General features: G+C 43.2%; 1 protein-coding gene and 1 long non-coding RNA gene across 5 annotated transcripts; one reads left to right on the forward strand and one right to left on the reverse strand.

Moving 5' to 3' along the window:
- Positions 1–12,835: 12,835 nt before the first annotated feature.
- AZIN1 (antizyme inhibitor 1) lies at positions 12,836–43,674 on the reverse strand. Of its 4 annotated transcripts, none has more exon segments than NM_001301734.1 (13): positions 12,836–15,222; positions 15,465–15,679; positions 15,989–16,104; positions 18,077–18,239; positions 18,889–18,963; positions 19,360–19,441; positions 20,865–20,999; positions 22,693–22,865; positions 23,374–23,547; positions 25,808–26,005; positions 30,659–30,804; positions 39,053–39,190; positions 43,320–43,674. In NM_001301734.1, coding segments are annotated over 10 exon segments (1,347 nt in total). In that variant the 5' UTR covers positions 25,910–26,005; positions 30,659–30,804; positions 39,053–39,190; positions 43,320–43,674; the 3' UTR covers positions 12,836–15,110.
- LOC111558593 lies at positions 43,573–119,974 on the forward strand. The gene is made up of 7 exons (XR_002739674.2): positions 43,573–43,701; positions 65,523–65,636; positions 76,975–77,058; positions 84,054–84,231; positions 92,450–92,629; positions 104,178–104,294; positions 118,064–119,974. It is a non-coding gene; the product is annotated as an uncharacterized LOC111558593 (long non-coding RNA).
- The last annotated feature ends 1,922 nt before the right edge of the window (positions 119,975–121,896 follow it).

The following is a 121,896-nucleotide window of genomic DNA, read 5'->3' on the forward strand; positions in this document are numbered from 1 at the left end:
GAGTCATGCCAGTTCCCAGACAGATGGATTCCTTCCAAGAATTCCATAGTCCTGCTCAGTCACAGCTGCTGGAACCTCCCTGCTTTGGATGGCTTTTATTACTTGGTGTCTAATGCAAATCCTCTTTTGTTCAGATTTCAAAGTTTCCTATTCTGTCCCTTGATCACTATCTATATGTATTGATCTCCCTCAGTGTTTCTCGATCCCAGCACATTAGAATCACCTGGGGGTGCTTCCGAAAACAAAAATTTATTTTATTTTTTATTTTTTTTTTAATTTTTTTTTTCAACGTTTATTTTATTTTTGGGACAGAGAGAGACAGAGCATGAACGGGGGAGGGGCAGAGAGAGAGGGAGACACAGAATCGGAAACAGGCTCCAGGCTCTGAGCCATCAGCCCAGAGCCCGACGCGGGGCTCGAACTCACGGACCGCGAGATCGTGACCTGGCTGAAGTCGGACGCTTAACCGACTGCGCCACCCAGGCGCCCCCCGAAAACAAAAATTTAGATGCATGGGCCCCCCTCCCTGAAATTCTACTTCCTTTTTCTGGGGTGGAGCCCAGGCATCAGCTTTCTTTCAATGGGCAGCCAGGGATGAAAAGTACGGATGCAGATGTCACCACTGAGTGCATCCAGGTCAGGCCCACCCTCAGAGTGGGGCCTCCTGGCCTTCAGACTTCCCAACTCCGACAAACCCGGAGAACGGCCTTGGCAGGTCTCCAGGAGCAGTCGGACTCCCTGAAGCTGGAGTTGAAATGTGTTTCCCAGGCATCCACTCTGTAGCTGAGCCCAAAGTTTCCAACAGGAAGGGAGGGTGAGGCTTCTGTTTGCTTCCCAAGAGCCAACTGGCCTTTTAAGAGCCAGTGATAGTCAGCCACCATGAGCCCCACCAGCAGAACTGGGCGTCAGTGGGACCTGCAGGCAGGTCCCATTGACTCCACATGCCTGGTAGGGGGCTTAGATGTGGCACCATCTCCTGCCACACCGGCCCTCGGAAGTAGAAGAGGACCACTGGGGATAGACTGGGGACCCGGCCTATAGGTCCTCTCTTTCTTACAGGCAAAATGGAAGGGACGGTTCCTGCCCCTGTGAGGATCTTGAGCTAAGTCACCTCAGCATAGGGAAGGTTTTCAGTAAACATTCTCTTCTTCCTGTTTTGCTAGTAACTCTTTTCACAAATGTAGGAAAACTCTCCAAATCTGGGCCTCACAACTCCCTCGGTATTTGTCCACCCCCACCTCCCCAGTCCACAGCTTTGGGGAGGAACCTGAAGCCATATCTAAGGCCCTGTGGTAGGAAGGTTAGGCTTAGGAACTTGGCAGTGGCCTCCCTGCTGCAAGGGAAATGGCATCGACTAACAAGAGGGTAACCAGCCAACCTCTCCCAGGGCTAAGAAGCAGAATTATGGCCTTGAGTCCAGGGAGGATTTAGACCTCAAGGGAGAATTTCCTGACAAATGACAATGTTGCCTATGGGACTCATGGAGTCCCTAACAGTTTGAGATCCATCCCGAGCACCTGACCCTGTCCCCACCAAGCAGTGTTGTTCCCATTTGACAGCTGAGAAAACTGAGGGTGAGAGACATTCAGTAACTTGGTGAAGCAGCCACGGCCAGCGGCAAGCCGCAGGAAGGAGACTGGAATCTGGAAGAGCTGCAGTTGAAAGTAGTGTGGCCATCTCTCCCCGCCTTTTGACTCTTCTAATATCCAAGGATTTTGCGTTTTTCATCTCAAGCCTTGCACCCAGAGTCCTAGAGAGGCCACACTTAATCCTACGGTGGGGGCATTAAACCCAAGGGGAGTCATTGACATGCTGGACACTCTTCTCCCTTTGAATCCCCATCACGCTAGAGGAAATACTATAAAGGTAACCAGTGGTTATTGGAAAGTCTTTCCCGGCCAAACTGAAGGCAAGCTAGAGACTGTCCAAGGTCTCGAGAAATGCAGCAGAGGCGCCACGAGACGGCCTTTTGTCGGATTTCCGCATGGACAATTCTGTTCTCCCTCTGGATTCTACTGGGCACCTCTCTTTACAGCGTCACAAGCTTCCCCGTGTGGAAGCTCCAATTTTACAGATTAGAAACTTGAGGCTGGACAGAGGTACCACTGGGAAACAACTGTGTCTGGATGGGACGCCACCGGTTCCCTCCCCCGTCGCGTCCCGAAGCCAGGCCCGACCACCTACTGCGGACGGGACCGGTAATCCGGGCGCCCTCCCAGGTCTGGCCCTCCGGGCTGCACGGCGGCCCAGGGCGCGGCGGGGCAAACAGGACGCACCTTCTCGCCGCGCGCGCACAAGCCCAAGCCTAGGGCCGGGGCCCCGAGCGCCGGGGAGGAGCCCGTTTCCCTTCCCCTTCCCCTGGGAACCGGCCGCTGGCGGTGGGGGTGGCCGCTGCCCTCCCCACCCGGCCCGGCCGCCAGGTGCCCAGAAACTCGGCCTCCCTCTCCCGCCCCCGCGGCTGCTCTCCGCGCGGCCCGCGTCTCGGCGCTCACGTCTCCCCATCCGGCTCCAAAGTACTAGTCAGCCGCTGCCCCGCCGACCGGGCCGAGAGGCGGGGGCCGGGGGAGGGGAAGGGCGGGGCGGGGGCGGAGGGGGCAGGGGAAGGAGAGGCGGCCCGGACGGGCGGGTCAGTGCGCTCGGCCCCCTTTCCCTCCCGCTCGGCGCGGGCGCGGCCGGGCCCCGCCCACTGTGCCCCAGTCTGCCCGAGCCCCCGGGGCGAGGCGTGGGCAGGGCCGCAGCAGCGTGGCCACCGCCCCTGCCGGGCGCTCCGCGGGCGGGGGGCGGGGCGAGGGGAGGCCCCGCCGGGGAAGCCGCGAGGCCGCGCTTCTGGAGCGGCGCGCGGGCCGGTGTTGCTGGGGAGAAAAGCGCCGCCGCGACCCCGCCCCGAGCCCAGGGGACGCTGCGCCTTCTGCTGGTACAGCCTCAGAACTGCACGCGGGCCCCACCGGCGCCTACAGCGACGACCGGCCTTTGGACACTGAGGGGGCTGCTCGGGTCTGGTCAGTAGAAACTACTGGTTAATTAAAGATCATAATTCCCCCCTCCCCCCAAAAAAATCCGATTTCAAAAGCGAGTCCTGGGCATTTCAGGAAAATTCGGAAATTTGGAGAAGAATAAAATCACTCATAGTTCCTGTATCTAGAAAGGAACACTGTTAGGAGTTTTCATGTCTACCCTTACGGTGCTTCACATCGGCAGATCTGTGTGTGTGCACTCTTTATAGAATAAAAAATACAATATTGCCAGCTCTGTGAACGCAGAGGCCTTATTTTATTCATTGCTCCGTCCTCAGTGTTTAGAACACTGGCAGCATTCTAGATGCTGAGAAACCATTCGTCTCTATCTACAGGGGATCGGGCTTTATACGCTATCAGGATCCTCGTTGTTATCATGCTTAAATTTTCTTTTATGATCCCCTGACCCCACAGATGTGAGTATGAAAGGGATTGATGGTAAAACGGTCCAGTAGCCCTCGTAGCAGATGTGCTTGGGGTTCACAAGTATTCACAGTACACATATAAGGTACCCCTCTCCCCCCCCAACACACATCTGGAATCTGGACAACACCCTGTAATCAAACACACGATTCCTGCAGCAAAATGCACGGCTATTCACACCAAGTAGGATACACAAACACCATAAACAGCTGCATGTCAGTTCAGTCAAGTTTTGAGGCCAAATGGGTTTTCGCCAAACCAAACCAAAAACTTTGGGTTTCCCGAGCAATTTGAATTTTGAATTTGTAGACACTGTGGACCCTGCACTAACCTCTGGCCACACCCGAGGGTAGACGACACAAGTCCCTGCTATGAGCTCATGCTTTCCCGTGCGCCTGTCTCTTGCACCCTCGGTGTGCCTCGGAACTCCAGACAATTGAGGTGCCAACTGATGAGATGTGATTGAATCTGGGATGTGGGATGTGAAGGAGTGGGATTTAGTGGGGTTGGACTTTTGGACGTGGTCACACCTCCTTCCCTACTTGCAGCTGCCTTCGAACCAATGGGCCTCAGCACGTGTGCGGTGACGTCTTCTTCCTGGACTCGCTTCCAGGGCGAAGCTGGCCCCAGTGGACCTCCCCTGGGGATTTTGAAAGAGAGGAGCCCAGCTTCCCCCAAGCACCCCCACCCTCCCAGAGCACTACCGGGACAAAAAGGACACTGCTGTAACTTCTCAAGAAAGGTATGGGAACCAAGGCATTCATCCAAGCTCCAGACTGAAGATCCAACCTCCTACCGACATTGCCACTTGATTCCCACCCCCAAATTTACCTTAAATGTGATATGCCCAAGACCACACTCACAAACCTCCCCTCAAACCCTGGTCCTCTTCTGGTGGGACCCGTGTCAGTGATGAAGCCTGTCATCCTTGCAGTTACACCAGCTAGAAACTCGGGCATCTTCTGCTTCCTTTTCCTCCAGCCTTTTTTTGGACTCATCTCACGTCTTTGCCCGTTTACCTCTGAAACAGCCCTCCCACCCTTCCCTGCTCTCCACCTCCACCTCCGCCAATGCAAGGGCCTAACCAGTCTCCACTTCCAACTCTCGATTTACTCAGGTCCTTTCTCCACAATGCAACGTGACGAATGCCTTTGAAATACAAACTCAGTTATGTCACACATAGACACATTCCAGGGCCACCAGGAGCAGCTGCCCAGGAATACGAGCTCACCTCGGATTCTGCGGCACGTGACCTGCAAAACGCACGTCGTTTGACAGCTCTGAGGCGCACCCCACCCGTAGCTATAAAAACGGTAACGTCTTTCCCATTTCTCCTAGAATAAAAATGCATGGTGACTGCATTATGAGCCTCTATAAGGCTTCTATAATTGGCCGCCTTCCTCAGTCCCTCGAGTTTCCACCCCAGGACCTTTGCACAAGCTGTGCCCCTTACATGGACCATTCTCCCTCCATCTCTTCACCTGTTTAACTCCCACTCTTCCTTCACATCTCAGTGCAACTATTCTCTAACCAGGAAATCTTTCTGATCAAGCCAAATGCCCCATCGAATGCTCTTCAACACCAGATGCTACTCCTCCATAACCGTGACTCTCGTAGTCTTCCGTGTATTGGCTCCACACTCATCTCCCTCAGGATACTGTCACTTCTGGTTTGCCCATAATGGTGTTGCCAGCACCTGGCCCAGAGCCATAAATATGTGTTCGATAAACATGTGAATGAACAGATGATGGCTACCCTCCCTGTTTGCTCACCTCTGGGGTAGCGTGTGGCGTTCTGCTCACCCATCTCAGGACAAGCCCAGGAAGAGAAGCAGAAGCAGAGAAAGGAGGGGGAGTTTGTGAGTTCCGACAAAGAGCATCTGTTATGTGCCGGGCTCTGGGGATACGTAAAAGATGTAGCCGTGTCCTCAGGAGATGGCACACTGAGAAACCAATTCACTGAATGCCTTCAAGATCTTAACTCCTAAATCACAAAAAACAAACCCATGGATCTCGCAAAGACACAACCACACAGGGAACTTTCCCCCACAGATAAAAGGTTCCTTCTTTGAGCCCGAACCAATCAGAAAAAATCTTTCTCCCAACCAACCAACCAGTCCTAAGGGTTCCCTGCTTTATGAGTGCCTCAACCACCTCCGAAAAGCCCATCCTAACCCTATCAAGTTGAGAGGCTCTGAAGGCTTGCCTGGTGTAGGAGTTCCTTGCATGTGTCAAGCTAAGTAAACTTGGCTTGTGGGGCCACACACCTGTCCTTGGCGGGCCTGGCATTCTAGCTTGAAGGAGTTCAAAACCCACCTGGAAAAAGCCACGCAAAAGTTTACCAACCACATCCCTTGAGCATCCAGGTCTTCTAGCCTTTCGTTACATTTTCTCACACCCAGGAACACCAGCTTACATTGGGCTCAGGGGTCCAGAAGTTGTCACAGTACCTGGAAACCTGCACTTAGTTTGGGATTTACAGTGGCAAAGGCTGTTGCTTCTAGTAGTGGGGATATGGGGGAGGGTGGGGAAAGTGAGGCAGGAATGCCCCCTTCCTCCTAGCTCCTCCCCACTACAAACCCCGCTGTAGCAATGCAAAGGGTGGAAAGGCGGGAGCACTCTTGAAGTTCAGAAACATGAAAGAACATTAGAACTTAATATTAAGTGAAATCAGCTTAAGCACATTGGGGGAAAAAAATGGGGTAACGTCATAGGCACTAAGCAAAAGGTAATCCACGAGCGCCATCTAGTGGGAATATCTGTCACTGCCGTCCTCCCCGTAAACTTTAAGCTGTGGTGCACCGCGTGAGATACCAGAGTTTTTCCCATCATAGACCCGTCTGGGTCCTCATCGGAGAAAACTTGTTGAGCTTCATTACCCTCATCGCTGCGCTCTGCGTTGTAAAAAGGAAGCCAAGAAAGCCTCATTCATCACCTATAAGTGCTTTAAATTTTGTTAAACTTCTTTAAAAATTTGACTTAGATGTGATTTTCCTCTAACTATGGCTGCTAGGAATCTCCAAAGATTGGAGACCCCAAAACGGGGCCAATCTTTATCAGGACCTTATAATCACTTTTGTATTAACCCCACCTTCGTTTTATCTCATTTTTAAGGTTCCCCCCCCCCCAACGCCCCACTTCATTGCCGTTTTCCTTATCTAGTTTCTAGCTTACGTGAAAAATATTTTTTTCAAATCTTTGGGAAAAGTTGGAGTCATCCGTATTTCACACAGACTCCCCGTCACCTCCCTAAACATCTTATCCAGGAGTCATCAGGAATGAGACGGTTCAGAACCCCAGGATACATCAAGCTAAAATTCAGTGAGCAGAAACAAGGGAGACGTAATGGCTACCACATATCGAACCTTTACTATACATTGGGCACTTTTTTAAGCACTAAATGCAAAATTCATTGAATTCTTACAATTTTTGTAGGTGGGGAAATGAAGCTCAGAGAGTTTGGGGGCACTTTTCTATGCAGCATTAAATAACTAATGTGCCCTTTTTATGGAAGAGGTAACTGAGGCTCAGAGAGGTTACATAACTCATCCAAGGGCACACAGCTAGTAAGTGGTAGAAACAAAGGTGGAATGCAATGCCCCAAATCCACATTTCCAAGCTCCGCTGCTTTATGAGCTCTGTGTCAGACATCAGCCAAAGCCAGAGTGGGGGGAAGCAGGGCTCTGTTTTCGGGTCACAGGCTGGAAGAGGAACTTGCCAGCAGAGAGGGGTGGGGGCTGTGACACAGTCACCTGCAGTTTGCTTGGTACGTGATTGGGGTTGTGTGGATATTAGTGTCGTTTCCTCCTGCCCAGCCTGGCATCCTGGACGAGAGATATGGGGCACCTACAGGGTCAGACCATTTGGTCCGCCAGGTCCAAAGATCCAGCAGAAGCTGGTTTGTCTGTCAGACATTATCTAGAAGTCATTTGAAAGAAGGCAGTTGGCTCCCTGGAAGGGAAGTGCCACGTGGGCAGGGATTTAGGGGCTATTTTGTTTACTGTTGTCCGAGTGTTAAGAGTGTCTGGCCTCTACATATCAAAAATAAATGGAGAATAAATGATCACCCGAGTGAATGAATCAGTGATGAAGTTAGACCCTCCCTCAAGCTTTGCCCTACAGGAATCAAGCTATTTGACAGGTGATGAGGGATCTCATGGGATGGGTAACAAGATGGTTCCTAAGGCCGACTGAGGCCTGCCTGGAGACCACAGATCCCAAACAGAATCTTCCCAAACACAAGATTGCAAAGCGGCCCAGTCATCCCATCAGACCAGTGACAGAAGCCCACTTTGCAGCCCTAAGGATGGTGGGCTGAGGGGGAGTTCCTAGGGGCAAGGAGACCAGGTAGGAACTATTGCAATAGTCCAGCGAAGAGACAGGAGGGAGTCAGACTGGCAAGTCTCTAGAACCAGGCGTGGTTTCTGGTGTGCCTGTGGCCCTCACCTGGGTGTCTGGGTAAGTCTGGTGCTGCGTATCCTCTGGGTCACGCAGTACGTGGAGGTGGTCAGCAGGCTGGAGCTGGGAATGGTGAGTGAGGTACAAGGAAATGGGTGAGGGCCTTCTGAGCTGCTGGTCTGGGGGCCAGGTTACGGGGAGGGAGACGTTAAAATGCTGGGAGTGAAAAGTGGCCACTCAGACTGAAGAAAACTAGTTCTTGGACACAGTCTCACGCCCTCAGCTACAGGTGTCCTCTGGGCTAGGCCATGGAGGTCCGCACCCTGGGCTTCCCCTTCCCCTAGAGAACCATCTGGAGAGTTGCCGAGTAGCCACACCCCTTTGGTACACTTCGAACCCACCATTTCCAGGTGTACCCGAGGGCTTACCTGAGGGGTGGTCTCACTTCAGAGCGTCTCTCTGGATTTTCTTCTCCGGAGTCACAGACCCCTGTAACACTCAAAGCCAGTTCACTGCACTATTGGAGGAAAAAAACGATTGGAAATGGCAGAAGCAAAATGCTGGGCCCTCAAGTGTTAACGAAGCCATACTTTTCCCAGGAGGAAACAGAGGGCTGGAATGTTGAGGTGGAAACGGAGGTGTCTGGAAGCCAGCGCCACACGGCATTAAAAGCATTTGTCAAGAGTTTTCAGGTGATTTTTATTTTAAAATTTTTTTTCAACATTTATTTATTTTTGGGACAGAGAGAGACAGAGCGTGAACAGGGGAGGGGCAGAGAGAGAGGGAGACACAGAATCGGAAACAGGCTCCAGGCTCCGAGCCATCAGCCCAGAGCCCGACGCGGGGCTCGAACTCACGGACCGCGAGATCGTGACCTGGCTGAAGTCGGACGCTTAACCGACTGCGCCACCCAGGCGCCCCTCAGGTGATTTTTAAAAACGGTCTTCTTTATACCTTTCTGTATTATTGGAATTTTTGTAACAAAATCACTTCATAATGGGAAAAAACAAAGATCTCTGTAGGAAAAAAGGAAGATAGACAAGAGAAAGAAGGAAAGCTGGAGAACGTAACAGGCAACGGAAAGGGAGGGGACAGAAGAAAGGAGCAGCCGCTGAGAGGAAAGGAGAGGACAGGCAGGCACACTGAGGCAGTCGGGCCAGGGTCCCAGGGTCAAGGTGTTGCCCCATTCGGATTGGCAGCATAGCTGTTGTTAATTTTGCACCCCTAAAATTCATGTTGAAGTCTTAATGCTCAGTACCGCAGAATACGACCTTACTTGGAAATAGGGTAATTGCAGATGTAATTGAAGTTAACATGAGGTCACTAGGGTGGACCCTAATCCAATGTTAACTGGTGTCCTTACAAAAGGGGAAATTTGGGCACAGACGCACATACAGGGAGAATGCTAGGTGTACGTGAAAATGGCCATCTAACAAGGCAAGGAAAGAGGGAACAGATCCTTCCCTCACAGCCCTCGAAGCAACCAACACTTACCCTGACCTTGGAATGCTAACCTCTAGGACCCAGACAATGAACGAATCTCTGTTGTTGAAGGCCCCCAATTTGTGGTACTTTGTTACGGCAGGCCTAGCAGCTGCTAGCCTTCTTAGCAGAAACTGCTTTTGACCTAAGACATTAAACACGATCTAGCCTTTTTCTTTTAACGACCGGATACTGTGGTGCTCCTCCAAGGTTTCTACCAGGAGTATCAGGTGCGTCTTAAGACTCACAACTAACGGCTTAAGACTCGCAGCTAATGGCTTCGTTCTCCACTTGGACTTGGCTCACAACATTGTCCAGAGAATTGTCCTTTGCCACAGGGAACTGCTCACCCAAACTTACGTCTTGCAAAGTGCAGCCCGTAGCCAGCCAGTGACTGGCTGATACTGTGATACAAAGTCCCAGCCCCCGCTTTTCAATTTGCTTTAACTCTGAAGAGCCATCCTAGCTCCAGGACTGCCTGTAGCATCAGCTGAGGCCTCCTCTGGAACTGCATTGTGACAACTTCCTCCTCTGTCCATTCCTGCCTCCCATCTCCCAAGAGCACTTCCGACCAACATTCTGCATGTGGCTGTGCATCCGGGAAGCCCAATCGAAGACAATGACACAGGTTTATCAAGTATCGGGCTCAAATCTCTGCTCTGACATGTTTTAGCCGTAAAAATCTCAGGCTAATTCCTTAACCTATTTGGGTATCCCAGATTTCTTCAAATGCGAAATCAAGGAAGTTAGAGAGAAACCCTTAGGACACTTGGAGCTTCTCATTTGTGTCATACAATAGTGTCCCGAGGCTGTTGAGATGTTGGTCCTTATACAGCTTAAGCCTAGGCTTTTAGTTCCAATGTCTGTGTCCTTTTTTAATCTTCTCGATTGCCGCAAAACTGCCGTCACTCAAGAGTAGGGTTGCTGATAGCTAAGGCTTGAGCCTAATCCTTTATTATTGGTACTTTTCAACCCTACTCCCTCCTGGGAGGTATTTTGAAACTGCTTTGTCCCAAGGTGATTGGTTTTATTAGGGATCAATGTTAAGATAATATTGCACTGACAAAGTGTGCTCTGAACCCCACATTTTCCCCAAGGGCCCATGGTGCAATTTCAGTGTTTTTGTTTTTTTTTTTTTTTTGAGAGAAAGAGAGCAGAAGCAGGGGAGGGGCTGACAGAGACACAGAATCCGAAGTAGGCTCCAGACTGAGCGGTCAGCACAAAGCTCAACGCAGGGCACCAACTTTGGGCTGGTGAGATCAAGACCTGAGCCAAAGGGGGACGCTTAACCAACTTAACCCAGGTGCCCCTCAGTGTAAACATGTTTAAGTAAGAATGTCAAGTTAGAGCAAAAATGTACCTGAAAGGGAGGGGGCAATCGTGTCATGCTATTTGGGAATATTTTCCTCCTCATTATGAACTTATGTCCAGCTCTACACCCTAATGCCCTCCCCCTTCAGTCTAATTCTGAATCCAGTTCTTATTGGGGCAACATGAGATATAACACATTCATAAACATTTTTAAGTGCTTTTCTTTTGGGAACCACTAAAGTTCTCCCTCTCCCAGCAAACTCTTGAAGTGTACTACATCTTTTTTTGAGAGAGAAAAATCCAAGCAGGGTCCACACACAGCACAGACCTCAGCACGGGGCTCAGTGTCACCATCCGGAGATCATGACCTGAGCCAAAATCAAGAGTCGGAAGCTCGACTGAGCCACCCAGGTGCCCCAAGTGTGTTGCTTCCTTGTAGAATTAGAGGAAACTGAACTTGGAAAATGCTCTTGCTTCACTGTTGTTGAGAACTTAAAAGTAAGGAAAAATATGAGTAGGTTTAAGTCATGAAGAATTCAGGGACAGTCTCCTGAATAAATGATACTGCACCCTTAGCTTGGAAATTAAAAAGTTGCCAAAGTGAAAAATAGACTTGGAATATGGAGCGGAGAAGACCTCCTAGAAAGCAATTTGAGACACAAAGTGGATGGGAGGAAATCAATAAAATCCAGAGAATTAAAATTCCTAACCTTTAGTCATAGGTCTTCTGCATACTACTGCTAAAAATCGAGGTGGTGTCAAAGCTGTAGATATAGGCATATACCAGTCTGGCACCATTATTTAGGAAAAGCCTTTGTTATCTGGCCCTAAATTGAATCTGAATAATATCCTACTAGTTTACTACAAGATTTTCTTTGGCACTCTTACAAAATCTTTCGGGGGGTGGCGGGTACGCCAATGCACAATCAGTTCATCGGTCAACTGCAGATTCTTTTTAACTTCCCATAGTTAATACAGTAGTAATCTTCTCACTAGGCCATCAACTGCCCAGGTTTTAACAGGCATAAGCAGTGTTATGGTACAATCAGGATTAGAAAGACCAATTACCAAAGAATATGCATTTGAAGTCAAGATAGGTCAAGGGATTCAGAAGTTAAGAGATGGTTCTTACCTGCTCCAAGACAACACACAAAATGAGCGTGTTGGGTAGATTAAACCTTCTACTCATTGCCATTAAAAAAAAGAGTTTGCCATTTTCAACAGATAAAACATAAATCCTTCCACTGTGCAACACTGGACTGAGTGCCTGTAGCAGTTCTGTCTTCCCCTATCTACACTGCATTCTGGGTGAAGATAAAAAACTGTGATTAAGATACATGTAACACCCACAATCTGTAGTAAGCAAAGGAAAAACAAAGTCCTTCAGTAAAGAATAGGCACTGCTACTTTTCAAGTTAATTTGCCCAAATTGATGCTCATACGTTACCAGAATTTCTTCAAACTTAAAATGCTTTCCTATTTCTATACTTTTGAAACCCCATCCTGAATTAGCAACAGACCTAGGGGAAAAAATCTAATCCAAACCATCCTTAACAAATTTGATCGCAATCCCAGCAGAGTAAAAAGGCTTCAGAAATTCATATTTTTGCTATCAAAAGACCAGAACAAGTTTTTTTTTTTTTTTTTAAATTCCTAGGCTAGGTTTATTCTCATTATGAAAGCCTCAATCTGCAAATAGACCATTCTTTTATTGTGTCTTCAGCATGGACAAGACAGGAATTATAAAGTATTTGTAGGATTTATTCACAACTTGAATGGGCAAGACTACGGATTTTTCTCCTCTTCCACTGTTTTAGTCAATTAAGCAAGTATTCTTGCTATATAACTGGTCAAGTTGCCAATATCAACAGTGAGAAAACACAAAGTCCCCAAAAAGGGACAAAAAGATTGAACAGTGGCTTTTTAAACACAGTATTTTCAGTGAATGTTATCAGTGCCCACATTTATTTGGAATATCTATTTTAATTCATATAAATCAATTTCATTTAGTTTTCAGTTTAAAATTATTAAAAGGCTGGTGAATTAATGGATCAATCTAGAAAATGTGGCCCTGGAAACATACTCGTGCTCACGTATGTATTGAACTTTACCAAAATCTTCCATGTGTAATGCCCAGCATGTTACCGGATTTGCTACTTTATAATTAAGATTCTGAAAAAATAATTGGAAGTTCATAATATTCAGAGTTGAAATGCAGAATTAACTCTTTCACAATAGAAGCCAAAGTAAAACATAAGGAGGAATAAAAACATTTTATCTGTGTATTCAGAATCACACACAAATTACCTTTACAGTTCAATTTACTATATAGAAATCATTTGGGTTTTATATTTTCAGTTAAATTCTGAACTGAGATTACAATATTGTTTAAAAAAAAGATTGTTACATTAATTCAGTACTTTTTAGCATACCAAATTGAAATACATTAGTTCAAACCTCAGATTTTATGGCAAACAGTCTTCAAATACAATACAGACATTTCTTAAGGTTACCATTTCATTCACATGTGATATTTGCTACTCTGAGCTGTATACATAGAACAGCTCTCCTATGAATATGGCAAAGTTGACAAGCCATGAAAACTCAAAGCTGTATACTCAAGCCAAGAACTCAAAGTTGTACCATCTTCTAAAAGGTCTGTCATTTCTGGACCACAAAGCACGACATGTAAAGAAGGTTGGGAAGAATTCCTCCTCTTTATTACGGTTAAAAAAAGTTGCATGTAGCTTGGAACTTTGCATAAAACCCCATATTATGCCTTGGTAAAGTCCAAGGGTAATTAGATGACAATGGACTGGGGTCTTAAATTTAATTAATAGAACCCATGAAATTCAAATGGGCATCAATCAAATCAAAAAATATTAAGCACCTACTGGTTTAGATTGAAATTTATTAGAGATTCATGATCAATTTCTTTCCACCTTGAAATCAAGGTGTAAAAACCAGCTATTAAGTGCATTCCAAACTTCTCCTATGTAGCACAGGTAGAATTTTCTGTCCATTGGCACCAAAGTGAAGTCACATTTCCTCTTGGGAGACAGAAATTCCACATCTGAACATAGAGTAAGTTAGGAAAAAATGACCCCTGTTGTTTATATTTTATTACTATTGTGATTCTGATATCTAGGATTACTAATATACTAGCAGTGAACAACGTAAACGCCTGGCAACAACTGTCAGGTTAGTAACGCTAACTCCCTTCCCCCAGTCACAAGATTTTAGTATGAAAAGAATTAAAATTACTAAGCTGAATGGGAAATAACAAGGAATGGAGAGTAACTAAAACAAAGCAAACTCCTAAAGTTTGAAATCATTGCAATTGAGAAACTGAGAACAGGTGTGCTTCACCCCACCCCCTTACAACTCTGAATTTAAATAATGTTCCGTGCAAAAGAGCATCAGGTTTCTGGATATAGATGTAGCCCTTCTTTAAGTTTTAGTGAGCTGCAGACTCTTCTGCAATTTTATTTCCCTCCCCCCAAGTTTATTCAAAGTATTTAATAGAATCTTCCATTTCAGCCGAAAGATTTGTAATTCAAAGATTTACTAAGGTATTCTATGCATTCTATCTATACAGAAACACCTATTAATTATTACAATCGGTTTATGCAGAATTAACATTTTTGGTGTTAAAATTGTTAAAACATCATGCTTACTGCACATCGACTCTCCATAATGAATCTGAACTTCACAATGATTTACCAAATATTTTACTTAAATTACTAATTAAATAACTGAAAAAATGTACTGAGCCAAACTAAACTTAAATGGGCTATAAAGGAAAAACAAAAAATAAAAAAAACCTTCAAAACAGTCCATATACACATCTATTTCAAAACTACTTTTGCTAGCTAGCCCCTTTCCCAAAGTTTTAGCCTGAAAAAACAGTAAAATCTACACAAAATTTTATTGCAATCATACAAGGGTTACATTAGGTCAAATACAACAAATACTATGATGCAATTTTACATTTATTAAACTACAGTTCAAAGCACAAATTTACACATTCTAAATACACTAAACGTATCTAATGAAGTCACACTGGTCTTCCACTGACATTTGATATATCTGGGTGAAAGACATTAACTTTACAAGACTTTTTAACATGAATCCTTAGTATAAAAACTGTGTACTTGTATGTAAACGATTTAATGGGGAACCCAATTAATGGGCTTCCATCTCCACTAAGTCATCCATTTTGTTGCATATTTTATTTTAAATGCTTAAGGGGTAGGACAAACTGGTTAAGTTTAAATCTGGATACATTATCTAAATCTCCCAATTACCCCCCAATGAATTATAGATGAAAGCTGATTTTGTCTGGTCCCAAACAGCTATTACTAATAGATTTTGTTTCCAAGAGAATTAACAGAATAAGATTGTTTGAATTTGTTTCACACTGGAATGTAGACCAGACAAGCTTAACCTGCAACTTCAGATCTAAAGAAGCATTGATGCCTGTTTAAGCTTCAGAGGAAAAGCCATCTTCTTGGCTCAGCTGAATGCAAGAAGGCACAAAGAAGAAGTTCTTCATCATTGTGTCTGAAGTAATTCCAGCATCCTGCATCTCATACCTAACATTAAAAAAAAAAAAAAAAAAAAGCGTAATTCTAAATTTAAGCACAAAGACCACACTACCACATAACAAATGGACAAGACTATAAATATAACTAGTCTTCCAATAATCCTTAACACAGGGAGGGGCACTTTGCTATTTATTGCTTGTTAGGCATTTGTTACAGAATTAAAATTATTAGCAAACATCTTATGTCATCTCAAATATCCAATCAGCTTTAAAATGAAAACAATACCTTACCAATCATTGAATGACATCATGTAGTAAATCGCTGGCCTCTGAAAATCATTAAAAGCAGATGGTTCATGGAGAGAATCTGCTCCCATGTTATCAAAGATAAGCCAATCTCCCACATTCAGCTCAGGAAGAAGACAGTTTTCCACAATTTGATCAAGCTCATCACAGGATGGACCCCAAAGGCTGCTTGTAAACAGAGGCTCATCTTCCTTGTATTTCTGTAGGAAAAAGTTTTATTTCTTCATTAATTTTTACTCGTGTTCATGCAGGTAATGAATCCGAGGGAGGATGAGAGCATTTTTCACTGAGTCAGACCCAATGCACCTATGAAAGGCAGGCCTGGAGCCAGGGGCACTGGTGCTCCTTCTTAACTCCATCTAAGGAGGGCAACTCCTCAAAAAAGGGCAACATTTCCCATCCTAAAGTATATCTCCAAAACTTGGGATGCATCTTAAAAAAAAAGGGGGGGGGGGGCTCAGTTTATAAACTGCCAAATAAGCAGCTCTGGTATTTGTAATAAAACTTGCCTTGTGAACCTCTGGAATGGTATTTAAGTCCTCAGACAGTTTACTTGCAAAAGAACCATAAACACCATCATTCATATAATACATGAAGGCTGGTTCATCACTTCCGGTTTTTTCTACTGAAATAAAGCAGAAAAAACAAAGATGAATTTACATGGAAATTTCTAATAGAGTTACTATGCAAGGCATAGCAAACAGATTTATAGAGCAGACTTACAGCTTCACATTTCCCAAATATTTAATTTAAAAAAATATACTGACATACTTTAAAACTGTTAGCCTAAAAAACTGAAAAGACATTTCATACAGGAAGATAACCAATAGACATGAAAAAAGTTCCCTACAGAAGTTACCAGGTAAATGCAAATTAAAACTACCAATGAGCCATCACCACCACATACCTATTGAATGGAGAAAACTAAAAAGTGACAATACTGAAAACATCCATGAAAGCGGGGAAACAATCAGAACTTGCACATATATACCACCAGGAGGATAAAATACCACTGAAATCTTCGGAAACATCTACTCTGTGACCTGGCAATTCTATTCTTAGTCATTTCCCCCAATGAAATGAAAAATGTCCGTAAGACTTACACAAGATTGTTAAGTTTTACTCTTAACAGCCCACAACTGGAAACAACCAGTTGTTATTCATTGTTATTCACTGCCAAGGAAAATGAATAAATTGCATATTCACAGTGGAATATTAGTACTGAACGTGAAAAAAAATTGTTCAGACACTATACTGAGCTGTCCTAAAATATATGCTAGAGGATTCCATTTATATGAAGTTTGAGGATAGCCCAAACTAATATATGGTGGAAAAACCATCAGAATGGTGGCTATCTGGCAAAGGAACAAAACTGGAGGGAAATTCTAGGATATGAAATTTATGTTTTTATAGGGATGTCAATATATGCCTTCATTATTTGTCAGATCGTGTATTTAAGACTGTACTCACTGAATAAAAAGGACATGTCAGAAGTAGTGAACACAATCAATATTCTTCTTGGTTTTTAAAATACCACTCTCCATTAAAATGAATTGGAGCTCTTTGGAGAAATGGCCAACTCCAGGTCTGAGGCAGGGTAAGAAGAGCTTGGAACATCTTGATGTACCAGAAAGTAAAGAAGCACTCAGGAAATGATGGGGGCACGTCAAAAGGACCCAAATTTTGGGCAGTAAATAATGAAAAGTAGTAGATTACATAACCTACTGAATAAGTACCTAGGAGTCTAAACTAATATAAATAGGTAGGAAGGTAGAAAGAGAAAGCTATTCTTAAACTGAATAATGAAGTAAAAATATGAAGAGAAAAAGGTTATTTACAATGATCTTTCCAATTCATTATGAAGAAAACTCACTTGATACCATCTTAACCAAGTGATCAAAATGTAAAGTTCCTTGTATCCTTGCAGCTCTTCAAGTTTGAAATTTTTAAAAGACTATTTATAGAAAAAAAACTTATTCCCGTTAACTTAAGGAAAAAAACTATAGGAATAAATCTTCTTAATGTTCAACAGTCCTTTCTACATTTTTTAAAGTAGTATTTGTCAGGAAGACAGACTGACTAGTGCCTTTCTGTTGGTTTGACAAGAGAGATTAAGACTGTTGGCCCTTGTTATGAAAGAAAGCATAAAGTACATTGTCCCCCATGAGTAAAAGTTCCATGACAAGAGATATCACAATAAAACACCGGTTCTTAACAAGATAGGAGAATCAATCAGCTGGGGAAGCTTACCTAAAATATGCTTATCAAAACACCAGAGCCAAGAGTTAGATTCAGGAGGTCCTTCACAACATATAAACGTCTATGTCCTACAGTATTTTACACTTGACAAGTATCTGACCATTTCAATTCATTTGTAGATGAATTGATCTAACAGAAACCAAACTATAAGGGGGCACCTGGGTGGCTCAGTTAGTTAAACGTCCAACTTGGGCTCAGGTCATGATCTCACTGTTCGTGATTTCGAGCCCTGCATCCAGCTGTCAACATAGAACCCGCTTTGGATCTTCTCACCCCCACCTCCGCCCCTCCCCTGCTCACACTCTCTCAAAAATGGGGAGGGGAAAAAACAAACTTACCTCCAGAGGAAAATTTATCATTTTCAACAACTTTCTTTGCAATGATATTAACTGCAAGTGTAAATGCAGAAGACACATAGTAGCTTCCGGGTTCTGAAATTATCTTAATGCCAGATCCTTCAGGAAAGTAGACATCCAACAAAGGGCTGATAACATGATTAACCTATAAATTTTAAACCCCACATTATGATTTCAATATTGAATTAGATAATTCATCACACAGTCATGTTCTATAATCTAACCCTAGCAAATCAGTTTCTAAATATTATAGCATGAGGGATGGAGGGGAGAGCAAGAAGGTGAATAGTAACATACATCTAGATAAAACAGCTTAAACTATCCAGATGATAAATTCATTTGTGCCATCAAGTACCCCTAAGGGCAGAAATGCAACTGTATACAAATTTTTTGTAAATAAGTTATGTTAGAGTTCACAGAATTTTATTAAGCTTTTCAAAGTTAGCTAGGTCTTCTCATTGTCTCTTTATCTTAGAATCAAATTAAAAATTTTTAAAAAATATTTGTTAGAGCATGCGAGCGAGAGCAGGGGAGGGGCAGAGAGAGGGAGACCCAGAATACGAAGCAGCTCTAGGCTCTGAAACTGACATGGGGCTCCAACTCACAGACCATGAGATCATGACCTGAGCCAAAGTCGGATGCTTAACCAACTGAGCCAGCCAGGTACCCCAGAATCACTTTTAAACAGATAGTACAGGGTTTATTTCCTGCCATTGTTAAACTCTAGTCTATATCTGCCATTTTAGTAAAGAATGAGATTATTCCAGCACGTCCATCCGCTGAACAAAGTTTACCTCTTCCAACTGAAATTCAGATCCTGTGAAGCCTCCACCAATGTCTAACATGTTCATTGTGAAGCCAAATTCTCCCTAGAGATAGGAAAAAATACTTCAAATGCTTATCCAAATTGTTATGGCTACAAGGACATTTCAAACACCCCTTCCCAAGGAGGTAAATAAGATCTGTTATAATCTTTAGTATAGCAAGTGCTTTGGTCTCTATTAACCGAAGAAGGTTTACTCAATGGTATATGTATACAGTACAGTCTTCCTGAGGTCTGTCCTGGCTTGTAGTCATGTGCAAATAAATTACTATTTCATCCCTTTACCTAGTTAAAAAATGTGACTGTATGGAACTGATTATAAAAAAGGATGCAAATGTTTTAAGTATATGAGGGTACTTCAGAGGTAGTAAAAACACTGGATATTAGTCTTAAATAACACCCTGGCTTAAAACATCAAAATAACGTTAAGGAAACAACTTACAGCCATGTCAAACACACATCGAGCATCAGACAGAGCATGTACATATACTTGAGATTCTTTGCAAGTACTTGAAACATGAAATCTGGAAGAAAGAGAGTAGTAAATTTAAAGCAACAGTACATCTTAGAGGTCCTTCCTGTCATTCTTTTTCAGTTCTCATTTACCAGACGTAACATTACCAAATATTTAAAGAACTGGAAGCACACGCCTCTAATTATCCAAGTTACAATAGCAGTGTTTTTTTGTTTGGTTGATTTTTTTTGTTTGTTTTTTAAGAAAAGGCAATGTATGGGTAACACTGTAATCTTACAAAGAATTTAACAATGAGCTGTCAGGCTTCATAACTATCAGAAAGGGACAGGCTTTTATGTATATGAAGCATCAAGCACCACTAATAAAACTGGGTCACAAAATCTTTAATTTGAATGTACAATTTTATCTGACAAAATATAAAAACGTGTCTATTGTAAAATACAAAGGTACTGGGTGGCTCAGTTGGTTGAGCGACCGACTTCAGGTCATGATCTTGCGGTTTGTGGGCTTGAGCCCCGCGTCGGGCTCTGTGCTGACAGCTCAGAGCCTGGAGCCTGCTTCGGATTCTGTGTCTCCTTCTCTCTTTCTGCCCCTCCCCCACTCATGCTCTCTGTCTCAGAAATAAACAAAAAAATTTAAATACAAATGTACATTAATTCAGCTGAGTAGTACTAACACTTGTTAATGCTACTTATTAAGAGAAACTTAGAGACTCGTAACAGAATACTTAAGACTATGGCAGTGGTTACACGAATCTGTTAAAATTCATAAAAAGTCAAATCCAAAAAGTCAATTTTACTGAATGTTACCTTAAAAAACAGAAATACAAAAACCCTCAAATCGGTCAATATTGTTACCTAAGGCAGAATTAAACTTAACAGTGGTGACTTTTTATCCATCTTTATGAACAACTTAAAAACCAAGACTTTGCATTGCAGTGAGACTAACAATGGACTGGCAACTCAAAAAACGTGGAGCTCTGTGCTCTAAATTTGACCCAGACCATAGTTCTGACATCATGATCAAATCATTAAATCTCTTTGGGCCTCAGTTTCTACACACATAAAAATCAAGAAAAGTGGAACAATGTCTGATTTATTGGAGTGGCCAAGAGATTAAGATGAAAAGGAAAAAAATTTAAAGATGGGAAAAAAAATAAAAGCACACAACTCGAATGAATGCCATCCTGGTATTCATTAGAATTCTAGTACATCCTCTCCCTTCAATTTAAAGAAGGGGGGGGTTTTAAATTACTAATTGAATTTTTATTTACTATTTTATCTCTTAGGGAAGGGGAAGGTATAGGCACAAAATTACATGAAGGATAAAGCATATTTAGTTGTTTTTCCTAGACTAAGGAAAAAAAATACATTAAACTGAAAGTTGAATCTATTAGAGTTCGTACAAAAAGTCTTAAAATAAATAAGACAAAGATTTATCACCATAAAATGAAATTTAAAACAAATACTCACTTAACCCCAATAATTTGGACATCAAGTTCCTTAGCACATTCCAAGAGATGCCTACAGTTCTTCAGGGTAGTGCCAAACTTCATGTTACCCTCTTCGCCTCCAATATTATCTTCTGTTGCAATATGTACTAAGACCCTAAGAGAAGGGGAAGATGATTGGGGCAGAGTTGGTTTACATCATCATCAGCACATGTGAAGCCTGAAGATTGTAGAAGTATGTTGATTATGTTGCCAGTGCTCCCAAATCCAGCGACGGTTGAATCAGTGAACCTAATGAAAAACAATCCTGTACAGAGAAAAAACTAGCCATTAGGGCCTAAAGCATGAAGCTCACAAGGACGGGAATTTGGAAAATGCAGAAGTTAAGACTCTGTTGTAGCAGCAAGAGTCAGTTGGGCTCTGTAATGAAAGACGACATTACTTTCAAATGAAGTCCATCAGTCCATAAAACCACCTAGAAAGACTAAATTGAACAGCAATGCCATCATTGTCTTTCGGATGAAAATATCAGGGCTTTAAATGTTTCAAATTTCCTAAATTGTTCTAGCTACCTAAATTTCCACCACTTATTCTGAGAACTCCTATTAATCTCATACATCTTACCAGAAAATTGGCAAACTTGGGAGTTATTTAAGCATCTAAAACAGTAGCCTTTTAAATACTGATTCAACTCTATTTGGTATTTCCTTCCAAATCATGACAACCAAGACAAAATGATCAAGACTGTCTCAGGAGACACACAGTAATTACAAACTACTAAAACCCAAAATATACAAATGCTGTTTGTAAAACTGTTTTCCCAAAGAAGTCCTGATGAGTGACTGATGATCAGAGGGGCCAAGTCTGATAAAAGCAAAATTATTCTTCCTATAGGTATAAATAATCAGCTCTATCAAGAATATAACATCCACTTTACAATTAACAAGGTAAACATCCCTAATCACTGCTGTCTTTAAAAGATCACAGAACAGAAAGATTTTTTGAGAGAGACAAGTGGTTCACTAGAATTTTCCCCAAAAGGCCTTTATTCAAAGTTTTTTAGAGTAATCAATCCTGTCAGGACACCTAAGAGTACCACTGAAGTCAATAAGAAAATTATAAATATACAACAAAAATATGGATATGATACACATTTTCAGGAACACAATGCATTAAAAACAAGCAATTTTGTATTAATACACTATACTTTTAGTATATCCTAAGGTCTTCTTGACGTACCAGTTCATGACAAGATTAAATCTGCTTTTTGCTTTTAAAAAGTACACATTTTAATTTAAAAAATCTTGAGATGCATGCAGGAACAAGTACAAAAAAAAAAAAAGTAAACTTCCTATGCAAAGAGAAGAGTGGGCCTTAGAAAAGAAACCCCTTGAATCTACAGAGTAGGCTCCTAAGACACTGTCACTAAGGACAACCATTTAAGAACTACAGCTAAAGGCAGATTAAACCCTGAGCTAACCAGGAAAAAAAGCTGACCAACACATATCCTGTTCCCAGCATGACAACTAGTAGGGTTGATATGATTATGAAAATAGGCTGTGGCCCTCATTTTATTATTCCAAGAACCCCATTTTCTTCCTCGAGTTCAAGATTATAAATTCATATTCCAAACTGCCCTTATCTCCTCCCAACTCTACAAGAAGGATCAGAAATAGGTAGCCAATAAGATGCTATCAGCATTTTTGATATAGGAACTTATTAAATAAGTTAAAAAAATAATTACAATACAAATCACTACTCTACTAAGCATTGCCTTTTCCCAGGCCAAAGACAAACCCAAACCCTAAAGAGTAAGATAAATATTCCCATGTACTTAGTTTTACACTTACTTGGCATTTGGGTGATTACGTGCAATTTTCTTCAATTCAACTTCATTGTCACATGTCATGATGTTCACTCCAATTTTTGCTGCATACTTTATTTGAGACACTTGTTTGCAAGGACTTATGTAAATGATGTTTTCCGGAGATACACCCAATTCTTGCACTAAAGCCATTTCAGTCTATAAAAATATATTTTAAATAGTGTCATCTAAAAAGCAAAATTTCTATTACCCCTTTTCATTCAATTACGACTTTATAACTTTTATTTTTTGGCTAAATTTAAATCATATTAAGTTAAACTGGGACTGCATAAAGTCACAGTTCTTATTCTGATAACACTACTCTGTGTTAAAAATCCTTTTAAAAGCTATGATTACCACCAGAGAAATCTGGTTTAGAATTATTTTGCTGTCATCAGAAGTAATGGTCTAGCTCTAGCCTAAGAATGAAGAACAAATAAAAAGTTGTTGACAAAAGATAAAGCTTTTCAAAATCTCATCTCACTGAAACTTTCCTTTCATTGGTACACTTGAGAAGTTTGTAAATTTCCATCAGGCTGCGAATTTACACAAGAGTTTAACACCCAAAAGAGAAACTTCCTTGCAATTTTTCTAACTGCTGTAACCAAAAGTTAAAGTGAGCTCTAAAATGTTGCGGTTCAGTGACGAAATAATGAAAAATACTCACTTTACTGGAACAAGCAAATCCAGTTCCAAGAGCTGCCAAAATCTCAAGTACAGCTGGAGTGGAGTTGCACTTTACTGTGTAGAATGGCTTTATCTGAGCCACTACATTCTGCCACTGACTGTGTTTCTTCACAATCTTTCCAAGATCTCCCACAAAAAATGCATTTTTCCCTGTCTATTATGATCACACACAAAAAAGAGAAATAATAAAGGAACCATTGAAAACAGAGTACCAAAAGTAGTAAAGAACTCCCTTTTCCTCCATAAAGGAGCGAAAATACACATTTACACACACTACTATACTTAAGGCTTAAGAGTAATTAAAGCTAAATAGAGCAAATACAGGAGAATCCAAATACCTTGTTCTTTTTAAAACTTGACTTTTTGCTGTGCTATGCTGCCATATAACATATTCTCTTCTTTGCTTTTTCTAAAAAACTGTATCAATTGTAGTGACTTCCTACTTTACAACTGCCTCAGTTTGGGGGAGTAAAGGAGAAGAAAACCACCTGTTTCCTTCCATGCTTTTTTCCTACACTGTTTAAAACTACTCTGGTAGTTCAGGACCTGCTTTCCTAATATAGTGAGTAGAATCAGGAATGCTAACCAAAATAAGCTATGTATCTCCATTATAAACTTCTCATAAAGACAGGATGGTAAAACAAGAAAGCAAGGACACTAGGAACCGATCTTTAAGGTGACAAAGCTGGTAGTCTGTATACAGAGATGGCAAAATTATATTAAAAAAAATACAGAAGTACACTAAATACCAGCTGAACTGGAATACGGATATTCTTCCTTCAAAACTAAGAAAACAGATTTTAATTAGGGATCTGGGGAAATCTGTAATAATTTTAACATGGCTACTCTAGGGTAAGAGAAATGACTGTAACATGTCAGGCAGAGAGAGCATAAATCATCCAATGTTACATGGCAGACCAAATAATCTTATTTAGAATACACAACTATTGTTTGAAAAGCCAAGACAATATTACTGTTTTCTATTCCTTAATACACATTTGAAAATGTACATTATTGGAAAATACTGATCAGGATATAGACATGATTGGAAATTAAGGTAATTTTTACATAGCAGATATGGGACAGCTGTACTCAAATTACTCCATTCTTTCAAGATATACCATCCCTAACGTTCTAGAGACAGAAAATTTATTTTTACTTTAATATGGAAAAAACAAATAAGGCAATTATTATGGTGACCAGCAAACTGGGATTAAAAAACAACAAGATTTTCAGCTGTAACCACCCTTGAACCATACAATTAGATGACACTGCTAGGAAAGAAGAGGGCTGTAGACTAACCCTCACTAAATGTGGGATAATTCAACATTGTGGGACAAGAATGAATGAAAGGAATTATTTCGAAGATCATTATCTGACCCACAAAGAATGTTGCAAAAGTTAGAGGACTAAGAGAAAGGTCAGCATACTTCCACGAGGAGGTTCCTAGTGACCTAAGAGAAGGAACTGCAGAATGGCATGGCTATGCAGTTGACTGAACAGTATGACAAGTGTCACTTTTTTCCCCAAAATTTTGATGCCAGGGGAAAGAGATTTGCTGAGGTGTGGGGAGACTGGAGCACACGTGTAAAGGTCAACAAAAGTACTTTGGTATCCTATTACTGAACACCAATAACGTGAAAATCTTTCAATAAATTTGGGGAAATGGGAAATTAGCTCCAACAAATTTTATTAGCAAGGTAATAAACAAAGATAGTTCTATTAGTAAGTACATAACAAAAATAATCTGAAGTAGCAATGAATATGAGTCAATAGAAGCTGACATCTGGCTCCAGAGAGTAAACATTTCAGTGTAAGTTACAAAATTCTTAGCCAACATACACGACCAAAATTATATTAAATATAAATTAAAATCTACTCAAGCATATAGTTGAGAAAAACGGAGTAAAAAGCCATAGTGATTAGGAGGAACATAAGAAAATAGACCATACAAGAGCTGGGCACAGCAGAGAAAGATTAAATTAGAAAGGCACTTGTTTAAAAAAATTTTTTTTTAATGTTTTATTTTGAGACAATGTGAGAGACAGAGTGCAAGCAGCGGAGGGGCAGACAGAGGGAGGCACAGAATCTGAAGTGGGCTCCAGGGTCTGAGCTGTCAGCCCAGAGCCCGATGCCGGGCTCAAACTCACGAACTGTGAGATCATGACCTGAGCGGAAGTCGGATGCTTAACCGACTAAGCCACTCAGGCGTCCCAGAAAGCCACTTGTTTTAATCTGGGCTACGAAGAAAACCTCATCACTACGCAAGGGAAGTGGGAGTGTCAGACAACCTGGAAAAGCGAACATCTGAAAAAAGTACTTTTAACAGATTAACATCTTAGAAATAGAGCAATGTTTTAGAATTCAAAAATTTGTAAACACTGAATTTGAGAAATGTGAAACGGCACACTTACCAGGGTGTGCTCATAAACATAATTATCGATCACATTCCCAAGGTTTGTTCCTTCATCCAACAGGCCAACGGAGTAGTTTGCATCGTCAATAAATCCTTTCATCTCAGCCGTATTCCACAAAGCCGAAAGTCATAAACCAGGAAAAACAAGAGACGGGCCACCAAGCCTTATGTCTGGGTCCTTAGAATATGCAACAAACTGTCGAAATAGAAGTTATTTCAAAGTCTGTATTATTTCACTATTAACCTTATAATGTAGGGGATGTCAATGAAAGCATGCTAAGTGCCTAAATTAGTGAGGAATCTGTATCACTTAACACTTGCAGAAACACTGGATCATTCACTATCTTTTAATGCCCATTTTATAGTGAATGTGTATTTTATACATTTAAAAACCAAGCTCAGTATGACATAGTTTAAGATAATCCATATATGTGCAATTTATCACCAGTATGGTCACCTTATTGACGTGGAGTTGCAGACCCAGCCTGTATTATTTCTTGTTTTATCGTTCTTCCATAACACAATTTTCAGTGAAAGCACATCCTCATTTTAAGTAAAGAAAGCTAGAGAAATATTATCTGCAGCCAAGAAATTAAAATACTAGCCTAAGCTTCAATATACTGCCAATCACCTCCCAGTGTGTTAGCAGGTAACTGTAGATAAAGGTCTTCTAAATTCTACAGGAGGGGAAAAATGAAGTAACAGAAATGGATAGAAGTGGTAGAGAGTCACTTTAGTGGACAATCTGTAGCTTTGATACAGACTGTCTAGGTCTCACCTCAAGCTCAAATGGTACTGGCTACATCAGGTTAGCAATGTAATTCTCTTATGAGTTAAGCTGACTTAGAGAAATAGAAGTCAGAAAGATCTGGTCGTGGCTATGTCATTTAATAGCTATTTGATCCTAGGTCAACTTCTCTGAACTTCAGTTAATTATCTTAACTACTTCCTCAAAAGGTTGCTGTAAAAAAAAAAAAAAAAAGAAAGAAAGAAAGAAAAGAAAAAGTATAGCATATGAATACAAAAGAAAAAAAAACAAACACTTGTTTAAACGTGTTGATTCAGAATAGAGCTAAAATTAAGTTGCCAATTGCCAGTAATACAAAAACGCCATCACAATTTAAAACTAGGCATAAGCGAGGCACCTGGTATATCCTAGACCATTTACTAAGAGCTCTAAAGGCTGACTAAATCCAACATTTCTCTTAGCAAAGAAATCTTTCCCCTCCCTACCCCAGATCACCCATTCTCCTTCCTCAGGGCAGCATATACTGACATAAAAGTTTATCTTTGTTGAATTCATTGGTCGTTAAAGGTTACTTTAGGCAAGCATTTAATACAAACAAAAAGTCCGTTAGCAAAACAAGTCTTCCAGACAGGATACTACTCATTGTCTGGTACTGACTTCTGGTTACATTAGGAATGGACACAGACCAGCTATTGGCAACCTATTTCAAAACTTGCACAGCCTTTCCCATGTCCTTGATTCTCCCAATGCTATTCTATGTGCCAGTGTTCACTTTCTGTGATGGCCCTCATCCTAAGGTATACTCCATTTCAATGGTTCCCAAAGTGCATTTTTGAATGCACCAGAACAAACTCATCAGTAGACCATAACATTAGATTCCATGAAATAAGTTTTTTAAACTTTTAAAACATCTTCATCTCCAAGAAGTCAACCACATTCAGTTTAGCTCATCAAATCTCCTTCATGCAACAGCAGAAACAGAAAAGTTGAGAATATTTTTATTTTAACAAAGTAATTAACTTAGGCATATCTACATTAGACTTAATACTTATGCAGTAAAGTCACATTGTAGCCTGGACACTCTCTAAAGGTTGTTATACCAGCAATGATGTAAACCTGTGCCCAGGAAGCAGACATTTTAGGCCTGAGGATACATATTTATTTTAAACAACCTAACTCCAGTTACAGTAACAATTTAGGAGGCTATTCATCTATGCACTAAGGGAAATAGAAATAAAAGCTACTTTTTAAAAAAGATCAAAGGTAAGTATAAGAAAGAGTACAGCAGAAACCTTCAGTTCAGTTTAGCATCAAAAATCTTTTTGGTCCAACAGCTTTCACTTAATTCTATTAATAATGAAAAAAAAAGATCTTCAGTCTAATTTTTCAGTTCATGAAACTCCTAAGTCTGTATGTACTATTTACCTGGGAACTTTAAGTTAGGAATTATGGACCTCTACAGGCAACTGCTGCCACATGCAAAAGTCGTTTACAGTCACAATGATATGTACCTCAATTTCCTATAGCTGCAGTCCTTACAGAAAGGGTGATTTTCCTCTAGTAGTAGGATCCTCAGTACTTACAAAAACATCCATCTTACCTGCTGAATGCCTACATTCTTAACAGCAAAGATGTTATGGCAGTGTGCCAAGCACTGTTGTAAGTACTTTATCTATACAATTAGATCTCTAACCCTTAAAAAAAAACCCGTAATAATGGTACTGCCCACATTTTAGAGGTTAAGACACTGAGGCACAAAACAATTAGCTCCAGAGATGCTGACGATCAAATTATGTTTAAAAGGAAAAAAGTCTCTCCAGCACCCCTAGAAAATACAGGATTGCTTTTTTGGATCTCCAACTTACATACAGCATAAAAACATCCTATTACACTTATTCATAGCCTTTTAGCCTCTATGACTAGTCACTAGATTCTAACCTTGCTGTTCTTCTGTATCTTTGGTCTAATTCTCAGGCAAACCCCAAATTTGAAATTATTTTCCTTTTTTATCCATCATATCAACAGTTTACATGAAACGACGTGCACCCATTTTGACAAACATATATTATCTGTGTAACCACTAACCATAAAGGTAAGTTCCCTCGTGTCCCTTTTGCAGTAAATCCCCAAATCCCCTTCAGGTAACCATTGAGCTCTTTCTGCCACTATAGATCAGACTTTTGTAGAAGTGAAATAATTTTAAAACTAAAACAGTTGACAAGTAATGAATAACATGAACCAAAATACTGGACTGCTCTAAAGGATACAATGCTTATGGAATGGCTGTTATTATTATCATTGAAATCAAACTCTCACTTCAAAAGTAACCCTAGTGTTCATTCACCAATCCCTAGTTGATTCACAAAAGGACTCAGAAGGAAAAATAAAATTCATTTGCTATACTGGCTGTACTTAATGAAAGAATTAAGGGACTAACACACCTAAACCACTAAAACAGATGTAGTACATGTAATATTTGATTTCCTTATTTACACTGAGCACTGCAATAAAATTGTTAGGCCGACACTAATAAAACCTATACATAAAAGATAGTGAGCATAAGTGAGCTCTATCTCTTCTTATATGGTCCCTGAAGGTTTTGATACCTCTATATTTCCTAGCTCAGAATAGGTGCTCACAAACAGATGGGACAAAGGACTTCACAACTCTTAAGAATGGGGAGTTCTTAAACTTAGGGTTGGCTTGTGACAGCAATGAACTCCTTCAACTTCCAAGTGTGTTGAAAAAGATGGTCCAGTCCATCTTTCACCTTCTTGAAAGGAGCCCAAAACTTGATACAATAGTGACCCACATGTAAATGCAAAGCTCAAATGTCAGTTACCGTTAAAAGCTGAAAGTTAACATGCAGGAAAAACTAATTCTGCTATAGAATCTGCAAAAGATAAAGGCCTTCAGAAGAGAGGTTTTCTAACACATCTTAAGCCGACAAACCCTTTGTTCACATGAAATGTCACCTGGAAACCCAGTATTTCCAACAACTGAGAAGGCTGAAGTAGGGGATTATGGGTAGGCTGATCTTCTTTCCTACCTCTAATAATTGTGCCCCCCTCTCACTGAAAGAGTCCTAAAAGTAGTTCATAATCCTACCTCCAGAAGCCTTTGACTAATTTTCTTAACATGTTAGCAAAAAATATTTAAAGCTCCACTACCTCAAAAAGGTTTATGTTCTACATTTCTGCCTTAGAGCACTAAAGAAATACTTTGCTAGTTTTCCAAAAAGCATTTGAAGTTACTTGGTAACAATACATTAAACCAAAAATCTATGACACATACAGTATGTTCTATGGACCCAGAATGAAAATAAGTGTGTATGTGTTGTGGGTGAGCAGTTTGTATTGTATGCCAGATCACCAAGTTAATCCACCTTAATTTTAAACACCACAGGGAATTTCCAGACACCTCTCCATTAAGAATGGACTCAAACCCAGATAATGCCAAACTTCCCCCCAATGCTCCAATCCTAGGTATAATTTCCAACAGACATTGCACCATTTTTTATGGCTTATAAATCAAAAACGGGACTGACTTACTGGCTCCAACACATTATGACCCACTATGGTCTGGTGGTCAGACCCATTATGGTCTGGTGCTGCTAGACATTGAAGTATTTACATTAACCTTCAAAAAATCTACCCTATATAGACCTTAGATTCTCTTCAACTGGAGCAAATTCATTTTCCATAAAAGCTTTCAAGTTTATTTCATCAACAGATACTAGGAAGTATTCTCTACTTCAAGCCTTTAAGCCATGTTCACAACCAAACACCTTATCAATATATGGTGAAAGCAAACTTTATTACAGTAGCAAAACGGCTGTAATCACAATACTACTTTTGTAAGGAATTTCCTCTTGGATAGCATAGCTGGGAAGAAAAAAAATGTTTAACATTCCTTATTTACACCTTGGTGTTTTCTGGTAATACATCTTTTAATGAAGAGCTGCCAAAGAAACAAAAGGCTCCAAAGAACTGCACACAGCTCCCTGGAGCCTTCCATGAGGCCACTGAGTCCTCATGTCCATTGAGAGGGTAGCACCAAGAGAAGTGGCTGCAGCAGCTGGGCACTTGCCTTGTTACACACCTGCTACAAAGGCTTCTATAGTTGATTGTACTTCAGAAGAAACTGATACATCTCTCAAATAATCACAAGATAATTCTGGCAGCAACAGCCCACTTGACACCAAGCTGGATGAATATGAGTCTTGGATTTCTGAAGTGAAGACCTCCCTGGAAGTAGAACAGGGAGAGCTGAAAGGCTGAGAGTACGGTTTCAGAGACATGTAAGCAGGAAACCCAACCTTAATATATCAACCACTTTTCTAAAAGGACTTTTTACTCATTAAAAAAATGAGAACTTGAGACATTTTGAAACTACTACTGTAAAGAAGCCAAAGAGCACTTTTTTTTTTTTTTAACATAGTCAATTGATGACTTAAAACTCAGCTAACAGCTTAAAAAGACACAATGCTGTCAAGGTCACCTCTGTATCCTACCGCTGATAGAAATGTTACTTACCACACAGAATACCTTTAGAAATAACTGGGCAGGAGAGTATTAGAAGAGGATTCTAAAGGATGACTTTGGCACTACAGATGGGAGGCCTGGAGTAGGTTCAAACCACCAAAAACAGTGCCAAGAAGCTATATACTGGAAATGGTAGGAAGTTCCAATAAACTGTGCAAAGGCAATATGGATTTTTGCCATACTGGACCAAAAATAAGTGATGGAGAATAACAATAACCTACACAGAGTACTTAGGATAATCAGGACAGAGTATGCTTTTATCAACAGTAAGTGGAAAGCCAGTAATGACAACAGGCACCCTTAAACTTATTTTTCAGGTGATAAGGTGGGGGGAAAAAAAAGAAAAAAGAAAACCCTAAATAACCCTAGAAAAAGAATATTAAAGGTGACTGCTGAAGAATTATTTTAAAAGACAAGAGCAAAAATGAACAGGAGATATTTAAGGGTGGGGGAGAAAAACCCTAAAGGAAATGAGCTCAACGGGCTAAGTTTGAAATGCCTAGGTAAAGGCTGCCATGTGAAAGGTCTCACAATTCTAAATATGTCTTAATGAGAAAACAAAATACAGGATTTTCATACCATATACTTTTACATGTGGAATTGACAAGATTAGCCTTTTAAAAAATCTGTCTTGACTATCTGATGTAAAGATTAATTTTTTTCTGGAAGAAGTGTATGTACCCTCACTCAAGTAAAACACTTAAAGGCCTTTTGGTAATTAAGATGTAGTGACGTTAAAGATAACTACTGTAATCCACATGAACAGGAAATTTACAACCATAGTAACTTCATGCTTTCTAAGCTTTTCAGGTGCAGTACAGGTACAGAATAACTCTATAAATAAATGCACTTAATTACTATTTTGATTAGCTTAGAGCAGATCTCAGTCATCTTTCCAAGAAGAAACCTTAATTATCATATATAAAACACATGTGTAATACAATTATTGCAACAAATACAAGTTTAAGAAAGAGAATACCCTAGAAGCCCTATACAGCTTTCCCAGGTGGCAGTGGTTGCATCTCCCATAGAATAAACATGTTCATGCTTTTCCGATCATCATTCTCGTTATTTAATATTTATTGTTCTATGTGCCCCCAAACCATTGGCTTTACTGGTTTTGAACTATAAATAGCATCCCTGTTATTCTTCTACCATGACTGACTTCTTTTGCTCAACTTTAGTCTCAATTTACCCATGCAGATAGACATAACCAAAGTGCATTTATTTTCATTTCTGGGTAGTATTCTGTGTAGGTATGCCATTTATTTATCTGAACTGATCTATGGGTTACTTCCCATTTTTTGCTGTATTCTTTATGTTATTTATGACCTAACTTCTATTACTTATGTACCTAAGGGCAGTGCTATGCAAACTGTACTGTAGTGCAAGAGTCTAGCTTGCTGGCTGGCAGTTTAAGTAGCACTGGTCTAGGGCTACATACTAGAAGTGGAACTGCTAAGTTTTTGGTGAAAAAAGGTCTTCAAGTCTTTTGTTCATTTTCCCATTGTTTTTTGCTTTTTCTTGTGGGAGCTCTTCATGAATTTAGGAAAGCAAATACCTCACTGAGGATTATTTGGGGATGGTTTTTGTTAGATCGTCCATGTTGAACGTACTAAAGCATTTCATCCTACTTTTGGTCATGCCTAAAATAACACGTTTGGTCATGTTGAACGTAGGTGAACTGAAGTTCATCTAGAACCTAGAACTATACTTATTTAGGAGCTCTTTAGGATATCAGAGGGTCCTTGCAGTAAAAAGCCAAGAAACAGATGAAAAATCACATATTCAACATAAACCTAATAATAATTTGTCTACCTAAGCACAGAAAATCATAGTAGGGAATTACATCCTAACAGCATGATAAAGAATTCAAAATATAAAACTGAAAAGCCCCTACAGTTAAAGGAAATTTTTTATTAAATGAAAGGAGAAAGAAGAGAATGCGTAATTTTTATGCTTATTAATCAATGTTTTAAGATTATTACAGCTAATACTACTTACGTTAATAATACCCCATTTGCAACTATGTGGATGGAACCAGAGGATATTATGCTAAGCGAAATTAGTCAGAGAAAGACAAATATCATATGACTTTACTCATATGAGGAATTTAAGATATAAAACAGACAAACATAAAGGAAGGAAGCAAAGTAATATAAAAACAAGGAGGGGGACAAAACATAAGAGACTCTTAAATACAGAGAACTGAGGGTTGCTGGAGGGGTTGTGGGTGGGGGGATGGGCTTAAATGGGTAAGGGGCATAAGGGAGGACACTTGGGATGAGCACTGGGTGTTATACACAGGGGATGAATCACCGGAACTACTCCTGAAATCATTACAGCACTATATGCTAACTTGGATGTAAATTTAAAAGAATGGATATACTAAATACAAATAGTTTAAGAAGAGGTTTAAAATTAGTCTGACTTATAATCCATAACAGTTCACATCAATGAGAAAAGAAGAAAACCTAAAATATGCACCTATAATGTTCGTTAATATATACAAATAAATAATCTAGTATAGGTGGTAAACTGCAGGACCTTAAATTCAGGAATGTCAGTTTTCCCATGCTACATACAGACTGCTGAATAAAATTCAATAGTTCCTATGGGGAACAAAACCAAAAACCAAAAATAACAATACCCTAGAACAATGCTGTCCAACAGAACTTTCTGTGCTAAATGCAATTTTCTTTATCATTGCCCAAAATAATAGCCATTAGCCACATATAACTCCCCAGCACTCACAATGTGGCACCTGCAACTGAGAATGGAATCTTAAAGTTAGTTTTAACTTTTAAAGCTCACCACCCCCAAGTAACTTTGATCAAGGTAACAAAGATCAATTCACAAGCTTACAAAGCTAGACTGTAAGGGCACAAAAAGTAACAAAGTAACAAACTCCACAGCAAATTCTGAAGAGAGATTTAAAATGCATGCTTACATAAGATAATGAACAAAAGGCAAAAAAAAAAAAGTTTGGAGAGGAGCATTCAATAAGAATTTGTTATCTTGGGTCCTTCTCCAAGTCAGTTAGTTCTAGGCATTTATGCTCTGATCTCATAGTGGCTGAATATGGCTGAGGCAGGCTGAACGTCATCAGTGTAATCCTTGTAACTCAGTACAAATATTTTCTAATTCTTTCATAATGTTCTTCACATTATTCATTAGATTAAAGGATGGGTAAATCTTTGCTTCAGTTAGCTTGTGATAAATCATTTAAGTGTACATGGATGACCCTGGAATGAAAGGGAAGGACAAAAAATACCGTCTTCCTACGCCTTACCAATGTGAGAGCACTTCACTTGCAACAGCCTCTTTAGGCTTATCTGAACGACAGTCAGCCTAAAACAGCCTACTATTTACCTAGATTTTATAGCATGCAAGGTACAAATAACTTATTTACTCCTATTTGAAATTAAGAGTATCAAAATTTCAGGGGGCTAGATTAAGAGTCTCAAAAACTCTGAAATAACACCAGGTGAAAAGAGTATAATGGAACACACAGACTGGTAGCCACTGTTGATTCTCTTGGCTCAACTGTCTTTTGTGATAAATGCAAGAACCATTTTATGCCCTTTAAAAATTGGTCTACATTGCTTTCCAATCTTTTTGGCCCTCCCAGAGAAGATTCTAAATTTGCTCAAAGGAAAAAAATCCATGTTCCCCAAATGCTGTTTAATCCATTAGCATATTTCCACATTGTTCTTGTACAGAATACTTTTCCACTAATTTACACAAGCAGTGCAGAACCATCAAACACTATTTTATGTATGCCAGGGGATACATATGCCTTAAAAACTGGTATTTCAAGGATAGTTTTATTTGACTTTTTTGTCAAAGACACTAACAACCATTAATGAGTGTTCTGCTGAATTTGCTTTCATCACAAAATCTGTAAATTACCAAAACCAAATTTTTTTCCAAAGTCAAAAACCTGACTTTACTACTGACAATTAACAGCAAAACACGAGGAAACAATACTAGTACATACATACAGAACATTTTTCCCTTAGTTACAGTAATTCTAATTTAGGTAGGATGGGTACTATTAAGGCATATGTAAATATTACCAATCAGGACACAGAACATGAATATTTAAAATGCTGATGATTCAGGGTGCCTGGGTGGCTCAGTCGGTTAAGCCTCCAGCTTCAGCTCAGGTCATTAATCTTGTGGTTCTTGAGTTCGAGTCCTGCATCAGGCTCTGTGCCGATAGCTAGGAGCCTGGAGCCAGTTTCAAGTTCTGGGTCCCCTCTCTCTCTACCCCTCCCCCACTCGTACGTTCTCAAAAATAAACATGAAAAAAATTTTTTTTCATAAAAACAAAATAAAATGCTAATGATTCTTAAGTTCCTACATGAACATAGTCAACTGACAACCACATAAAATATTTCAGACAAATTTTAAGAGCCCATTTAAACAAATCAATTGTAACCTTTTTCTAGATTTAGTTACAACTTACTAAAAAGTGTAAGGAAATGATTAATTCAATCTGACTTCATCACCAGATCTGCTAATAAAAAGCAGTTGGTTAGAAGAGAATTTAGTTTTCTGGAAAGGCCTACTTCAGATTTTTCCATCAGGCTTATTAATTATAAAATGGAGCTCTGGCTAAAATAACTTGAGAATCTAGCCCACTGAAAAATCCACTCCAGCATAAAGCCCTAAGGATTTTTTTTTAACGGCATGCAAAAGCTTTTCCACAATTAGAGGCCCTTCGTTAATTTTAGATACTATTAGTGTTAAAACACCTGTCAAATATCTTTACAGTGCTCACATATTACATCATACATATATTCTAAAGAAAAGTTTTCCAAGAAAAAGCTCTTATATAAGCAACTACCTAAGTTCCTAAATACTTAATAAACTATCTCAAAATTCACATGGTTACCTGATTTAGAAACCTAACTCTGGAGGGAAATCCTAGAGCTCAGACCACCTGCACAGAACTATTGAAGTATTACAATGTTCAAATAGAGTTCACATAGCTATATGCTTTGCAATGCTATGCAAATGCAAGGATTTTCTACAAAAGCCAGCGTGTTAAGCCCTTTTAATGACTTCTCGTTTTCCAAACAGTATTGTTGCTCCATAGGATTTTAAATATCCAGTATAACAAACTCCTATTGATATCTAAGGACCTTTCTGGAATGTAAAATTTTCTCTTGCCATTTTCATTAATTCTACTCAAGAACCTTTGGAGCCAGTGATCCTTCCGGAATTTAAAATTTCTCAGATTTTAGAATGGCCAGGAGGCGAAGTCAACACCCTGTAATCACAATATTCTTGCAACAAAATTTAGGAATATTGGCATTACATGGGATAAGATAAAAAGAGCCTCAAGTCAGCTCAGATTCAGGTCAAGTTTTTGTTCCCAAATCAGTTTAGGTTACTATAAGAAGGTCATAAAAATTTTTTTTTAAGTAACTTTTGAATTTCAGAATTATACACATAAGGGATTATGGACCTGCAGCTTTGCAGCAAAGCACCAAGTACTAAAGTTTCCTTCAACATAATGCACATTGTACCTGGGCATAGTAAGTAAAAGTCAGTTACTTTGGCTGCCAGAACCTGCCGAATAAGTATCTTTAATATATTCTACCTGCACTCATCTACCCGCAAAGGAGGTGTTAACTATGGATTTCCCAAGTTCACTATAAATATTAAATATAATGCAAAGTTAAGTTTTCATTACAGAGTTCAACTCAATGCCTGTTTTAATATGACATTCCTTAAATCATGAAGCTTGTTCTTAAATTTCCATCTTAGAATCTATTCATGACTATGTCATCAACTGGTCTCCACCCCAGAAAAGTTAAATCTCCAGGCCAATGAGGGAGAAACATCAGATATATTGGAAACAGACAGATGACTAACAAAAATTAAGAGATAACTGACTTGGTCCTGAGATGGCAGCAATAGTGCTTCTCTTTAATATGCACACAAGACACCTGGTTAAATTGAGTCAGGTTTGGGTGGGGCTGAGATTCTGCATTTCTGTTGTAGCTGATGCTAATCCCAAAGACCACACTACATTCATTAACAAGGGGTGGTTAATACACTCAAAAAAAAAAAATCATTGTATCAGTTTAGGGCTAAACGAACTGTTCTAGTTACAGCTGAAATCTAGTTACAGCTAGATTTTAAAAATAAGTAATTTAGGGGTGCCTGGATGGCTCAGTTGGTTAAGCATCCAACTTCAGCTCAGGTCATCTCACAGTCCGTGGGTTTGAGCCCCGTATTGGGCTCTGTGCTGACAGCTCAGAGCCTGAGCCTGCTTCGGATTCTGTGTTTCCCTCTCTCTGCCTCTCCCCTGCTCATGCTCTCTCTGTCTCAAAAATAAATAAAAACATTAAAAAAAAAGTAAGTAATTTGCTCAAACTCACACAGCTAAGAGAAACCCAGTAGAAGAAACCCTCTAGTCAGGTTTCTAAGTCAACAGAACTTTCAAGATATTTTATTAAACTTATTCCCCCCACTCTTTAGCCTTACAAATGTGTTGAAAACACATTTTAATTAGAGAAAACATTTTTATTCGATACGATCTTTTTAACAAAATCAGACTACAGGAACACTAAACTGATAACCTATGCTTTCCTGAAAATGTCAATTGTTATTCCAAGTGTCTGCACAACTCAGAAACATGCAAACTTTGGGGCACCTGGATGGCTCAGTCAGTTAAGTGTCGGACTCTTGATTTCAGCTCTGGGTCACATTGGGGAGTTTGAGCCCCACATGGAGCCTGCTTCAGGTCCTCGGTCTTCCTCTCTCTGCCCCTCCCTTACTTGCACGAGTGCTCTTTCAAAAATAAATAAATGTTAAAAAAACAAACAAACAAACCGAAACCTCAAAACCCAAATTTCAATTGCAAGAAACCTAAAATAAACTATACAAATCCAGTAGCAAATTCAAATTTAAACATCAGTTTACTGTGGAACTGTATTTTGCACAGACATTCAATTCAAAAGTCAAATCCATACATAGAAAATCAAGTACTGGCAAAAATTATCCAAGAAAATCTGTTCAGAAAATAGCAAGCTAGGAGACGTACATATATCATCCCTCAGTAAGTCCTCTGAAAACAACCAATTTTTCCTCACCAGCTGAGTGTTACATAAAGTCATCTTATAAAGCAATTATAAACTCTAGTAGTCACTTTATACCTGGCAAAATGCTCATAACTATACAAGAACTAATATTCACCTCTCCTACACCATGCTGTGAGGTATAGCTTCAGTAAGTAGAATGAACAGAATCTTTTACTCTATTTAAAAATGTCTTTTTTTCTGATTAAGCCCAAATACTTGAAAACTTACCAAATGGTTGAATGATGGAATAAGCCACTGCCTACACATTAAATTACAAAACAAAAAACAAAAAACAAAAAAAAACCCACCCAAAACTCTCCAACAACTTATATTAAAACCTGGATTAGTAAGATTTCCTAAAACTTGGTCTACAGTATGTACTTAAGTAGAGTAATACTTGTTATCTATTCAAAATAAATTTTAAGTGATTCAGTGATTGGTAAACAATGCATATAAAACTGAATCAGTAAACCCTTAACTGTCAAGCCTTTATTTTTTTATTTTTAGAGACAGCGCGCGTGTGTACAAGAAGAGAGCGAGCACACATAGGGGAGAGAGAGAGGGAGGAAGAAAGAGTATTTCAAGCCGGCTCCATGCTCAGCTCAGACAGAGCCTGACACAGGGCTTGATCTCACAACCCTGGAATCATGATCTGAATTGAAATCAAGAGTTGAACTCAACCAACAGACTGAGCCACCCAGGTGCCCCTATTTTAGAACTTTTAAAAAGCACATTAAAGATCACTGCATTTTAAGAGGTAAATACAATTTCAAATTCAGAAAAAAAGTGAGCAACAAGAACTCTCCTTTACTTCAATTTTACAAGACCCCCAGTACAGATGTGAAAATACTTACATGGACAAGTTAGGAGATGGAACCCCCCTATCATCAGCTAGGTTCCCAAGGTGGCTCAGCGTTGAAGTCGAACTGCTCTCTATACAGCACTTCTCCTAGGCCCTCTGGGTAGTTGTATACTCGGTCAGAAAGTTCGCCCTAAAGAAGGAAATAAAAGTAGTAGTAAATAGTCATAAATTAAAAAATACGTTACACTGCGCTTTTCAAGCAAGTTAAATTGATTTATAGATTAACTATGGGAGTAGGTTTTAGTTTTAAAAGTGTTTCATTAATCACATTACACAAATAATGTTTTCAAAGGATTTACCATATTACCAAGTACTTTTTTATGTAGTAAAAATTTCCAAGCTCTTATAGTGCAAAGTTCACAGAACTGGTATCATCTTACCAAGTTGCTTTATCCACCTACTCGGTTTCCAGCCTTCATCTAATTTCATTTTTGCTTTTATTTATCCTCCAAAACCCAAATTTCTCAGTGGACTAAAACTGCAAAATTCCCCAAGTACCCTGGTCAACCTGATGTGTATAATGTTCTAGTATGATTTGTAATCTGCAACTACCCAGAACATTTCTTTTACTCTCCAAATTGCAAGTTCTTCTTTGCTTAAAGTATAAAATCTTACTACATACCAAAAAGAAGATCGAGGACTTAATACATTATGAATGTGAAATAACATTTGAGAATTGCCTTATACATTAAGGCAAGTCACTTGGAAGTTTATACTTCTCTTCCTCATACCTAACCTACCTCGCGTCTTTTTACTATCGCTAGAACAACATACAAATGTTAAAGTGCTTAGCATGTTACAAAACGCTAAATTTTAGAAATGGTTATTACCTATTATGGTTTGATTGGATGGACTTCTCACCTCTTAACTAAACCGCTACACCTATACTTAGAAATCATAATTCAGTGGTTGCTACTTTAAAGTAATATAACCGGACAGCATTTGTTAGACAGGGTGATAAGGAAACCAGAAAAATGATCTAACTAGAGATTATAAGGTTAAGAATCAGAGAAATTTCACAAGTACTCTAGGTATATCTAAAGCATCTCAAAAAATTTTTAAATTAAAAATAAAGCATCTCTCATCTCCACCAGAACAGAAGCATCCTTGTGGTTCTTTTAATTTACTAAAAAAATATGCTCACATATTCTTGATGAGTCAAGAACCCTTACCAACATGCAACGGTGATTACAACCTTACATTAGATTCCAAATAATGTACTCAAAACCAAAGATTTGAGTCTTCCCACACCAAGATAATTTTAAAAATAAATTAAAAGTTGACTCATGCTGCAAAGACAGAGTTTATAAGGAATAGGATAATTATCCTGGGTGAGACACTCTCATCTGCCCGTCCCTCCCGCCCCATGTATCCACATCCACACAACTGTTTTGCTTAATGCAACCTCAAGAGCAGTGATGTAAAATATTAAGGATAGTAAACTTCAGACATTCAAAAATTTTCATCATCTCTAAAACATTTCCATCTAGCAACAAAAGAAAACTAGTAGGAAATGAAAACCCTAAAATATGAAAAGCACATTTTGGTAAAATAAAAGGGGCATATAGGGTAAAAGAGCTATTTACATACAGGATAAATATTCGTACAGTTAAGATAAACCATAAAGGAGTTACATGAAAATGTGGAGAAAAGGAGGTACAGGAAAAGATAAGTTATTCTCATTTAGAATGGTATGTGTAAATCCTTTGGTTCATGAACACTGCAATCAAGTTCCTTAACTGAAGACAATGTCTCTCGTTACATCTAGGTGAACAGCACAGAGAGAACTAGTCCTGACTGAAGTCAGCAGTAGGTCACTACCACAAAAAAAACCAAGCCTCCCATCACTTTCACAGTACTATCCCAAAGCCTAGTACCCCAAATTATCAGTATTTGAACAAAATACATTGCATTTACCAATGACTTTTAAAGTCGCTATGTAGTATCCTCTCCAAAAACCCCAAACTCCAGTCTAATGATGAGAAAAGTAGCAGACAAAGCCAAACTGGGCGACATTCTACTGGGTATCTGGCCACTACTTCTCTATGCTATCAATGACATGAAAAACAAGGTTAAGAAACTGTCACACATCAGAGAGAACTGGGGAACATATGACAACTAATGAATGTAACATGGTACCCTGAATTATCCCGTAACAGAAAAAGGACATTAAAAACTGATGAAATTCAAATAAAGCCTAGAGTTTAGTTAATAGTAATGAATCAAAGTCAGTTTCTTAGTTTTGACAAACGTACCACAGTAAGATGCTAATAATGTGAACTGGGTGAGAAGTATGCAGCTCTATACTATCTTTGCAACTTTTCTGTAAATCTAAAATTATTCCAAGATAGTCTATTTTACAAAATCAAAGCATTCACATAATCGGCTACCATTAAGAAATAAAAGTAACAATCTATTGATATATGCACTTCCGATGACTATCAAAAACATGAATTAAAGAAGTTTTTCAAAGAAAAGAAAGCAAACAGTATAATTCCATTTTAGACAAAGCTAATCTGTGGTTTCAAAAAAAATCAGAATCCTGGTTGCCTCTGAAGAGTGGGGGATTGTCATTTGAAAGGGCAAAAGAGAACTTCTGAGGTAAGGCAAATGCTCTACATCTTGATAGGTCTGGATTGCACAACTCTATTTTTTGTCAAAACTCATCAAATGATATACTTAAAGATCTGTGCATTTTAAGGTTATGTGGATTTTATCCAAAGATTTTTTTTTTAAGAAATAACCAGTATTAGGCTATGATATATGCTCATGAACTGAAGTTGGAGGCGTTAAGTGTTCTGATGTCTCCGACTTTGAAACACATGGGAAAAAACCGACGTGAACTGATGAATGGATAGTAGGATAGCAAAGAAAGCAAAACGTTAAATCTAGGAGAAGATGTAATTCTTTCGCCTTCTATGTTTGAAAATTTACTAAGTTAAACGTGAGTGGCAGGAGAAGGCACTGATATTCCATCACCTGTAATCATTAGAAGCCTACCTTTCTACTAAATGTAAACCCCTCAGGGCTTCTTTGTCTTCTTGACCAGCATCTGCACTCTCACATTTGCAAAAAATTAAAGATTAGGGCCTTGCCCGACAATCCTTAGCCCTATTTCTGCCAGATCACACAGCACTTCTCTCTTCCTTAAGGGTCCTCAGGTTTGCACCCAAGCTGTGGGGCTTAAAGGTGGAAACACGAAGACAGTCAACACCTTAACGGGTCCAAGGCACCACCACAAAATCCAGTTAAGTCTGAACATCAATGGGGCTGTAAATTGTGTACCCGACCTCAGGTTTCCGAACCAGCAGGGTAGCCCAAAAAACAAACGCTCAGAATGTATTTTGGGCAAGAGTTAAAACACGTCACCATCATTCCTGTTGGCAGTCAAAATAGTACTTGATAAGCCACCCAAGCCTACCGTTCTCCCTCTCACTGCCCAGGAATCGTGGCGCGGACGGGAAAACGAAGCCATGGTGACTAATCCTCAGGCTCCAGGAGGTGACTGGGGTGAGTGAAGGCAACTTGGCCCAATCAGGAGAGCCGCAGGGGGCGGAGCAGCAGCCCCGAGGCTTCCAGAAGGGGCCAAGGGCCTCTCGCTAGCTACCTGACACCGGGGCTTCCCTGCCTCCGGGCCCCGAGTGGCGTCAACTTTCCTCCACCAGAGGGGGGCCGCACTCCCCGCACCCCCAAGAACCCGTCCTCCTCCGGCAGCTGTCACAGGAGGCCGCCGCCGGGCCCGCCCCGCTCCATTCATAACCTAAGGCCCCGGCCGTTGCAGCCCTTCGCGCCGCCCGCGGGGATCCCGGAGGCGAAGTCGCAACGCGCCTCCGGGCCGGGGCTGCCAGACCAAGGCCCCTCAGGGCTGCGGCCCGGCCCCCTCCCCGGAAACAGCAATGCACCACGGGAGAGGGGTGGGGGCCGCACGCCGCCGGGAAACGACGCCGATCCCCGGCGGAGACCCCCGCGAGCGCCCCCACACGCACACGCCCCCTCACCTTAACCGCGGTGGCCCCCTGCTCCGCCGAGCGGCAAGCGGCCGCCTGAGGGCCCCGAGGCGCGCCCGCCACCCCAGCCCGCCGCGCCGCCGCCGCGGAGACACCGACCGCCGCCACACACACCGCCGTCCGCCATATTCGAGGCAGCCGGCCGCGGGGCACTGCGGGGCCGCCGGCCGAGTGGCGGGGCCCAGTCTGGAGGCACCCGGCAGCTCCCCGAGGCCGGCCCCGCGCCCCCACGCCCCTCGGGTCAGTACTCACGTGAGATAACGGCCCAAAGAGTCGGGTAAAGCGTCTTCTCTTTTTCGGCGGAATTTTTAAAGAGGGATGTGGTTACCTTGAGCAGAAATACCCAAGGCGGCCTGGGCCATAGGCTGCGGGGACGACGTGGGGGGAAAAGCGCGGCACCGACACCAGCTGTGCAGCAGTGGCGGCGGCGGCCGAAGGGGAGAAATAGAACAGCGCAGGTAAAAGAAGAATGGCGAGGACTGGGTGGGGAGAGGATTCGGCCTCGTCACACTGCAGAGCGGAGGAACGAGAAAGGATGAGAAAAGGCAAAGAAGGCGGAAAAAAAAGAAACACTGCAGCCAAGCGAAGAGCCAGAGAGTGTGGGAAGGCGGTGCCGGAGACGCCAGTATTTATAGTAAGTGGGCGTGGTCTTGTGACGTCACAGCCATCCAGGCTGCCGCGCGAGTGGGGCGGAGTCGGGCTGCGGCCCGCGGCGGAGGGAGGCAGCGGAAGAGACAGGCGTGAGACGCGGCGGGGGCGAAAGGGGGCGGGGCGGGCGACCCCGAGTGCAGGTGCCGACCGCCTGGTGGCTTCCTGCCCTCGCGCCGGCTGCAGCTCCCCCGGCGCGAAGCTTCTGACGCGCGGACGTGGGCGGGTGAAGGAGAAGAAACGCGGCTCGTCCGCAGCGCGGCGTGGCCCCGCTTCTCCACCCCCTCAGGTGTCCGTGCTGACGCCCGTCGCTGGCCCCCGCTCATTGGGAGCTGGACCCGGGTCTCTGGTGGCCGCGACGCTGAGTTGTGCTGGGTCAGGGGCGGCGGCATGCTTGCGCTGCCTGGAGAGGCTGTAGGGGAGGCCTGTGAGGGCCTTCGCCGGAGCTCCCACTTCGAGTGCGCTCCGCGTTTTGAGGGTTCCATAGGCTACGCCTGGGGACTGTCCTCCCAAGGTGAAGCTCCGGCACTCGAGGGATACCCCGGTCCTTTCTGGAAAAGAGTTCCTAATGACCAGGATGGGTTCCTTACTCCAGCGCTGGTGAGGTTACAGAGCCTCATGACCGCGCGAAAATGTCCCTCGTGTATGTTACAATATGGTGCAGTAGGATTTTGTCTTTAAGCAGTGTAGACTCTCTGTCCTCATTTGAAGGCAGTCACACCCAGTCCTTATTAATCAAGGACCGGTGTTGGAGAGGGGATTACTGATGTTACAAATGCATATTACTTTAATCCCACACGTCTCATTTTCGCAGTCATTTAAATTTTACTACTCCATAACAAACTTTTTTCTTTTTTAAACTGGGGAACCTAGTACGACCCACATAGCTTTTAATTTATTCTCATCTTTTAAAAATGTCTTCATACTAGTGATCAGAAATCGTGAATCTTGTGCTAACTCCAACTCACAGTGTCACAAATGAAATAGGTTTTTACACATCGCTTTCAAGTTAACATCTATGAAATTAAGACCTTGACTTTTTTTTCTTTCATTCTTCCCCACCCTCTATTTTGTGAGCAGCATTGTGGTTGATTAATAAATCACAAATTAGGAAAGAAGAGAGAGAGCTTTCCTGGATGGAAAGGTAACAAACGGTAGCAACGCTGAACTGTGGGGTTTAGGAGGAAAGTATTTGGTAAAAATCGGGAGTCTGGACTCTTCCTAATTTCATTTTTCCATATTTCATTCTAATATATCTTGGCTTCCTCGTTCATTCCTTAAACGTTCTTTTTGATTCAGAACATTTATAAACACAGCATTTTACTAGACCCCCCTGGTGGAAGGAGGAGGCTAGAGATGAATACACTACTTGAAATCTTGCTAACAATCTGGCAGGGGAAATAAAACAACTACACAAAATAATTGTTGATAGATAAATAGGTAACATGCTGCATGGAACCTAGTGGAGGGAGGAAAGGATTACAGCTAAATGAAAGAAGGCTGCTGGGGAAAGGTAGTGATAAATTTTTTTTTAATTTTTTTTTTAACGTTTATTTATTTTTGAGACAGAGAGAGACAGAGCATGAACGGGGGAGGGTCAGAGAGAGGGAGACACAGAATCCGAAACAGGCTCCAGGCTCTGAGCTGTCAGCACAGAGCCCGACGCGGGGCTCGAACTCAGGGACCGCAAGATCATGACCTGAGCCGAAGTCGGCCACCTAACCGACTGGGCCACCCAGGCGCCCCGGTAGTGATAAATTTTGAGAGCAGATACTCTAGGCAAGGGAAACAAGTGAGAGGAGGCACAGAAATGGGCCAGTCTAGAAAACTGTGAGTGGGCTTTCTGGCTCCAACATAGAGACATGGTTGCATGTGAGATTGAAAAGGTAGGGTCCGATCAAGAAGTGATCAGAGCTTGGACTTTATTCTGGAACCATTTAAGCAGGGACATGATATATTCAAAGATGTTTTTAAAAGATTATTCTGGCATCATGGGATTGGAAAAAGGTAGACAGTTTGGAAGAAACAGTAAAGGAGACCCCAAACAATTAAGAAGAATACTAAGGGATTCAGAATGAATGGGAGGGAGGGGTCCCAGGGTGGCTCAGTAGGTTAAGCGTCCGACTCTTGATTTCCGCTCAGGTCATGTTCTCGTGGTTCATGAGATTGAGCCCCACATGGGGCTCCTCACTGATAGCCGACCAGCGGAGCCAGCTCTGGATTCCCTCTCTCTGCCCCTACCCCCTGCTCATGTGCACACGCTCTCTCAAAATAAATAAATATAAATAAAAGAATGGATGGGAAGGAAAAGGCATAGCAAAAGCAGAAGGTAATCTTGAATGTCAAGGGGGGTAAGAAGGTGTCAAATGATTTGGGGATATTAAGCTAATCAACAGGAAGAATTCTAGAATCAGGAACACAGGTAGAAAGAGAAGGTCCCAGTTGGGAGGGAAGAATATGAGCCAGCTTTGAGCATAGTTTAAGCTGTTGATGTAATAATGTCCATGTAAAGATGGTCCAAAGGCTCCCATAAATACAGAGATCTAGAGCCCTTTTGGCTATGAATTTGAGAGCAGATGTGATTATTAAGGAAATGTTGAGGTCTACAGGAAAAGGGATATAAGCACAGGACTTCAAGAAATGCCAGAGCGAAGAAAGACTGGCAGAGAAAACCAAGAGGACCAGCCAGAGAAGTAGAAGGAGAATCACAATAGTACAGTGTCAAGCCATGTGAGGAGGAGGGTGATCCAAGATGGAACAAATGATCCAGATGTCCCATCACTCAAACAGGATGGGAAGGGTTCTGATTCTGGCAAATGGCGAATCATTGGTAAACTCTGGTCTCATGTTAAGTTTGGATTTTTGTCTCCCAAATTTTTCAATCACAGGAGTGGTTTGGATTTCAGAAAAAGAATGTGGGGATGGAAAGAAGATGGGCTATGAGTGTATGGCAGAGAGAACACTGGGAAAGGTATTGTAGTGATCCATTGAGAAGAATGATAAAGGCCTGAAAAGAAGTTATCTGTGACCTTTAACTGAGTAATTTCAGTGGAGTGGGAGGTACAGAAGTGAAATTTGAGTGAGGAGCAGCTGAAGTGAAGTCACTGAATGTTAACCACCCTTTCACATGGAAAGTACTGGACCTGAGCCTAATTCAACATCATTTATACCATAAAGCAATTCAACAACCTATTATTCAAACTATGTGCCCTCACGATTAGTGTTTGTGTATTCAGAATTAAAGAATAGTGCAGCTAGCTAGCATCATTGTATTTTTTTGTCTTTGATGAATACAATAGAACCTTAAAAACTGTACTGCAATGGACTAGCCAACATAGTGTGTAACCTTAACAGAATGATAGCTTCCTAATGAGAACAGCATATTTAATTGTGTTTGGGGCTTGAGGTTTTGGGTTTTTTTGCCAAGTCAGGTTACTCATATACAAAAATACAGGTAATGCCAGGGAAAGTATTATTATTAAACGGAGAGCCCTAAGACAAAATGATACAGTACCATTCACGCTTAGATCATCCTGGTCTATTAATTCAACCTCATTTGCTTTTGTGCCAATAGATATAAAAGATGGAATGAATTAGATTTCTGATAAAGACAATCACTGAAAAACAATAGGTATACCTAAAACCGCCAGCCTATAATAAAAATATCTTGTCATCACATAGATCAATGTGACAAATGTAAAGAGTACCATTGTAATCGAAGGTAAAAATACCAGTTTAATGGGAATGTTTAAAGGGAGCTTCATAAGTTTTTTTTTTTTTTAATGCTTATTTATTTTTGAGAGAGACAGAGACAGACTCTGAGCGGGTTAGGGGCAGAGAGAGAGGGAGACACAGAATCCGAAGCAGGCTCCAGGCTCCGAGCCGTCAGCACAGAGCCCAATGCGGGGCTTGAACTCACGAGCTGTGAGATCATGACCTGAGCTGAAGTTGGAGGCTCAATCAACTGAGCCACCCAGGCGCCCCAAACTACTTCATAAGTATTTTTATTGCTAAGGTACATTCTTAGAGTACTCCTTATTATATAGAAAACTAAAATATATAGGTTTTGTTTTGGGTATTTTTTTTGAGACTTTTAAAGTTTTAATGTGAAGTTTTGCAGGAAACTTCTGCAAATGCTCTGAAATCCAAGCATGTTAAAGAGTACTTTGTAAAAATAACATTTTCAAACTGATAAACAGGAAAAGAAACATGACAGATTAATAATTTTTCGCCATACTTCCACAGTTTAAGTTTTCACATAGACAAAATATATAGGTTTTGAATAGTTAAAACATTTCCCTTTTTCACAAAAGTAGGGGCATCTGGGTGGCTCAGTTGGTTAAGCATCCACTTGATTTCAGCTCAAGTCATGATCTTGTGGCCGTGAGATGGAGCCCACATCAGGCTCCATACTGAATGTGGAGCCTGCTTAAGATTCTTTCTCTTCTTTCTCTTACTCCCTCTGCCCTTCTTCCCCACTCGAGCTCTTCTCTCTCTCTCTCTCCCTCTCTTTCTCAAAAAAAAAAGTTTATAGGGGCGCCTGGGTGGCGTAGTCGGTTAAGCGTCCGACTTCAGCCAGGTCACAATCTCGCGGTCCGGGAGTTCGAGCCCCGCGTCAGGCTCTGGGCTGATGGCTCAGAGCCTGGAGCCTGTTTCCGATTCTGTGTCTCCCTCTCTCTCTGCCCCTCCCCCGTTCATGCTCTGTGTCTCTCTCTGTCCCAAAAATAAATAAACGTTGAAAAAAAATTTTTTTAATAAAAAAAAAAAAAGTTTATTTATTTACATATATGTGTAATCTCTACCCCCAAACATGGGGCTTGAATTCATGACCCCAAGATCAAGAGTCATGCACTCTTCTGACTGAACCAGGCAGGCGCCCCTAAAACATTCACATTTTAAGACATGATGATATTTCAGTTGTCTGCCACATCTTTTGGTGCACTGATAATCTTCTAAAAAGCTAACTTGCTTTTCAAGGACCTGGTGCTCTGGCTTTTATGTACTGGTAAAAATGGCTAAAAGTGTTTCCAAATTACTTTGCAGAGTACAGAGTTCAGATTATATACCATTCTCTCCTTGGATGGAATAAATATAAGGTGCTGTCCTTTATTTGCTAAATATCTGTTGTTAAAAATCCTATAGAGCTGTAATTCCTTTACCCAGGTTGATTTTCTCCTGAGAAATCACTTAATTTGAAAAGACATTTTTTATTGTCATGTTTAATTTTTTTTCTCACAGAATTTAGGTACCAGGTTGGTAGGTTTCTGGGGCATTCCAATCCAAGTGCCCTGCATCCCAGCACTGACTTGAAGTTGCTCATGTCCGTCACCCATCTTTGTCCACAGAATAATTTAACCTATGGAACGGTGTGCCTGGCAAGCAAAGAGTGATAGAGCCCAGATTCAAACCCTGGTGTAAGGGAGACTTTTTTTTTCTATTTTCATTGGCCATGTATGTCATTAGATATAGGTCAGCATTTTACCTCTCCCAAGTGACTTAGTGTCTGTGATAAGCAGGTCATAAGCAATACAGTGACGTCTTTTACTATAAATGAAAACAGTAACAGATTACTCACTTAATTTAAGAGAACTGCTTCAGAAACCTATGTAATCAGCCAAAGCAATAATCCAGTTTTACCAATTAAGTGTAACATACATGACTAGAATAATTGATGAACATAAACCATGAGTTTGCTCTCTTATATCTTCATCTAATCCTTGGAAGTGAAGAAATCCTTGGAAAGTTAATTTCATTGTCACTTTGCTGCCAGGCATTATCAGATAACAAGTGTTTTATTTGTTAGGTAATGTATAGCAATATAGGCTTGTATCTCTCTGTCTCAAAACAGCTGGCTGGCAGATATTCCTAAACTTTTTGGTTATGGGCATAGAAAGTAGGAGCTCTGAAATCTATTCTTGTCCAGTTTGAATTATGGTTTACTTTATTTTCTTTAATAAATAACCTAGCCAAGGTGCTGTCACGTGAGCACTTACATGATTGTTAGTAACTGCAAGCTACGTTGTATTTAACAAGAATTTTTAAATTACTTTTGTCATTTGAAGTTTTGCAAGTTCCCTTATAAACATATCATTCTGAATTTGCCTTATCTAATTTTAACTAGAAGGAGAAAAGTCCATACAAGAAATAAAACTTGAGTTCTTTACCAAAATAGGGAGAGTAGAAATGACTTACTTTCACAAAAATAATTAGTCTTTTTGTGCCATTCAATCATCTATTGTATAACAATAGTTTTAAAACCTTCATTTAGTCTTGGCTCTGCTTGACTAAGTCACTTAATTCTAAGCCACCTCTATTTCTTTTACAAAATGTAATCCGGGGCGCCTGGGTAGCTCAGTCAGTTAAGCGTCTGACTCTTGATTTCAGCTCAGGTCTTGATTTCACAGTTTGTGAGTTCAAGCCCAGCATCTGGCTCTGTGCTGATAACTTGGTGCCTTCTTGGGATCCTCTCTCTCCTTCTCTCTCTCTACCTCTCCCCCCTCAAAATAAATAAATAGACATTTTTTAAAAAGTATTCCTTATTCCTTTGGAAGAACTTCTTGCCTGCCATACCCTGAGTTCTTCTGGTAACTGCCATCTTCTTAACCCTGGCCTCCCAAGCCACAGGAACTGGTCTAAGAGTTAACAGCTTCTCATCACTGGGGGGCAGGGACAGCTTAATAATCATTGGTACCTATTGATTTTCAGACCATTCTTTGGTTGGAGGAATGAGGACTGGACAAGGAAATAATTAAAAAAAAATTTTTTTTTTATGGCTCAAGTTATCCATATCAGCTGGTAGTTGCCAGTAACCATGGTCCCAGAAGAAATCTATGTGAGAAAAGGAAGCGAACTCGTATCATGAAGAAGGGAGAGTCAGCATTCCAGTTGTCCCATTTTTCTTGCTCTTCAGTTATACCAAATTCGTCTTTCTTGTCTAAGTTAATAGCTTTCTGCCACTTACAACCAAAAAATCCAGGCCTACACAAGAGAAAAAAAGATCTTCGTTTCATTCAAAAAGTCAGTTGCACAAGTAGAAGACAGGAGAGGCCTGATTGTCCTCTATCTAAACAGCACCTAAGAGAAGTAGTCGGCCACAAGCCTGCCATGAACCAACAAAAGCATGGAATTGCTAAAAGCAAAAACAAAAACTCTGAATGCAATAATTTGGGGCTGCATTAATAAACATACAAGTCGGAAGGGAGGTAGCAGTTTGGTTTACTGTTTTGGTTAGACCCCAAATGTAGCTTTTCTGTCTTGGGGTTTGTAAACAACAACCAGTTGTAAATAAAGTCTTGTTGTAAAGTTCTAGGTAGTACAGGAGAGTGAAAACTACACCACTTGGAGGAAGATAGCCATAAAGGAGAGGGGTCTAGAAAACAACATTATCTTTCTTTTTTTTTTTTTTTTAATTTTTTTAACGTTTATTTATTTTTGAGACAGAGACAGAGCATGAACGGGGGAGGGTCAGAGAGAGGGAGACACAGAATCTGAAACAGGCTCCAGGCTCCGAGCTGTCAGCACAGAGCCCAACGCGGGGCTCGAACTCACAGACCGCGAGATCATGACCTGAGCCGAAGTTGGCCGCTTAACCGACTGAGCCACCCAGGCGCCCCCAACATTATCTTTCAATAAGCCTGCCAGGTGGGTCTAACTGTGCCCAGTGTACAAACAAGAAAACAGGAGTACAGTGAGGTGAAGCAGCTTGCTGAAGGTAACCCACCTGAAAAGAGAGGGCCCAGGTTCATATCCAAAGATGTCCAAAGCCCAAGGTCCAGCTTCAAGCCCCTCAGCCATATTGTCTCTTTGAACACATCTAGAAAATGTGTCAAGCTCTGTAGAGAGAAAGAAACTATGGTGACAGTACAGATGGCAGAGCCAGGACCAGTGGGTTCCCTCGCCTAGCTGTGCTATCTCATCCCTCCCCCTGAGCTTCCACAAGGTTTGGTTTGTGCCTTTCTATGGCCCTTTTAATTGCTTGTCTTATGTTGTTATTGTCTGAACTTAGTGAATGAGATATTAAGCTTCTTTAGGGCAAGGACTTTGATTTTTTTTTTTTTTTTTTAATCTCACAGAACACTCAGCACGGTGCCTTACACAGAGACCTCTAATTACTTCCTAACAATGTAGTAACTGACAATGTCATGGGATGTCTCATGGAGCAGAAATCTGTCTTGCCACTGGGTTTTGCTCAGAGATGCAGAGGAGATTTCTGCCCTGGGAGGATGCTGGACCAGAGGGACCTCTTAGACACTTTTCTTCTTTAGTCACAGTGTAGAGGTGAACCACATTCATTGCTATTCATTATATACTATTTTTTTTAAAGCAGAATTTGACATTATTTTAACTTTAAACATTATTTTAACTTCATGATGATTGCATATTGACATCTAAAGTTCTGTTTCTTTGAGATTTGTTACTTGCTTATACTAAAATTAGGACGTGTTTTATCTGTGATTGGCCATTTTATTGATTCCTTCTCTTCCCCCTGGGAAATCCATAGCCTACAATAGAAGGAAGGAAGGAAGGAAGGGAGGAAGGGAGGAAGGGAGGAAGGGAGGAAGGGAGGAAGGGAGGAAGGGAGGAAGGGAGGAAGGAAGGGAGGAAGGAAATGCCTGTGTCTAATTTGAGAGGAAGAATGGTATTTTTAAAATAAATTTTAAATTGTAGTCATGAAAGTGGGAATGAACTGTCAAACAAAAACTGAGATGTTTCATATTATTTGTGTACCAAATTACCAAGAAAAGAGTGTTCGCTATTCAAAGAAAGTGAATGAATAGAAAATGAGGGGCAGTATAATAGTACAACACCAAGAATGCTTAAAAAAAAAAGCCCCATTGTTCTTTGTACACAAAAACAATAGCTCTTAACAGCATATTGACCTCCTAAATCAAATTTCCAGCTGCCAGCAGCAGCCCTCGAGTGGGAGATGATTTAATGCAGAGGGTGTGTGTTGTGGCATGCCTCCTGTTTCCCAGGCACCTTTACCCACTGACAGCAGAGTTACATGACTTTGGAGCACTGGGATCCAACATTTAGTTGCTAATACCAAGTGAAATGATGAACTAAACCTTTTAGTTGTTAGAGAACAATGGTCAGAAAAGCAAAATCAGTATTCTTCCAAAACGATGAGCTGGCATTGCTTAGGGCCTCCCAACAGTGCTTCATCTGTCCTCTGGTTGCTCGGATCTGGGGGAGACAGATCAGATTGGGCCAAAGCCCGGGTGATCAGACAGCCTTGCAGAGATTAATGCAGACTTGCAGGGAACAATATAGGACAACCTGTTCTATAGTGATGGCCCTAGTTCTAAGAAGAGAAGCCCTTGGAAAACCCATTTAATGTTCTGTAAGTTTTGCTACTTTGGGAAAACTGCCAAACTAGCTTATTTAAAGTTCAACCATACTCATGGGGCGCCTGGGTGGCTCAGTCGGTTAGGCGTCCGACTTCGGCTCAGGTCATGATCTCACGGTCCGTGAGTTCGAGCCCCGCGTCGGGCTCTGTGCTGACAGCTCAGAGCCTGGAGCCTGCTTCAGATTCTGTGTCTCTCTCTCTCTCTCTGCCCCTCCCCCGTTCATGCTCTGTCTCTCTCTGTCTCAAAAATAAATAAACATTAAAAAAAAAATTTTTAAGTTCGACCATACTCTTAAACCTAAGCATCCAGAATACCGAGTCTGGAGGTGAAGAAAGCAAGAAGGTGCTAGAATGTGGGTCAAGTATGGAGGCATACAAAGCTCACAGAATTAGTAGAATTAACCATGAAAAACAAAAGTCGAATATCAGCTTTATTGTAATAGAGTAAGAGCCTTGAAATGGGAGAATAGCCTTTTTATTTTCCCTGGGTACATCTTAATTGTAATCTTAATTTCTAAACAATTTCATGCAAGTTTTTACTAGTGTGTTCATAAAAATATTTTTGGAAAACAGGTGAAACTTAGGAGTGCTAATTTAGTAAACTGGCCTATCAAGATCTCATAGACTGAGTTAAACTATTAGGATTTCTAAAGATATACATTAAAACCTTGGTTTGTGACTCATTCCAGAAACACGCTTGTAATCCAAAGCACTTGTATATCAAAGCGAATTTCCCCATAAGAAATAATGGAAACTCAGATGATTCGTTCCACAACCTAAAAATATGCATATAAAAGTGATTACAATTTTGTAATATAATATAAAATAATAAAGCAAATACAAAATATAACGAAAATAAACAAATTAACCTTCCTGTCTCTTTTCTACCTCTTGATTCAGTTTTCTGCTATCTCCTCCTATGTCCTCTGTCTTCTCTCCTCACTCTATTCCCTCTTGAATAAATCATCCATTCTTACAGAATTGTTTGACGTGACTATTCATGTAACTCGAAAATGGGTGTCACCAGTTTTGTTCTGTCACTGAAGTGCAGCTATGAATGACCAACTGCCTCTGACAGGATGCCCTGTGTCCTTTCAAACTCAAGATTTCTTTATCTATAAAATGTGATAGTTGTTCCATTTGGTCAGATGGAGAGTCTCATTTACCTGTATGATTCAAACAAATCTAGGTCCCAAATCAAAGTCATCACTGCCCTCTCCTTCCCCACAAACTGATCCTGTTCCTTCTTTCTCTCAATCAGCCAGGTCCAAAATTTTGAAGGCTTTTAATTCTTTTCATCACCAAATAAAACGAGCGCTACTCGTTTTCATTTTGAAACGATGTTTTCATTTTGAAACTTGTTTTCATTTCTTGTCCTTCCTAGTCCAATCCTACACCGCATTATGTTTAGGTAGAAAAATCGATAGCAAGTCCAATCTTTCCGGCCCCTATCCACTTTTTTTTTTTTTAACGTTTATTTATTTTTGAGACAGAGAGAGACAGAGCATGAACGGGGGAGGGGCAGAGAGAGAGGGAGACACAGAATCGGAAGCAGGCTCCAAGCTCTGAGCCATCAGCCCAGAGCCCGACGCGGGGCTCGAACTCACGGACCGTGAGATCGTGACCTGAGCTGAAGTCGGAGGCTTAACCGACTGAGCCACCCAGGCGCCCCCCCATCCACTTTTTGCATGGGTTTTTCTCACACTAATCTTCCTTAAATGCTGTTTTCATCTGTCCCTCCACTGGCAAAACCCTGTAATGAACCTGTTTCTTACAAATCATGTCTTTTTTTTTTTTTTTTTGAATTTACATCCAAGTTAGTTAGCATATAGTGCCATAATGATTTCAGGAGTAGAAGCCAGTGATTCATCCCCTACGTACAACACCCAGTGCTCATATCAACAAGTGTCCTCCTTAATGCCCCTTACCCATTCAGCCCATCTCCCCACCCACAGCCCCTCCAGCAACCCTGTTTGTTCTCTGTATTTAAGGGTCTCTTATGTTTTGTCCCCCTCCCTGTTTTTATATTATTTTTGCTTCCCTTCCCTTATGTTCACCTGTTTTGTATCTTAAATCCACATATGAGTGAAGTCATGTGATATTTGTCTTTCTCTGACTAATTTCGCTTAGCATAATACACTGTAGTTTCATCCATGTTGTTGCAAATGGCAAGATTTCATTCTTTTTGCTTGCCGAGTAATACTCCGTTGTATATATATACCACATCTTGTTTATCCTTTTATCTGTCCACGGACACTTCCTACAAATCATATCTTAACTCCTCTGCTGGCTTTTAAATCTCATCAGAACCCAGCTGCACCCTTAGGAGATAGCCTTGTAATCCCAGCCCAAACCTTCAGCTTTAGTCTGGTTTGCTCAAGGGCCCTCAAGTAATCCATGCTACTGTCTACTTCTGTGACTTTGTACTGTTGTTTTATTGTCTATCCAGATCCTACCATCCAGTGTCCCAGCTAAAGTCCAGCATCCCGTTCAGATCCCAGGAGGCCTATTCCACCGTTCCTAAACTTGACATCACGGGTGTCTCTGGGCCCTTACGGCTGCTATTCCTCACTGAACCACGCTGTTTGCATACTATGTAAGCGCCTCAAATGTAAATGCCTCCAGTCACCCATCTTACCCTGTACACTGGACCCCTTACCACCCTGGGCCTTCCTACGCTCATTCCCCTGCCACTCCTTTCTTTCTCATGCCCTTCTGCTGTTTCCTTTGGATCCCCATTTCATGTTGAACAAGCCCTTCGCATCCCTAGACTGTCTCCCATTGCTTGCCTTAACTGAAATCTGGTTATCTTGCAAAAACAGTTTCCCTTCCCTCAGTCTTGCGTTGAGGGATGTTTGTTCTACCAAGCCTCATATACCTGAGGGTCGGGAAGCAGAGTTAGCCATTTCCCAGCTCCTCAGTACTATTGCCAGGCCATTACTCTGAAAATAAATAAGAGATTAATCCAGCTGGCACGCCTACTCCGTATCCATGCCTGTATCACCTAACACCTTCCTGACATTCCCATGATAATTTAAAAAAAGGGGGAGCACCTAGTTCATTATCTTTTTTTCCTATATTAAAGTTCCTATATTACAGCTTTAAGACAATTTTCATTATTCTTTCTCTTTAAAAAGATATTATAATAATCAAATTCTCCTATAATCCCATCTATCTCCAATGCACCCCAGTGATGAACACCATTCCCAGCCTCGCATGGATCCTTCTGAAACCGTAACCTTGAATCTCCTTGTGAGGAACTTATCTTCATAGATACTTTTGGAGCACCTTAGCCTCCCAGCGTTTTTACTGCTCAACTCCAGGGACCTTCACCTGCCCTAAAGTCTTCTGCATTAGAGTTCTTCAAACCCAACGTCCCTCCTTGCCCTTCCCGCTGCCTCATTACCACCTGCATACTGGCTCCTCAGACATAATTGCCCAATCTTTAAAAAAAAAAAAATGGACCTGAAATGTACATAACCTACAATTAACCATTTTAAAGTGTACAATTTAGTGGCATTTCATGAGTTCAAAATGCTATGTAAATACTACCTGAAGTAATTTACAGACTCAAATATAATTGCTATCAAAATCTTGATGGCTTTTTGGGGGGCAGAAGTAGAAAATAGTACTCCTAAAATTCATATGGAATCTCAAGGGACCCTAAATAGCCAAAACAACCTTGAAAAAGAACAAATTTGGAAGACTCACACTTCCTGATTTCAAAACTTACTACAAAGCTATAGTAATCAAAACAGTGCTTGGGGCGCCTGAGTGGCTCAGTCGGTTAAGCGTCTGACTTCAGCTCAGGTCATGATCTCACGGTCCGTGAGTTCGAGCCCCACGTCAGGCTCTGGGCTGATGGCTCAGAGCCTGGAGCCTGCTTCCGAGTCTGTGTCTTCCTCTCTCTCTGCCCCTCCCCCGTTCATGCTCTGTCTCTCTCTGTCCCAAAAATAAATAAACGTTAAAAAAAAAAGAATTAAAAAAAAACAAAAACAGTGCAATCCTGGTGTAGGACAGACATATAGATCAATGAAAGAAAACAGAGAGCCCAGAAATAAACTGTCAATTATATGATTCTCAAATGATTTTTATAAGGGTGCCAAGACCATTCAATGAGGAAGACAGTCTTTTCAACAAATGGTGGTGCTGGGAAAATGTACATCCACATGCAAAAGAATGAGGTTGGACCCTTACTTTACATCATCTACAAAAATTAAATGGATCAAAGACCTTAAACTATAAAACTCTTACCAAAGAAACAGAGGGATATCTTCATGACATTGGATTTGGCAATGATTTCTTGGATATGACACCAAGGCACAGGAAAAAAAGGAAAAAAAATAGACTACTTTGACTTTATGAAAATTAAATACTTTTGTGCATTAAGAGACACTATTAACAGAATAAAATGGCAACTCATGGAATAGGAGAAAACATTTGCAAACTGTATCTGATAAGGGATTAATATCCAGAATATATACAGAATTTTTATTTTTTAAAAATTTTTAATGTCTATTTTTGAGAGAGAGAGAGAGAGAGAGAGAGAGAGAGAGAGAGAGAGAAACAGAGATGAGCAGGGCAGGGGGAGAGAGAGAGAGGGAGACACAAAATCTGAAGCAGGCTCCAGGCTCTGAGCTGTCAACACAGAGCCCAACATGGGGCCCAGACCCAAGAGCAGCAAGATCATGACCTGAGCCAAAGTCAGCTGCTTAGCTGACTGAGCCACCCAGGTGCCCCTTAAGAGAATTTTTAAAAGAAGAATGTTATCTTACTATTTTTGTGAGCTAAAAGATAATTAAAATGTAAAGGTTTACTCTTGTATACATATACATATATGTATGTATGTATATGTATGTATGTATATATGTATATGTATGTATACATATACACATATATGCACACACGTGTGTATATAAAATAAAACGGAGAAAAGTATATATAAAACTGTATTATATACACACACACAAAGAAAGACTGTAAACTTCATGGGAATTGGGGCTGTGTCTGGCATGCATAACATTTTTTCCTAAGGCCTAGTACAAGGTCTTGGCCCACAGTAAGTTTTCAATATATATTTTTAATGAAATGAATGAAGGAAAGAGAAAGAATACTCTAACCCTCACATTACCACCAGCATTGTTTTTTTATTATTCAGATCTGATCATGCCATTCTTTGCTCAGAATTCCTGCATGAATTCCTGCCCAGCATGGACTTGTTTTGTTTTTTTTAAAGATTTTTAAGTAATGTCTGCACCCAACGAAGGGCTCAAACTTACAACCCCAAGATCAGGAGTCACGTGCTCTCCCTACCGAGCCAGCCAGGCACACCAAGTGTGGACTTGTTATGTAGCAGGAAGACCTCCCTCCATCTGCCCTGTCACCCACTCCACCTCTTCCTCATCATGGCACAACGGAGAGAATGGCTTCAGCCTTTGTGCTCTTGGTGAAATAGTGACAGTAGATGCCATCTCAAGGATGGCTGAAAGGATGAAACAAGGGAACGTCTGAAAACATCAGGCGTCTAGCTGAGGCCAGTGGGTTCATGCTGGCTTCTTTTTCTCTCCCCCGCACCCTGCTCTTTAGCCACACTTTAGTTTTTGCCCTCTCAGAGTCACACGTAATTTGTTCCCATTTTTTGTTCATTCTTTTCCCATTACTTCATGTGTGTCCTCCTGATCTCCCATCTCTCTCTATAAAAGTTAGATGAATACTTCAAGACATATCTCCATGGGAATGCAAGCTGGTGCAGCCACTCTGGAAAACAGTATGGAGGTTCCTCAAAAAACTAAAAATAGAACTACCCTAGGACCCAGCCATTGCACTACCAGGCATTTATCCAAGGGATACAGGTGTGCTGTTTCGAAGGGACACGTGCACCCCCATGTTTATAGCAGCACTATCGGCAATAGCCAAAGTACAGAAAGAGCCCAAATGTCCATCGATGGATGAATGGATAAAGAAGATGTGGTGTATATATATAAATATACATATACATACACACACAATGGAGTATTACTCAGCAATCAAAAAGAATGAAATCTTGCCATTTGCAACTACGTGGGTGGAACTGGAGGGTATTATGCTAAGTGAAATTAGTCAGTCAGAGAAAGACAAAAATCATACGACTTCACTCATATGAGGACTTTAAGAGACAAAACAGATGAACATAAGGGAAGGGAAGCAAAAATAATATAAAAACAGGGAGGGGGACAAAACAGAAGAGACTTATAAATATGGAGAACAAACTGAGGGTTACTGGAGGGGTTGTGGGAGGGGGGATGGGCTAAATGGGTAAGGGGCCCTGAGGAATATACTCCTGAAATTATTGTTGCACTATATGCTAACTAATTTGGATGTAAATTTTTAAAAATAAAAAATGAAGTTAAAGAAAGAAAGAAACACATTCAGGAAAAAAAAAAAAAGACGTATCTTCAGTTGCACTTACTCAGTGAAACCATCCCACTCCCCCAGGAAATGTAATCCTTTTCTATGCTTCCATGTAATTTTGTAAGACAGTTTTTAAGAAACTTTCATAGACTGTTTTATATTACAGCTATTTGTGGACATATCTTGTAGACCTGTGTGTCGATCTTCAGAGCCCGACACAGTATTTATTAAATTGAATTGATTTTTTTTGACCAGGAAATTTGGGTCTTAAATTTCATAATTGAAATTACATCATAAAATCATTCCAAATACACTCTACCTATAAATAGTTCCTCTCTTTCTGTGATAACATCCAGCCTGGCAATTTAGCACCCTTGCCACCCACAGCTCTCTGGAAGCTGCACAAGATAATGTGAGATAATGTGACTTCTAGAGATGGGTGGTGGTGATGGTGGGGGTGGGAAATCCCACAGCTGATTGGACCAGGAGTGAGCACACACCTGACCCAGGAAGAGCCAATCACTTGCTCAGAAATGACTTGTCTGATCCAGGCTAATTCCTTCATCCTTGGAGAATTTCAGGGTGGCATACCAATTGTGGGTGGGTGCTGGAACTTAGTGGTCACAGTATAGGTCCAGGATGAGCAGTCCTGTTGTGTGTGTCTCACAAGATGATTGAGTGGAGGAAGGCAGGTAAAATGGAGAAAAGGCTGAGCCGGCTCAGAATCAGAGACCAAGAGATACAGGGAAGAGCCATCCTATTCCTGAGGGTTTCCCAGTTCTCTGGCCAATTTGAATGAAGCCCGACCAATACTTTGTTTTCTATCCTTGGATCCTGGGAGAGATCTCTGTATATTCAGTAAGTAACCCTTTGTACCTCAGTGGACTGATGTTTTGTACAGTCACATGCATCCTACTGAAAAAAAGAAATTGTTTTGATGAATCAGTTCCAGCCTCTAACCTGTCCAGTCACTAGAATTTATATCTTATCCTTGGCCCTCCCTTACTAGCTAATTATGACTTTGGGCACATTTTTTGTTCACTCTGTGTCTCAGTTTCTTCAATAGATAAAATGCAGTGATTTCCTAAAGTACCATTTCTGTACTTTCCATACATTATCTCAGGTGCCTTTTTTTAAAAGTTTCTTAGAATACAGGCAAAGAATTTTTGCCGACATTTTACCAACTTTCCCAAGATCTCACAATTAAGTACTAGCAAAAATGGGACTCAGATACCAGTCTTCTGACTTTCTGCTCAGGTCCCCATCAGGTGTAACTCAGAGAATATAAATAATTTCTTAAAAGGATGATAAATTGTAGATTGAACGAATGCATGAATGAATGAATAAACAAGCGAATGAATAAACTCTAAGGTCTCTCTCCTGAGAATTTTTGTTGAAAGACCTTCAAGTCATTAAAGGTAACAGTGACTTCATATTTATAGGAGTCCCATGTCAAAATATATTGATACTGGGTTCAGCAGTAGGGACCCTAGATGGAATGCTTATCTATGATGGTAATCAAGTGCTCTATTTAGAAAAATATGCATAATATTCCTACTTGTGGCATGTACTTCATGAGGATTCCAGTTACCATCTAGAAGTTCAATTTCAAGGTCACAGGCTCAAGACCTTACGTAGACCCATGGGCAATACCCTGTACTTCCCCACTTTAAAATGTGCGCTCTCAGGTCACAAAGAACTTCCAGTTCAGTTCCCCGGACCTTCTTCACACTGTCCCCAAGCCCACTGACACAGCCTGACCAGGTCCTACCACGGACCGCTTCCTTCCTTTACTTCCCACAGAACAGGGCTGCATGTTGGGCTGATTATGCTCAGAGCACACGCCTCCCTTGCGGCCAGGAAGAGGCTGATCTTTGCTGCTCCTCAGAGTTGCCCCTGCACTGTTCTGCTCACAGCCCTGCTGAGTCACCACCCTTTCCTCCCAGCTGCTGCCACCAGACCACATGGCTTCTTTCTCAATTCAAGCCGAAAGAGAAGAGCACGTTATGCAAACTAGATGCCAGCACAAGACTGCAACCCCTTTGGCCCCCTCCCACCAAAAAAGCACACAGAGGGCTTCTTATGTAATTTAGGAATTGGCCAACACCGTGCTTGCCTCAGCAACACATATACTGAAAAAAAAAAAGGGGGGATTGACCAACACAGCATGTTGTAATTGCGCCTGTGTGAGAAAGAGATGGAGGGAGAAAGCAGGTTGGGGGCTAGTTCACTGCTGAAAGGGCTGCCCCCCAATTGACCTGGTCAATACGGCTCAGAGAAAATCACCGAGTGTGTAAGTTGAAGAGATCATAACATTACAAGCTCTTTTGCTATAATGCTGCTATCTACCATTATAGTGATATATAATAACATTAGTAACACTGATGTCTTTACTATATGCCATACCTCGTGCTAATTCCATTATGTGCAGTGTGTATATAGTTTAATACAAGTAAAGCCTTTAACATAGTATCTGACACAGGGGCGCCTCGATGGCTCAGTTGGTTGAGCATATAACTTGGGCTGAGGTCATGATCTCACAGTTTGTGGGTTCGAGCCCAACGTTGGGTTTCTGCTGTCAGAGCAAAGCCTGCTTTGGATCCTCTGCCCCCATCTCTCTCTCTGCCCCTCCCCAGCACACATGCATGCTCTCTCTCTCTCTCTCTCTCTCTCAAAAATAAACATTAAACAATTTTTTAACATAGTATCTGACACAAAGTAAGTGCTCAATGAATGCCAAGTATAGCAATAATATTATCTTACTTATCCTTAAAACCAACCCCAAATCGTTGCTATGCCTTTGATCTTCCATCAGTCATTTCTTCAGGAAATGTGTACTGAGCAGTACTACGTATCAAGCACTACGGCCCTGGGGACACATAGAAGAAAAAGCCCATGCGCTTCCAGACATGGGTTCCAGTTTAGCTCAACCACTCTTTCTGGGTGACGTTGGGTGTCCTCCTTAAGCTTTCTGAGCTTAAATTAGTTCAACTGTTCAATGAGTACAATAATTTCTATGTCATAGGTTGTTGATAGGATTAGAAATCCCATCCAAAGAGTTGAACCCAACACATCACTCATACGAGGAGAAGCTCCTAATACAATTTTAGCATCATTTAATAGAGAATTTTTATACATTATTCTCGAAAGAGAATACTAAGAATCCCTTTTCAAGCTCATGAAGTAATTAGTAGAACCTGGGAGTTGAACCCTCGTCTACCCATAGGCCACGCTATCAGCCAACGCAATTCAAAGTTTGAAATCAGGATTTCTCTGAGACACACTGGTGTACCTAGATTCCACATCTCCCCTGGACAGATGAGGTACCAATATGCATGGAAAGGAGATTTTTTAAAAATTGAGGAATCCAGGAGCACCTGGATGGCTCAGTCGGTGGAGTGTCCGATTCGGCTCAGGTCATGATCTCAAGTCTGTGAGTTCGAGCCCCGCGTCAGGCTCTGCGCTGACAGCTCAGAGCCTGGAGCCTGCTTCAGATTCTGTATCTCTCTCTCTCTCTCCCCCTCCCCTGCTCATGCTCTGCCTCTGTCTCTCAAAAATAAATAAATGTTTAAAAAAAATTTTTTTTTAAAATTGAGGAATCCAACTCAAGCATAAAATCGAATCCTGTAGAAATCCTCAGATACTTGGCATGACATGAAGTTAAATACAGCAGCAGCCCTGTCGATGGAAAAATCAATAGCTGTGTAGCCAAACAAACCTCAATAAATGCTCCTTAAAAGAAATTTTGTTGTTGATTACTATTCCGAGATAACATTTTTGGAAATTTTGAACAGAATGAGTTTGTAAGGATAAAACCCTTGCTCCCACCCAACCCTCCAGCCCCTTCCCTTATCTCGTACTCTAAGAACATTAAAGTCTTTGAATCCGAATGACTTGCAGTCCCAAAAAAGAGACTAAAATCAAAACTGCCTTGGGGAAAAGCAGTAACTTTCTGACCTCTTTGTACTCACTCTTCAGGGAACTTTTAATGTCTCTTAGTTTTTTTATTTTTCTTCTTGTTATGGTCTTATATATGAAATATTCCATCTGTGAATTCATTTTCTGGATTCATTCCCTAGAGTTTTATGTATGAGAAAGTTTAGAGCAATGTTTGTCAGACATTTTTTTGTTCCAATCCACAAATAAATTTTACGTTATAGCCTAAATGCACATATATGTACATATGTATCTAAAACAAAAGTTTCATGAAATGGTACCATACTGTAATGTGTGCACTATGATTTTTATAATTTTATGCTATCTTACATATAAAAAAAGTGAACCAGAGGTCCAGGGGGAGTAGGGAAGGGATTACTAGGCTGAGCACGGGACACTTGCAGGGCACTGAGACTATTCTGTGTGATATGGTAATGTTGGGCACATGACATAATGCATTGTCAAAACCAACAGAATGAATGACACAAATAGCGAACCCCAGCACATACGATGGACTTTAGTTAATAATCCTGTATCAATGTTGGTTCATCAGTTAAAGCATATGTACCTTCTGTGCCGTTTTCATATTAACCGAAAACTGCTCTAAAGGATGAAGTCTACTAAAAAAATTTTTTTTAAGTAAAATAAAAATAAAAAGTTGCTTGTAGCTTCTAAAATTGATTTCACTATGCACTAATGGCTCACTCTCCACAATTTGAAAACTTGTGGTCTAGAGAGAGTGCTCAGGCCTTCTAACGAGCTCTATCAGTCCACGGAGCCTGGCCTTAGACAAACCACATGATACTGTGTCTCACCTTTCTGAAGAATGGGGCGTCTGATCAGATAAATGCCAAGATTCTTGTTGCATCCACACAACTCCTGAAACAGAATGCTACGGGCACCAGTGACAGTCACAACAGAATTTATTGCAATGAGAGGCAAGGCCAACCGATCGGGACCGACACTCTTGACCAGAGTGCGGTCTCCAACAGCGGGGGTACAGAGTTTTTATAGCCGACCACATTGTCTTATCATCACCTGGGGACAGAACAAAGAAATAGTTCCCAGATGGGGGTGGAAACAGTTCAGATATGCCCTTGCCCCAATCCAATCAAACACTAAACCAGTTGATTTTCCTTAAACTTTTGTTCCCTTGATTGATAGGACAAGGCTGTTATCTCTTAATCTACAGTGTTAACACAAAGCTGTTATTTCTTAAGGCTACAGGTTAGCCCTACACTACAATTTAACCCTTAATATTCTTCCCAGCTCCAAAATAGTATAAGTAGAAATTCTCATTTTAAACTGTCTTGGAATGAAAAAAAAGTTCATTAAGCAAAAGTTGTAAATTATATATATATATACATATATATATACACATATATATATAATTATGTAAGTTATATATAGTTATAAAATAATTTATAATATAACTTATATAAGCTATGTAAATGTATATAATTATGTAAATATATATGTGTATATATATATATATATATATATATATATATACACACACGCATATATAAATGCTGTTTAGGCCAACTGTATTTTTACAGACATCTCATGGGCACTCTTATCTCTCCTATTTAAAATAAATAAGATGATGGGGCACCTGGATGGCCCAGTCGGTTAAGCGGCCGACTTCAGCTCAGGTCATGATCTCACACTCCATGAGTTTGAGCCCCGCATTGGGCTTTGTGCCGACAGCTCAGAGCCTGGAGCCTGCTTCAGATTTTGTGTCTCCCTCTCTCTCTCTGCCCCTCCTCTGCCCACACTCTGTCTCTCTCTCAAAAAAATAAAATAAAATAAAAAAGATGAAAGGTAATGGTTTCTGAGCAAAATATATAATTACATTTGTCTCTGGGTTCCTAATTCACATCCCTGTGGGTGAAGCAAAGAACATTTGGGAATGATGCAAATGGTACCTCCTTCTCCCCTACTGCCATGGTCTGGCAAGACTCACCTGAACTCAGTTCTCATTGGCTCCATTTGATGTCTGCCAAGAGCTTGCCATAGGCCAGACCCCATGCTAGGAATAAGCCCCATGCTGTCCCACCTCCTGTAAGTTGGGTCAGGACATGGAAATTAGGTTACCTCATCTCAGATCTTTCTTGCTTTCCTTACCCTAGGACCACCTTGGGAAAGACAGCAAACTGGGAAGAATGCATGTAGGCTCTGGCCCAGGCAGACCTGGGGTGAATCCCAGTGTTCAGTGCTGCTTCTCAGCGGCTGATGAACCCCAGGTAAGCTATCTAACCACTCCTCTCAAAGTGAAAATGGGGTAATAAAATCCCATCTCCTAGGACTTTCTGAGAATGAAACAGGGAATGGAGCTGACATCCTGGTCCTGCACCATACTGCAAAGCAGATGTCCTTGGAACACCTTCCCCATTTTTCATATTTGCTCTGCACCCTCTGCGCCTCACCCACACTTTCTGCAACCAGCAATGTTACAGACCCATCCCAAACACCCAGTGCTTCCCCTACCTATTTGATTTATTTGCCTTATTTTCTAAGAACGGGTGACCCTAAGTGAGTGTGGAACAAATCACCTTGTATGTTTCCCCTTCTGTGCCAAGAAGTCCTTGTACAAGAACCCAACTGACACTGAACTTCCCATCTAGGGGGAAAAGTCATCACTATGAGATGGCAGCTCTCTGGGAGGTGCTGTCCTAGTCTTCCAACTTGGTTTTAGTGGCGCTGCTTTGAGGTTGATTGCATGACTAATAATAATGATAGCAAACAAGTTATTATTTAATGAAAGTCTCTAGTAGCTGGGCATGTGTTAAACAGTGTATACAAATACCTCTATGCCTCACAACCGTCTTGAAAGGCTAGGCTTTTCCTTTTACAGATGAAGACATTGAGTCTCAGATTCGTTTATTCATTCAGGGAAAAATTTTTTTTTTTTCAACGTTTATTTATTTTTTGGGACAGAGAGAGACAGAGCATGAACGGGGGAGGGGCAGAGAGAGAGGGAGACACAGAATCGGAAACAGGCTCCAGGCTCCGAGCCATCAGCCCAGAGCCTGACCCGGGGCTCGAACTCACAGAGTGCGAGATCGTGACCTGGCTGAAGTCGGACGCTTAACCGACTGCGCCACCCAGGCGCCCCTCAGGGAAAATTTTTTAATGAATGCTTACTATGTGCCAAACATGAGATTAGACGCTGGGGATAGAAAGCTGAGTAACATGTAGTCCTTGCTCTTGGGAAACTTATGGTCTGGTGGAGGGTCTGGTGGATCAAGACAATTGCTGTCCTGGAGTTCACCCAGGGAAGGTCGGAAAACACAGAAGATGGCACCTGACCAGACTGGGTTGGCAGGGAAGGTAAAGAAGGTATAGAAGCCTAAGTCTTTTCTTAAGCCTAGTTGATCTGAAGTCTCTCCCCTCTTTCACCCCCTTTCCCCCTGCCCTTGTTGGCCCCCACCAATAGAATAAACCTAGAACAATATCTCAAAGTCCCATAAGGACTTTTCTGTACCTTGGGCTAGCAAATGCAAGTGCTCAGGGACCATGCACATCTTAACGGGAGTCCCCCAGAGAGAAAGTGTGCTAAAACTAGGAGGACCAGATAGTTTATGCCCAAACCAAGACACTTTTGAGAATGAAAGGGACCCTATTAACAATTATTAGGATAACAGGTATAAACTAGGTGGCAACCTGGAACACAGGCTTAGGTTAAATACAACCTAAAGGAATACTTATAATGAAGAGATACAAGTCTATCTTTGGCTGGATGGTTGATTAGTGGGGAGGATACTTGGGGATACTAGATGTCCCTTGAGCCTTTCCACTAAGCAATGACATGGGCCTGAGTGTTGGGTCTATTTCTCTGAGCTCGGGGAGGCCCTGCCTGACAGTGGGTGTGGGGTAGGGAGTGATTGCCTTAGCAACAATCATAGAAGCTCCTCAGGAATAGTTACCAGGGTGAGAGCACCAGCCAGGGGAATACCCGAGAAAGAGCAGCCCCCAGCAGGGAGAGCCTCCCTCGCCGCCACCACAACTGGTAATTGGAATCCAGCAATCACTCTGATTGGCGGTAGTGAGCCAAAGCCACGTCGGCCCTCACTGATGCATGGCTGGGCTGAAGAAAGAGCTCATTGAATAGTTCGTGGAAAAGAGTGGTGCCCAAGAGGCCGGGACTGGAGAATGTGGCCGCCTCAAGCACAGCGCTTGGCAGGACATCAGGGCTGAAAGGTACAGCAAAGGCCGCCCAGAATCGGTGCTTGGGGCAGGGTTTTGCATCACAAACTGGCCATGGCAGGACCAGAAGGGATCTCACGGGCCTGGTCTGTGTGTTTGTGATTCACCGCTGCTGAATGTGTCCAAGGGTGTTTGAGCTGCAGCTTGGCCTTGGTGTGAAAGAGAAAACCCAGACCTGGGTGAGCAGGAGAGGCAAGGCCATGCCCCCAGGGCTTTGTCAGCAGCATCTTGCTTCTAGTTTCCTAGAAGCTCCCTGCCCAACCTGGAGCCAGAGACCTGGGCGGCCAGATAACTTGGATCTAATCCTCAGATCTAATCTGGCTCCATAGCCTCCCAGCTGGGTGAATGAGGTCACAGTGATAACGCGTGATTTACTGTGTGCTCGGCGCTGCTCTAATCACTTTGTGTCTCTTTTCCCACTCTTCGCAGCTACTCTAGGTACTATTACTGTCCCCATTTTACAGATGAGGACACTGAGGCACGGGACACTTAGGGACTCTGCTTAAGGTCAGGGCCAGATGGTGATGGAATCAGGAGTTGAACCTAGCCACGTGACTCAAGCAACGGCGTGTTGGGCCACAGTCTTCTATGCTGGCTCAGGAGTTGTAAAATGGGGAGGAATGTGATGCCTCCTCCCTAGGGTGTTGTGATATTCGAGTGGGGTAATCCGTTTACAGCACGGGGCGGTGTGAGCCACTGTTGGTGCGATTTGTCACAGCCCCTCTGAGGCCTTGTCGCTCTGTTTCTTCTCAGTCTCCTTCGGATGACTTTCTGATTGAACTTCACGAGAGTTGGAGCTTCTGGGGTTTGGACACGTTGTCTGTTTGGCATGTGTGGAGGGGCCGGGCAGCAAAGATCAAAACCCTGTGGATAAGTGGGGATTTTTTACTCACCTAAACAGTGTTCCAGGAATCCTTCAAGGATTGAAGGTTATGTTTAGTCCTCTGCACCGAAGTTTAGAGGTTCTTCTGTAACTTTGTTTAACTGCTAAAAAAAAAAAAAAAAGAATCTCCATAGCGATAACAACAACCCTCCTGTTTTGTTTTTGCTTTTGTTTTTTGTGGCTCCCATGCACACACAGAAAAACAAAGAAAAGCGATCAACTGAAACTACTTGTATCCAAGGCTCCCATATATAAGGGAAGCAAAGCTTTTCCCTCCGGGGGCAGGGGCAGATATATAGAGGCAGGGGTGGAGGTGGGCTTCCCACCATCCTGGTGCCTCTCTCCAATTCCAAAGCTGAGGTAAGACTGAGTGGCCCGAGAGAAGCCCCAGGGAAACTCCAGGTCTTGCTTCCCTGCATACCAAAGAGATTCTTGGTCTCCTCTTGAGGTAGGCAGCCCCTCCGTGCAGCCCAGCCCTTTTGTTTTTCTTAAATGTTTATTATTTTTGAGAGAGACAGAGACAGAATGCGAGTGGGTTAGGGGCAGAGAGAGAGGGAGACACAGAATCCGAAGCAGGCTCCAGGCCCCGAGCTGTCAGCACAGAGCCCGACGCGGGGCTCGAACTCACGAGCTGTGAGATCATGACCCGAGCTGAAGTCTGTCGCTCAACCGACTGAGCCACCCAGGCCCCCCAAGCCCAGCCCTTTGGTGCGGAGAAGTTCCTGCTCGCTCTCCTCATAAAGAAGGAACGTAGGAGCTTGTAGATGGGGAGACGCTGGGGTTCTTTTTTCGATTTTGGATTCCTTTTCCAGTCCTCTGGGGCTCATATGCCCCATCGTCTGGTCAGTAAGGAGCTGCACTCCAGGACACTCAGGTGCTGGGACCAGTGGGCCGCTTCTGAGATCACCCCAAGAGACCTGCAGAGATTTGGCGGGCTTGAGGATTAAGGACACGAAAAGAGTCCACAAGCCAGTGACTCAAGACTTCTCCAGCCGTCCCGGGACCGCTCTGGTTGCTAGAGGATACTGTGCAAGCTTGGAAGCTGTGGCTGGGTTTGCCTTTCCAATCATCTCTACTTCCATTTTTATGCTCTGCAGGGGATGGATGGTGCTGGTTTGCCTTCCTCCAGAAACGTCCACGGAGGGGAACAAAGGAGAAGGAGCTAGGAAAGACGAGGGGAGAGGGAGAGGAAGAGAAAAACCCATAGCCAAGATTGTCTTAGGAGATTTTTCAGGGAAGGTTAGTCTACAGCCGCCCCCCACCCCATCACGAGTTTTGTTTTTAGAGCAGATAACATATCTGTGTATGTATAATTACAGGCCCACTTAGAAATGCCACAGGGAATTTTGTGTCTTCCTAGATCCCCCCCTTTCCCTTTCACTCAACAGAAAGCTTCGTTTGGGCTGCACAAAGCAACAGAGGAGTACTGCTGAGTCCTTATGGCCACGTTACCTCCGACTTTCATGAAGCCGGGAGGATGGAACTCCATACTGCCTGGTGGGAGGAAGGACCTCAGGGGGCCTTTGGGCCCCAAAGGCAGCAGCCCCTCGGGAACTCCGAGAGGGTCTGGGTCGCCTGAAACTGGCCTGTCTTAAAAGCTTGCCCTCAGCAAAGAAAGGCTGGATTTGGCTAAGAGATAAGCAGGGGCACGTTTGACCCTTTTGTGTCCTTCATTTGATATTAATATAACTAGACAAGGAGGGAGGAGGCTGACCTCAAAGAGATAAAGACTGTTTTCCTATGAGTTAAAGGACCCAAGATCTCTTTGTTTTGTTTCTGTCTGGAAGACTCGAGCTCATTCCAGTCCTGTGAAAGGTCGTCAAATACCCAGCCGGCCGGCCCCGTTGTAGTAACTGTCTCTGTGAACTCACTTCAGAGGACACCATTCTGCTTAATATTGGCCAAAGGCACCTGGGTTTGTTGTTGTTTGTTTTGTTTTGCAAGAGTGGGTATGATGAACAGTTGAGAGTCTGGTTACCCTGGTGCCAAAGACAAATCCTAGTACCTCCTGCTTCTGGCTCAATTGTCCCCAGCCCTCGAGAGTAATTCAGTTAGAACACAGAGAACAGAGAGGGACTGACTTCCCCCTTCCCGTGGGTGGGTTCCATTAGAGTCTTTTTTTTTTTCCCCCAGATCAGCCAATAGCAGAGCCTGGCATCTAGGACCCTGCCACGCTGTCCTCACTCCCACCCTCCCTTCCCCCCTGGTTCAAATGACTTCACAAAACAGCAACAGTTAGCTGCCTGGGGCAAATGGTGCCCTACAATCTGGACAGCTGGAACAGTTTGTCACGAGCCGGTTTGTAATTTTATTTGTGAAATGTGTTTGTTTGTAATTTTAGATGTACCTGCACCCACCCGGATTTCGGCACTTAGTAATTATCCCACTCCTAAAACCTGGAGTCCGGGGAGGAAGGAGGGAGCAGGGCTAGGGATTCAGAAGAGCAGCTGCAGGGCCTGGCTGTGCTAGCCTATGCTGGCTAATAATAGCTCCCAGTTATCTCACCCCAGCTCTGCCAGGTATGCAAGGGCTCCTTTATCTCCTGTAATCCTCCCAACAGCCCTGGAAGGTGCAGGCGATCCCCATCGTGATGAGACGGAAACTAAAGCTCTAAGAGAGGGAGCGATCGGCCTAAACTCACACAGCCAGTGACCGAGAGCAGGTTGAGCTGTCCCGAATCGGCACTTTTCGGCATCAGGCTGCACGGCTGCTTCAAGCTGATGAATTTAACAAGAGTGGGTGCCAGAAAGGCCAAGTTGAGCCAGGAAGGGAACCATTGCCAAGATGCCAAATGCAAAGGGGTTTGAAACCTGAGAACTGGCAGTTTACCACTGGGAAAACACAGGGCGGGTGGAGGTGTTTCTGGGACACCGGGCAGGGACGCAAACAGCAGCCGCCTCACGCCTGTTTGGAAGCACCCTTGGCCACTCCCTGATACTCATTTGGGAATCGCAGGAGTGTAGAGAGCCACAGATGGGTGGTTTTTTTTTTGTTTTGTTTTGTTTTGTTTTTTACAATTTATCTTAATGTAATCTTGCAGGGAAAGGCTGGTGGCAAAACATAACGAAGCCGATGTTGCTGAAGTCAGATGCAAGTATAAACTGGTCTTCTTCCGAGAGATTTTGAATGGAATGAGTGCCCCTCGCCTGGGTACCTCCCAATACCCATTCCCAAGAAGCCCCAGTGAGGCTTCTTTATCCTTCTCCACCTCCGCTTCCTATTCCCACCCCACTGGCTGCGGGTGTCTCTGTGTGATAGTGAGGGCGGCCACTCCGGTGAGTGCCAACATCAAAGCATGTTGCCACGTTATCTTCTCGCTCACCACGCGTCCCGACGTGCTGCTTGGTGGACCCGGGGTCATGCTCTCCATCTGTCTCTCTTTGATAGGTACATTTCTCTTCCATCACTGTGTGTTCCGTGGTTGATGAATCCAGAGCGTGACATGTATTTCTAAGAGAAGGCTTACCCTACGCCAGGCACTGTTCTCAGCCCGATACACGTATTAACTGTTCATCCTCACAAAATAGCATGAGGTGGGCAGTGCCATTGTCTCCACTTTACAGGTGATAATAGTTGAGGCCCAGAGAGGTTAAGCTCCTTGCCCATGTCACACAGCTGGCGAGTAGCAGAACCAGGGTAGGGATCTGGGCCTCCTGACTCTGGTGCTCACATTCTTAGCTGCTCAGCCATAGTGCTTTTGGTCTGAGCCAGGTGTTCATTCATGCATCTCTTCCTGGGCGTTCCATGGTTGGGCCGCTGCCGCCATATCTGGCTCTTGGCTGCAACGCTGAAATTCTATCAGATTCCCAGGTGAATGCCATGCTATTTTGGGCAGTCAAGGAAAATATCACATAGTGCTGTCAATGCCCTCCGCAGGGCGGCTCTGAAGGATTCATCTTCCTCTGGGACAAACTCTTCTCCTCTTTGGATCTGGGCACTGTGACTCAGTTTCTAATGTTATTGAATATGATGCTGGACAAACTGGAAGCATCACTACCTATTTGTAGAACATGCAATCAGCCATCTGGGAAAGGCACAGAGTAGAAAATCATAACAGGAGCAATGTCTGGGGTCATTCGTGGGAACATGCCAATTCCAGAACTTAAGAGGCACCTTGGAAGGAATGAGGATAATAATAGCTAATGCTTATTAAGCCCTCACAACGTGCCATCCCTAGTCAAAGCACATTCCAGGAAGTATCTCATTTAATCCTCACCGCAGCCTTCTGATGTAGATCCTATTATTATCCCCCTTTGGCAGATGAAAAAAATGAGACTTAGAGAATTGATTTGCCAAGATCACAGGGCTCATAAACAGGAGATCCAGGATTCAAAAGCAGCCAATGGCTTCAAAGACTGATCTCAAACATGGCGCTACAACTGATGCTATTTTCTTAACCGCAGCTCTATTTTGGGGAGATGGGGATTTTCAACCATCTCATCATCAGCTACATTGCCTGCCAGCCTTGAATGAATGAGGCCCCAGAAACAAAATGAAACGAAAGGCTGCCCTGAAATAATGTGAAGTTCCCAGTTGGGGAACAGGGTTGGGAGGGGAGAAGTTGGGATAGGATATCCCCAGGTGGGCACTGGAAAGGAATCAGAAGAGTCTTTCTCAGTCAACATCCAAGGAAGCAGGGGACATGGGGAGGGACAACCCAGGGTCTTTCCCTTGACCCTCTGAGTTCTGGTCATCCTTCCCCACCCGCCTTGACCCCACTGGGTGCTCATTCCTGTCACCTGTTGCTGTTGGTTGCTTGCCCCCATTTCTGAGGTGCTGACTGGAAGGAATCATGTCTCCCAGCTAACAACAGAATTTTCATTTTAGCATTCAAAAGGCTGGACGTCACCACTTTGGTGACTACTAGTTGTAACATTGCTACATTCTTTTGAACGGAGTTTAAAATTTTCTCCACAAATCATATATCTGATCAGGGATTAATATCCAGGATATATAAGGAACCTCTACAACTCAACAAGAAAAACACCTGATTAAAACATGAGGCAAGGACTAGGGGCACCTGGGTGTCTCAGTTGGTTGGTGTCCAACTTCGGCTCAGGTCACCATCTCATGGTTCATGAGTTCAAGCCCTGTGTTGGGCTCTGTGCTGATGGCTCACAGCCTGGAGCCTCCTTCGGATCCTGTGTCTCCCTCTCTCTCTGCCCCTCCCCTGCTCGTTCTCTCTCTCCCTCTCTCTCAATAATAAATAAACCTTAAAAAAATTTTTAAACAAAACAAAACAGGAGGCAAGGACTTGAACAGGAATTTCTCCAGAGAAGGTATACAAATGGCCAACAAGCACATGGAAAGCGGCTCAACGTCTCTAGTCTTCAGGGAAATGCAAATCAAAACTACACAACCCATTAGGATGGCCCTCACCAAAACAAAATGAACCAAAACAAAACAAAGTGTTGGTAAGGTTGTGGAGAAAGTGGGACCCTTGTACATTGTTTGTGGGAACGTAAACTGGGGGAGCTGCCGTAGAAAACAGTTTGGCGGGTCCTCTAAAAGTTAAACATAGAGTTACCAGATGATACAGCAATTCCACCTCTGAGTATATACCCAAAAGAATTAAAAGCAAGGCCTCAAAAGGTACACCATTGTCCGTAGCAGCATTATTCACAATAGCTAAAAGGTGGCAACAACCGAAATGTCTATCGATGGGTGACAAGAGGAACAAAGTGTGGTATAGCCACACGATGAAATTCGGCCATAAAAAGGAATGATGGTCTGGTACCTGCTGCAACGTGGATGAACATTAAAAACATCATGGGGGCGCCTGGGTGGCGCAGTCGGTTAAGCGTCCGACTTCAGCCAGGTCACGATCTCGCGGTCCGGGAGTTCGAGCCCCGCGTCGGGCTCTGGGCTGATGGCTCGAAGCCTGGAGCCTGTTTCCGATTCTGTGTCTCCCTCTCTCTCTGCCCCTCCCCCGTTCATGCTCTGTCTCTCTCTGTCCCAAAAATAAATAAACGTTGAAAAAAAAAAAAATAAAAACATCATGCTCCGTAAAATAAGCCAAACACAAAAGGACAGATTTTGTATGGTTGTACTTGTATGAGGCACCTCGAATAGGCAAATTCATAGAAAGAGAAAGTAGAATGGAGGTTAGCAGGAACTGGAGGGAAGGGGGTAAATGAGAAATTTGGGGGGGGGGGCAAAGTCTCTGTTTCGAATAACGCACAAGTTGTGAAAATGGGTAGTGGTTATGCAACATCGTAAATGTACTCAATGCCATTGAACTCTACTCATGAAATGGATAAAGTGGTAAATTATGTTATGTATATTTTACCGGAGGTCAAAACAAAACAAAACAAAAATCACACAAAAAAAATGTAATGCAAAAAGTCCTGTGGGGTTTAATCATCCAGCAGTTTATAATGCCATTAGCATTCACCTCACCTACCCTGCAGAGAGGAGTACCATGTGAAAACTACACTTGGCTCTCTAACTGGAGCTAAAAACACCCCTACTCTACTCCTTGGATTTCCCCCAAAGCGAATCTGTCCACACGTGGTTGCTATTGGACCCTACCTGTTGCTACAGTATCACCATGCTGTTACCAAGAAATGTGACATGTCCTGACTTTCAGAGCATTCACATAGTGCATAAAACCACTCTGTGCCTTGGTATAAGGCCACATCTCTTTCAAGTACTTAATCATTAAAAAAAAAAAAAAAAAAAGTAAGCTAAAGATTTATCTGGCTACAATTTAAACTCCAGTCATTGTTTAGTCAGGGACAGAGCCAATTGTAGTGTTTAAACTTCATTATTATTTAGACAGGGACAGAGCCAAGTTTGCAGAATTCTGGAAGGCAAGCTTAACCTTAGAGTACCTTAGCAGTTGTTCTCTGTGGCCGGTCCCGAGGATTTAATTTGAAGCAAACTGTTCATCCTTTTACAACCCAAGGTTTTTTTCTGTGTATTGGAAATAGAAAGACGAAGAGAAAAGTACAGCATAGGGAATACAGTCAATAATATTGTAATAATGTTGTGTGATGGGGGCACCTGGCTGGCTCAGTCAATAGAGCACGTGACTTTCGACCTCAGGGTTTAAGTTTGAGCTGCACATTGGGTATAGAGATTACGTAAAATCTTTAAAAAATATATAATGTTGTATGGTGACAGACGGTAACCACACTTATCATGATGAGCATTGATAAAATTGTGAAATCACTATGTTGTACACCTGAAACTAATATAACATTGTATGTCAACTATACTTCAATAATAAAAAAAAAAAAATTGGGGGGGGGCAGGCGGATGGGTGGCCCAGTCGGTTGAGCATCTGACTTCAGCTCAAGTCATGATCTCACCTTTCGTGAGTTTGAGCCCCACGTTGGGCTCTGTGCCGACAGCTCCAAACCTGGGGCCTGCTTCAGATTCTGTGTCTCCCTCGCTCTCTGCCCCTCCCCTGCTCATGCTCTGTCTCTCTTTCTCTCTCTCTCAAAAATAAATAAACACTTTAAAAAAGTGTAAAAAAAATGTAGAAATAGTGCTAATAGAGTGAAGTCAGTGTTCATAGGCATGTGTCCAAAGTATTGTGGGGTGAAAAGTCATGGTTGGGGGCAAGGAAAGGGGCCAACATGGGTCACAGAGAAGATAGCATTTGAGCCAAATCCTGATGGAAGAATGGAGCTTTCTGGGGTGACAAAACAGGAAGAGGGGCTTCAGGGTGAAGGAACGGCATAGGTGAAGTCATAGAGCGTGGCAGGATGGGCCATTCGGAAAACTCCCAGCAGCCACGTGTGGGTAGAGCAGGGTGAGTGGGAGAGTTTGAAGAAATTTAGAGGTTATCATATGCTCAGTGGGCAACTGCAAAGGACATTCAGCATGGAGGGGAGCTGGAGGGGCACGATCCGGTTTTCATTTCCAAAAAGAAATTAAAAAAAAAAATTTTTTTTTAACGTTTATTTATTTTTGAGACAGGGAGAGACAGAGCATGAACAGGGGAGGGTCAGAGAGAGGGAGACACAGAATATGAAGCAGGCTCCAGGCTCTGAGCTGTCAGCACAGAGCCCGACGCGGGGCTCCAACTCCCGGACCGCAAGATCATGACCTGAGCCGAAGTCGGCCGCCTAACCGCCCCCCAAAAAGAAGTTTAAAGTTTGGTGGATGGATTTGAGGGTTTAGACGCTTGGCACACGGAAGCCAGTTGGAGGCCTGTCAGAGTTGTGAAGTGAGAGGTAAAGAAAGGCCAAATTTAAGAGCGAGTTCAGAGGTAGCAGAGGCAAGATAATAACGCTAACTATTTTACTAGAGGGAGGTCCAAACTGAGGCCACATTTCTTTGCATCTTGGACTTATGTTACATTCAGGTGAGTCCCACAGGGCTCCTGTGGGAGCCCCAGCCTGGCATAGGAATTGGGTCTGTAACTGCTGCTTCCCCTCCTTCCTCATCTCACCCTTGCCCAACCTCCCTGAATCATTTGAAGACCTGGTTTTTATTTGCTGATTTTAACGTATTCGATTTTATTTTTTGACTGCGTTTCACAGATGCTTCAAAACCCAAGAAAGTGTAAGAGGACGGTGAAGTGTTCCTCTCACCTGTCCTCCATCCACTCGATTCTACCACGAAAGGTAACCACTGTTTCTAGCTTCTTATGTATCCTTCCAGAGATAGTTTTCAATGTATATCCAAGAAAAGAGGATGATACATTCTTCCTTTCCTCCTTTTATTTCCTTTCCTTCTTGGGGATCCTTCTTAGGATAAGTTTAGGAATCCTAAGAGACCTCATTCAGTCTTAAGGAGTCAGTCCTGGTTACCATTATGTCCACTGATAAGCCTTTCTCCTCTTCAGCACCTAAAGGTATAAGGGCCCCAAAGCAGAAAGGCATCCAGCAGGACGAGGCCTTATCTCATCAGCAGGCCCCGTCCATGCCTGGGCCTCCTGCAGTAATTGAGGTATGCATGCTGGCCAGCACCAGGCATTCCAGGCGAGACCCTGAACACGCTGGAAAGAGCAGACATCCTGAGGCCTCCAGTCTCAGGCTGCGGAGAGAGAAGCCCCGTGTTATGCTTAGACACGACTGCTCCACAGACAAGGGGACCCACGTTTTCAGTGACCATTAGCCATTTTTCCCTGGGCCCACCCGTGAGATTAAGCAGCGAGACCACAGGGGATCAGCTCGGCACTGCTCCCAGGGTCAGCTTTCCAAAATGGAGCCCCACTCTGACCCTGAGCCTGCAGAGGGGCACTGCTGGCTGCTCTTTCCTGCCAGCTGGCCTCAGCTCAGGCCACCTCGGTCTGCACCCCGAGGCCACCTCGGTCCGGACCCCAAGGCCCGCAGGGATATTACATTAACTTTGAAAGTAAAAGAAGAGCCTATCGGTCTTCCTGTTTCCTTCCAGAAAGTTCTTGCAGGTTGGAAACCTGTGTGCCTTTGAGAGGAGCACCACCTCCCTTCACACACAAAAGCAGCTGAGCCCTGAGGTCTTAGGGACAGGGAGAGGTATTTGATTTCAGATGGTTCTTTTCAGTGTGTTAGGTGGGTAAATTTGTAATAATAAAGGAGGGGGACTGAGTTTGGGGAGGGCCTGGGAGATGAAATCAGTCCTGAACATGTTGAGTTTCTCCCTGTGATCTCTCAGCCTCCTATTATAAACACAAATCCTGGTTTTAATGAGGTTTCAAATCTGCCCATTATCGAATTTTCTCAAGTCTGTACCTTTCATGGTTAACTTTAAGCTCCTCCTGGATTTTCTTAACTTAAGCCAGTCATATTCTGGAATTTATGTATACAGGCTGTGCAAAACAAAAACCAAAAAACAGGGGCGCCTGGGTGGCTCAGTTGGTTAAGCGTCTGACTTCGTCTCGGGTCATGATCTCATGGTTCGTGAGGTTGAGCCCCGCGTCGGGCTCTGTGCTGATGGCTCAGAGCCTGGAGCCTGCTTTGGATACTGTGTCTCCCTTTCTCTCTGCCCCTCTCCCACTTGCGCTCTGTCTCCTTCCATCACAAAAATAAATATTTAAAAAAATTAAAAACCACAACAAAAAAAACCTCCCCCAAACTACACCGTATGATGCTCATGGGATACAACTTGAACCCACCAAATCCAATTATAATAGTGTTTAGTAACCTCACACAGATATTTCAATGCCAATGAAACATGGCACAGGGCAGCTGTGCCAGAGGCTATCATGCCATGTATATAACTAGCATTCCATACCTCTGCTCCAGTGTTAATAATAGCTAATACTTATAAGTACTTACTAGGTGCCAAACATTGGTCTAATCATTTTACATGCTCTATCCCTATGAGGAAGCTATTACTACCATTGCTGTTTCTACTCTGATTGTATTTTCTACAACACACAGATGACAAACCTGAGGCCCCTAGAGGTTAAGTAACTTGGTTTTCATCAGTTACTCTGTTAGGATATCAGTTTGGCTGCTAGCAGGGCCCAAAGTAACAATGGCTTAGACAAGACAGAACTTTACTTCTCTCTCACGTTGGTGTCATGGTGAGCGGCCCACGGCTGAGGACGCAGCTCGACCTTGTCGAGGTGGCAGGCTTCTTTCACGTCACCCTGCCTTCCTGAGGGGCTATGCGATTCGCCTTTGTCAACGATGGAGCGACGTCTCTTAGGTTTTCCAGCTGAGGAAGAAAGGAAATGGAGGGTCCAGCCGCCACTTCGAGGGCGGCACCTGGAAGTTGTGTTCAGATCCCAGTGGCCGGATCCCCGGGCTGGGATCTGGATCCCAGTTGTGTTCAGATCCCAGTGGTCACCTGGGACTACGCCTCGTTGCAAAGCAGGCTAGGAAATGTGGTATTTATTCTTGAAGGCCACATGTCCAGTTAAAATTTAGGGAAGAAGGGGAGAACGGATACTGGAGAACACATAGTGACGTATGTATAACTGCACTCCTGATGCCTCTCTTTTTTCTCATCCCTGTAAAAACAACTTTGTCTGAACCTCCCAAGACACTTGAGACAAGTTTTACAAAACCAATTTTAAGAGAGTATTAATTCAACGGAGCATTCCTGGTGTGGCTCTTTCAGCTGTGCAGAATGCCACAGCAGTGAGGAAATTGTTTGTTTCAGAGCAGGAGATGCCAATGCAATGACAGACACTTTTTTAAGGCATGTAGCTGGTGCCTGTTAAATTTACATTTCCTGACATTCATAATGGCCCGGTAGCCACTGGACGTGAGCAGAGAGTTAGTTAATACTCGGGCCTTCATTTTCATAGTGTGTTTAACAATGCAGAGTGCTTTTAAATAATTATTTCATCTAATCTTAACAATAACCCTATGAGATCGGTAGGGACATCTTGGCAACATAAGAACATCCTAAACGTCATTCTCACAAGACAAAGGCCTACTCTTCCTACTTGAGAACATGGGTACTCCCTAGTAAGTAGAAAGCACACTTACATTATTTTATTAATTTATTAATTTATTATTTATTTATTTGGTGGAGGTACTGGGGATCAAACCCAGGTCCTCAGACAATTAAATTTTATTATTTTCAACAAATATTCACTGAGCCCCTCCTATGGGCCAGGGTGCTGTGAGATGTTGGGGAGCCACAGATGAACAAGACACAGGTGCTTCTCTCAAAGAATTCCACCTGTCAGGGGAAAGATGAGAACACTACCGTCTATCATCCGATGCTAAGGGTACCGTAACGGATGGTTTCGGGGAAAGCAGGGTGGGGAAGAGAAGGATTCAAAGAATTGGAGGGGATGCTTTTGTTGAGTCCTGAAGCATAAGTAGGGTTCCGCCTGGCAGGGAAGTGCAGGGAGGACATTCTAGAGAGTGGTCACAGCATGTGTGGGGGACAGAGGCACAGACTACCTGATTTCTACAGAGAGTGGAGAGAAGTGGGTGGCTAGAGCGTGGAAAAGGGAGGAGGGACACATTTGATTAGGCAGATGGAGGAGGGCCTTGTTTGCCCTACTGCTGGGTCCGGATTAGTCCTGCCATTCAGAGAGGTAAAGAATAGATCTAGTGGGCTGGAAATCCAGACTCCCGTGGCTTGCTGCGTTGGGGAAGTTATTTAACCATCACCTGTAAAATGGAGGTGATACTCATACTTATGGGTTAGTTTTGAGTATTAATAAGCTCGTGTGTGTAAAGTGCTGAACACACAGTAAGTGTTGAGTAACTGTTAACTTTCCTCCAGCTAATATTTCTTTAACTTTTTGGAATCAGACTTCCTGGAGAATGGATGAATCATCTCCCTACACACAATATTTTGGGTATAATTTAATGGAGTTCACAGATCCTCTTAAATTAGATTCCAAGATAAAAATCCTGACATTTTAGAAAAGATGATTTTTTTTTCTTTTTTTCTTTATTTCTTGTTTTGTTTCTTTCTGGGTTTTTTTTTGGTTTTTTTTTGTTTTTTTTTTTTGTTTTTTTTGTTGTTTTTTTTTGGAGGGAAGCACTGGATACTAGAGAGAGGAACAATCTGTAGTTTTCAAATCTGACTGCCTACTGTAATCAGTTGTGGAAATTTTTAGAAATACCAGTGCTCCAACTTCACCCCCTCAGACATTCTGATTTAATTAGTCTATGTGAGCCTGGGCATCGGGATTTTTTAAATCTTCTAGGTGATTCTAATGTGTAGCCAGCTTTGAGAACCACCGAGTCAGGCTACTGTTGGTCAGGTGAAAAAAGGATATCAGTCTCGGAGGAGGAACAGAGAAAAAGAAGGAAGATTTCAGAAACATTTTGGAGATAGACTCTACAAGGCTGGGTGACCAATTAGATGTAGTGAGAGAGGAGGGTGTGAGATTATTCCATTAATGCAGACAGAAGGGGAAGAAGTGTTTGTCTTTTTTTATTGCTTATTGCCTTTTCTTTAATACAAAGGAGATGGGCATGAGCCAGAAAAAAAAAATAGTTCATTCAACAAATATGTACTGTATATACATTTATCAAGTGCGAACAGTGGGTCTCAGTTTTGCTTTGGATGTCTCCAGTATGGCTGCAGGACATGGAAATGTCACATAGGCAGCTGCAAATACCAGTTTAAGCTGCCATCAGCCATCAGTTCATGACCATGTGATTGTGGAAGCATATGGGTGAGATCATCCAGGAGAGGGCAGAGAAGGAGACCAGACCACCAGTTGTGGAACTCAGAGGGTTCTGGACCCCAAGGCCACACTGAGGGAGAGGAAAGCATTTGTGTGGAATGGGGAAGGAGGCGAGAGTTTCCAGAAGGAAGGGGTGATCATTGTGTGAAACGCAGCACTGACACTGCAGAGCCAAGGGCCTCGAGGGGCAGGCCCTGTGTTTGATAGTTAGGAGGTGGCCGTGGCTTTGGAGACAGTGGCAGGGACAGAAGCCAAATTCCAGGGGGTGCAGACGAGAAAGAAAGTGAGGAAGCATGGCCATTGGTGTAGGAAGTTTGGGGTAAGAGCAATGAAAGCAGTAGCTGCGGGGGAGGAAGGGCGGAGGAACAGAGCTTTATTTTAGGTTGGAGTGGCATTATTGTAGTCTGAGGGGAAGGAGCCAGGCTAGAGGAAGCCATCAAAAATGCAGACGAGGGAGGAGACCGCTGTGGAGCCAGGACTCAGCTCGGGAGTCCCAGGGCCCACAAACACTGGGTGAAGAATTCATTGTTCTTGGAGAGGAGTAGGGATGCTTATTTCTTCGAGGTGAAAGTGCGCAAGTTTCCAGAATGGTACAGGCCTTCTGTCTGAGAAGCCGTCCATGGTCATCGCTGAATCCCAATGTGGCTTCCTCCCTTGTCCCCTTTCCAGGCCCAATTCCCAGAACTCAGTCTGTTTCTTTCTCCCCTCAAATGCTGCCACCACTCCAGGACATGAGGCTGGCTGGACAGAGAGAGAGCTGTAATATCTGGGGTTTCTGCCCTCTTCACTTTCCCAGGAGAAAAGCACTTGGAGTTGACAGTTGATCACCATGCGTGAAGAACCTAGATGTGGTTATACTTACGGATTCTCACAGTGTTCTTCCCCCACTTTGGCTGGGTCTACTTTTCCTTTCCCAGGGGGTGTTCTTCTCTGCTCTCTGGGTCTCTCATACTGCACCTTGCTTCCAGTTATGTGGCTTGCCCACTGATTCCCCTGCTCATCCTGACTCTACATGTTGGATGCCCAGGGCTCTGTCCTCTGCTGCTTCTCCTCCCCAATTACACTCTCTCCCCGGGCTACCTCCTCCTGTCCTGTCACTTAAAAAAAATTTTTTTTTCAACGTTTATTTATTTTGGGGACAGAGAGAGACAGAGCATGAACGGGGGAGGGGCAGAGAGAGAGGGACACACAGGATCGGAAACAGGCTCCAGGCTCTGAGCCATCAGCCCAGAGCCCGACGCGGGGCTCGAACTCCCGGACCGCGAGATCGTGACCTGGCTGAAGTCGGACGCTTAACCGACTGCGCCACCCAGGCGCCCCTGTCCTGTCACTTTAAATTGCATCCCAGGCCTGACCAGTTGCCCCAACACCAGAACTCACCACCTCATGACTGACATTACTACATGCCCACAACATGCCCACCACAGAACTCTGGATTTTTCCCCCTCTATCTGCTCCTTCTCTTGTTGTCTACTCTCAACATATGTCGGTGGCATCATTTCTTCAGTTGCTTAACCGAAACCCCAAAGCCATCCTTGATTCTCCTCTTTCCTTCATCCCCCAAGTGCAATCCGTTACCAAGTCCTGTGGGCTCTACTTCCGAAATATGCTGAAATCTGTCCACTTCGTCCATCTCCAGTCTAGACCGACGCTGCTCACAGTGTGATGTGCAGACCAGCAGCGTCAGCACCACCTGGGAGCTGGTTAGAAACGCGGAAATCCTAAGAGTCCTCTCCAGAACTGGAAACTCTGGGGATGGGATCTTCCAGAGGATTCTGATGCCCTAAAGTTTGGGAAAGTTTGGGAAGCACTACTGTGGTCCAAGCCTTCATGGTCTTCGGTCCAAGCCGCTCCAACGACCTCCAGCTGATCTCCATCTTTGCTCCCTTGCCTCACTATTATCTGCTGTCCTCCTAGCAGCCAGCGATTGTTCTTAAAAACAATGGAATCAGATTATGTCACACACATACACACACTCCCATCCCCCCACACAGGTTTAAGACCTCCTAGCTCCCCACTGAGCATGGTGGAGTCCAGGTTCTTTCCTGCTCCTCAGAGCCCTGAGGCGGGCGCTGGCTACATCCCTCACAGGACCTCCCTTCTCCTTTCCCTGGGCTCCAGGTAAACCAGCCTCTGCCTTTAGCAGATGTGCTCAGCCTCTCCCCGACTTGGGACCTTGGCACTGACTGCTCTTCTGTCTGCAGTGCCCGTCCCCTGAACCACACCGGCTGGTTCCCTCACGTCATTTGCTTCTGAGTGTCACTGGCACCTCTTTTAGAGAGGCCTTCACCAACTCACGCACCCAAAGTAGCCTCTCTTCGCCAAATGACAAGGTTCTAAGGCTCTGCACAGTATTTGTTATTATCAATGTTTTCCTTGTTTATTTATTGCCCAATATAATAATGTAAGTTTTATGAGGCCAGGAGCCTGGTTTGTCTTGTGCACTGCTGTTTCCGAGGGCCTGGTGCATAATAGATGTTCAATAAATGTTTGTCGAATTAATGAGCTTTACTTCTTCCTTACTCATAGGCCTGTGGTTGCTATCGGTGAACCGATGTCTGCTCGGATGCCCAATGGCTTCTCGCATGTGGCTGCATTCCTCTCTGTGTCTCATCTCTGTGAGCCCTGGGTCTGTGTGATAGCGCGGTCCCTGAAGAGCATGTCTCGAAAGGAGGCTGGGACGTGAGAAGACATAACCCGCAAGGAGGTAAGAGTGCGAGAGAACATTAGTAGGCTACCTTCGTGGAATTTCGGGGAGGGAATCTGGGAGTTGGTGCCCAAAGGCCTCTGTTTTTGTTGTGTGGTTGCTGAGTAGTAGGTAAAGTTGCCTCGTTTCTAGGAACACGGACTTTGTGGTCAATGAAGCCTGTGTTCAAGCCCTGGCACTGCCATTTATTGCTCTGCGACCCTGAGTAAGCTACTTCCACGCCCTCTGCCTCAGTTTCCCCATTTGTGAATTGGAGACAGTAATAGTACCTACAACAACAGGACTGTTGAGAGGCGTATATGAGATGCCTGTAATAGCCTAGGCTGGTAATTACCTAGGTGGTAAGCCACCGCATAAGCATTAGCTATTAGTATTGTTGTTGTTTATATTGAGAGAGAAAAGTATGAGTAGTACTTGAGGACTCAAAAAAGAAAAAAAAAGAGAGAAAAGAAAAGAAAAAGGAGGAAAGAAAGGAAAGAAGGGCAAAAAAAAAAAAAAAGCAGGGGTGGGGTGGGAGTATAGCCATACCCAAATTAAGAAAAATGCAAGCCAGAGGCCCCTGGGTGGCTCAGTTGGTTAAACATCTGACTCTCAATCTTGGCTCAGGTCATGATCTCACGGTTGTGGGATCGAGTCCTGTGTCCGGCTCCGTGCCGACAGTGCGGAGCCTGCTTAGGATTCTCTCTCTCTCCCTCTCTCTCTGCCCCTCCCCCACTCTTGCTCACCCTCAAAATAAATAAATAAGCTTTCAAAAAGGAAAAAGAAAAATGCAAGCTAGAGTTACACTGAGATGTCTGTCATTCATCACCTTCCCAATTGGCAAAGCTTAGAAAGTCAGCTAACAGTGTCGGTGGAGATATGAGGAAGCTGGTGGAAGGATGAAATGGTACAACCACCTTCCCGGAGAGAACATTGGCAATAGTTCACAGTTTCACATGAACATCCCCATGGGCTCAGCTAATCCACTTCCAGGAATTTATGCTACAGATATCCGGGCGCTCGTGGAAAATGATGTCTGTAAAGGTTATTCCTTATGGCCCTGTTTGAGTGTCAAAACACTGGAAGCAGCCTCTATGTCTACGAGCAGGGAGTTGGTTAAACACATCATGGTGCATTATATAATGTAACCAATAAAATGAGAAAGCTCCTCTATGCACTCATTTGGAACACCCTCCAGAATAGATTAGCCGCTAAAAGCAAGGTGCAAGGTCCGATGTATAGTTGGATATAGCAAAAAGCAGGCAGCGGCGGGGGAGGGGGGAATGTACATATTTATGTGTTCTTTTGTATAACCAGAACTCTGAAAGGACAGAGTAGTAAAAAAAAAATTTTATTGTACACTCTTTTGTATCTCTTGAATTCTGAACCATGTGAATGCTCTATCTGTTGAAAAGATGTCATTTTGATTTTTAAAAACTTAATTGTTAGCATTAAGGCTCAATGCTTCTTGTCAGCTGATGACTAGTTCTAGGAATGGTGACTCTCTTTTAAGGTGAATCTGCCTTAATGTCAGAGGGAAGATCATTGATAACAAAGGTACTAAATATCCAGACATTCTTTGGGTTCTGTGCTTGATGGTCTAATAGTTGGCTTGCAAGGGAGATGCCCACAGGCAGATAATAAATGAGATAATAAACTGTGCCTGTGGGCATGTATATCAGCTTGCAGAGAATGTTCTGAATTTCTCCTAAGTTTTTGAAAACAAATTTTTCCCTCTTGCATTTTTTTTTTTCCTAGTATTAAAAACAAATAGCATGTATCTGGAAGTTTTAGAGCATTAGGGTTTTAAATGTGCTCTTTTGGAAAGAAACAAGAAAAAAAAGGGGAATATACTTTTCTTTACATTTCTTCTGCGTTCCTTTTAGCTAGTGACTGTATGCAAGAAACTAAAGCTTAAAGGAAGGTGAAGCCAGCCTTCCAAAGGGTGCTGCCTTTCCATTTGGAGAGTTTACCTATCGTTTACCTATTCTTTTAAGTTTATTTATTTATTTTTGAGAGAGAGAGCAGTCAGAGAGAGGGAGAGAGAGAATCCCAAGCAGACTCCTCACTGTCAGCGTGGAGCCCAGCTCAGGGCTTGAACCCACGAACCGCGAGATCATGACCTGAGCCAAAGTCTCAGCCACCCAGGCACCCCTTATCTATTTTTAATTTAAAAAACTTAAAACAATTTTTTAAATGTTTATTTTTGAGAGAGAGAGACAGAGACACAGAGCACGAGTGGGGGAGGGGTAGAGAGAGAGGGAGACACAGAATCCAAAATCCAAAGCAGGCTCCAGGCTCTGAGCTGTCAGCACAGAGCTCGAGGCAGGGCTTGAGCCCACAAACCGTGAGATCATGACTTGAGCCGAAGTCAGACACAACGGACTGAGCCACCCAGGTGTCCCTATTTTTTTATTTTGAAAGATTTTATTTTTAAGTAATCTCTACAACCAACATGGGACTTGAACCTACAACGCCTGAGATCAAGAGTTGCATGCTCTACCGACTAAGTGAGAAGATACCTCAAGCCCTGTATGTTCTTTTCCTTGCCTCTGACTTCTTTCTAACCCCTTCACTCCCAGGAAGCCTGGTTGTTGGGCATCTACTACCAAGGCCTCAGGGAATATACATGGGTGTTGACATTAATTAGTTGATTATTTAATTCCATAAACATTGGCTGGTTTCCTACTATGTATCTGGCACCCTATCAGGAGCTAGAAACTAAGGCGTAAGAAATGTTTCTGATGGTTTTACCAGATAGCTCACAGTCGTTTGGGAAAACAGAATTATAATACTGTGTGAGAAGCACAGGCGTGATCTACACGCACCAGAAAGGGCCACCTAACCCAGTTTTGGAGGGAGAAGGGTATTAAGGAGGCGTTCCTGGGGAAGTGAGGTCTGAGAGGCGTCTTGAAGGATACGTGGAAGTCGGGATGAGGGGAGAAGGCTCTGGACCGTGAGGGGGACAAGTCAGGCTTGAGACTGGAGGTGAGGACTAGACTGAGGAAGAGCCTTCCACGGTGATGGCATTGGTAGTTGCACAAGAGCAGAAGCTTGAAAGTGTGTGTATGTGTGTGTGCATGTGTGTATTCCCTCAGTTTAATTAGGGCATGATGACGTACTCAGCAGGATGTGGCAACAGATGAGGCACTAGAGGGTTTCAGGAAGGAGGAAATAACCAGTAATGTCAAATGCAATAGAGGGCCATCCACTGAAAAGTAGTAGGTCACAGGTGACCTTTTCAAAGAAGTATCTCATGAGCCATAAGGCCCTGAGCCAGGTTCTGGCACATTGAAGAATGAAAGAGAGAATGTAGGGCTTAGATAATAGTTAACATTTATTGACCACGTTCTGTATGACAAGGTTCTGTGTTGATGCATTAATTCTACAACAACCTAAAAAGCAGGTATTATCCGTGGCCTTATTTTACAGAGGAGGAAACTGAAGCGCTAGAAAGTTAAACAAAAGATCCTACAGTTAGAGATGGCAGAACTGGGAGCTAAAGTTTCCAGAATCCAAACTTTTGACCACTAGAAAGCTGGAGTTCCAGAAATGTGGCAGTTGCTGGAGAGCGACATGAGGCCACGGTTATTAATTTTCATTAGTTTTTAAGGCTGCTGGGGATCGGAGAACATTTCTAGACTGAAAGATAGGTGCCTGGAGATACGGAGAGAGTGATAATTAATAGAGCAAGGTCCAGGAAGATAAGGCTAAACTCTGGATGTGGCGATAAGAATATGTCACCGGTAACCTTCGAGGCCTCCGTTTCAGCAGCGTGGGGGCAGGGAGCGGGGAGTGGGCATGCGGAGGAAGGCCAGGTGGAAGCGGAGTGAGGAGAGCAAGCCCTGGGCAGCTGCCACAAGAGCAGAGGGGGTGGGGATGGCCGTGGGTAGGATGGAAACAGCCGACCGCAGACACAGCAGAAAGGCACGTGAGGGCGTGACTCACACAAATCTGTGTTTCGGAAAATGTAAAGCTCAGAACCGGTAGTCCAGGACTTAGGGAGACTGCCTGTCCCAAGGAGCGTACAGGCATTGAACTAGAAACGATACTTAGATCGACCTCAGCTGGATCCCCAGGGCAGCCTGACATTTTCCGTTCCTCAAACCCCTTCACCAGAGTGGTCGCCTAACGCTAACTAGCACATTAACTATAATCCTTATTACTGGCCAAAAGGTGCTGGTTTGCGATCGGCATTTAACAATTCTGAGTCACGTTCTGATGATGACAGCCGCTTGCGACTTAGTCGTTTGCTCGTATTAAGCACCCGATGACATGTGGTCAGCCGGCAAAATGCATCAGCCCCTGTACTTTTTCACAGAGCGTGAGGGAGGCTGGGCCATTCAGTGACCTGTCTGACCTCTGTATCTCAGCCAGGAAGCTTCACAGCCAGGTTGTAAACCCACGTCTATTAGACTCTAAAACCAATAGCTCGGCCACCATGCAAATACACCTGTAATCCACACTTTCCATCAGATTTCTTTTTGAAGGGTTTTATAGGAGGAATTTTATTTTATTATTTAAAAAAATTTTTTTTAACATTTTATTTTATTTTTGAGACAGAGAGAGACAGAGCATGAAGGGGGGAGGGTCAGAGAGAGGGAGACACAGAATCTGAAGCAGGCTCCAGGCTCCGAGCTGTCAGCACAGAGCCCGACGCGGGGCTCAAACTCACGGACCACGAGATCATGACCTGAGCCGAAGTCGGCCGCTTAACCGACTGAGCCACCCAGGCGCCCCAATAGGAGGAATTTTAAATGAAGGGCTTAAATGAAGACTCTCCAAGAAAACAGGATATAGCTGCTGTTTTACACTTGCTTCAAAGTACATAAAATACCTTATTTTGAAATTTTAAGAATTTTTTCATTAGACAAAATTCAAATGTGAATTTCAGATAAAAACCACACAGAATTAACTGTCAAATGTTGCTACATTTCCCCTTAGACTTTCTGTAGGATAAACAGCCTGAATGTGTATATATGTGTGTGCAGATATGTATTTTTAAGTGTACATTTATTTATTTTCAGAGAGAGGGACGGAGAGAGAGAGGAGGGGAGGGGCAGAGACAGAGGGAAAGAAAGAATCCCAAGCAGGTTCCACCCTGTCAGCACAGAGCCCGGCACAGGCCTCAAATTCATGAACTGTGAGATCACAACCTGAGCCAAAATCAAGAGTTGGATGCTTTGGGTGGCTCAGTTGGTTAAGGGTCTGACTTCATCTCAGGTCATGATCTCACAGTCCATGAGTTTAAGCCCCGCGTCGGGCTCTGTGCTGACAGCTCAGAGCCTGGAGCCTGCTTCAGATTCTATGTCTCCCTCATTCTCTGACCCTCTCCCACTTGTGCGTGCTCTCTCTCTCTCTCTCTCTCAAAAATAAATAAACGTTAATCAAATTAAAAACAAAAAGAGTTGTACACTTAACCGACTCAGCCACCTAGGTGCCCTGTATTTCTTTACATAAAGAACATCATTGTGAACACATGCACACATAAACATATAGTTTCAACACCATTTTTGATACCTGCCTTGAAATACTTTTATAACAGACTTATCTGTGCCACAGCGTGCCTGGGAAGAGAAATGATCATGAATAAGAATATTTTGCAATTTACTTAATAGATGCTAGGAGGAAGTCGTTGGATTTTTTTATAATTTGTATTGGAAGGTCCTAACTGTTCTCTATAGATAGGAGGATGGTAGAGGAAAGGGTTAAGCATAGAGGTTTTCGGAAGCCAGACTGCCTGGGCTTGAATTCCAGCTCCCAGTTTCCCCATTTATTATCTGTATGACTTTGGGCAACTTTCTTATCTTCTCATTGCCTCAGTTTCCTGACCTGTACGAAGGGGAATAGTATCTAAATAATACCTAAATGAGTTAGCCCGTGTAACATGCTAAGAACAATGCCTGGCCCATCATAACATTCAATCAGTGTTTGTGTTTTAAAGCACATTCATCAGTATTATGTAAACATTCAAGCTGGTGAGTCATTTAGTCCAAAAACCCAGAGTCAGTTTGACGCAGCTGAGGCAGATATAGAAGTTTTGGGGGTTGATTCCTGTGGTGGGGACTGGGAGTCTGTATTGTTACAAACCTCTCCAGGTGAGTGGGTCTTAGGATCAGTCAGGTTCGAAAGCCACCGGTCTAGAACACTGGACATAGTTGGACAGAAATTGGATGGTGGGTGAGACCAGAACGATTCAGAACGGTGAGTTTGAGACAGTGCCACTAAGACACATAGTAGCCTTTCGTTAGTAGCATAGCAGGGTGATGTGATATTTAAAATTGGAACTTTGTCAGCTGAGAACCAGTTGAAAGAGGGTCAAAGTAACGAAAAGGCGGAAGAAACCTTAGTTAGAGTACGTTTCTTTCTGAGGTTAATCAGAAATTTTTTGCAGGGATATTTTTCTACTTTTGGTACTTTGTGTTTTTGTCTAGATGATGATGATGATTTTTTAATGTTTATTTATTTATTTTGAGAGACAGAGAGAGAGAGAGAGAGAGAGAGAGACTGCTTTGGTGGGGGAGGAGGGGGCAGAGAGAGAATCCCAAGCAGGCTCCGTGCTGTCAGCACAGAGCCCAATGTGGGGCTCAGTCCCACAAACCATGAGATCATGACCTGAGCCGAAATCAAGAGTCGGTCCTTCAACCAACTGAGCCACCCAAGCGCCCCTGTCTAGATTATTTTTAGAAGTACTCAGAGATACATTTTCTCCTTCTTATGATACAAGCTGATATTTATTTAGCATGTGTTGGGCACTGGGCTAGCAGTTTTTAGGTTTGATTTCATGTAATCTTCCAGTTAGCTGTATGAGGCATGTACCATTGTTCCTGTTTTACAAATGAAAAAAAAAAAAAAAACAACCAAAAAAACCAAAAATCCTCTAAAACTTGGGGGAAGTTAAATAACTTGCACAAGTTACAATACCCGTTCTCTCTTTCTTCTTTAGTAACACAAGGCCAATTATATTTGGGGTGGTAAGGCACCCAGTGAAAAAACTGCATTTCCCAGTGCCCCTTGCCAGTGGCCGTGTGTCTAGTTTTCGCCAATGAAATGCAAATGAGAGTACTATGTGGGTCTTCTGGGAAGGTTCTTTAAAGGGTATTGACTGTGCCCTGAGGTCCTTCTTCATCCCTCCTTCCCGATGCCTGAAACGCACATGTGGTGCCAGGAGCATCAATAGTCATCTTGGACTTTGAGGCTATAAACTGTGTGTGAGATGATGACGGAGAAAGAAGGAACTTTGGTCCCTGATGACTGTGGACCTGCTGTATCTGCCCTGGGCTGCCTAGCTCTGACTTATATGGGAGATAAACTTCTATCTTACTGAAGTTTCTCTTACCAACTCGTAAGCACAATCCTAACTATAATAATAGCTCATGCTTATATTGTGCTTTATCAAAGCTAGCCATCTGCCACACACTTTTCTAAGTCGTTTCTATATATTTACTAATTTTGTCCTCACAACAATCCCATAATGTAGGTAGTATTATTATTCCCATTTTGCAACTGTGGAAGTGGAAGCAAAGAGAGGTCCAGGGGCTTGCCCAAGGTCACATAGCTAGGAGTGGCAGAGCCAACATCACGCAGCTAGTAAGAGTTAGACATGGGAGGGGCGCCTGGGTGGCGCAGTGGGTTAAGCGTCGGACTTCAGCCAGGTCACGATCTCGCGGTCCGGGAGTTCGAGCCCCGCGTCGGGCTCTGGGCTGATGGCTCAGAGCCTGGAGCCTGTTTCTGATTCTGTGTCTCCCTCTCTCTCTGCCCCTCCCCCGTTCATGCTCTGTCTCTCTCTGTCCCAAAAATAAATAAAAAACGTTGAAAAAAAAATTAAAAAAAAAAAAAAAGAGTTAGACGTGGGAGTAGAACTCAGGTCTGTCTGACGCCCAAATCCATGCAACACGTGTATTACCCTTGTAGCAACTGTAACTGTCTGTGTGGCCTCCTTCATACTCAGTGTGAATGTGGGGCCCTTTGTGCTTTTCCTTACCTTCATTTGACCGTCTGCTTTAACTCACAACGTGGAGGGCCACTAGCTGGGGGACATGAGAAAGACACCCATGGTTTCTCCGGAAGATCAAAGCAGCCTTATTGGGACCCACCTAAGGTCCCTAAACTCCTTAGTGAAACCTCCCAAAGAAATGCCATGGATGGATTCCAAAAAGTTAATTATTTTAAGAAAGGCTTCATGAAATCCCGTTTGCCGTTACTGCCATTACAACATTGTTTTGCTTCTTTCATCAAGTGGAACCCCGTCATAAACAGAATGGAGCGCTCCATCCACCCGTCCGTCCACTCAGCAAACGGTCGGCAGCTGCTCTCCGCCAGGCACTCTGCCCGGGGGTGGGATCGCGCAGCAATGACAGGCCTTCACATTCTGCAGAGAGCGAGGCAGAAAATTAACAAACACACGAGAGAATATCAGGTACGTGCAAGGGCTACAACGGAAAGTGGAGGCTCCTTTAGGAGGGTTTCACTGAGGGGCAGATATCTGAGCTGAGACTTGGAAGTGAAAAGGAAGTTGCTGAAAAGGTCAGGGAAGGGCCCTCCAGGCTGAGGGAACAGTGATTCCCTGCGGTCAGAACGAGTGTGGCACGTTCAAAGGACAGACAGCCCATGTGACAGGAGCAGGAGCAAGGAAGAGTGGGGCGAGGTGAGGTCCGAAGGTTTGATGGGCCAGATCATGCCAGCCGTGAAGGCCAAGTTAGGGGGTTTTACTCTAAGTGACAGGGAAGCTACTGGACGATTTTAGGCAGCACGGCGGATATTTGTCACTCTGGCTGGCCAGCATGCAAAAGTTCTTACTGGAAGTAATCACAAAAAGCCACGGAAGGCAGGGTCCCAGTTCTCACAATGGAAGCCAAGGCTTAGAAGGGATAATGTCTCCCCTGACACTTAGAACAAGGCCAATCAGATGCTCCAGTGTGGGACTCTGAATCATGAGGGTGTGTTTCAAAGGTACAAGGCCAGTTAGAAGTTATTAGGTGGCCATGGTGCAGTCAGGAGCGCACAGAGATGAGTGTCCAAGGGCAGCGGAGTCCAGCCTGCGGTGATCGATGGCCACTGACACGTGGCTGCCCTAAGTGTCCTGGGGAAAGGAATCAGGCCCTGCCTCCTCAGCAAACCGTTCCAGGAGCTTCGCTGCGCAAGCCTTCCTCTGTACTTTGTTCCCCAGTCTTCCTCTGGGTTCTCTGGAGTTCCCGAGTACCTTCAATAAATTCCTCTTCTGTTTGAAAGTTAGCCAGTGCCGGTTTCTGTCATTGGAAGCCAACCGCCTTGGCTAGTACAGCAAGGGAGGGATGCAATCTGAGGCACGTTTTCAAAAGATAACTGGCTGCTGAGTAGAAAATGGATTAAAAAGGGAATCGGCCAAAGGCCAATCAGAAACAGAAATCACAAGCGGGTATTTCAAACAGAGGGCCTTTAATATAAAGAAGTGCTTTCACAGGCCTCAGAAGGATGAAAGTCAAAGGAAGAATACAAGAAAAGAAAGGACGAGGGTAGTAACCCAGGGATTAGTAACTGCAGAAGGGGCTCCTACCTCCTAAGGCTGGAGAACAGGTCATGTCACCTGTACCTAGGAACTGGGAGGAGGGACTCCATGGCCCTACCTACTCCAAGGAAGAAACGACCCAGTATTTGAAGAAGTCATGATATTCAAATGACTGCTGTTATCAGTAGCTTTGATATGTGTGAATATCGCCTGGATCCAGGAACAGCATGCCTTCCATCCCTAAGCATCAGGCACTCCTTTCAATGGCGGCTGGCTCTTCCCTTTATGTTATGACAGTTTCTGGAGGGTCAAACATGTTCATATTGAAGTGGTCGTTATTGAAAGAAAAAAGATGGCAAGAGTTGATTTGCGATTAGAGATAGAGTTGCCAAGAACTTCCTCCAAGAGCTTGGGTATGGATTTAATGTTAACATTATCAAGACAGCTCCTGGGTACCCACTGTTGGGCAGGGAAGAGCCCAAGAGGGGATGGAGAAGCACCCAGAAACTCAAGCAGAGGGAAGCTGTTGGCACCTCTTGGCCTGATAGGGCAGGGGAGGGAGCTACAGTCAAGGAAGAGGAGACACCAAAGGAGCTAAGCCTCCCATGGGAGAGTAGGTGCCCGTCTCAGCCTTTCTCTCCCCTCATTCTCAATCTCCTGCTGTATCTCCCAACCTGCTGTATCTCCCAACTGAAGACCAGAGAGGCTCAGGGAGTCCAGGCACTGCAGGGGGTGGAGACCACCCTTCCAGGCACCGGACAGGAGAGACAATGGATCAAAAAGAGACTATCAAGTGTATACCTTGTAGGCAATGACTTTTTTCTCTACTTACTACACTGTATTTGTATGGCCCCTGAATGTCTAAGGTAGTTTCAAATCAGTTATTTCATTTTATATACCCAAAAGTACTTGACGGTTAATTTTATGTGTTGACTTGACTGGGTCACTGGGTGTCCAGACATTTGGTCAAACATTATTCTGGATGCTTCTGGGAAGATGTTTCTGGATGAGATTAACATTTGAATCCATAGACTGACTAAAGCAAATTGCTCTCCCTAATGTGGGTGGGCCTCATCTAATCCGTTGAAGGCCTGAATAGAACAAAAGGGCTGACTCTTCCTTAACTAAGTCCTCTGCCTGACTGCTTTCCAGATGAGGCACCGGGCTTTTTCTTGCATTTGAACTTGAATTGGAACATTGCTCCCCTTGGGTCTTGAGTCGGCTGGCTTTTGGACCAGAAATATACCGTTGACTTCCCTGGGTCCCTGGCTTGCTGACTACTGATCTAGGGCTTTGTCAGCCTCCATACTCATGTGAGCCTATCCTTATAATAAACCTCTCTCTCTCTCTCTCTCTCTCTCTCTCTCTCTCTCTCTCTCTCTCTCTCCTCCTTCTATATTCTCCTGTTGGTTTTGTTTCTCTGAAGCATCCTGACCAATCCCTATGAAATAGGTGGGGAGGTATTATCTCCAGAAAGAGGCAAATAGGACTGTTTGGAAGCCTCAGTAAAAGGACAGAAATTACAATGTAGGTGTTAGCTCTCATTCCTTTGCACCATCTGTTTAAACTATGTTCACTCTGTTTATGGAACTGTCAATAGTGGCAAAGGTCCCAGTGATCATTTTTTCTAAACAGCATCTACCCACTCAGCCAAATAAGACCTCGAAACTCCCTCTCTCTTTTCTTCCCAGCTAAATTGCTACCAAACTTTCCAATGATCCTTTTAATCTGTTCCCTTGCATCTTTTGCCATAATTTAGGCCCTCCCCTTTCTTCCCTGGAGTATGCTCACAGTGAGTACCTACACATCTGTGTGATTGTTGATTAAATTTATCGCCTGCACCAAGCTTAGGGTCCACAACCCACTATTGTGACGCTAACTCTGGTCACAACATATAAGTCTCAAAATATTTGTTGTTTAATCGTCTTCCTGTCTAGTCTCTTTCTGTCTCTAATCGTGCTGCCAAGAGTGAACTTTTTTTTTTTTACTTGTTTTAAGAGTGAACTTTTAACATGCAAATATGATCTTTCCATTTATCTGTTCTTCATTCTAGCAGAAGTCGTGAACTAGAGGCCTGTGGGCAAATCTAAAGATGTTTTGTGGGGCACCTGACTCGGGCGGTTAAACATCTGACTCTTGATTTCGGTTCAGGTCACAATCTCAATTACAGTTCGTGGGTTCAAGCCCCGCATTGGGCTGTGTGCTGACAATGCAGAGCCTACCTGGGATTCTCTCTGTCCCTCTCTCTCTCTGCCCCTCCCCTGCTTGTGCGATCTCTCTCAAAGTAAATAAATAAACTTACAAAAATAGTATTTCAAATCTCTTTAAAAAATTAAAATAAATTAAAATTTTTTGAATAATTGCCAACTCGAAAAATCTGGGTCTTTAAAAATCAGGAATTTAAGCTTTTCTGGGCAAGATTTGGTAACCTGGGCAAGTTTCCATGTCTTGTCCTGGCTTCTAGAGCCTTCTATTGTCTCACCCTGCCTCCAGTTCCTCCTGGGCTCCAAATTCACAGAGATTATTTACAGGGGACGACAGTATGCCTTCCCGCCTCTGTGCTTTTGTCCTGGGAAGTGTTGGATACCCTTCTGACCAATGTCCACATGTCATCATCCACCTTCTGACTTCTGCTCAGCCTACAAGATGGGGCTTGGTTCTTCTCCTCTAGGAAGGCTTCCTCCCTGGCAGTGGTCATTCCTCTTCCTAATGGACTCCTCACATTGTTTTGGAATTATTTGAACTTGTTCAGCCCCTTTCACCAGATTAAAGTAGTAATACAATTGCATTTCTTCTGTGTGTTAAATAAATTGCTCATAGCCTTCCTTCACTAATTAGTGGGACTCCGACTTAGAAAATGAAGCTCAGAAAACCTCATCATTTTGATAATCCCCTAGTAGGCCCCTATTTTACACTATGGCTGATGCTGTTACTACTCTGTAAGGTTGAAATTGAAAACTGGTTTTCGGGGCGCTTGGGTGGCTCAGTCAATTAAGCATCTGACTTGGGCTCAGGTCATGATCTTGTGGTTTATGAGTTCGAGCCCCGCGTCGGGCTCTGTGCTGACAGCTCAGGGCCTGGAGCCTGCTTTGGATTCTGTGTCTCCCTCTCTGTCTGTCCTTCCCTCACTCATGCACTGTCTCTCTCTCTCTCTCTCTCTCTCTCTCTCTCTCTCTCTCTCAAAAATAAATAAACTTTAAAAGAAAGAAAGTTGGTTTTGTAAAATAGTATGTTTATCTACTACAGGGATGATAGCCTTGCAAGTTCATATTCCTCAACTGTCCTCTGAGGGGAGATTCCTTCGGGGTTGTCCTTAGTTAGAAATGTTTCTCTTTGACTCTTTAACTTACAGTCTCATGCTCATCCCTCCTCTCAAAGCCCACCCTGCATACCAGGTTGGCTGGGACAGGAGGGGCTTTCCAGGGACTCCCCCTTTGCCCTCGTTAAGTTCCTCTTTGGGGCCTTTTTCCCCTGTCTCACCAGCGGACCTCAGTAGGGACCATCCCATTTATCAGAGAGATTGTAATGACATTGAACCTCACAAAGGAGAGGGTCCAAGCCTCTAGTCCTCTCTTCCTGGGAGGCTCCTGGTCTACTATGCAAAATACCCTTTTTCTCCTCAGCAGGCCAACTCCATACACGGGAACAATGGGGAAGGCCAGGCTTTCTTGTGCTGGGAGGAGTGTTCTGTTACTCTCTTCCTTTAGACCAAAGGGTGCCTTCTTTCCTATATTTACACAAAATAGAGGGACTCTCCAGCTGATTCTTCAAGCAGAGACTTGCCAGCAGAGACTAGTATTTTCTATCTGGAGAGCAGGCTCTGGAAATTTGTGACTATGACAGCTTTACTCGATAAGAATTTTTTCTATTTGTACCTTGTCTTAGGTGGGGTTTTCTGTAAGATAGACTTAGAGGTGGAAATTTGCATGCAGACTGTTTTGGGGAGAATGTTCTCAGGAACAACACCTATAGGTGAGAAGAGAAGCCAGATTGGGCAAAGGGAGGGGCTGGACTGCGATACAGTTGTAGCAAAGACCTCAGCTGATCCCACAAGGAGCTCTGGGGCTAGGATGACCCTTCAGTGTTATCTCCAGGAGGAAGTTGGCCTTATATCCTCTAAATGACCAGTCATTGAACAGTCGAGGATGTGGACTGCCCCCGGCTCTCGAGGTCCCTTCCTTTGGGGAAGGCAGCTCCCATCAGCCAAGGGCATTTTCTGAGGGTAGACTCATCTGTGACCCTTTAACATTAACACTCCACAAGCGGGACCAAAGCATCTCAGTCTTATTTATTTGTTTGTTTGCTTACTTATTTATTTAAGTAATACACCCAACACGGGGCTCAAACTCACAACCCTGAGATCAGGAGTCACCTGCACTACCAACTGAGCCAGCCAGGTACCCCAAAATGTCTCAGTCTTGAAGGGAAAACCTGGCAGTGCACCACAGTGCCCACTGTATACTTATCCCGACACAGTTTATTTATAGCTGTCCTCTCCGCTATACTCTAGGTGTCTTGAAGGCAGAAAAACAAGTGTGCCCAACCGAGTACCTGAAATAGTATAGCCACTCGATTAGTAAGGAACAGATGAAGAAATGCATGCATGCATGAATGAATAAATGCATGCATGAAAGAGTAAACAGAAGGTCAATGGTTCAATAATAAATTATTATTAGTTGCATTTGTGCAGAACTTTACATATGCCAACTATTCATCTAAAATATGTTATAAATATGTAAGTGCTGCAAGCAATAATTTCTAATAAAACCTGTCCTCAAAATGAATTAGTAGTTAGTGGGCACAAACTAGGAGCACGACCCTGCATTAGTCAAGCCTCCCAGAATGCATCTGCCTTAATAGTAGAGCTACCTAAAGGTTTCAGAGCTGACATCCTAATTCATCTCTTAAATTGCTTTTTAGACCCTCTACTTTGTTAGATAAATTTCCTCTCATCATGCCCAAGTCCTGTTTTCATTGTATACTGTTACCAAAGTTTATTGAGCATTTTATCCTTTCTGTCAACTGTTTTATCTTGGCTGTTTTTGCATCTCTTCTGATGTTTGTAATCTTCTCGCCAGTAGTCCAGTTTCTCATGCACAATTTTTGTTTTGACTCTCCAGAAGAGCAGCTCCCTTCTTCCGGGAAAAGCTCTGTCACAACCCCATGTAACCCTAGTGAGTCGGGGTTGTCAATCATAGAACCCTGCCTGCAAGGCCACAGTGATTGGCTCATGGGTGAGCACATGACCCAAGCTGGACCAATTACAGTTCTTCCCTGGGAACTTTTTCTACCTTAGGGAAAAAGGAAAAGAAGCCAGGACAGAAGAGGGCTTTTTTTTCTCTCAGCTTGTGGGGTTTCTTGTTAGGGTGCACAGAGCTGCCAAAGACCACCCACCACTACCACCACCCTTGAAGGAACCCTCCAACGACAGGAGAAAATGAAGTCAACTCAAGGAGAGAAACAGGATGAGAGGTAGGAGAGTCCTGAGACCTTTCAAATCCCTAATTCCGGGAGCCGAAATCGTAGAGACTCCCTGTTTCCTGAGCTCTCAAGGCTTAGCTGTCAAATTCTTCCTTCATCCTGGGAGCCACCTCAGTCTACTGCCAAAAGTCTCCCTCTCAGCTTAAGCTAGTTTAAGTTGTGTTTCTATCACTTCCTACCCAGAGACTCCTCCCCCAATCCCCTCCTTTTGCTAAGATCACTTTGTAGCTCATTGGATTTAAGTGTTAGTCTGAATACTAACCTTGTGTTATCAAGGCAGGCCACCTACCAGAGGTGACAGAGCACAGGGTTTAAGAGCATCAGCTTAAGAGCCTTGGGTCCACAGCCTCTCTTCACCACCAACTAGCTAAGTGACCTAGAGTAAGGTCCCTGAATTGTCTCTGCCTTAGCTTCTCATCTGTACAATGTGCAAAACTGTAAAAGGGTCATTGTGCACATTAATGGGACTATATCCTTACACTTCTAGAACAGCACCTGGCACATAGCAAGAACTCAATAAACACAGCTTTTAGAGTCTTTTCCCTCTCTGGTCATCGATGTCTCTCATGGCACCATCACCCTGTGGGATTCAATACACATTGATTCAATACAGGACCTCAAATTTCTTTCACTGTTACTTTCAGATTGTTAAATAAGTGTCTACCTTTGACATTTCATGGCCTTTTTCTTGGACCGCGTTCTCCGTCTTTCTTTCTGCCCATGGTTCCATTCCAATTTTTGCTCCTTGGTGTTCCTTCTTGGTTCTTTTTAACAGCATCATTGTCTTCCTTCTTTGCAAAATACTTTTTATTATACTCACTCACTGGAACAGTCCTACTACAAGGAGCAATTTGCTGTATGTTTATTTTCTCTGGAGTCATCTCTCCTTTATGGAAACAGAGTTATTTATCAACCTATGATTGAGCTCTTCCTGGTTTGGTTAGGGCATGCTGCAAACTGCCCCTATAATTGCATGGCCCTGTGATAATGCTTTTTTTGGCCAGGACACAAACCACAGTCAAAAAGGTCTTCCTGAGTTCCAAAGGTCAGGCAATTAGAATTTTCTCAGGCTTTTAGAGGAGTGGAAGCAAGGCCTCCCCTCGGGGAGCATTTGTTGGTCATTCTTTAAATGAGTGCTAGGCACCTGGGTTCTAATCCTGATTCTGTACCTCCTCTCAGGGTACCTGACCTCTCGGAGCCTCAGTTGCCTCATGTGCTACACGGATTTACAGCACAATACCCTGATTTTGCAGGAAAGATTAAACTGAAACAATACGGTAGTTTGTGAATTGTAATGTGCTGCATAAATGGGAGATGCTATTGACGCAAACTTTCGTAGGAACCCAGTGACAGATATAAAATAGGCTCTTGTTTTCTTTAATTTCCTTTGCACACAGGACAAACTCAGGATACTTTGGTGAAAAGCCACACTTAGGATTTTCTTGAGTAAGCCAGAAAAATGTCCCTTTAGAAGCTCCAGAGAAAAGACACATCAAGGGATACTTTCAATTTGTAAACCTCACTGGGGAAAGGGTTTTAGGAGAATAAAATAACCCACGTTATAGCCTCTCAAAGCGGCCTTCCCTTATTTTACACTCCTTGCCATCATTCCTGGATCCTCCATTCTTGCCCAGCTAGGCCTGGAAGTGTCATCCAGAAACTCTCTTGCCCCATCTAGCTTATGTAATACAGAATGGGCTAGTGCCCACCTCCAGCCCCACACCTCATCCCCCCCACCCCCGCCTTCAGTTGTTATATAGGCTCAGATTTCCCCCACCTGCAAGACGGGAATAGTTAAATCCAGAACACATGCCTGGACAGAACATCGTGGGAATACAGAGAGGTGACTAACGCTGCCTGGGGAAGTGGGGAAGACTTCACAAAGAAGCTAATTTTAGAGCTAAATCCTGAAGGGGAAGGAGGTGTTGCCACAAGGTAAAGGGCTGGGAAGGAGCCCTGCTCCCGGTGCCCCAGCAGAGAACAGCTTGCCTTTGACAAAAGCATGAAAGAACTTGCTGTGCACGGGAAACAGCAGGTAGTTGCTCCTGGCTGGAGTCAGGGCTGTGTGGGTGGAGATGGGCCTGGTAAGCGAAGGCCGATGGTTGGGGAAGGGGCTAGGGAGTCCGGGCCATGCCAGCCTGCAGCACCCACTGCTCCACAGCTTCCCCTAAAGCTGCAAGGAGGCATCACTTTTCCGTCCCAACCTTTGAGAGGCAGGAGTTAAGAACACTTCCAAGGAGAGCTCCCTGATCAGTCTGAGGTGTCAGGGTTAGGGTGGCTTCATCTCCCTCATATTTTCTGTCGTGAGTCCTCCTTAGTCTTTCTCTCTGGGGACAGAGGGCCTCTTATGCAAATAGGACGCTGGTGGCCTGCTGTAACATCACAGGGTTGCCGGGGTCAGTATTCAGATCAGGGTTTCACTTCTCCTCTGCTGTGCCCTAGCTGCAGACGGCCGCGGCCAGACACTTCTCCCTGCCGGCTTCCACATTGGTTAAGGGGCTTTTACAAGAATTCGATTCTGTGTGGGCTCCTCTGCTCCCAGGCTTGCCTCTTTCCCTGTGATCCCTGTCTTGGTGAAAGACGTCAACATTCACCCAATTGCTAAAATCAGAAACCTGAGAGTCGTCCTTAACTAATCCCTCTTCGGAATACCCATCAGCTGGTGCTGTCAGTTCTGCCTCCAAAATCTATCTTTTCTCTCTCCGCCTCTCCTTCTTTAGTCCCAGTCTTATCTGACTACCAGACCATCTCCATAGTGTCCCAACTGCTTTTTTGCCACTCGTCACCACCACAAAGTAGCCAGAGCAATCACTTTTGTTTGCTTTGTTTTTTGTTTTTTGAGAGAGAGAGAGAGAGAGAGAGAGACAGAGGGAGAGGGAGAATCTCAGGCAGGCTCCACACCCAGTGTATATCTGGATATTATAACCATGTGCTCATGACCTGAGCCGAAATCAAGAGTTGGATGCTTAACTGACTTGAGTCATCCAGGCGCCCCGAAAGCAACCATCTTAAAATGTTAATCAGATGTATCTCTCCCCGGCTGAAAGCTCTCCAGTGGTATTCCATCCCACTGATCATAAAGTCCAAAGGCCTTATCCTGGGCCTCAAGGTCCCATAGGAGTTGGCATCTGCGTTCCTGTGCCCCGTCCTCATCACTACTTGCCATCCATCTCCACTAGCCTTCAGACAATGCCTAGAACATGCCAAATGCAAAGCGCTTCCATGCCTTGAGAACTTGTCCTTTGCATTCCCTTGAGAACTTGTCCTTCTCATTCCCTCCTCTTGAAATACCCTTCCCCTGACTTTTCATATATCTGGTTCCTTCTTGGCTGAAATGTCGCCTCCTTGGGTTGTCTCGTCTGTCCTCCTTGTCTACAGTAGGTCCCTCTATTTTCCTCTATCACCATATCCCTTTCCTCATAGACTGATCACAGTTATCATTACTGATCATTACTTATTTACTTGCTTGCTGTTTTAGGTCTCTAGGAATAGATCTTGAGAAGAGCACTCAGGTACAAGTGACTTATCAAGGAATGATTTCCAGGGGAGATGGCTAAGGGAGTGGCGGTAGCAGAGTAGGAAGGGGGAAGAGGACAGAGAAGGGTGGGATTTCGGGTAAAGCCCCAGCCTCAACCTGATTCCATAAGGCAGCTCAACAGCATAAATCCTGCCTAAATTTATCTCAACTTGAAGCAGATGCGCCGCATTTTCCCATTCCTTCACCGGTCAGTCATTGGCTAAGGGTTACTGGGGGCGGGGTCAACACCCAAACACTTCCAACTCCCTGCAGCTGCCCAAGAGCAGGTGTGGCCGTCGGGCAGACACACACAGGAGCCAGAGCAGAGGCACACAGAAATAGTGGAAGGGATCCCAAGGAGGAAGGCTAGGATAGGATAGTACTGGCTACACTTGCGGATTGACTGCATCCTGCATAAAAAAGGAAGTCCCCCCAGAGCAGATACCTCATCTCCTGTTCACTCTCATATCACAGATTCTATTTGCATAGCACCTGCCACATAGTTGGCAATCAATACATTTTTTAAATGAATGAACGAATGAATGAAGCTCCCGGTACAGTATGTGGCATAAAGAATGTTCAATTAATATTATTGGAAATTACATGCTTTTTCCCCCTGCTTTTAGGTTTATAACCATAAGAGAGAGATGCTTAGGCATTGGGCTTCAGAAACGTGGGCTATTAAGAAAAAGTTCTGGAAAGTGAGAGACTGACCCTGGAGAGGCATCTGAGGTATTAATAAATGGATATCTCAAGTATAGTTGGCGGCAAGTAATAGAGGTGGGCAGGGGAACAGAGAGAGTCTAACCTCCAGACAGTTGCCCATGTCAGGAAGTCACAGTGTCAGGGTTCCAGGCAACACAGGATCTAATCTCATGTGAGAGAAGGTGGGATTTCAGGGCCTCAGTAGAACAGGCTTGGATTCAGTACAAAGATTTGGTCCTGGCAGGACATGGGAGCACAGAGATCAGATAAAGCAAAAGCCCAGGCCCACATGCTGTGGATTAGGCACCTAAAAGGACAAGGTGCAATGATGCTTTCTGGTCACCCAAGTCACAAGAGTTCTGTTAGAATTCCTGGTTGCAAGGTAGGATGATTAATTCATCTGAGGACCCTCTCCATCCTGGGCAGACCAGGACAGTTGGTCACCCTATTACAACATGTCACAGGTTGGGTTGCCTGGGGAGCGGACTCTGTGACAGAGGTCACCTTGCAGCAGCTACCCCAGGGAGTGGTCTTGGGATCACCACCTAAGGAAGGGAAAAGAAGAGACAGAAGCAGGTGTGGGCAGAGGCAGGAGATGTGCTGAAATGCATTCTGGGTAGAGGCCTCAGTCAAGGCCATGGAAGGTTCTGTGGCTGGGATGGACCTTCGGAATTGACTTCAGTTTAGTGTTGCCAGATTGACCGGATAACAATACAGGATGGCCAGTTAAATTTAAATCTCAGATAAATAATGGATACTTTTTTTTTTTTTTTAAAGATTTTAAAGTAACCGCTACACCCAATGTGAGGCTTGAACTTACAACCCTGAATCAAGAGACACCTACTCTACCGACTGACCCAGCCAGGTGCTCCAATAATGGATAACTTTTTTAACGTAAGTATTTTCACACAGCACTTTTAATATATCTATCCTAAAAGAGTGTATCACTGTTTATCTAAACTTATCTGAACATTGTGTATTTTATCTGGCAATCCCACTTGAATTGGGGTAAGGGGCCAGGTCTTTCTGCCCTGTTTTGACCAGTCCCTGGATTCATACTGGTTCAGTAAAGCAGGCGTGACCTTAGGTAATGAGGCTCTTCAGCCGAGGCCGTCCTGAAGCAAGCTGACAGCTGAGGGCCTCCTGCCAGCAGCCCACTCAACAGCTGAGAAAATAAATCCTTCTGACTTGAAAGGGATTTTGGAGAGCCCATCACAGTGTCTACACAGAAACAGGCTCTTGATAACTTGTTTACCGGAAGGTACTAGAAGGGTAGTGTGTTCACAAAATCAATGGGAAGGTGGAGAATGGGGCTCAGAAAATAGCCACGAGAGCTGAGCAGCAGGAAAAACATGTCAGGTCACCATAGGAAAAACAATCCGAGTTGTGGAGTTACAACTGTAGACGCCACAACCTGTTTTCATCTTCCAGTGGCTCCCAACCCTGCAGCTACCATACTGAATAGTGTGCCTGCACTGGACCGCTGTGTCAGTCCTTAGAGAGGCCACGTCCTGATGTGACATCTGATTGGCTACTTGGGACCACATGTCCACCCTCCGGCTCCTGTGGCCCTGCTTTCCAGCTTGTCTGTCACAAATGTGAATTTTCCTAAAAAATAAAAAGGTTACACCAGGGCCTGGCGCTTGGGGCAGTATTAGGGGCCGGCAATGTCTCTAAGACTACCTCATGGTTTGGATTAATCCTCTTCCATTGGCCCCATGGAATGTGATCACAAGACATGGGAGAGAAAACCATGTGTGAGCACAGAAGATTTGATTTTCTCAAATATGAGATACAGATAGTCAGGGGGTTACCCTAAGAACTCTAGGAGCAGGAATGAATCTAATTATGTACATACTTTACTCAAACCCAAGGGTGACTTTACAATGTGGAGGAAAGTGCCTTTCTTGTGTGGAATTTATTTTCTGTGGCTATAGGACCAGCCTCGCTGTATTTTATATCTGAGAGAGAAGAGAAGACAGAGCACTCTTTCAAATAATAGATAATATCCATCCCATGTTTAAGAAATATTCTTAGCTTTATATGCTAATATATCAGCAAGGAGTATTAAAAAAATGGGACATTTTGGGGGGCACCTGGGTGGCTCAGTCAGTTGACTGACTTCGGCCCAGGTCATGATCTCACAGTTCGGGAGTTCAAGCCCCACGTCGGGGCTGACCGCTCAGAGCCTGGAGCCTGCTTCGGATTCTGTGTCTCCCTCTCTCTCTCTGCCCCTCCCCCGCTCATACTCTGTCTCTCTTTGTCTCTCAAAAAATGAATAAATATTTTTGTAAAGAGGGGACATTTTACAAATGAATGAGTTTGGAAGGACATCCTAGCAAAGGTGTGTAGAGGCTTTTCCAGAATAGGTTTTAGTGGGTAGATGTGACCTGGTGGGGTCACCACACCTCACAGGCCCTCAGTTCTGCAGACTCAGAAACTTTATTTTTTAATCTTTCTTCACCCATGCATTTATCCACCCATCCATCTTTATATCATCTATGCAGCCATCCAAACATCCATTCGGCGAATGTTTATTAAGTATCTGGTATGTGTTAGACATTGTGGTTGTACTGGGGACGCAATAGTGAACACGACAGTCAGGGTTTTACCTTGTGTATACATTCTACTGGGGAGACAGACAAAAAAGCAAGTAATCAGACAAATTAATTTGCCTGTTTTCATCTGTACGGAAGGAAACAGGAAACAAGTAAGAGGCTGAAGTAGAAAATAAAGGGTGGGGAGCTGAAGACACTTTGGCCCAGAGAGGTTAAGAACCTTAGTCAAGATCACATGATGGGAGGCGGAGAGCTGAGATTGGAGCCTGGCAGGCTGGCTTTGCATTCACACTCGAAACCACCACACTGCCTCATACAAAATCTCTCCGTGTCCGATTTCTCTTTTGTGAAGGAAGACCTGCATGTGTCCCCCAAACCCCTGCCCCAGGTTGCTGGTTCTTTTCTGCCCTTGTCCTCACTGGTTGATGAGACCCATCCAGTTAACAGAATTTGTCCTGAGTTAATGCCCACCCCCACTACACGTCTTTAGCTTCACATCTCCCCGCCTACGATGTGCTTGATAATACCCTTCAGAAGTATCAAGGTCATCAAGAATAAGGCAAGCATAGATGGCAGCTATATTTGTGGTGAGCCCAGCTTCACGTGCAGAGTTGACGAATCGCTGTGTTGTAAGCTTGAAACTTACAAGTAGTGTAACTACAAACTTACAAGTATGTAGTGTTGTGTGTCAACTACACTTCAGTAAACAACAAGGAAACCCTGAGAAACTGTCACAGAGGAGCCCAAGGAGACGTGACAACTAAATGCACTGTGGGGGCACCTGGGTGGCTCATTTGGCTAAGCATCTGACTCTTGATCTCAGCTTAGGTCTTGATCTCAGTGTTGTGAGATCAAGCCCCACCTTGGACTCCATGCTGGGTGTGAAGCCTGCTTTAAAAACTACCATACTGAGGGTATCCTGGATGGGATCCTAGGACAGACACAGGGTCTTGGGTAAAACTAAGGAAATCTTGGGGCGCCTGGGTGGCGCAGTCGGTTAAGCGTCCGACTTCAGCCAGGTCACAATCTCGCGGTCCGTGAGTTCGAGCCCCGCGTCGGGCTCTGGGCTGATGGCTCAGAGCCTGGAGCCTGTTTCCGAATCTGTGTCTCCCTCTCTCTCTGCCCCTCCCCCGTTCATGCTCTGTCTCTCTCTGTCCCAAAAATAAATAAACGTTGAAAAAAAATTAAAAAAAAAAAAAAACTAAGGAAATCGGAATAAAGCGATAGTCTTCAGTTAATAATGTTTTAATATTGGTTAATTGTAACACATGTCCCATACTAATGCAACATGTTACGTGTAAGGCTGAGGTATATGACAAATCTGTTTCAGCTGCTCAATTTTTCTGTGCTTTAAAGATTTTTCTGTAATGTAAAAGTGTTGTTAAAAATGAGGTCTATTTTCAAAAAAATTCCAGGTGGTTCTTGCTTCATAATGGGTATAAGAATCAAGTGTATCCCGCCCTATTTCCCCACAAACCGATGTTACCAGCCTTGTGGGCATTCATCATTCATTTCTCCATGCCGTAACGTCTGATGTAGACACTTGACATATTTGTACTGGGGAATTATGTTGTATTTTATTTTAAGCTTTTTAAAAAATGTATTTAAGTAATCTCTACACCCCCTGTGGGGCTCAAACTCACGACCCTGAGATCAAGAGTCACGCGTTCTTCTGACTGAGCCAGTCAGGCACCCCTCATGTTATTTTTAAAATGAAATTATATCCACCTCTCTAGATCTCATTCAACAACAAATATGGAAATCTTTCCAAGTCAATATAATTCATTTTTTTAAACGTAATTCTTTTTTTTTTTTTAATTTTTTTTTCAACGTTTATTTTATTTTTGGGACAGAGAGAGACAGAGCATGAACGGGGGAGGGGCAGAGAGAGAGGGAGACACAGAATCGGAAACAGGCTCCAGGCTCCGAGCCATCAGCCCAGAGCCCGACGCGGGGCTCGAACTCACAGACCGCAAGATCGTGACCTGGCTGAAGTCGGACGCTTAACCGACTGCGCCACCCAGGCGCCCCTAAACGTAATTCTTTTTAATAGGTGAATACTATTCTTCACACAGATGTACCACAAACACTACATTAATGGGCTTTCATGATGTTTCCAAATTTTGCCACTATGAATGTTTTAATAAACATTCTGGTCCTATGGAATATCTTGCTTGGAGAAGGATTCCTGGACCAGAGGGTATATTTTTATTGTTTTGCTTATTAAAATATACATACAGAATCAACACATTAAAATATAACGTATATAAGTTGTACACCTTGCGGAAATTTTACAAACTGAATATCCCTGTATAACCAACACCTGGATCAAGAAATAGAAGATTACCAAGACCTTAAAAGCATGCTGCAAGGATCTATGTATTTTAAATTTTAATAGAATTGCTTGATTGCTTTCTAACATTTTTTAATGTTTATTCATTTTTGAGAGGGAGAGAAGGCACAAGAGGGGAGGGGCAGAGAGAGAGGGAGACACAGAATCCGAAGCAGGCTCCAGGCTCTGAGCTGTCAGCACAGAGCCCAACATGGGGCTCAAACTCACAAACCATGAGACCTTGACCTGAGCCAAAGTCGGCTGCTTAACTGACTGAGCCACCCAGGAGCTCCTAGACTGGTTTACAAAAACCTTCACAATTCCCAGCAGACAACTGAGAACATCCTTTTCCCTCCCTGCACCGGGCTACAAGCTTGATCAAGCTTGGTGGCCTCAAGCTGCACTGTCTGAAGTAGGACATAGAGCCTGAAGGCCATTTGCGGTGGCCCGGGAATTGCTGTCTTTATCACTTTTTAACTTTTCTTGTATTTGTGAAACTGCATCACACTCCTTTGTATGCATTCCTCCTGGCAATTGGAACATGGTAAGCAATTGGTAAACCCTCAAGAAATATTGATGGAAGGGCACCTGGGTGGCTCAGTCAATTAAGTGTCTGACTCTCGACTTAGGCTCAAGTCAAGATCTCACAATTTGGGGGTTCAAGCCCCACTTCCAGCTCTGTGCTGACAGCATACAGTATGCTTGAGATTCTCTCTCTGCACCTCCTCCCCTTGGCACATACACACTCTCTTTCTCTCTCTAAAAATAAATTTAAAAAATATATACATACGTATACACACACACACACACACGTATGTATTTGCTGATGGATTGTTAAAATGATAAAAACATGTCCCTTCTTCTTCTCAAAGAATTTTCTAAAACTTTACCTTTAGGGTTTAGTAGTGGATGTTTTGTTCCATGCAGAGCAGAAAGAAGGTGGAATTTGCAACCAGAACACAGGCTTCAGTTATGTGATATCTGGAGATCAATGTGCTCTCTGTGAGTCACAAATTGCTTAATACGTAATACAGAGAAGAAAAAGAAAACCACCAGCAATTATTCCTACCTCACAATTATAAAAGTAAATTTCAAGAATGTATTCGAAAAGCTGTTTGTAAACTGACAAATGCTACTTATTTAATATAATATCTATTAGTCTTGATATATATTTATTGATTATTAAAATACTTTACAAGGTTTATTTCTAATTCCACATTTAAACGGGTATTTTATTCCTTGAGCATATATTGCCTTGCTCTTCTTATTGATTTGAAAAGAAACTAAAAAGTATTTTTCTTTGCTACTTTATTTTTTTCTCTCTCTCTGTCTTAATGCAACAACCGGAAGAGGCTTCTAAAAGCTTACTACTTTCTTGTGGGCAGTGAAAGAGTTAAATTTCAGTGGCCTTTTGATTGGATTGAAGACAATGAGAACTGATGTCTCTGCCCAGCCCACCCACCCTTCTGGGCCCCCTTCTTCACCTTCTTCTGCCCATTACCTTCTTTGAAAGGCTGCTACGGTTCTTTAAGCTCTTTGACCTTGGGCTACAGTGGCTGCCTGTTCCTTCTTCCTGAGGCTCATGCCCCCCATACTTAAGTTATTCTCCTATTATACCATGATTTGTGATAATGTATGTACTTGCTATACACATAGATACAGAGTATTTACGTGATGTTTTTATTTTTTTTAACTTTGAGATATTTTACTTTTTAAAATTTTGATTGAGATATAATCAACATATAATAGTGTGTCGTTGATCTGATACATTTATGTTTGTCACATGATTACCACTTTAGTGTTAGCTCATACCTCTGTCTGGTCGCATAATTATTTTTTTGCCAAGGACGTAATTTTTTTTATTTAAATCAGCTTACTTTTATAAACTTGCATACATCTGTACCATGATTATATCAATTCATTTTGAAAACTGTGTTTCACTGCTCTAAATGGGTAGTTCAGTTACTGCTAACTGTAAAGACAAGTAGTACAATAAAGATAAAATAACGTCATTGAATTCCAGCTAGATAGCATGACTAACTGCAGGCCTTGAGCCCTAAGACTGTTTTATGTTTAAAAAAAAAAAAAAAAAAAAAAAAAGTGGCGGGTGCCAGGCCGGCTCAGTCTGTAGAGCATGTGGATCTTGATCTCTGGGGTCATGAGTTCTAGCCCCACGTTAAAGGTAGAGACTACTAAAAATAATCATTTAAAAATTAAAAATAGCAAGTGTTAGGAGTCTTGAAGGCAACTAACTAGTGGCTGAGGCTTCCTTCTGGAAGTCATCAAGAAAGGGTTAAAAGGAAAGTTAGAGTCTGTTGAGGCAGCCTACACAATGCAGCTGGGGCCAGGTGATGGTAGGGCCCCAATGCTGGGGCTCTGGGTAGATGGGAACTGGCTGGGAGTGCGAACCTTGTACGGCAAATCTAACTCTTAAAGGAAAAGGAAATGCTAAATGGTACACAGCAGCTTAGAATCATTACTAAAGCATAAGTGCACACACACAAAACCGCAGCCCCAAGGCTGAATCAAAGGAGAAAATTAAATGACCCTTGTTGCCCCTGACTGCCGTGGAACTCGGTGAATCACTTCTTTAGAAAACAGGCACGAATGTTCCAATTAAAGCACATTTTTGCTAATCTGGTAGAGGACCATGATACAGATGTTCACGTAACCATTTCCCTATTTAGAATGAAAATGCCAGCAAGAAGAAACAAGCACGATTGATTTTAATATCTGTCCAGCTTCCTACAGTATCTTTTGTCTTGTCGCTCATTACCTTTCAAGGCCTTCAAGGGCAAGAGTTGAGCCTTCCTTAGTTTCTTTGAAACTCCTCCAAGCAAACAACGAAACGTCCTGCAGGCAGTGAGCCTGGATTGATACGGACTCGTGTGAACCAAAGTCTTCAAAAGTGAGAGGTAGCAGTCGAGTGGGAGGACTCCTATTTAGGTTTTCTTTACTCACTCGGGGTGGGGTCGTCCCAGGAGCGCGAATGGCGAACAGCGAACAGCGCGTCTCTGCAGACCGAACATTCTAATCAAGCTCTCTGCATTAGAATGCTAGTTGGTATTTGGTGACTAGCATTCAGTCTTATGCATCAGCCTAAATTAAAGTGAAGGTCATCAGGGCTCACCTCCTCCCATTTGGTAAGAAAGTGACCTAGTTAAGTATAGGCAAACCAAAGCTGGAGGGCAAAATCTCATCCTGTCACCTGTTTTTGTGTGACCTTCAAGCTAAGAATGGTTTTTATGTGCTTAAGTGGTGGAAACAATAAAAACGTATTTTTATGCATGACACATGAAATTATGTGAAATTCGGGTTACAGTGTCCAGGGTCAGTTTTATAGGAATGTGACCACACTCATTCATTCATATATTGGCTTTGGATAGTCTCCTGCTACAATGGCAGAGAAGTTGTGATTAAGATAGTATGGCCTAGGGGCGCCTGGGTGGCGCAGTCGGTTAAGCGTCCGACTTCAGCCAGGTCACGATCTCGCGGTCCGGGAGTTCGAGCCCCGCGTCGGGCTCTGGGCTGATGGCTCAGAGCCTGGAGCCTGTTTCCGATTCTGTGTGTCCCTCTCTCTCTGCCCCTCCCCCGTTCATGCTCTGTCTCTCTCTGTCCCAAAAATAAATAAACGTTGAAAAAAAAAATTAAAAAAAAAAGATAGTATGGCCTAAAGGGGCGCCTGGGCGGCTCAGTCGGTTGAGCATTCGACTTTGGCTCAGGTCATGATCTCACAGTTCGTGAGTTCGAGCCCCACATCAGGCTCTGTGCTAACAGCTCAGAGCCTGGAGCCTGCCTTGGATTCTGTGTCTCCCTCTTTCTCTGCCTCTCCCCCACTCACACTTTGTCTCTCCTCTCTCAAAAATAAACATTAAAAAAAAAAAGATAGTATGGCCTATGAAGCCTCAACCATCTACTCTCTGATTCTTTACAGTAAAAGTTTGTGGCACTGACCTAGACCATTAGTTTCTATATTGGCTGCACACTGGAATCATTTGAGAAACTTAAAAAATACTGATGCTACTGATGCTTGGTCTGATTCTGATTAATTGGTCTAGAAACTGGGACTTTTTTTTTTTTAACATGTATTTATTTTTATTTTTTAAAAAACAATTTTTTTCAATGTTTTTATTTATTTTTGGGACAGAGAGAGACAGAGCATGAACGGGGGAGGGGCAGAGAGAGAGGGAGACACAGAACCGGAAACAGGCTCCAGGCTCTGAGCCATCAGCCCAGAGCCCGACGCAGGGCTCGAACTCACGGACCGCGAGATCGTGACCTGGCTGAAGTCGGACGCTTAACCGACTGCGCCACCCAGGTGCCCCAAACATGTATTTATTTTTGAGACAGAGACAGGGCATGAACGGGGGAGGGTCACAGAGAGGGAGACGTAGAATCTGAAACAGGCTCCAGGCTCTGAGCATTCAGCACAGAGCCCGACGCGGGGCTCGAACCCACGGACCGTGAGATCATGACCTGAGCCGAAGTCGGCCGCTAAACCGACTGAGCCACCCAGGCGCCCCTAGAAACTGGGACTTTTAAGAACTGTCCAAGTGATTAGAATGTGCAGCCAAGTTCAACAACACCTGACCTGGACTAGTGCTTCTCAGACTTTATTATGATATGAATCACCTGGGATCTGGTTAAAGCACAGGTTCTGATGTAGTAGTCCTGGGAAGGGCCTGAAATCCTGCATTTTTAACAAGCTCCCTCGTAGTGCAAGGCTGCTAGTCCACCAATACTGCTTCGAGTAACAAGGTCCTATTCTAGTTTCTCCCAGAAAGAAAGGGGGGAAAAAAACCCAACCCTTTCCATGTGTCTTTTATCTTCCCTTAAATATAGGTTAAAAGATGCCACAGAACAAAAATGGCTTATCTCACAGATTTCTTAAGCAACCTCAGTAGATGGGAAATTCACCCTGTAAACTGAAAGGGATTTTGATCCTTTCCCAAAAAATAAATGGCCTTGAATACCTGCCTTCACATCGATCTATTAAGACTTCCCATTTTCACTGAAGCAGTGAAAGAATGATTACAGCTTTCTCCTTTCACCCTCCTGTTCCTAGGAGAAAGGTTTTAAAGAGTGTGTATAAAGAAATCCTCTGTTGGTTAATGGCCTTGAAATTGTGTGTGGATTAACAATTAGTCTGAGTCCAGTGACTGGAGGAACAGCTCCCCGACTGGCTGGAGTTGAACTTTAGGAATTAACTGGTGGAATAGAATGTCTTTCCGGGCATGGAATGTTCTGGAATCTTAGTTGCCCAGAGTCATTTGAAACCCCTCTGGGGTAAAATTAAAGAAGGAGACACTACGAAATCCCGTGAAGACCTTTATCCCTAACTTTTCCACTCTCTGCTATGAAGAGGATTAAGAATTTCAGAATCCTTTTCCTTTATTTTATTGTTAAGTCGGTGGACATATCCTTTTAAACACTTTGCTTACCAGTTGCTGAGGGTTTATCACCTTAAACCTGTTTATTGTTGGGATCTACTTAATCTTCTGAAATACAAATATGCTTGGACGATAAATGTTAATATGATGGTGATGAGTTCTATGGAAAAAAGTTCCACTTCCTAGTTCCTGGTCTCTGAAGTGAAAAGCCATCGCAAGGAAACTATTTTATGGCAGCCCTCATCTGCATAGGAGAAGTCTTCTTTCCCTAAGTGTCAGAGGTCTGCTTTTGAGATGACTGTGACCTGACAGAGACTGAAACTTTGATGACTCAACCCCATATTCCACCGTGCAACTGAACGCCCCGTACAGAATGAAGACCCCAGGATGCCTTAAAGTTATGGTAGTTAATGCGACACGGGGAGGAAGCAGCTCAGCTAGAAACACCCCTGAATTAGCCCGCATCCAAGCAGGTGTCAGTCTCTTTAGATACACCCTGCCCCGCCCCCCCTTCTCCACCCCCAGCCCCTGCTGTTTTCAGAATTTCTTGAATCAGATAAAGGAAAACAATAGTGAGAAGCAGAAGTTTCAGAAAATGTGTTCTGTGGTTTTATTGAGATATAATTCACATGCCATAACGTTCACCCATTTCGAGTGCACCACCCAGTGGCATTTAGTACACTTACAGAGTTGTACAACCATCAACACCACTCTCATCACCCCCGAAAGAAACACTGTGTCCATGAGCAGTCATTCCCCATTTCCGTCCTCTCTCCGGCCCTGGCAACCACCAATCTACTTTCTGGCTCAATGGAAGAGGAAGAGGAAGAAGGTTTTTGTAGCCAGAATCCTGGGTGCTAGGTTCGAAGTGTAGGACCCTCAGCTAGCTCTTTTACTACTTCACGTCTATGGGCGTCAGTTTCCTCCGCTGCCAGATGGGTGGTTCTCAGTCTTGGCTGCCTTTAGAATCAGTTGGGGAACTTCGAAGACACGCCGATGCTCAGGCCCTACCCCTAGAGATCCTGATTCACTAGGTCTGGGGTGGGGGCTTAGGCACATGAAATTTTTTTTAACGTTTATTTATTTTTGAAAGAAAAAGACAAAGAGACAGTGTGAGCAGGGAAGGGGCAGGGAGAGAGGGAGACACAGAACTCCGAGTGGGCTCCAGGCTCTGAGCTGTCAGCACAGAGCGAGACTCGTGGCTCAAACTCACGAGCCATGAGATCATGACCTGAGCCGAAGTTGGACGCTTAACCGACTGAGCCACCCAGGTGCCCCAGGCAAGGGACATTTTTAAAAGTTCTGTGAGGCACATTTATTCCAAGGCCTTGCTATCAAAACGTGGTCCTGGGACCAGCTGGGAGCTTATTGGAATGCAGACTCCCAGGCTCCTCCCCAGACCCACTGAATCAGTACGTGGGCATTAACAAGACCCCAGGTGATTTGTGTGCACAGTCCAGTGCAGAGAGCTCTGCTCCGGCATCCCATCCAGCTCTAACAGTTTGCAGCTTTGTGATCCCTGCTCCTGCCTTCGTGGGCCACCAGGTGATTTTAGTAATCGGTTCCCACAAACCAGAGTTTACCGTGAGCTGGAAAATTGGCTCTTCGTCTGCTTGCTGAACAGGATATAGGAATATGCCATTGGCAAAGCCTTACAAGAAGTTTGTTCAGTGATAGTTAATTACACAGTAATTTGGAAGAACATCAAGTCATTTTAGAGTTGTTTTATCTACTGTCCAGAAGCAAAGAATGGTATTTAGGTCTCCACCTGTTGCCAATTTAGTATTCTGTACTTAGCAGACATCATGTGTCAGGCAAGCCGTCAGTTTTCATTTAAGGCTGTGCGAGCAGGGGCGCCTGGGTGACTCGGTCGGTTGAGTGTCCGACTTTGGCCCAGGTCATGATCTCATGGCTTGTGAGTTCGAGCCCCGCATCGGGCTCTGTGCTGACAGCTCAGAGCCTGGAGGCTGCTTCATATTCTGGGTCTTCCTTTGTCTCTCTCTGCCCTCTCCCACTCATGCTGTCTCTCTCTGTCTCTCAAAAATAAACATTAAAAAAAAATGTAAAGCTGTGTAAGCAGAGTTTCTCAGCCACGGCTGTCCATTTGAATCGCCTGGGGAACTTTTAAAAATCCAGACAGCCAGGCTCCCCAACCCAGACCAAATAAGCCAGAATCTTGGGAGTTTTTATTTTATTTTTTTAAATGTTTATCTATTTAGAGAGGGAGAGAGAGTATGTGCATGAGCAGGGATGGGGCAGAGAGAGAGGGAGAGAAAAAATCCGAAGCAGGCTCCACACTGTCAGCACCGAGCCCCACGTGGGACTCGAACTCACAAAACCTTGAGATCATGACCTGAGCTGAAACCAAGAGTTGGACGTTTAACCGACAACCACCCAGGTGCCCCAGAATCTTGGTAGTTTTTAAAACTCTCCAGGTGATATCATTACCCTGTTCAGGATGTACTGAAAACTCCTGGTTTTGTCCCTTCTTAAGGTCTAAGGCTGTTTCGAACACATTATCTTTGGTCTGTTCAGTACCCATGTGCTGAACATCTTCATGTCTCAAGCCCCACCAGTAGGACTTGAGAGAAGGAGCCTACCAGTCCCAAAGACGGAGAATGCAACCACCTTGATGGTTTGCTTGACCAAGCTTCTGACAGTGGTAACCCTGACACTTTGTACTGTTTCTCCAGGGTTCCACGTGCAGGAGAGAACCTGCGCTGTCAATCTCGGGAAGTAGATCATTTAGATATACGGGTTTGACTCTTTTGGTCCTCACGTCCATGACGACAGCACTGAAAAGTTAATCAGTCAAAAGATAGGTACTGAAAATGGTGCCCAGCATGAAAGGGAGAGGCTGGAAGAAGAGGCCTCTAGGATCTGACTGATGAAATAAGGCATCCATACGGGCTCTGGGCTGATGGCTCAGAGCCTGGAGCCTGTTTCCGATTCTGTGTCTCCCTCTCTCTCTGCCCCTCCCCCGTTCATGCTCTGTCTCTCTCTGTCCCCCAAAAATAAATAAACGTTGAAAAAAAAATTAATAAAAAAAAAAGAAATAAGGCATCCATAAATGGGACAGTTAGCAAGCAGTACATGGAAAAATGCAGTCAAGGGTCCAGTTTGTGGTAAAATCATCAAGGACTGCAGAAATTCAGAGGCTGTGAAATCAGTGCCTCTGGAATAAGATGGAGAAGTGGCATAGCAAAAACAGCTCATAGAGGGGCGATTGACCGGCTCAGTTGGTAGAGCGTTTGACTCTTGATCTCGGGGTCATGGGTTCAAGTCCTGTGTCTAGAGTAAAGCTTAAGTGGAAAAAAACCAAGATGGCTCATGGAGGGAGTGAGTATGGTGTTCTTAGACTATATATTACATAGCATACTATTGGTTACATTTACTATGAGCCAGGCATTGTGCTAAATGATTCCCCTGTATAGTTTTATTTACTCCTCTCAACAACATAAGGTAAGATACTGTAGATGATGAGACTGAGGCAGAGAGAAGTTTAACTTGCCCAAGGTCACGCTGAACCTGGTCTATATGATTCCCAAGTCCATAAGTCCATGCACTCCACCATACCATATGTGTGCCAGCAGACAGATTCCTAACATTATATATATATATATATATATATATATATATATATATATATATAATCTCATTTAATCCTCAAGATAAGAACGCTTGCTGATAGGCAGCCCCTGTATTCTCAAGTTCTAGAAAAGGAAATTTGGACACAGAGAAGTTAGATAGCTAGCCTGAGGTCTAGGGTTACCAGGTAAACTGCAGAACAGCTAGTTAAATTTGATAAATAACATAATGGTTTAGTATAAACATCTCGTGGGATGTACTTATACTAGAAAGTATTCATTGTATATCGGGCAAATTCAAATGAGTCTCCTGTTGACATTTGTTTGTTTTTGCTAAATCTGGCAAGCCTCCTGAGGTCACGTTGCTGGCAGGTGACAAAGCAAGATTTGCATCAAGTGGTCAGACTCTAGGGTCCACACTTTGGACCACCGCGTTTCGGTGCGGCAGAGTGGGTTAGCATGCACGGGAGGAAGGGAGCAGACTTGCCTGCTTGGCTCCGAGGTGAGGCTGAGGGGGAGTGAGAAAGAAGCAGCCTTGGAGTTTTCCACCTCTCCCTCACCTCCTGTGCTCTCCTGCTGCTGCTGCTGTCCCCACCTGCTGGTGGTACAAGAGTTCAGGGAGCTGGGCAATGCAGCCTTTGCTAATAAATGCTTCGTTCCGATGCCAAATCCAGAAGGAAAAGGAAAACCGGAAAAAAAAAATAAGAGAGAGAGAAGGAGAGGGGGAGAGAGGTAGAGGGATGGTATGAGATTCTGCAGGCACTGTCACACTCACCCCTCCCTTTTTAAATCACAGAGCCACCCGTGAGGATACATGCCTATGCCTGGAAAGCGTTACAGCATCGTGTGGCCAAGCCACAGAGGTGGCAGTTACGTGACCGTCTGATGGACCACTATTGACCAGGGAGCGCTGTCAGGGAGCCTTCTGGACAGTCAGCTGACATAGACCCAGGGCCATGGGCCGGGAGTGGGGCTTAGGCCAGGAGGCCTGAGAAAAGTGGGACATCTCCAGGGTAGATGCTGAGTTCAGCAACAACAACACGTACCACCTAGGCAGTCTGGCTCATCACCATGAGCAGCAGGAAGCTGCAGCTGCAAAAACGAACTTTTCTAGTTCGTAGTGAAAGGGGGGGAGCACTTGCGTCATTGAACATCAAATATATCACAAACACGAGAGCTTAATGGGGCCAGTGTGATACTCAGGAAGAGGCAATAAAAATTGGTAAGGAGGTAAGCAGAAGCAGATAAACTATTCCCTGTTGCGGAGGAACAGGAATTCATGAAAGAATTCACTGGGTATAAACTCTCATTTCTGCTTGAGAAAGCCGCGCATTATGTTGTGTAGTTTGTATTTAGGAGTGTTTTAAAAATTATGTTTATTTCCTTTTGTCGTTTTCCGGAGACCTGAGTTAAAGAACCCCATGAGATAGGGTATCTATGAGCATGACCGAAATGGCTGAGTTGTGGCCCAGAGATGCCGAGCATTGGCCGTTTAGAGCTCTTTTCAAGACTGTCTTGAGAATTTATTGACCAGTCACCTTCCTCCCAGTCTCTCTGTCCTCTGGCAATTCCTGCATACTGCCGCTAGAATTTAGAGGTAAATCCTGGATGGTTTAGATTGCTATCAATTGCGTAAAAGAGAAAGTTGCAAAAGTTCAATGCCTTTTGTAATCTCTTTCCAAACGGCTTTCCAAATTCGTTCAAGATCTGTTTCTCCCAGTACAGGCTACATCTATCTCGCCTTTGTGGATTTTCTGGTTCAGACCGTGCAAGGTTCTCTGGTTCCATCTCTTTTCCAGACCCTAACTCACACTCTTCAGGACAATAGCCAATTGATCACCAGACATTTTTGGACCTCCACACCTTAGAACGTGCTGTTCCTTCCATCTGTCCTCCAGTGGTATGCTGGAGCTGGCTCTTGTCGGCTCAGGCACATCTCTGGTCCCAACCCTGCTCAGTGGCATCCTGTTGGTACCCTGAAATCTGCCACAGTAGGAGAATGTACGCCGTGGAAATTAGCAAATCCTACTCGTCAGGGCTTCCCCCCTCCCCCCACCGCCCTTGGAGTTCCGGTTGTTAAACATTCACTAGCACACTGCCGTCACCTCCTGCTCTCTGCCTGGAAGATTCCTACTTATTCTCCAAGACAGAGTGCTTCTCTGTGAAGCTTTATTTGACTCCCACAGAGAAACAGGGAGAAGACAGCAACCCCTCTGGGCTGAGCCTCTGGGCTGGGTGCTTTACCTACATAATTGTCATGTCTTTACTAAAGCAGTTGTATCGTATTATAATTATTGGTGATTGCCTCCTTGATAAGTGCTAAGTGTAAGGATTGCAGTCTATATTGATCTGTAAAATTCCAGGGACCTTGAAAGTATCTTTTATAAATAGTGAGTTCTTAGTGAATGTCAAGTATTTAATTAAGCAAACACTGGGAGGAAAAATTGGATTGCTTTGTTTCTTCTGTCTCTGTTCTGCCAAAGAGTACCCCCCACCCCCCACACCACAATCAAAGCTGAATATTTGACCAATGTCTTCTGCTGGGTGACTTTTTTAAATTTACAATAAACAAATTTATACAAAGGTATCACTAAGTATAATACTTGTGGCATGTTTACAAATGTAGAAGGGGCTGTAGGAACTGGTATATAAAGATGGAAATTTTAGGGGCACCTGGCTGGCTCAGACAGAGCATGTGACTCTTGATCTCGGGGTTGTGAGTTCGAGCCCCACATTGGGTGTAGAGATTACTTAAAAATAAACTCTTTTAAAAAAGATGGAAATTGGGGCTCCTGGGTGGCTCAGTTGGTTAAGTGTCAGACTTGGGCTCAGGTCATGATCTCATGGTCCGTGAGCTCGAGCCCCACATCGGGCTCTGTGCTGACAGCTCAGAGCCTGGAACCTGCTTCAGATTCTGTGTCTCCCTCTTTCTCTGCCCCTCCTCTGCTCATGCTCTATCCCTCTCTGTCTCTCAAAAACAAACAAACAAACAGAATATTAAAAAAAGATGGAAATTTTAGGTCTATGGGAGGCAGGTGGGGAAGACATTTTGGGTCAGAGGCGCTTTTTAATGACCTCTCTTATTAAATCTGTGGGGGTAAAAGACATGCTTAGCATCATACCTGGCCTGAAATATGGACTTTATAGGTAGCTACAACCACCACCTCCACCCTCATCATCATCTTCTTCTTCTTCTTCTTCTTCTTCTTCTTCTTCTTCTTCTTCTTCTTCTTCTTCTTCTTCTTCTTCTTCATCATCATCGAATATTCCTGAGGAACAGAGCTAGGCAGAGCTAAGAAGCCATTTGATTGACCTGGAGCTCTGTGTGGAAGCTTGCAAACTCCTTGTTTTGCCCTCTCATTTTCCCTTAAATTTATTAGAGCATTGAAACATTGTGAAGAAAGCTTTTTTTCTTGTGGCTGTTAGGATGCTTTGTACATACGCCTCACCGCCCCCCCCCCCACCACCTGCCAGTGGGAGAAGCAAGCGGTAAATGTTACTTTGATCTGATCTGAATAGATGGAGTAAAATGATTGGCTGAAAGGACCTTCCCTGTAATTTATTCAAGCCAACTTAGCCAAAAGCTAGGATGTAGATGAAAGATTATGTCACATCATCCTTACGAGAGCAAACAGTCTATGCAGAAGCAGCAGTAAAGTTTGCCCGCTGTATTCTGATCTTACTGCTACAGGAATAAGTATTTTGCAGTAACAGTGAAGTATTCTGATCTTACCACTCATCGGTCTCTGTCCAAAGGCCAGAGAGTTGCAGCAATAAAATCAGAACAGAGACAGTTGTGGGTTACGAAGGGGGTTTCACGGAAGAGATGAGACCTGCAGCAGAGGGAGGGATAAATTAGGAAGGATGTCCTGAGGGAAGAAAGTTAACTGGGGTAAATATTTAGAATTGCATTTCCTGCCCTGTGCTTTTACAAAAACGGCATTTGGCAAAAAGCATTCTAAGACCAAAGAAGTTTGGGAAATGGTGCATATATCCACCTTGGGTTACGCTATGTATCATATGCTCTGGGCACACCTGAAGTGAAGAACCCTGATCAGCTCTGTTTAATCTGTTTCCCAGCTGTGCTTGATCGGGGCATCTCCTTTTGGGGAATACCTATCAACATCTTCGAGAATGTTCAAGTACCATCGGGCCTCAATTGGGACACACTAATTTACAGGATGATGTTTCTGAAAACTAGCATTTATTTATGCCTTTTTTGAGACCTCAAAAGAGTCCGTCTCATCCTCAGTTCACACTACCTTATGATCACAATTTCAACAGGGCTTCTCGTGTATTTTATCTTTCCCCTTTATCCCCAACCCCCCACTCCCCACCTCAAGTACCCACGTTCGTGTGTTTATTATGTTCCTTAAATATGCCTTTATCTTGATTAAAACAGAGAGGGGGCAAACCATAAGAGACTCTTGGAACAAACTCAGGGTTGCTGGAGGGAAGGTGGGGGGCGATGGGTTAAATGGGTGATGGGCACAAAGGGAGGCATTTTTGGGGATGAGCAGTGGGTAGCATATGTAAGAGATGAATCACTGGGTTTCTACTCCTGAAGCCAAGAGTTCACTGTATGTTAACTAACTTGAATTTAAATTTTAAAAAATGTACCTTTATCTC

The sequence above is a fragment of the Felis catus genome, chromosome F2 (assembly GCF_018350175.1).
Source record: "Felis catus isolate Fca126 chromosome F2, F.catus_Fca126_mat1.0, whole genome shotgun sequence".
Lineage (NCBI taxonomy): Eukaryota > Metazoa > Chordata > Mammalia > Carnivora > Felidae > Felis > Felis catus.

Coding starts and splice junctions, on each gene's coding strand:
- AZIN1 (XM_045049496.1), bottom strand. CDS start 25,909: ATGAAAGGATTTATTGACGATGCAAACTACTCCGTTGGCCTGTTGGAT. Junction 22,866..23,373: donor GATTTGCTTGTTCCAGTAAA/GTGAGTATTTTT, acceptor ATATTTTTATAG/ACTGAAATGGCTTTAGTGCA. Junction 19,442..20,864: donor GTCCAAATTATTGGGGTTAA/GTGAGTATTTGT, acceptor TCTTTCTTCCAG/ATTTCATGTTTCAAGTACTT.